The 143,867-nt window shown below is 46.1% G+C and overlaps 2 protein-coding genes across 9 annotated transcripts in view; one reads left to right on the plus strand and one right to left on the minus strand.

The window, feature by feature from the left end:
- The first annotated feature begins 319 nt into the window (after nucleotides 1-319).
- coq8aa (coenzyme Q8A, genome duplicate a) lies at nucleotides 320-71,284 on the plus strand. Of its 3 annotated transcripts, none has more exons than XM_078542736.1 (15): nucleotides 320-391; nucleotides 14,523-14,724; nucleotides 15,607-15,951; nucleotides 23,429-23,495; nucleotides 30,433-30,507; nucleotides 45,137-45,262; nucleotides 55,297-55,382; nucleotides 55,961-56,101; nucleotides 58,755-58,836; nucleotides 62,201-62,294; nucleotides 65,961-66,102; nucleotides 67,373-67,480; nucleotides 67,863-67,928; nucleotides 69,467-69,553; nucleotides 70,556-71,284. In XM_078542736.1, exons 2-15 carry the CDS (start codon nucleotides 14,548-14,550, stop codon nucleotides 70,853-70,855), a joined length of 1,896 nt encoding a protein of 631 aa, XP_078398862.1. In that variant the 5' UTR covers nucleotides 320-391; nucleotides 14,523-14,547; the 3' UTR covers nucleotides 70,856-71,284. The 3 variants fall into 3 exon arrangements, with proteins under 3 accessions (XP_078398862.1, XP_078398864.1, XP_078398863.1); XM_078542738.1 differs by having other exon boundaries at nucleotides 45,140-45,262; XM_078542737.1 differs by lacking the exon at nucleotides 320-391 and adding an exon at nucleotides 5,233-5,254.
- Nucleotides 71,285-73,315: 2,031 nt separating this feature from the next.
- The window catches only part of LOC144681055 (serine/threonine-protein kinase MRCK alpha-like), a 607,421-nt gene continuing 536,869 nt past the window's right edge, over nucleotides 73,316-143,867 (minus strand). For 2 of the 6 annotated variants that reach the window (XM_078542747.1, XM_078542743.1), the window contains 18 exons: nucleotides 143,202-143,240; nucleotides 132,569-132,685; nucleotides 125,527-125,607; nucleotides 124,811-124,916; nucleotides 113,275-113,411; nucleotides 107,200-107,339; nucleotides 106,245-106,326; nucleotides 101,253-101,351; nucleotides 98,066-98,282; nucleotides 96,032-96,094; nucleotides 90,114-90,707; nucleotides 86,098-86,195; nucleotides 85,258-85,342; nucleotides 84,440-84,560; nucleotides 83,801-83,918; nucleotides 80,518-80,641; nucleotides 79,429-79,586; nucleotides 73,316-75,770 (listed from right to left, as the gene is read on the minus strand). In XM_078542747.1, the coding sequence (XP_078398873.1) occupies nucleotides 75,639-75,770; nucleotides 79,429-79,586; nucleotides 80,518-80,641; nucleotides 83,801-83,918; nucleotides 84,440-84,560; nucleotides 85,258-85,342; nucleotides 86,098-86,195; nucleotides 90,114-90,707; nucleotides 96,032-96,094; nucleotides 98,066-98,282; nucleotides 101,253-101,351; nucleotides 106,245-106,326; nucleotides 107,200-107,339; nucleotides 113,275-113,411; nucleotides 124,811-124,916; nucleotides 125,527-125,607; nucleotides 132,569-132,685; nucleotides 143,202-143,240 (2,511 nt within the window). In that variant the 3' untranslated portion in view covers nucleotides 73,316-75,638. The remainder of the gene's footprint in view (nucleotides 75,771-79,428; nucleotides 79,587-80,517; nucleotides 80,642-83,800; nucleotides 83,919-84,439; nucleotides 84,561-85,257; nucleotides 85,343-86,097; nucleotides 86,196-90,113; nucleotides 90,708-96,031; nucleotides 96,095-98,065; nucleotides 98,283-101,252; nucleotides 101,352-106,244; nucleotides 106,327-107,199; nucleotides 107,340-113,274; nucleotides 113,412-124,810; nucleotides 124,917-125,526; nucleotides 125,608-132,568; nucleotides 132,686-143,201; nucleotides 143,241-143,867) is intronic. The other 4 variants (XM_078542748.1, XM_078542745.1, XM_078542744.1 and 1 more) reach the window with 3 other exon arrangements.

Consider the following 143,867-nt stretch of genomic DNA (forward strand, 5'->3'; position numbering starts at 1 on the left):
TCAGCATTGGAGGCTCGCATTTCGTTTTCATGCGCGCACACACATCGACCAATCAGGAGGCAGGCATCCTGCGATGGACATCGGAAGGAAGCCAATGGGCGTTGCCGGCGCAGGCTAAACCCGCCCTTCTCCTCGTGGCGGAATGGGCACCGAGTGCCGGCCAGGCCCGCAGCGATTGACGGGCCCTGTAACCATTAGGATGCGGGAGCTGATGAGGCGCGGGGGCGTCATGCTCCAATTGGAGCGTGGTTGCCATGCTGGGGGGCGGGGGCGGGGGAACCAATGAGCGGCGGCGGTGGGCGGGAGCGCGCTGGGGTTTGTTGTGGGGGTCAGTGCGGTTGTGGGAGAGAGGCAGAGGCAGCGGGAGCGGGACAGCAGAACCTAGAGCTCGGTAAGTGCGGCGACCAAGAGCGCTCACCCCGGGCCGGCTGGCCGGGCAGGCCCCTCCCTCCCTGTGTTTAGCTGCTGGTTTGGGAGATGGCCTTGCGCTGCTGATGGCCGAATGCTGAGCCTGAGAGACGCTCCATTGATCGGACTAATTCATCCCCAGGAGGATAGACAGAGACCGTGTGGTCAACAGCTCCACACATTCCCCCCTGTGGGAATCTGCACTGTAAGTCAGGCTGTGAAAGGTCCGTCCGCAGGGTTTCTGACCACAGCCGGGTCTGATTTTTAAACTGAGGGGGTGAGTCTGTGGCCCAGGCCAGGTTGGGAAATGCTGATCTACTCCTCAGGGAGCTGATCTCCAGCGTGTGGTAAACAAACCCCCCCCCCCCCCCGGGCAACCAGTTAGTCCAATCTGGGGAGCTGGAGGGAAGGGGAGGGAGGGAGAGAGCTGGAGAGGAGGGGATGGGGGGAGAGAGCTGGAGAGGAGGGGATGGGGGGGAGGGGATGTGGGGGGAGAGAGCGGGAGGGGAGGGGATGGGGGGGAGAGAGCTGGAGGGGAGGGGATGGGGTGGGGAGAGCTGGGGGGGAGAGAGCTGGAGGGGAGGGGATGGGGTGGGGAGAGAGCTGGAGGGGAGGGGATGGGGTGGGGAGAGCTGGGGGGGAGAGAGCTGGAGGGGAGGGGATGGGGTGGGGAGAGAGCTGGAGGGGAGGGGATGGGGTGGGGAGAGAGCTGGAGGGGAGGGGATGGGGTGGGGAGAGAGCTGGAGGGGAGGGGATGGGGTGGGGAGAGAGCTGGAGGGGAGGGGATGGGGTGGGGAGAGAGCTGGAGGGGAGGGGATGGGGTGGGGAGAGAGCTGGAGGGGAGGGGATGGGGGGGAGAGAGCTGGAGGGGAGGGGATGGGGTGGGGAGAGAGCTGGAGGGGAGGGGATGGGGGGGGGAGAGAGCTGGAGGGGAGGGGATGGGGGGGGGGGAGAGAGCTGGAGGGGAGGGGATGGGGGGGAGAGAGCTGGAGGGGAGGGGATGGGGGGGGAGAGAGCTGGAGGGGAGGGGATGGGGGGGGGAGAGAGCTGGAGGGGAGGGGATGGGGGGGGAGAGAGCTGGAGGGGAGGGGATGGGGGGGGAGAGAGCTGGAGGGGAGGGGATGGGGGGGGGAGAGAGCTGGAGGGGAGGGGATGGGGTGGGGAGAGAGCTGGAGGGGAGGGGATGGGGTGGGGAGAGAGCTGGAGGGGAGGGGATGGGGTGGGGAGAGAGCTGGAGGGGAGGGGATGGGGTGGGGAGAGAGCTGGAGGGGAGGGGATGGGGGGGAGAGAGCTGGAGGGGAGGGGATGGGGTGGGGAGAGAGCTGGAGGGGAGGGGATGGGGGGGAGAGAGCTGGAGGGGAGGGGATGGGGTGGGGAGAGAGCTGGAGGGGAGGGGATGGGGGGGGAGAGAGCTGGAGGGGAGGGGATGGGGGGGGGAGAGAGCTGGAGGGGAGGGGATGGGGGGGGAGAGAGCTGGAGGGGAGGGGATGGGGGGGAGAGAGCTGGAGGGGAGGGGATGGGGGGGGGAGAGAGCTGGAGGGGAGGGGATGGGGGGGGGAGAGAGCTGGAGGGGAGGGGATGGGGTGGGGAGAGAGCTGGAGGGGAGGGGATGGGGTGGGGAGAGAGCTGGAGGGGAGGGGATGGGGGGGGAGAGAGCTGGAGGGGAGGGGATGGGGTGGGGAGAGAGCTGGAGGGGAGGGGATGGGGTGGGGAGAGAGCTGGAGGGGAGGGGATGGGAGGGAAGAGAGCTGGAGGGGAGGGGATGGGGGGGGAAGAGAGCTGGAGGGGAGGGGATGGGGGGGGAGAGAGCTGGAGGGGAGGGGATGGGGGGGGGAGAGAGCTGGAGGGGAGGGGATGGGGGGGAGAGAGCTGGAGGGGAGGGGATGGGAGGGGAGAGAGCTGGAGGGGAGGGGATGGGAGGGGAGAGAGCTGGAGGGGAGGGGATGGGAGGGGAGAGAGCTGGAGGGGAGGGGATGGGAGGGAAGAGAGCTGGAGGGGAGGGGATGGGAGGGGAGAGAGCTGGAGGGGAGGGGATGGGAGGGAAGAGAGCTGGAGGGAGGGGATGGGGGGGGAGAGAGCTGGAGGGGAGGGGATGGGAGGGAAGAGAGCTGGAGGGGAGGGGATGGGGGGGAGAGAGCTGGAGGGGAGGGGATGGGAGGGAGAGAGCTGGAGGGGAGGGGATGGGAGGGAGAGAGCTGGAGGGGAGGGGATGGGAGGGGAGAGAGCTGGAGGGGAGGGGATGGGAGGGGAGAGAGCTGGAGGGGAGGGGATGGGGGGGAGAGCTGAGGGAGGAGGGGAGGGGAGGGGATGGGGGGGGAGAGCTGGAGGGGAGGGGATGGGGGGGTGAGCTGGAGGGGAGGGGATGGGGGGGGTGAGCTGGAGGGGCAGCTCAAGGGGTAGCTGGAGTGGCGCAGGGGTGGGAGAGAGCTGGAGTGGAGCGGGGGAAGAGAGCTGGAGTGGGGGTAGCTGGAGTGGTGCGGGGCTGGGGTGGGGAGAGAGCTGGAGTGGAGCTGGGGGGTGTTGGGGGGGGGTAAGAGAGCTGGAGTGGGGGTAGCTGGAGTGGTGTGGGGCTGGGGTGGGGAGAGCTTGAGTGGAGCACGGGGGGGCAGTAGGGGGGAGGGAAGGGAGTAGGGGGTGTCTGAGTGGAGAGGGGTCTTGGGAGGTATCTGGGGAGGGGGCATGCGGGGAAAGTGGAGAATTGGGGGATGAGGAAAGTGGGGTGGGGAAAGGGATGGGGATACTGTAGCTTTTGCTGATTATGTGTATTAGACATAGAGGTCCCCTGGTAACTCGTGGGTGAGGGAGGGACTGAGGTGTATGGTATTGCCATGTAGTCTCTGCTGAGATCTGCTCAGTGCCATGCCCTGGATGGCAATCATCAGTTTTTGCTGCTTCTCTCTCTCTCTTCCCCCACCCCCCGCTAGTGTCAGAGACAGACAAACACGCAGCCTTTCCAAAGATGAGGGCTGAGGGCCAGCAACTTGAGCAGCATCAAGGTGAAGGCGATGACCTCAGCCCTTTAACCATCTCTCTCCCCTGTGACTCCTGTGAGTCTCTATCTCCATGACTTGTGGAGTGTCAGTGACTATTCACAGGGCTGACGATTCCACTCTAAGGCAGTTTTGTGCTAATTTATGCATTTTTTTTTCCCTCTAAATAAGAGCTGGCCAGTAATCTGTTGGATTCTCAAGGAGGTGGAGAGTCCACAAAATCCATGTTGCATTTGCCAGAACCATTTTTACTGTAAAATATAGTGAAGAGGGCACCCTCATTATTTCAAGGTCACTTTTTCGAATGAGATCCATATGTCGGACTGTATAAGTAGCAGCCAGGGAGTGGGGGAGGTGAAAGCATGTGTACAAGTTACTATCCCCTCCTCCCTCCCACAACTGCAGAATTGGATCAGAATCTGGTGAAAGTGAGTGGGCTTATTTCCCCTCAATCTGCCCTTCCTTATAATCGATAGATTTGGTCTCGTTTTAAATCCTGCTCCTTGATTTAAAATGACATTGAATTTACAGCTCAGAAACAGGCCATTTGGCCCAGCTGCTCTGTGCCAGTGTTTATGCTCCGCTTGAGCCTCCTTTGCCTGACTTTGATCACTCCTTAATTCGTGGCTGTGCCTTCTGTTACCGAGTCCCTAAGCTTCGGATTTCTCCTGCCTCCAAACCTCTCTTTACGACACTCCTTAAAACCTACCCCTCTGACCAAGCTTTTGATCATTTGCCCTAATATCTCCTTATGTAGCCCAGTGTCACATTTTAATAATGCTCCTGTGAAGCTTTGGCACATTTCATTAGATTAAGTCCACTATATAAATCTGCATTATCATCGTTGTTGTAACCCAAACAGCATGTCCTTCTATTCCTTTCTCCCTCATCTGTTTATCCAGCTTCCTCTTTATTCACCAACTGCTCCTTGTGTTGGTAGCAAGTTCCTCATTCTAGCTACTCTCTGTGTAAAGTAGTTTCTCTTGTTTTTAGTATCTTGTATTTACAACCTCCAGTATTGGATTCCTCCGCAAGTGAAAACATGTACCTGATCGAACGTCTCGTAGTGTTAAAGACTTCTATCAGGCCACCCCTCACCCATGTCTTTTATGGAGAGAAGAGCCCAGGCTGTTGCTCCTTTGCTGAGAGGTATAACTCCCTCTGATCTGGTTTCCTAATTTTTTTCTCTCTCTCACAATGTTCAACCTTGCACTTTGAGCATTGACCTGGGCCGCCCAGTACAGGGCAGCCTGATTGACGGGATCCCTGTTTGCTTTGTAAATAACAAACCTCGCAGCAATAAAATGTCGTGCCCTCCAGCCCGATCTGGAAATCCCAAACAAAAACAATGTTTTGGGTCACGAGTGGCGAGGCAAAATAAATACTGGGCTAGTCAGAGAGATCCACTGCTTACAGGAGTGTGTTTTGTTGCCTTGTCCTAGGGCTTCACATGCAAAGCTAACATCCCTGACTGAATAGAGGCATGCATTGATGTGCATTTTAATGTGGAAACATGTGCTAGGTCGATTCAGGGACGTCATCAAGAAATGGAGGAGGGGCCAAAGAAGGAGGTGGCCCCAGTGTAGGCCAAAGGGGTGGGTTTTAGCAGAGCCTGCAAGGAGGAGAGGTTTAGGGAAGGATTTCCAGAACGCTGTGTCTTGGGTGCCTGTAGGAATGGTGGCCAGGTATTGGAGTAATGGGGGCGGGGATGCATGAAGCGAGAGCCAGGAGAAAGAAAGAACTTGTATTAAACTTGCAATTTTGAATTGTAAAATTACAAAAGGATACTCATCGATTAACTGAATGGGCAAAACTCTGGCAAATGGATTTCAGTGTTGGCTAATGTGAGATCACAGGTACGTTCTGATACATAGATCATTAAATTGTTGTGAACAGGTACAGAAAATAATAAAAACGGAAGACTAATGCAACGTTGCCCTTGATATCTGGAGGACTGGAATGCGAGGTGGCTGGAAGTCATGCTTCAGCTATGCAAAGCCCTGGTTAGAACCTACCTGGAATACTGTGAGCAGCTCTGGGCACCACATCTATTTAGATTTACAAGAACGATAGCTCAACTCCAAAAGTTAAGCTATGAAGGTAGATTACACAAATTGGGGCTGTATTCCCTGGAATTTAGAAGCTTAAGGGTGATTTGATCAAGGTTTTCAAGATATTAAAGGGAACAGATAGAGTAGATCGAGAGAAAAAGTTTCTGCTGGTTTTGGAGTCTCGTACTAAGGAGATGTAGTTTAGAAATTAGAGCCAGACCTTTTGGGAAGTGAAATGAGGAAACGCACAAAGGGTGGTAGAAATTTGGAACTCTCTTCCACAGAAGGCAATTGATGCTTGATCCGTGGTTAATTCTGAAACTGAGATTGATAGATTTTTGTTAGCCAAAGGTATTAAGGGATATTGGGCAAAGACAGGTCTATGCAGTTAGGTCACAGATCAGCCATGGTCTTGTTGAATGGCAGAACAGGCCCGAGGGGCTGAATAGCCTCAGGTTCCTATTTCACAACCCCAGGATTTCCTGAAATGCTTCACAGCAAATGAAGCCCTTTTGAAGTGTGGGCACTGTTGTAACGTTGGAAAGGCAGCTGCCAATTTTCACACAGCAAGATCCCACAAATGACAGGGTGATAATGACCAGATCATCTGTTTTAGTGATATTGTTTGGAGGGATAAATATTGAATAGGTCAATGGGAGATATTGTAGGGGTGAGACCTTGATGAACATGAAGATCAGAATTTTGAATTTCTGACATGGGATGGTGGAAAGCTAACTAGGAGAGCAGTGAGGACAGGAGGTGATTTAGCATGCTGAAGGTTTCAGTCATGGCTCAGTAGATAGCATTTGGGGCTCTGAGTCACGTTGTAGGTTCAAGTCCCACTCCAGAGACTTGTCCATAAAATCTAGGCTGACACCTCACTGTAGTACTGAGGCGGTGCTGTCTTTCAGATGAGACATTAAACCAAGACCTTTTTCCTCAGGTGAATGGGGGGAGCGGGCAGGGAGCAGGGGGAGCGAGGAGCGGTCAGGGAATGGGGGAGTGGGGAGCAAGGAGCCGGGGGAATGAGGAGCGGCCAGGGAGCGGGGGCAGTGGGGAGCTAGGGTTGGGTGGCGGGGGAGGGATTGGGAAGTGTGGGAATGGTCAGGGAGGGGGAGTGGTCAGGAAGGGTTAGGGTTCAGGGAGGAGACCAGGAGTGGGCAAGGTGCCGGGGGCAGGGAGTGGGTGAGGGAGCAAACCATCACATCACCTAACAAAACAAGGTGGTTTTAAAATCATTACTGTTAATTTCTTTGTAATATAAAATATTCTGTGACATGGGGGCAGTAGGGGGTGAGGTACAGTGAGCTGGGTAAACTGGCTTTGATGTCGTGGCTAGTGATGGTTTATATCAAATGGAACATGCCCACAGCTAATATCAGGTTTCCAGCCTCTCTGGTATTTTATTTCTTGTTAACTGATGGTGAGGACTCACCACCCACTATTTCTAAACAGTTTTTATTCTCTCCAGCCTGCCATGCACCATTTACCACTCTCCAATTCCCAGCACATGACACTAATGCACTGTTCAGGAGTGAGTTAGTATGGCATCGACTAACTGAATCACCTTGTTACCCAGCCTAACATCTGCTCTCAGCCCCTCGGCCATCTGAAGTGATGTCTGCCTCAGCTTCCAACTCCATATTATCTCCGTTTATAAAGACTGCTGACTTCCTCCTCTAACATCACCCATCTCTGGCCCTGCCTCAGCTCATCTGCTGTTGAAACTCTCACCTTCAGACCATTGCTCTCCTGGCTGGCCTCTCCTCCCCATCTTTGAAGGCCCCTTCCTTTCCAAGTCCCGCTCATTCCTCATCCCTCTTCTTAATGACCTACATTGGCTTGGGTGGGTCAAAGATTCAGGAAAGACCGGGATGGTGAAGGGAGTTGAGACTCTCTTCATTCACAAAAAGTCCCATACAATCGGTGTCTCAATAGCCTTGCCTCTCCTAATCAGGCTCCTACTACCCAGCTTCACGTGCTGATCCCTGTTTAGCAATGTGGGATGCAGGTGTGAAGGTGGGTACCTCTAAACCAGATAGCTCTGGGTTGGTAGGGCTCAATTGGCAGTCTGTCCAGGCGAAGGTAACTCTGATTTCAGAAGCCTCAGCTACAGATTTAACTCGTAAAGGTACACGCCCAGCTGAAAGTGAGGAAGATCACAGATAGTGTCAGTAAACTGTACCGCAACATCAAGGATAGATGAGGCTCCTCAGCTCAGCAGCTCTTAGGAGAAGGACAAACCTGAAAACAAACCTGCATCCTTTCAGTTGCTACGCTTGTGGTACACAGTGTAGTATCAGTGGGAGAGGCTCTGCACAAACCCCACTCACTTAAATATACTCAGTGTGCAGGTTTCGCAACCCAGCCCTGTTGTGATGAGGAAGTGACGACAGGGACAGGTAGAGCATGCTACTGGCAGTTAACATTCGTGATGCTGGCTGGTCATCCATTCACCGCAGTTGAAATGTAAAGAACAAGTAATCGTATGAAGCTCGATTCATGGAATGCAAGAACACCTCTAGACAACAAAATGAGAAGAACAGTCCTCATAGCCAGAATGTTGGGCAGATACAACATTGACATGGCTGCTTAAGCAAAACCAGGCTTGCTGCGGAGTCTCAACATGAGGAGGTTGGTGCGGGATACACGTTCTAATGGATTGACAAGTCGGGTTTGGGCTTTGCCGTTTGATCTGAACCAGCATGCAAGCTTGACTCTCTTCCTAAGGGGATCAGCAATCCAATAATGGCTTTTCATTTAAGTCTTACCAGTAACCAGCATGTTACACTCATTAGCAACCATGCTCCAACAATGACACATACGGGAAGGTCAACGAAGCATTCTATGATGACCTCTGCAAGATAATTAAAGGAGTACCCAACCGGTGCAAACTCATTATTCTTGGTGATTTCAATGCCTGAGTGGGCACAGACTGTTAATACATGAAGAGTACTAGGACACCACAGTATTGGCTGAGCAAACTCCAGTGGTCATTCCTTTTTAAGTGCAGCCAGTTTAATGTAGCCATCACACGCAGTCTTCCAACGAGCAGACAAACTGAAAACAACATGGATGCACCCCAGACCCAAACACTGGCACATGTTGGACTATGTTATTGTACGACAGAGAGACCCTTAGGGTGTGTGCTCTACCTGTTCCCTCAGAGGTGCAGAATGCTGCTCTGACCATCGACTTGTCAGGGGCATTGAGCCTTTGAAGATAAAATCTAAGGAAATTTTATGTAACTGTTCTTAAAGACGTGGCCAACAAACTAGCCACAGGAATTGTTGATATTCTGGAGGACAATGTTACCATTGAAGATTCTTGGAAAAAAATTAAAGGATGTTACTCGCAGCACAGCGTCTGACTGGTTAAAAGGAAGCACCAAGACTGGGTCGACAGCAATGACCATGGCGTGGACTTACTTCCAGACAAAGTGCATGATGCTCACAGATCTTGCCTGTCTGACGAGGAGCACCAGATATCATCGCGCAAGAGACATGCTGCAGGCCAAACTAATAGAGATGAAGAACCGGTGATGGGAAAACAAGGCTGGTGAGCTTCAAGCAGCTTCTGATTAAAATGATCTGAAGGCTCGACCTGAAGGTCTGCGATCAGCCTGTGGCCCTGTTATGACACAGCAGTTGGTAAAGGCTGAGTTATTTAAAAATCCCCGAGGGGAAACTTAAACAATTGTCAGAACCTATATTTTCAATTGGCATGTTTGAGATGCATTTCTGAATTCAGAAATGAAACCACCAAGTCTCAAGAGGTTTTTATATAAATTAAATTAAACATTTATTAATTTACAAGGAATTAAACATATACACATGTCTACAGGTTACTACCATAATAACTTTTAAACAAATCCCCAAATTAATCACTCGCAGGTAATTTTCCCCAAGGCAACAATAACACAGACTTAAACAGACACCCTAGGCAAAGCACATTTTATCTTACGGGTTCAAAATGAGGTCCCTTTCAATTTGTTCCTTCACAGACACAGTGGTAGGGCTTACAGCCTTAGATCTCACATGCCTCTGACTTACACACACAAAACTCTGTTCTGTATATACCTACCCTTTGAATGTAAATTCTCATTGTAATACCAGGCCCTTTGAACGTCTCCTCTTCTAACAATGAAACCCCTTCCATAGTACCAATTTTAATAGTGATATAAGCATATTGCTTGGTGTCTCCTAGCTAGGTGCAGGATTTCACCCCCAGTCTTTCAATGATTTATTCAACAAAGTGCAAATACACCCTTACCTTGCTGTTTAACATCTCAAAACCACTATACATCAAAGCACCTAGACTAAGCTGGCTTTAATCCAATTAAGACACACACACACTCACACCCACAGACACAGACCCTACTACAAGTTCAGTAATGTTGAACATGAAATTGCTGATTTCCATTAAAAACCCACCTGATTCACGAATGCCCTTCAGGTGAGGAAATCTGCTGTCCTCTGACCAGTCAGGCCTGTGAGTGACTCCTCGCCCACAGCAATGTGGTTGACCCCTAACTGGCCTCTGGAATGTCCGAGCAAGCTCCTCAAGCTGTGTTTTAAAAAGGCAGCTCAGCACCACCTTCTCAAGGGCAATTTAGGGATGGATAATAAATACTGACCTTGCCAGTAACACTCTCATCCCATGAATGAATAAATAGTACAGATGCCGATCTTTTTTAATTCCTTTTATCACTGACAGCCCACCGAGATTTGGTGTGTCCCAGCATTCTTGGGATGCAGTGTTTCCAGACACTGTTGCACTTGATTATTTGTGAAAGTAGTGTTTCCCCTTTAAGAAATCCTGGTATTGCTTCACCAGCAGCAGCTGTGAGTTTGCTCTCACCATGTCGCTCAGCACAAACAACTCCTTTGAAGGAAGTCAGAGATTCCTGAAGAGTCCAGTTCCTTTTTTCTCTGTAAGGGTAAGTAAGCCTCCTGGTTTGCCTCCAACAAGGAGCCTTGCATCAACTCCTCCTCGGGGGGAAGGGGGGGGGGTGGTGGTGGTGTTACAACCTCTTTATAGCTGATGAAGTTCTCTTGAAATGTTATCACTGTGACATGTTGGAAATGCAACCGGCAAGTTACACACAGCAATTGTTTTTAGTGATGAAATAAAAACAGAAATGCTGAAAATACTCGGGTCTGGCAACATCTGTGGAGAGAGAAACGAGAGTTATTGTTTCGGGTTGGGTAAGAAGCCATGTTAGATGCGAAATGTTAACTCTATTTCTCTCACTACAGGTGCTGCCAGACCTGCTGAGTTTTTCCAGCATCCGCAGAATTTTGCTTTTATCTGTTTTAGTGATGATGGTTGCGGGCTGAATATTTGGCCAGGAAACTGGGGAGAGTCCCTGTACTGAGGTTGCAGTGGGATCTTTTATGCCCATCTGAGGGGGCAAGACATCTCATCTCGCCACCAACAATGCAGCGTTCCCTCAGGAGTGTCAGTCTGGATTATGTGACGGAGCGGGAAGCTTAGGCGGGCATCACACAAGAGTGGGGCTTGAACCCACGACCTTCTGACTCGGAGGCGAGAGTGTTACCCACTGAGCCACAGCTGAGTTCTGGAATGGTCCGCAGGCTTTGGGAAATTGCTGTCTGTGCAAAGCAGCAAAGGGGCTGGTAGGTTGGAATGGCCTGGGTGTGTGACTGTCAGGGCTCGAGTGGTCACGTGGCGGGGTTGAAGGTTGGGGTGGAGGTGTCGGTTAACTGAGGAGATCCCTAGATTTAGGATGTAACTGTTGCTCTGCTGTGACAGCCCTGTCCTCTGAACAGGATCTAATACATCCACTGTTCTAGGGTCTCAGGTAGCAAAATGTTGTTGTCTTGGGGGAAGTAACCCTGGCCCTTTTGCTGATGTCATCCACACTCTGATTATTAATTAAATTGGTTCCGGGGTGTTGCCTGAGCAGTACTTGGAAATTCAGGCAAGGTGAACCAGAGCAATAGGCTTTAATGAGGCTTCTTAGAGGTAAGGAGGGAGGCAGCAGTGTGGGTGAAATTTTGGGGCAGGGGTGTTCAGGATTATGGGGATGAGGGGAGGCTGTTTGAGTGGGAATAGGGATCACGGTGTTCCTGAGGAGAGCCAAGTTTTGGCAGGGCTGGAGGCAAGGTGGGGCTGAAGGATGGAGAGGGAATGAGGATGCGGGTCAGTAGGTTGAGGCTTAGCTATTGGAGGGGAGGAGGGTGAGGATGGATGGCTGGAGGGGGGGGATTACACCTGGTGGAATTGATGTGATCTATCACTGGCTAGTGCTGAATTGGGGCAGGAGGAGTATGCTGATTCCCTATGGGAAGTGGGTTAACATGGGGATGCCCAGTCTTTGAGTATATTCAAGGTTGTGATTGATAGCGTTTTCAATTCAGGATTCAAGGGATGTGGTGATTGGATGGGAAAGTGGAATTGATCAACCATCATTGTCGTTTGGTAGTACAGGACTTGAGTATTGCTGATAAAAGAGACATGTCTAAGCTTTTCGTCTTGCACTCATCAGGACACTCGCAAGAATAACAATATAAGGGGGAAAACAACAATTTATACTGTATGTGAAGAGAATGCTGATTGGTTGGCAAGTGGCATTGCCATGGAGAATGCACCACTGATGGTGACTGACAGTTTATTGCCGAGCATTGTTTCAAATTTAAACAGACAGTTTGACCCTGATTGGTCAAGGCATTGCCCCGAGGAATGAGTCAGCGAATAGCTATCACTTATTTTGTTTAGCTGAAACAGACGCAATGTGTGTACATGTTCTTTCTGTCTGCACAGATCAGGGCCCTGGTCATATCGGCAACCTTGTAAAGAGGGCCCAAGCTATTTGCTCACTGTGCAAGCTTTATACTGAAATAGGGAGCATCAAAGATCCTGCAGGATAATAGCTACCCTGATCAGATCATTTCACACTGTGTATCACGCGAATTCATGAATGGGGCTAAGGCCATCACTTTCGGCCCTGAAAAGTGCCCAGTCTGCCTCAGGTTACCCTGGATGGGCAAGGTATCGCAAACGTTTGAGCAACAGGTGAAGCTAACTGTTTCACGCTGCTACTATGCAGCAGCAACATGTGGTATTTGCCACTAGCGGGATGCTGCTGTCAAGCCAAAAAGACGTTCTGCCTATCACACAAATGAGTAATGTGGTACATGAATTTCAGTGCCAGTGTAGGCCGTATCTCCCAAAGACTGGCGGATCATATCAAACAGGATGTCCCAGCCTCTGTTAGCAACAGGCAAGGTACAGGCCAACCAACCATCCTGTGCTTGCAAAACTCAAAACACAGTGTCCAACATTAGATGTGATTCCGCGATTGAACAACGTTTTCTAATTAATCCTCAGTGTGCTAAGAATCACGCTGACAGCCAATTTAACATTGTCAGTCACGCTCTCAAGTATTGGTAGCTACATATATTAATACCCTGATAAAAGCAAAAAACTGCGGATGCTGGAAATCCAAAACAAAAACAAAAATACTTGGAAAAACTCAGCAGGTTTTGCTGTGGAGAGGAACACAGTTAACGTTTCGAGTCCGAATGACTCTGTTCTGTTCAAGGGTCATTTGGACTCGAAACGTTAACTGTGTTCCTCTCCCCAGATGCTGCCGGACCTGCTGAGTTTTTCCAGGTATTTTTGTTTTTGTTTTATATTAATACCCTGTTCTTTGCAGACAGAAAGAACATGTACACACATTGCACCTGTTTCAGCTAAACAAAATAAGTGACAGCCATTCACTGACTCATTCCTCAGGCAATGCCTTGACCAATCAGGGTCAAGCAGCTTGGTTTAAATTTGAAACAATGCTTGACAATTAACTGTCAGTCACCATCAGTGGTGCATTCTCCATGGCAATTCCACTTGCCAACCCATCAGCATTCTCTTCACATACAGTATAAATTGTTGTTTCCCCCCCTTAGATTGTTATTCTTGTGAGTGTCCTGATAAGTGCAAGACAAAACGCTTAGACATGTCTCTTTTTTTCAGCAACTGTGATTGTATTGAATGGTGGAGCAGGCTTGAAAGGCTGTATGCCTAGTGCTGCTATTTCTTAGAGAAGTGGTTTTTAACCAGATAAAAATGGAACAGTAGGACTGGTACCAAAGTGTTTGGAAGACCGAAGCCACACACTCCAATTGCTCGCTGCCAACTCCATCCCTCTACCTGGTAACAGCCTTAAGGTTGAATGAGATTGTTTGCAAAGACTTCCAACCACACAACTACCCCATAACTAAGACTGCCTATTTCCATCTCAACATCACCTGGTCTGCCCTCTCTCAGCAAATCTGCAGCTGAAACCCTCACCTGTGCCTCCTTTATCCTCTGGACTTTACTATTCCAGCCCACTCCTGGCTGGCCTCCCATCTTCTGTCCTCCGTAAACTTGAGGCCATCCAAAACTCTGCTGCCTGTGTCCTGGCCAAGTCTCCTTCACCCGTCACCCTTGTGCTCACTGACCTACTGGTTAAGCAATGCCTCGATTTTTAAAATTCTCACCCCCTCCATACCTGTGTAATCTCCTCCTGCAATCTTCTGAGATGTACATCCAGCTCTGGTCCCTGTGCATCCCTGATTTTAATCGTACCACCGCTGCTGTCCCGTGCTTTCAGTTGCCGAGGCTCTAAGCTTGCTCCCTACACACTTTATCTCTCTCTACCTGGCTTTCCTTCTTTCAGACACTCCTTAAACCTATCTCTCTGACCAAGCTTTTGCCCTAATAATGCCTTACGTGGCTCTGTGACTTACTATATAATATTCCTGTGAAGTGCCTTGGACATTTTATTATTTTAAAGGTGTTGTATAAATAATAAGCAGTGGTTGTTATCGTTGACCTGAAGAGTGGAACTGATCGATCACATTGCTACTGGATGTGAAAGGTATGCCATATTTACCTACAGAGCAGTGAGTACCATTTCCATTATTGCCAGTGTGTGAAGGGCTTTGTGATCTCTGAGAAGAGTGCGAAGGTTCGATGTAGAAATTCAGCTTTGTCCTAGGGTGCTGTCATTTGCAGTGGTGGGTCCTTGTTTGGTCTGCATGTTGAATTGGGTCTTGTGTTTCTGCAGTGGAAGAATAAAGTGGAGACACATCATGGCGGGAGATGTCGTAATGTTGATGAGGGGCCTAGCCAAGCTGAGCCAGGCCATTGTTGAAACCCAGACCATGCAGATGCGTGTTGCAGCGTCGAGTGGGGAAGCAATGGCAGTGGCCAAGGACTGGCAGGCATCTGCCGAAGATGCTATCGGTGCAGCTGTAGGAAAGGTGCAGGTACAGAACCATGTTTATAAAAAAATATATATTCATTCATTTGGGGGATGTGAGCGTCACTGTCTAAGCCAGCATTTATTGCCCATCCCTAACAGCCCTTGAGAAGGTGGTGGTGGTGAGCTGCCTTCTTGAATTGCTGCAGTCCATGGGGTGTAGGTACACCCACAGTGCTGTGAGAGCTGGAATTCCAGGATTCTGTTCCTTCACTGTTGCTGGGTCAGATATATTTCCAAGTCAGGATGGCGTGTGGCTTGGAGGGGAAGTTGCAGGTGATGGTCCCAATAGGCTATTTGGCCCCTTGAGCCTGCTCGCCATTCAATAAGATCATGACTGACCTGAGCATGGCCTCAACTCCGTTTTGCTGGCTGGCCCCACAACCCTTGACTCTCTTGTAGATCAAAAATTGGTCTAACTCAGCCTTGAATATATTCAACGACTCAGCCTCTACCGTTGCCTGGGGAAGAGAATTCCAAACACTAATGATCCTCCGAGAGAAGAAATTCCCCCTCATCTCCACCTTGAATTGGAGACTCCTTTTTAACCTGTTTCCCCCCTAGTTCTAGGGGAAGCATCCAACATCTAACCCGTCAAATCCCTCAGAATCTCTTTTATGTTTCAATAAGATTGCCTCTTGTTCTTTGAAAGACCAATGAGCATGGGCCCAACCTGCCCAGCCTTTCCTCATTAGACTGATTCCTGGGGTGAAGGGTTGTCTTATGAACCTTCTCTGAACTCCTCCAAAGGCACATTGCCTGCTGCCCCTGTTTTACCACCATTAGTGAAGGGAAGGTTCACCCCGTTGTGTGGGAGATAAGCCGCAGGTTTTCCATGGGCTCTTGCTAGTGAATAAGTACCTGCCATTTATTTATTTTCTGGTTCTAGGATGTTGTGACGCAGCAAGAGAACCTCTCAGAACTAGAGGAGGATTTTGCTTCGAAGTGGAGCCTCAATGGCGAAGCTCCTGAGGGGTCAGCGCAAGACTTCGCTGCAGACACCCGCCAGTACCGGGAGGCTGCGGACCCTGCAGCCTTTGACCCAGCATCTCCCAAGAAAGAGGCCGGGTTCTTCACTGGACGCTCCAGGGACTCGAGCACGCCCTTCTCATCCGGGACCCAGAGGCGGTCCTTCCATCAAGACCACCGCTCTGTCAGCGGGCTTACAGCTGAAGATATTGACAAGGCCCGAGAGGCCAAAGTGACTCCCACAGACAAACCTTACAGACAAATGGTATGTTACCTTCTACCCCGCATTGTCATTGTGGTTGGACTGAGCCACTCCCAACACATCGATAAGCGATTGCAAACATGAAAAATCCACGTGGGCGATAGAAGCTTCCGGCAGCTCCTCTTTGGTGTTCACTCATTTTCAAAAGAAACATTGGGCTCAGGTTACTTGGCCAAGTTTGCGCTGACGTGGAGAGTGTAATTTTAGAGTCAGTTCTTAGTCTGACTGCACAGCTCTGATCAACAAGCAGCTGCAGTTATATAAGTTCTGGTGACTAGCCCACTTCCCTGCTCTTTCCTCAGCCCTGCTGATTTTTCCCTTCAAGTCTTTATCCAATTCCCTTTTGAAAGTTTCAGGCTTTGCAGTCCAGATCTCAACAACTCGTTGCGTAAACAATAAAATCTCAGCTACTCACTGGTTCTGCCAATTACCTTAAAACTGACCCTCCTGCCATTAGCATCAGTTTCTCTTTATTTACTCTATCCAAAACTGTTCATGATTTTGAATTCCTCAATTAAGTCTCCTCTCAATTTCTCTGGTCTCAGGAGAATAGAATCACAGAATTTTAACGGCACAGAAGGAGGTCATTCAGCCCATCGTGTCTGCACTGGCTCTCCAACTGAGCATTATGACCTAGTGCCATTGCCCTGCCTTCTCCCTGTCTCCCTGTACATTGTTCCTATTCAAGTAATTATCTAATGTCCTCTTGAATGCCTTGATGGAACCTGCCTGCACCACACTTCCAAGCAGTGCATTCCTGACCCAACCACTCGTTGCGTGAAAAAGTTTTTTTTCACGTCACATTTGCTTCTTTTACAAATCGCTTAAAACCTGTGCACCCTCGTTCTTGATCCTTTTATGAGTGGGAACAGCTTCTCTCTATCTACTCTGTCCAGCCCCCTCATGATTTTGAACATCTCTATCAAATCTCCTCTTAGCCACTTTCTCTCCCAGGAGAACAGCCCCAACCTCTCCAATCTAACCTCATAGCTGAAGTTTCTCATCCCTGGAACCATTCTTGTAAACCTCTTCTGCACTCTCTCCAATGTGTTCACATCCTTCCTATAAAGTGGCACCCAGGACTCTACACAATATTCCAGCTGAGGTCTGATGAGTGTCTTATATAACTTCAGCATAGCCTCCCTGCTCTTGTATTCAATGCCCTTATTAATAAAACCCAGGATACTATATGCTTTACTAACAGCTCCCTCCACCTGACCTGCCACCTTCAATGATCTATGCGCATATACACACCCAAGTCTTTCTGCTCCTGCACCCACTTCAAAATTTCACCCCTTATTTTATATTGTCTGTCCCATGTTCTTCCTACCAAAATGCATCACCTCACACTTCTCCACATTGAACTTCATCTGCCACCTATCTGCCCACTCCACCAACTTGTCTATGTCCTCTTGAAGCTCTACACCGTTCTCCTCGCAGTTCACAACACTCCCAAGCTTCGTATCATCCGCAAACTTTGAAATTGTCCCCTGCACACCAAGATCTAGATCATTAATATATATCAGGAAAAGCAAGGGTCCCAATCCCGACCCCTGGGGAACTCCACTACAAACCTTCCTCCAGCCTGAAAAATATCCATTGACCATTATTCTCTGCTTCCTATTTTTCAGTCAATTTTGTATCCACGTCCCTTTTATTCCATGAGCAATAACTTTTCTCTCAAGTCTGTTGTGTGGCACTGTATCAAATGCCTTTTGAAAGCCCATGTACACCACAGCAGTATTACCCTCATCGAACTTTTCTGTTACTTTTTCAAAAAACTCCCAAGTTAGTTAAACACGACTTCCCTTTTAGAAATACGTGCTAGCTCTTCCTTAACAACCCATATTTTTCCATGTGACTACTAATTCTATCCTGAATAATTGTTTCTAGAACCTTGACCACCACTGAAGTTAAGTTGCCTGGTCTGTAATTGCTGGGCTTATCCTAACAACCTTTTTTGAACAAGGGCGTAATGTTTGCAATTCTCCAGTCCGCTGGCACCACCCCTGAGTCTAGAGAAGACTGAAAGATTATGGCCAGTGCCCCTGCAATTTCTACTTTCACTTCTTTCAATATCTTTGGATGCATCTCATCCAGTCCCGGTGCCTTGTCAACTTTAAGTACCCGCAGTCTATTCAACACTTCCTCCTTGTCAATTTTGAACCCTTCTAATGACAGAGTTTCCTCGTCTGTCACCATGGCCTGGGTAGCAGCTGCCTCCTCAGTAAAGACGGATGCAAAATATTAATTTAATATCTCAGCCGTGGCCCCTTCACCCATGTGTAAATTCCCTTTTAGGTCCCTAATCGACCCTACTCCTCCTTTTACCACCCTTTTACTATTTATCTGTCTGTAGAAGACTTTGGGATTCCGCTTTATGTTGGCTGCCAGTCTTAACAACCCCAGCTTCTTCAGCCTCTCCACATAACTTAATTCCCTCATCCCTGCTACCATTCCAGCCAATCGCTTCTGCACCCACTCTCGGGCCTCAACATTCTTCCTAAAGTGTGGTGCCCAGAATTGAACACACTACTCCAGTTGAGACCTAACCAGTGTTTTAAAAAGGTTTAGCATAGTTCCTTGTTTTTGTACTCAGTGCCCGAGGGTCCCATATTCTTTTTGTAACAGTTTGCACTGCCACCTTCAAAGATTTAAATACATACAACCCCAGGTGTCTCTGTTCCTGCACCCCTTTAGGATTGTACCATTTAGTTTATTTTGATGAAATCATTACTGTCACTATTTACCAGTAGCAGGATCACATGCAAACAGGGAAAACATGTGTACATGAACACATTAAAATAAATAAACTTATGAATGTGCATACCATACATACGCCATCATAAATTAGGAATAGGGACAGGCTGTTTAGCACCTCATGCCTAACCTGACTCATGATTAGATCATGGTTGATCTGTATCTTCACTCCACCTACCCTCCACAGCACCCTTGGTTCTGTAATCTATCATACCCTAGCCCAACAAAAATCGATCTTGGCTTTGAAATTTTTAATTTGACCTTCAGACTCAACAGCTTTATTTCGGTGGGGAAGAATTCCAGATTCCCACTACCCTTTCCTGACATCACCTGAATGGCCTGGCTCTAGTTTTAAGGTTATGACCCCCTTGTTCTGGAGTTCCCACCTCAGGAAATAGTTTTCCTCTATCTATCCTAACATCTCCTTCAGGCATCACTCGATTAAATCTCCTCAATTCCCTGTACTCGGAATACTGGCTTGGAAGTGCCGCTTGTCCTCATCATCCACATACACACAAGAAAACAGCTAAATAATGCACCCACCCATTCACGTAGTGACACATTTATATTCAGAGTGACATGGTGCCTGTAGCATCACCTGGCTATGAGCACCCTGTTATAGAGCATGGAGGACCCAACCAGTAAACTACAGTCAGAAAGAATTGTATTTATGTAGCAGCTTTCACAACCTCAGGATATCCCAAAGCACTTTTCAGCCAATGAAGTACTTTTGACATGTAGTAATTGTTATAATTTAGTAAGCGCCTCAACCACCTTTAGCAACTTTAGCAAGCTCCCACAATCAGCAAAAGATAATGACCAAATAATTCTTTAAAGTGATTTTTTAAAAAATGCCAGAACAAATATGAGCAGGTGTAGACCACGTGGCCCATCGAGCCTGCTCTGTCTTTCAGTGTTCTCATGACTGATCTTGGACTTCAACTCCACTTTCCTGCCCACTCCCCATATCCCTTAATTCCCTGAGACCAAAAATCCGTCTAACTTAGCCTTAAATATATCCAATGATGGAGCATCGAAATGCTCTGGGGTAGAGAATTCACAACTCCTTGATTGAAGACATTTCTCATCTCAGTCCCAAATGATCAGCCCCTTATCCCTGAAGCTGCATCCCCTTGATCCAGATACCCCAGCTAGGGGAAACAACCTCTTAGTATCTACCCTTTCAAGCCTCTTCATAATCTTGAATATTTCAATGAGATCAGCCCCCATTATTTTTAACTCCAGGGAGTATAGACTCAATTCACTCAGGCTCTCATCATTGGACAGCCCTCTTGCTCCAGGGACCAATCTAGTGAACCTTTACTATATTGCTTCCAATCAAGTATACCCTTCCTTAAATATGGAGACCAAAAATTACACACAGCAGATGAGGCCTTGTCTGAAAGACAGTATCTCTGATAGCACTCCCTCAGTACTGCACCGGAGTGTTAGCCTAGACTTTGTGCTTGAGTCTCTGGAGTGGTACAGGATTCAGAGAGGTTGACTTGGAGCTAATTACTAACTAGACCTCAGCAAACCCCCTAACTAGACCACAGCAAATCCCCCTGCTAAATAATTGGAGCCTGATTCTGGGCATTCAGTGATAGCTGGTTTCCCAGCTTGTATCGCACACCCCAGTAAACTATTGACATTCTATGTTTAGACAGTAGTAACTGGATTCCAAACAATGCTGTCTTATTGGGCTGCCTTTAACAGGGACCCTTTTAAAGAACTTTAAGAATGAAGCTCACCGTCAGTCTTCCTTGCTGTTTCTTTGGGAGCTTGCTGTGTGCCAATTGGCTGTTACATTTCCTACAATACAACCACAGTGTTTTCTAATGAGTACTTTATTGACTAAAGGTGCTTTGGGATATCTAGAGGTTATGAAATGCTATGAGAGGCTATATAAATGCAAGCCTATCTTTCATTAGTGCTGTGACTTTTGTGTATTAAGAATAAGTTATGGTCCAATAACTAAGTAACTTTTTTGTGCTTTGAGAAAAGGTTTGAATCTATGAAAGGTTAATGAGTCTAGTACACTTGTTCTCCAGCCAGCTGGCATTCTTACTTCTCTCTGTCCTGTGGACGTATTTTATCCACTTAAATAGTTTTAACTTTGATCATGCACCATATAAGACTGGTGACCTTTTTTCAGTGGCGGCGAGGGGGTATTAGAGAGAAACAGTTGCCAGCTGTCCTACGCCTTCCCGCCCCTCCCGGATTACTTTCTTTCTCTTTGTTAGTCAGACCCATTTTTGGGCACTGAAAACTGCTGTCTGCAGCCAAATGCTGCCTCTTCCCCTTCACTTCAGTAATATTCAGCCTCTTTGGAGTCCTCCTTTTCACACTCTGGCTGAGTGGGAGTTGGTATGGGATAGGATTATGGGAAGCAGAGCTCTGGATGAGATACAGCAGTGCCCTACCCAGGAGATGTGTGGCACTGGCCGCTGTAATGCACGGCTTCAGTTCAGGCACTGAAGGTGATGCGGATGCGATTAGTGCGCCCAATAAACGTGCATCTATAGAGTGCCTTTCACAATCTAAGGACCTTCCAATAGTTGCTAACTTCTCTCTCATCCAGTTGCAGCTGCAACTGAATAAGTTGTCTTGTATCCACTTCCAGTCCTGTGGCACAGTGGTACTGTCCCCTACCTCTGAGCCAGAAGCTTTGGATTCGAGTCCCACTCCGAGACTTGACAGCCACGGAAGGTGCATTCATAAAATGAAAAACAGGTTGATTATCAACCTGCAAACACTGCCAATACAGGCAGGTGGCAGGTGGTAAGAGTGGGAGAATCTCCAGGTCAGCCAGAAGCTGCAGAAGGCGGTGGGCAAACCACTGCAGTATCTTACCAAGCATAACCATGGACCCACAGATGGAAGTCCAAGGTCCCTAATGCCCTCTCAGGGCATGGTGCCTGAAGAGAGAGTATGTACTTCCGTTAGATGTCACCCGAAGTCTCCGAGTTTTGCCCCCAGCTGTTCTAGTGGAGTCTACAGCCTTTGAACTAAGAGGTGAAGGTCTCTACAGCTGAGACAAGCCGAGACAGAACCATTCATTACTCGTATAGACGTAACCCCAAGTTGCGAGATGTTACTTGTAGAGCTGCTCTTCTTTTGGTGGATTGAATAAGTCAAATTCTATTTGTATTCTTTGGGATTCTGAGTGTTGGATTTGAATTCTGGGTTTCTGCCCGTCTTTCCATGAAAGCTGGAGAGGCTGGGATTGTTTCCCATAGAACAAAGATGGCTAAGGGGAGATTTGATAGAGGTGTTCACAGTCATGTTAGAGTGCGTGAGGAGAATCCATTATCAATGGCAGGTGTGTTGGTAACCAGAGGACACGGATTTAAGATAATTGATAAAAGAATCAATGCAGAGATGAAGTGAATTACTTTACACAGTGAGTTTGTGATCTGGAATGCACTGTTTGACTGCAGGAAAGATGGAAGCAGATTCAATAAGTGACATTCGGGAGGGATATTGCTGAAAAGTGAAACATGTTGCTGAAGCTTTTCATCTTGCACTCATCAGGACAAATGCAAGAATGCCAAATTTCAAACAATCACAGTAATTTATACTACAGGAGAAAAGGGTGCTGATTGGTTGGCAAGTCGACTCTGGCCATAACGTTGCCATGGAGGAAGCAACGGGGAACTATAGCCTCCCCAAGCTCCCGGGTAATTCAAAAAAGGCACAAGGTTTAAGCATGTTCCTTTGTTTGCAGAGAGTGGGACCCTGCGTATGAATGTATGTCACTTCTAGCAAGCATAAATGAACCACGTTACGAGCTCGACCCATTATCTTAAATCGGTTGTTAGTGTAGCTATTAGCACGCCCAGGATTGCTCAGGAGGGAATTCAAAAAATACTTGAAGGGGGGAGATTTTCAGGGCTCTACGGGTGTGGGACTGGTTCAGAGAGCTGGCACCGGCATGATGGGCTGAATGAGTGTGTGAAGCACATGGAATTTCCTCAGCTGCAACCTGAGATGCACCAGAGGCAGGTACAGCAGCAGAAAAGGAGTCATACTGGCTGGTGGATGTCAGCCAAACAGGCCTCTACCCCTGAACAAAATAGCCAAAGCTAATGAATTTTCTCAGTGCATACCTGATAACTTTCTAAAAGGACCTGATCAGCTGCCAAATTTCAACAACAGCAACTTGCATTTATATAGCACCTTAAGTTTAGCAAAAGGTCCCAAGGCATTCAACAAATCTTGGCAACTGGGCAGGGAGGCTGATTCAGGAGAACACCCTAGATGCTGTAAGGGGAATTTGGGAAGGATAGGCCTCAGGGCTGTCTTCATTCAAACCCATCTTGTTGTAGAAAAAACTTGCATTTCTGTAGCACCTTTCACAGCCTCCGGATGTCTCAAACCTTTACAATCAATGACTACACTTATTGAAGTGTAGTCACTGTTGCAGTGGAAAACAGCAGCCAATTTGTGCACAGCAAGATCCCTTAAACAGCAACCAGAGAAGCTGTTTTTGTGAGTTTGATAGAGGGCTAAATATTGGCCAGGACACGGTGGGGTAACTGAGTCGGTCTAGATTCCTAGGTTCCTGGAGTGGGCCCATGACTGCCCTGATTGTTCTACCAACTGAGCCACAGTTGACACACTGGAACATCCTGAGGCTGTGGAAGGGTTTCTCTCTTGCCCTCCCCATTGTCCGCCCGCCCCCCTCCACGACCTAATTGTCTTTGTTTTATTTCCCTAGCTGAGTGAGCGGGCACGTGAACGCAAAGTGCCATCCACTAGAATCGGTCGGTTGGCCAATTTTGGAGGTAAGCTTGGAGTGTTTCCTGACCCTTTTGGCAAGTGTTTATCACTTTGTGTCCTGGTCACTCAGTTAAAGACAATAAATGGTAGCATTCTTGTGCATCAGCCCTGTACATAGAGTTGGGAGGACAAGTGAGTCAATATTATCCCAAGTTAGTGCTGGCTGGCTTTCCTTGAGTCAGTTGAGGGGTCGGCCCAGGGCTTGAGCACATTGTTTAACCACACAGGGAATACTGCGTTGTTGGAGGCTGCTGCTCTTTGGGTGAGACATTAAGCTAAGGCCTCATCTTGCCTGGTCAGGTGGGTGTGAAGGTCCTGTTATCTCTGTTAGGCAAGACCCAGGGTTCCAGCGAGGATGGTGTGGGAGAAATTGAGTTTGAGATGATTGAAGAGCTTAGCAGGAATGGTGCTGAGGTAGGATTGATGTTGATAGGGGCTATTTTGGAACTAGGTACACTTGGTGACAGCTCTAGGTAGGGATTTGGGTGGAGAGACATTAGGTAGAGAGTTTTAGTTATTTCTGGATAGCTGTGCAGTGTTCCCATGTTATTTCAGTGTTGGCAGATCTCCCATGGCATTGCTCATGGTGAGGTTGATGATAGGTTGTTCTGTAGTATCAGGCAGTGCTACATCAGCTGGTCCACACTGTCTGTTCTGGAACTGTGCTTAAGTTAGTCTGTATCTTTGGGGTCACAAAGTCTAATTGTTAATTGTGAGGAGATGCAGCCTGAGGTCAGTCAGAGCTTGCATAGAGTTTGCATCACAGAAATGGACCATTCGCCCAATCAGTCCATGCAGGTGTTTATACTGCACTTGTCCCTCCTTCTCATCCTTTTTTTATCCAGCTTCATCATATGCTTATCTAGTTTCCCCTTAACTGCATCAATATTATTCATCTCATCTCCCCTTGTGGTATCGAATTTTACATTCTCAGCATTCTCTGTGTAAAGAGGCTTCTCCTGAATTCCTTTAGATGATTTCTTGGTGACGATCTTACATTGATGGTGTTGAGTTTAGGTTCTTCCTCACAAGTGGATCCAAACACAACAACATCTTGATCAAGATTTGGCTCCTTTTACTGCAGTAAAACATCCCAGACAGCAAGGCACATTGGGAGATATCAGATCAGATGACCAAAAGCTTGGTCAAAGAGGTAGGTTTTAAGCAGTGTCCTAAAGGAGGAAAGAGAGATATCGGGGGTGAATTCTAATGCTTGTGGTTTAGGCAGATGAAGGCCCAGCCACCAATGCAGGAGCAATAAAAATTGGGGATGTCCAAGAGGCCAGAATTAGATGAGCGCAGATATCTTAGAGGGCACCAGGGCTGGAGGAGATCAGAGATTGGGTAGAGTGAGGCCATGGAAGGAATTTGAAAACAAGGATGAAAATTTTGAAATTGAAGAGTTGCACAATCAGGAGATGGAAGGGTTTAAGAATACGGTTTGCAGTATTCCTGGGATAGTGAGCAGTTTTAGCAGACGAGAGTAGAATCCAATGACTTTATGTGGTCTGCCAGATCTGGCAGTGGATGGCTAAACCAGTTGTCCGCCATTTCCTTCAAGGGAAGACACGGGAGATAGGGTTGGGAAGGGGATGGGGGATGTAAGTGGAGAGTGATACGAGGAAGTGATCATTGATGGCCTTATTCGTGATTGGTACGATGGGACTAGCAAGATCATGTGAGATGGCAAGGTGAAGGGGGTGGCTGTGACTATGGGTTGGGGAGTTGACATGGAGACAAATTTAGGGAGGATAAAGAGACTGTGAACTCGGAAGCAAGAACGTGATGAGTTGAGCTGGAGATTGAAATCACTGAGGATGAGAAGGCGTTCGGTGCAGAGGCTGAGGGAAGAAATCAGTGAAGATATCTTGGTGAGAAAATTTTTATCATACTTGGGAGGCCAATGGGAGAATGGTGAGTTTGAAAGAGAGGCGAGAGGTGTGAAATAAGGTGAGATGCTCAGAGGAGTAGAGACACGGGTGTAATCTGGTGATAAGCGCCACACTGCTTCCACGACGGTCTGAAAGTGAAAGGCATAGCTAGGTGGGGAGACTTTATTAAGGGAAAGGTGCCATCATCCCTCAGCCAGGTTTCCGTTAAGGCCATGATGTCGATGTAATCATTCATAATAAGCTCATGGATGACAAGGGCTTTGTTACAAGTAAACAGACACTCTGCAAGGAGATGTGGAGAGGGCCATTGAGAGCTTATCCACTGGCAGGTTCCACAAGGCCAGCAGTGGAAGGAAACAGAAAAAACAGAAAATGTTGGAAATACTCAGCAGGCCAGGCAGCACCTGTGGAGAGAGAGAGAGACAACGTTAACCTTTCAGGTCAATGGTCTAACATCTCCGATTTCCAGCATTCTCAGTATTTTGTGTGTCCTCGGAGGGCTAAATTGTGTAGGAGGGAGCTTAGCAAGATTAGCCCCGAATGGGCGAGAGCGTGGGATGGGGCAGGTGGGGTTGCTGCTCATAATGAGCCAGTGCCGAGTGCCTTGATGGGCCCTGGAGAGGATGTCGAGAGAGGCACAGAGGGGAACTATTGGCTTATCTAACGGACTGAGCCGGCGGCAGGAGAGCAGGAAAGTTGAAGTGTGCTCATGGGCTAGGGTAGGGTTTGGAATGGCAGAGTACCTGATAGTGGAAACATGAAAAGATAGCCAATGACAGGACAGCAGGATCTTGGGAGGGGTGAAGAGAAAAGAAGTGGACAAAAAGGGGAGGAAGAAATGTGATAATGTTTAGGCTTGGAATGACAGCAAAATTTCCCTGTGAATGGACACAGGGAAAACTCGAGTTACACGGGCCCGGTCACGTAGCAGTTATTAGGATACCTATATCCTGTTGGATAAAGGGTAATAGAGAGGAGATAATAAGAGGGAGTGTAATCAGTGATTCCGTGACAGGATAAAGTTGACGTAGGTTGGGTGAAGTCGGTGTGGAACATTGACATCCTGTTGTCTAAATTCAGAGATGAGTGTGGGGAGGTGGTGAGTGAAATCCAGAAGCTATTTGAGGGTAGACTACTGGAGGTAGTCCATGAGAATAAGATCCAGATGATGCACAGAATCGGTGACTGGGCAGAAAAACGGTGGCAAAGTTAGAGGGCACCATAAGACCCAGAAACAGCAGAAAATATACTTCAGCTCAGGAGTTTGAGTCTGAGGCCAGGAAGCTGAAAAATCATTTGAGCAGTTACAGGCTCAGTGAAGAGCACCAGTGCTGGAAAAAAAACGGATCAGCTTAAAGAGTTACTTTAAAATTGAACCAACAGAGTGGCAGATCAAACCAGCTGAGTTTTAATGTGTGATCCACTGTGATCCAGTGGAGAAGTGTAGCCTTGATAACCAGGGAACATAGCCTGAGGTCATTTAGCGTTTAATTGCATTCTCAGGTGTTGGTTAAGGGATTAATATTGCTCTGAGGGTGCATCCACTGCGTGAGGGAAATTTACAGAATGGCAGGTGTTTATAAAATTATATATAAAAGTATATAAAAACAAAACAAGAAAGCCAGACATTTTGTTCTGTTTTGATGCTGGCCTGGAGTCAGAATTTTATAAACACCTGCCAGTCTGTAAATTTCCCTCACCCAGTGGATGGACCCTCAGGGCAATATTAATCCCTTAACCAACACCTGATATTTTGACACTCGGGAGTGTGATGTCTAAGGTATGTGGAGGCTTGCAAAACTCTTCTATTTATAAATGGTAATTACTTGACAGTAAACCATCGTCCTGACAAGTAAGTAAAGTTCCTTGGGCCGATTTCAACAGTGACCAGGGTTGTGTGGGGAATGGGGGTTCCGGGTACGGCTTTGTGTCTATCTGTGTAGCTAGGCCCAGTGCTACTTAGCAGTTCTCCACAGAGATTGCAGTTTGGGTTGTCAATCTGCCCATCATGTCTGTTGTTGTGCTAACTCCACATTAGACCCAGTTACCCTGTTCCTGCTTCCTTGCCCTTACCCTTTGATGTCTCTTTTTACAAGTATCGATCGAGTTGGTTGGTGTGACTGACTGGGTCTCATCAGCCTCTTGTGGTAATGGATTCCATATTCTGATGATAATCCCTTTGGTGGGAAGGGAAGACTGTGTTCTTTTTTGCTTTGAGTGTGAAACCTAAATTGATAGCATCGTGATAGCGATTCATCAGTCAGCCATTGACCCTCCCAAGCTCTGTCCAGGCTGACCTGATCCCTGGTTAACCATTTTGCTCCAGTAAATTCAGCTCTAGATTTTCCTCAGAACCATAGGAGCTATTGGAAGCCAGACGGAATCAAATCGAATGATCCAGCACAGAAGGCTGCTTTTCGGCCCACCGTGTGTCTTTGCCAATTCTTTTGAAAGAGTTGCTTTGAGTTCGTCCAACTCCTTTTACCCTGCTAATTTTTACTTTTGAAGCATTTATCTAATTCCATTTTCAAATTTACTATTGAATTCGCTTCTATCATCCTTTCAGGCACTTCTCTCCGGATTATCATAACTTGCCGGTTTTTTTTTAAAAAGAAACTTCTCCTCATCTCTTTTGCCGATGATCTTAAATCTGAGCCCTCTGGTTACTGACCTTCCTGCCTGTGGAAGCAGCCTCTCTCTCTATTTACTGCATCGAAACCCTTCATAATTTTGTACACTCCCTATTAAATTGCCAACGATCATGTCAGGAACTGAATTAACCTTCATTGTGAGAGAAACATTGGAGGTGTCAGCCAAGGTGGCGATATACATGTGACTCATAGTGGCTGGGACCTGGTATTGTGGACTAGAAGTGTTCAGTTAAAAGGGTAGGTCAGACAGGAATCAGCCTGTTTAGCAAGTACAGACCTAGCGAAGCATGCACACATTCAGGCACAGCCTGGTGCGTTTTTTTTCTCTATTACCTTGTTCAGAATGTAATTTGAAACATTTGTCATTCTTTGTGAGTAATTTTCTCATGGGGAGGGGTTGAGCTGGGAAATAGTGAATGGCCTTGTTTTCAAAATGGGCGAATGGACACCCCCCTCCCCCCATTTTACACCAGGTCGACTGCCTCACTTTATTTTTCTTCGATGTCAATGTGCTGTCACTTTATTTTTACCCCGTGGTAATAGTTACAATTACCCATCCCCTTGGAGTGAAAACCCTCTGAGAAATGGTGGGATGGTGACATCCGTCCTGATTTCTAACATTCTTGTAATTAAGTTTGATTGATTAGGATTCTCTCAGGACGTGGAGCCGTAGGAACCTATTAGGAGGCGCAGAATCCTCTTGGTGGGGGCAATGTAAAGAGAAAACCTTCTCGAGGGCAATTAGAGATGAGCAACAGATGCTGGGCTTGGCAGCACCACTCACATCCCATGAAGGAATTTTTAAAAAGCCATAGTGGATGCATCGGATTTAATCTTACAGAATTCCCTAAATTCTAGAACAGTCCCCATGGATTAGAAGGTAACATACGTTACTTTGCTATTCAAAAAAGAAGGAAGATGGAAAAGAGGGATCTAAAGGCTGGTTCACCTAACATCAGTAGTAGGGAAAATACTAGAATCTGTTATTAGGGATCTGGTAACACAATGCTTATAAAGCCATGATACAGTTAAGCAGAGTCAATACTGGTTTATGAAAGGGAAATTTTGTTTGACAAGCCTGATACAAGTTTTTTGAGGATCAAACAAATAACATAGATAAGGGGAACCAGTCGATGTGGTATATTTGGATTTTCAAAAAGCATTCAAGAAGGAGCCATGCGAGTTTACAACACAAAATTATGATCCATGGAATTGGGGAAAATATATTGGCACGGATTAAGGATGGTGGTGATCTATTTCTTATGAATTATGATCTTATTAACAGACAAAAGGCAGGGAGTAGAAATAAATAGGGCATTTTTGGGTTGAAAATCTGTAACTAGTGGGAAACCACAAGTTCAGTGCTTGGATCTCGGCTATTTACAATCTATATTAATGACTTAGATGAATGGATCTTGTGTAATATATCCAAGTTTGCTGCTGATGCAAAGATAGATGGGAAAGTAAGATGTGAGGAGGACACAAAGTGGCTGCAAAGGGATATGGACAGGTTGACTGAATGGACAAGAGTATGGCACCTGAGATAAAATGTGGGGAATTGAGAAGTTTTCCACTTTGGTAGGAAGAATAATAAAGAATATTTTTTTGAATGGCAAGAGATTGGAAATGTTTGCATTCAAAGGGACCTGGGTGACTTTGATCATGAATCTCAATGTTAACACACAAATATAGCAAGTAATTACGAAGACAAATGGTAACTTTTGTTACAAAGGGATTGGAATTTGAGTAAAGAAGTCTTTTTATTATCATATATTCTATAATTATAATGCTTGGAGTACTCTCTTTGAAGTAAAGTCTTTAAGTTTTGGTTTAGGTCTTAAAGTTTTGGTTTCCTAATATAGTGATACAACTGAGTAGCTCGCTAGGCCATTTCAGAGAGAAGTCAAGAGTCAACCACATTGCTGAGGGTTTGGAGTCAGGTGTAGGCCAGATGGGTCGGGATGGCAGATTTCCTTCCATAAAGGACATTACTAAACCAATTGATGGGGGGAGGACGCCTCTACAACCTCTCCACTAACTTTCATTTGTGGTCTTTGGTCCAATCGTTTTCTAGGCTGATACTCCAGTGCAGCATCGAGGGAGTTCTGCACTGCCAAAGGCGCTGTCTCTCAGATGAGATTTTGAAAACAAGGCCAGTCTTTGCTCTCAGGTGGATGTAGAAAGATTCTGTGGCCACTTTCTGATTACAATCCAGGCTGACTGTTGGAGGTAGCTCCACGCTAACATCTGCTAACTCCCCAGAGGCCAGTGCTGCCCTTCCCCAATGAGTCATCGCAGGGAGCTATGTCTAGAGATTATTTTACTTCCCCAATAATAATCTGGTAAGAAATGGAGATGGCTTCGTGACTGAGTACACTCTCTTGCTTCTCTTTGAACAGGTTTGGCTGTTGGTCTTGGAATTGGAGCCTTAGCAGAAGTTGCCAAGAAGACATGGAGGCCTGAGGAACGTGAGGGTAGGCGAAAGCATGTTCGGTGTTTGGGGTACTGTGCTCCTGAGAGAGCAGCTGTTGATCACGGACTTGCGATCTGGGCCCGTCAAACTGTCCTGTTCCTGTTGTCGCTTGTGACTGACTCATCTTATTATTGGGCAGAGACTGATTCAAGTGGGTGGGACTCACAAGGAGAGGCTGTTTTGACTGGTTGGGAAACAACAACATTTGTATGTCATCTTTAACACTGTGAAGCATTACACGGTCCTTTACAGGAGTGTTATCAGACACAGTCTGACATAAAGTTACATAAAGTGATATTAGGGCAGGTGACCAAAAGCTTGGTCAAAGAGGTAGGTTTCAATGAGTGTCTTAAAGGAGGAAAGCAAAGTAGAGAGGTGTAGGGAGGGAATTCCAGAGCTTGGGGCCTAGGCAACTGTAGGGCCAGCCACAAGAGTGGAGCCAATATGATTGAGAATGTACAAGAGGCCAGAATTAGAGGAGCACAGATATCTGGGAGAGTTTTTTCTCGGGGCTGGAGGACATTACAGAGAGGGGGTGGGAGGGGGGTGGGGGGTGCGGTGAGGTTTTAAAGGAATTTGGAGACAAAGATAAGGGTATTAAAATCGTGGTGTATCTTGACCGGGAGCCAATATAAGTCAGCGAGCACAGGGGTGATGGTGAATGAGATTTTATGCGAGTAAGGACATGGGCAGCAGAATTTTGGATAAGCTCAAGTTTACAGTGGGTAAAATGTGGGAGACCAGCCAAGTGTGCATTAGAATAGTCACGTCTAGAGGTAACAAGGAGAGGCTGGGGTTGGCTGGGGGCAGAGAACTGGGATTATTACTGGAAGAAATAGGGAAGATAGAAGCAATGTTTCTCACACAGAGTTACTGTCACAGGGAGAGCTTCATCACCAGTGGTGACTAAGGCAGACAAAACGAATGGGACAAATACGTAAAATAAGGGATGTAAAAGCATATGTGATGGGGATGAGGGCAGGGATTTGATTATGCTGTATACAGCGCTATTTCAAATAGAACATGGACTAACTCTGCTGTAATTTGAGTCTGAGTCTGTGAATTACGCCAGTGGCTGGGATCTCAGTGTTTTGCATGGGATTCCCAGGAGTGTGTCAGTATGTATAGGGGTTTTCGATGGAGTGTCAATCTTTACAGGGGCTTTCCTGGCGGTGTGTCAGTATTTACAGGGGTACGTGGGAGTGGGTCAGCCTTTACGGGGTGGGGGGGGTGGTGGTCGGTCCCCGGGAGTGGGTCGGTGTTTACAGGGTTGTCCAGGAGTGGGTCAGTATTTATGGGGAGAAGATTTGAGGGGACGTGAGGAAAAATTTCTCCATTCAGAGGGCGGTGGGCGTCTGGAGTTCACAGCCTAAATTGGTGGTTGAGGCTGAAATGGTCAACTTATTTAAAAGGTACCTGGATCTGCATCTGAAGTGCTGTAACCTGCAGGGCCACGGACCAGGTGCTGGAAAGTGGGATTAAAATGAGCGGCTAGTTCCATTTTTTCCTTTTTTTTTTGACCAGCATAGATATGATGGGCTGAATGGCCTCTTTCTGTTCCATAACCTTTCGATGGTTCTATCGTGGAGCCCTCTAGTATGGGTCGGTATTTACAGGGGCGGCCAGGAGAGGGTCGCTGACGGGGGGTGGGGTAGGTGTGCCCCCTGACGTGGGGGGGTGGGGTAGGTATGCCCCCTGACGTGGGGGGGGTGGGGTAGGTGTGCCCCTGACGTGGGGGGGGTGGGGTAGGTGTGCCCCTGACGTGGGGTAGGTGTGCCCCCTAACGTTTGCCCTGACTGAATTAGTCAAGCTCTGATTCTATAGCAGGGGATCCTGAGATTTATGCTGATGTTCTGGAGATCACATTCTGTGATTAAAGTTCTCGCTGTGTGCCTATATATATTCTGCTTGTGCTTACATCCGCCTGTTGATCTGGCCAACCTTGGGAAAGGGTTTGGGGGGAGGAGAAGAGAGGAGAAGGTGCAGGCGAGCTAACAGAATGTGTATGTATCGAAGATGACCCTTCACTTGACCTCTAGTGCAGTCGATAACTGGAATGCTGTTTATGTTAAATACAAACCCATATAAAAAATATCTTTAACTTCTCCTTCCTCCTGCTCTCATTTGGTCCTATTTTAAAACAAGGAAGGATTTGCCTTTATCTTCTCACTCCTCGGTAGCCCTCGAAACATGTGAATTATTTTGAAGTAACTGCTTTCGTGGAGGAAGCCTGCGATGCACAGCAAGATCCCTTAAAGAGCCAATCAGTCTGTGCTTCAGGTGATGTTGCTTGAGCGAGCAGTGTGGACTGGGAGACGGAGAACTGAGCCGTCCCTGACTTCCCCATCTTTTCTATAACCAGCACCATTAGAACTGGTGGTCTGGGCCTCCTAAAGCCTCAATTGGAAGGGTAGTATTTGAATTGTTGCTTGATTTGCTTTTCGAGGTTAAGGAGAGGCTCTGAAGAATTCATGTCAAGTTCCTTTATATTTAACACACCTGCCCCTAAAACATGATATCAGGATCCTCCCACGTGATGAAAGGGGGAGCCTGAGTCCGCACTGGGGATGGCACAGGTTTCTCTGGATGCCAGAGAAATCCTTGCCACCCACATGGTCATCAGAACAGAAAATGCTTTACCGCGAATGCTTATTGGATGCCCCAGAGCGCTTTTCAGCCAGTGAAGTAATTTTGAAGTGCATTCACTGTGTAATGTAGGGAATGCAGCAGTCGATTTGTGCACAGCAGGCTCCCACAAACAGCACGGAGGTAATGATCTGTTTTTGTGATATTGGTTGGCGTAGACACAGGGTTTGGGGGGGTGGGGTCTCTTCTTCGAATAGTGCCACGGAATCTTTTACGACATTGACTGAGCAGGTCTTACATGACAGTGCTGCACTCCCTCAGTACTGTACTGGAGTGTTAGCCTGGATTATGTACTCAAAAATTCCAGAGTGGGACTTGAACCCACAGCCTCTTTGCTGTTGGGGTAAGAGTGCCATCCACAGTCATTAATGGGATGAGAACAGACAGCTCCGTCTATACAACTTTCATCGGTAAAGACTCGGTGGCTCATTTGGCCTCCTGCTCTGCTGATGTTACCATAATCCTTTGCTAGGAGCTGGTGGGGAGGATATCTAGATGTCTGTAGACACGGTTAAGATGTGGCTACGTCAGAGTCAGCAATTTACGATGAACAATTAAACCAAATGATTTATTTTTTTTGATGCGTTGGTTCCAGGGATCACCTTGAGGTTTTAGAGTGGAAACCATTCCCAATCCCATCTCGCCATAATGCTGCCCACTGACTTAACAGTGACTGAACTAGTCACTCTCCATTTCTAATCACAGGTGAGTCTTTTTGGAATTTGAGCCGATGTTTTTGGCATCACATTCCACGATCCTGCCCAGTTTTCCATGAAGACTGTATTATTTTGACCTTGGCCATGAGCTGAGCTGGATGAGATTATCCAGATGCCTACATTTATGGGTTCACAGTTGAAACCTGGCCTGGAACCTGATCAATGGGTGCGGTTCCTGGAGAGACACTAAAATAAAAATAAATAGGTTATCTTCTTTGGTGTGTGAGCTCTTGCGGAGTTCGTGCTCAGACCGGATTATAATATGCTCAATGATGGAAGCCTTGTCACGTGCTGAGGAAGATGTTTAAAGAGAAAATAAATTCTTAGCTCTTTTAACTTGCACACACCCTCCGCGCTCTCTTCCCCCCCCACCGCCACCCCATTGCAAACTCTACTTCCCTCTGACTCCAATTCTTTGGGCTACTCTCACTCCCCATCACCACTGGTGAGCATACTTTCAACGGTCTAGGCCCCATGCTATGGAATTCCCTCCCCTGTCCCACTTCCCTCTCCTGCTTTAAGATCCTCCTTAAAACTCACCTCTAAGACTGAGCTTTTGTTGCTCACTACCCACTCCACTCCCTCTCCCACACCCAGCTCCTCCTTTGACTTGGCATCCAGTATTATTTCCTATTTAAAGGCAAGTTGTTGAAATTTGCCACCTCGTTGAGAACAGTTTCACTGATTATTCTCGCCCAATTCTCTTTCCTTAACAAGCTGCTCCCTCTGTTTGTACAATCTTTCAGGACTAATATTAAATCTGGCAGCAGACACTTTACCTAAGTGGGTGGGAATCTTTTGTTCTACCCAGTAAACCATGGAGCCTATGCATGTCCCAGCAGGTCCCTGGCTTGAGATTCTGCTGCTGTCTGAATGCAGAAACAGGAGTCAGTGAGGAGAGGCACCTCCAGCTTGGCAGGCGAGGATTAAAAACCCCACAGATGTTGGAAGGCTGAATGGAAACAGCACGTGGGCACCTGTGTGAGCGCGCGCGCGCGGGCATGACTGGAGGTGTGTGTGCACGTTTGTCTGTACATGTGCGCCTGGAAGTCTGTCTGCGCCTCTCTGTGCATTTGGACATGGACTGCTCGGTATCTGAGGAGCCTCGAATTGTGCGGAACACTGTGCAATCATCAAGCATCCCCATTTCTGACCTAATGCTGGAAGGAAGGTCATTGATGAAGCAGCTGAAGATGGTTGGGCCAAGGACACTACCCTGAGGAACTCCTGCAGTGATGTCCTGGAACCACAATCTTCTTCCTTTGAGGTAGGTATGACTCCAGCCAGCGGAGAGTTTTCCGCTTGATTCCCATTGACTCCAGTTTTGCTAGGGCTCCTTAATGCCACACTCGGTCAACTGCAGCCTTGATGTCAAGGACAGTCATTCTCACCTCACCTCGGGAATTCAGCTCTTTTGTCCATGTTTGGACCAAGGCTGTAATAAGGTATGTGTGTGCATGGGTGTCATTGTGTGTGCGCGCAGGTGCCTGGGGGCAGGGACACCTGCGCATGCATGTGCCGCGTGTAGTGTGAGCACACGCTGTGTGCATGCGTGTGCACGCGCACGTGCCTAATCTTCTTGGGCTCTGTTGAGAGAGAAAAAGAAATATTCTAAATATTCTTTTTCTAAATAAAATGCCCACATTCTTTAAATTGTGGTGCCAAGCAGGGAGTAGTGCTATTATAGAAACTTGTAGAAACCTGTGCGCAAACGTCAATGTGACTGAAAGCAACACAGGAGAGCTTAAATTAGAATCCATCAGTTCTAAATTTGAACAGCAGTATCTGATTGTACTGCACCTTCTGAAGGTGACTCGGTGTCGATTGATAGTGTCAAATGGTGTTTATGTGCATATGTGGAGAGAACAGCAACCATACCTAACGTTGTTTAAGTTGGAGCTGGAGTGCCAGTGAGTGATGGACAACCCAGTTTATTTTCGCCTTCAATCTAGAGCCTCTGGGATTGGGCCTCATGTCAGACAGGCATAGTTTAATCTAGTGCTCCAGGGCACATCCCTGCTGTTAGTTATAGTTCCTTCGCTTGATAAGCTATAGTGAGCATTTAAAGAAATATTTCATAATTCTCAAAAACTATACATTACATTGAGAAATGAAAACTCGAAGTGAAAAGTGATCCATTTATGGCTAACTAATGAGATTAAGGATATTAGATTAATAGAAGAGGCTTATGATGTTGAGAATAAGTCTAAGGTTCGGGAGAGTTTTTAAAAAAAAATCCAGTAACGGATGCCTGAGAGAGAAAAAATGTGAGTAAACTAGCCAAGAATATTTTCAAAAATGATTGTAAGAGCTTTTACAAGTATGTAAGAAGGAAAGAGATCAGCTAAAGTAAACCCTTCGAGACTGAGACAGGAGAAATATCATGGGGAATAAGGAAATGACAAAGATATTAAACAAATATTTTGTATCTGTCTTCCCAGTAGATCATACAAAAAGCACACCAGAAATAGTGGGGAACTGAAGGTCTCGTCAGAGTGAAATAATTGATATTATTAGTAAAGAAGGAGTATTGAAAAAAACTAATGGGACTATAAGTTGACAAATCCCCTGTACCTGATGGCTTACGTCCTCAGTTTCTCAAAGAGAGGCCACAGAGATAGTAGCTGCACTGGTTATGATTTTACAAAATTCCCCAGATCCTGGGAGTGGTTTGGAAGATAACAAATCTAAAACCGCTACTCAAGAAAAAAGGGAGAGAGAAAAGTGGGAACTACAGGCCAGTTAGCCTGACATCAGTCACTGGCAAATTCAGTGCCACAACAGAGTACTGGGTGTATTCGAGGAAGCCCGTGCCTTGCTTTGTGCTAGTGTCCAAGGCCTAGTTTATATCCTGAAATCTCAGATTTTTCTTTTAAAAGTACTGTAGCTGCCCCTTCCCCTACCCCATTGCCTTCAGCAGAGGAAAGGAGAGAGGGTTTGATTTTGGCGGTGCAGTGGGGAATGAAGGAAGGCTGAATACAGAGCCTTCTGCCTTTGGATCTCCTCAGTCGGTGTGCTATGTGGGAACTGGCCTCCTGATACCAGCTGTTTGATTTGCAAATAGCTGACAGCAGGTTGCAATGTTGACGAATTGGCCTCAGTCCTGCTGATAACAGGCTTGACTCACTCGAAGAATGAATAACTTAGTCGGATGTTATCAACGTTTGATTTCTTTGGACCCAAGGTGATGTAGATGGAGAAAAAATAAAGAAAAATCACCCTGATTTTATCTCTTCACTCTGCCCGCCCACAGAAGGGTTTGGATTTTGACTGGGGTCATGGTTCTGCGCATGGCGATTAGCCCCTGAGACTGAATCATTATGAGGTTTACTAAGTCCAACTCTTTAAGGTACTAACAGATCCCCTAGCATTCCTTCACCAAAAAAAAGGGTTGTCAAATCAGAGGAGAATTTGGGCAGAGAGATCAAAACCTTGCTCAAAGCGGCAGGTTTTAAGGAATGTCTTAAAGGAGGAGAGTGTGGTAGAGAGTCAGGTTTAGGAGGGAATTCTAGAGCTTGGGGCGTAGGCAACTGAAGGCATAGCTACCAATGATAGAGCGATTATAACTCGGGACACTTGAGAGGCCAGAATTAGAGGAGTGCATATATCTCTGAGAGTTGTGGGGCTGGAGGAGATTCCAAAGATAGGGAGGTGCAAGGCCATGGAGGGATTCATAAACAAGGATGAGAATTTTAAAGTTGAGGCATTGCCTAACCAGGAAAAAATGTAAGTCTGATGGGTGATGGGTAAACAGGACTTGGTGTGAGAAAGGTCACAGGCAGCGGAGTTTTGGATGCGCTGAAACTAAGAATGGAGGCAGAGTAATTGCCTGTGGCATGATATTTGACTGTGTGGGGCATCACAGCCAGGCCCAATCCTGCCTTGCCTGGCGTGTTTGTTTTCCAGAAGGTGGGTCTGATGCGCAGCAATCAGGAGCACGAACCCTGGTGAGTTTTTTTTTCCTGACTGTAATCCGGCGATGCGGCGGGGGAGGGGGCTTCACTCACTCTGACTGAGGTAACACTGAGCCAGTGTGGGCCCTTTCCTGGGCTGTGTGGCTCGGAGATTTGCTGCTGCTTTCTCTACCCACATTATAAGTGGGAGAGCGAGAGGGAGAGGCAGGCTTCTCACATTAACCCCATCTCAAACCAGGACATTGTGTCAATTATTCTCTCCTAACCACACACGAGAGTGGAGGATGGCAGCCATTGCTTGTCCCTGAATGGGGCAGAGCCCCTCCTTTTGCATCATTCACAGAATCAGGACAATTCCAACCACTATCCCACAAGCCCCCTCCAAACAGAACCATTTTCCCTCTCTTTTCACAAATTTAATCAGACCTCTCTCTCCGCTGATTCCTCATTGCCTCCCTCAGAGTTTCCTGCCTCCCCACGAGCCTTATTTATATATCGCTGCTCCCTGAACTACCTTCCCCCACCCACCCACTTTCCTCTCATTAGGCTCAGGAGGAGGCCATTCAGCCCCCTTGAGCCTCTTCGTCCATTCAATTAGATCACGGCTGAAATGACCTCAGCTCTGTCTACTCGCCTTGGCTCCTTCATAGGCTTACCATCTGCTCTCCATTGTACACTTTTCTGGCGTCTGTGTTGTGGACAGCGTCCCTTGCCTTCCTTGTCAGTGTTGAACGAGCACTGAACAAATATTGTAAGCTGCCTTTGGGGATTGGCGCCTATATTCTAAATGTTTGAAAAAGCTGAAACTGAGAGATTGACAATCCAGTGTTAATGGAGACGCATGCTGTGATCAACCTTCAGTAACCTTCCCTAAATTGGCACAGTCCTCCCTTTCTGAAGGTTGGCTCTGTAATCAATGTTGATTGTGGTGGCTCTCTGTGAGCTGTATTTACACTTGTTATTGTCCCTCAGGTTTTTGGCTGCTGTACTCCTAGTTTGTTTTTAATATTTCTTGCAAATTCTACCTGCTCTCATTTAAACCTCTTTTACAGGGCGGAATTCTGCCTAGTGCTCTGAGTGGCTACTATTCATTCGGAGGGCAGGCCACACAGTACAGGCTGGGGTCAGGGGAGGGAGGGAGTGAGCACAGGCCACACAGTACAGGCTGGGCTCGGGAGGGAGGGAGTGAGCACAGGCCCCACGGTACAGGCTGGGCTCAGGGGAAGGAGGGAGGGAGTGAGCACAGGCCACACGGTACAGGCTGGGCTCAGGGGAAGGAGGGAGGGAGTGAGCACAGGCCCCACGGTACAGGCTGGGGTCAGGGGAGGGAGGGCAGGCCCCACGGTACAGGCTGGGGTCAGGGGAGGGAGGGAGTGAGCACAGGCCACACGGTACAGGATGGGGCCAGGGGAGTGGGGAGGGAGTGAGCACAGGCCCCACGGTACAGGCTGGGGTCAGGGGAGGGAGGGCAGGCCCCACGGTACAGGCTGGGGTCAGGGGAGGGAGGGCAGGCCCCACGGTACGGTGAGGTCTGCTGCAGGGTGCAGTTCTGCACAGTCATTTGGTGTGACGATCCCACGAGCAAGCAGCCAGTCCACTCCACGCAGCAGGGCCCAAAGAGGGCTGGGAAATGTACTCAGAACAGTGGGAGAGGAGAAATCTGATTGCTCAAGGGTTAAAGAGAACTGGCAGAGGCATGATGGGCTGAATGGTCCCCTGATTCTATGAGGGGGTTGTTTCCAAGCTCGCAGGGATCTGAGTTGGGCAATCCCAATGTGCCTGGCGTGTTTTTGATCTCTGATCAACTTCATCGGAATAACTTGCTGAACACGAGCAGAACATGAGCAGTGCAGGAGACTGAGGATAGAGAAAACACCGTCAGTGTAAACAGCCTAGTGGGGGAGCTTGGGTGGGATGGAAGAACTATTGTCAGCCACAAGTGTCACAGCTTAGAAAGGAAGGTTGCTTGGTCTATCTCCAAGGTCACTTTGCTGTAATCTCCTTGGTCGATTGCCAAGAGGACAAGGGGAATCTCGCCCGGAAAAAGCTGTTCTGACTTGTACCGACTGCCAGAATGTCGGCTGCAGTTGTTTTGTTACTTGGACGAGACCTTCGTTACAGCCTTCGCCATTTAAATCCTGGCGTGTTTTTTTTTTAGAAACAGTGAGAGGACAAATATTTCAGAATGTCTTTTGAGGGAGTAAATAAGTTGGGAACAAACATGTATTTCTACAAGATCAAAGCAAAGAACTGCGGATGCTGGAAATCCAAAACAAAAATCGAAACAGATATTTCCAGGAATTTCTGTTTTTGTTTTTGTTAAGGTATTTCTACAACACCTTTCGTGACCTTGGGATGCCCGAAAGCACTTTGCAGCCACTGAAGTACTTCTTGAAATGCAATTGTTGGGTAAATGAGCACAGCAGAGGGATAAAGGACAGTTTAACCCCTTCGTTTCTCTCCCTCTGCTGATCTCTTCAGGCTACACAGCTCCCTGTGTGTGCCCATACTTAAAACTAACCCTTTGTTCCCGGGGTTAAGTCTCGTATCTGCCTTTTGGGAATTGGCAAAGTAAACGTATTGGATTTCCCACAGTCATGTCTGGTCTTTTCAGGGATTTCAGTTGCAGCTGTTGTCTCTCTCCTTGTACAGTGTTGGGAGGCATTAAAGCCCGGCTTTGAGTGACGCAGAGACTGGATTTCCAACCTGTCCCACCCTCCATGCCCCAGAAATTACTCAGCTTTCTCATTCTTAGTCTTTTTTTATAGAAGCCATTCAACCAGTCGTGCCTGTGGAGTGATACATTTGTCCCCCTGCCCTATATCTTGCTTTAAAAACTTCTCATCCTTTCAAAGTTGCGATGATCCACCCTCAGTGCAGAGATAAATCTCCCATTGACACGATTTGAAATGAATGACGACTCCTTTCCCCAGTCAGAGAAGACAGTTGCTCCTCGTCAAAACCCTTCACAGTTTTATAAAAAACTCTTAACCTTTTAGTCTTCCCTGCTGCATTGGAAGTAATGCCAGGATCTCATGTCTCTGCCTGTGGTTATTGTCACTGCTGCCGTCACTGTCTCTCCTGCCCCTTCTTGTATAGCTGATGAATTGAAGTTTGGTTTTCTTCACAAAGTTTAGTTTTACTTTTAATTTAATGGTGTAAATGCAGTAAGTTTTAGTTGTTTGTTGAAGGAGAGCTGGTTGTCTGGGTGAAGATTTGAATTGACATTCTGCATTGCCAAATTTGGCACCCTTCCTATAATGGTCAAATGGGGCAGATAAGTGGCAGATGGAATTTAACCCTGAAAAGTGTGAGGTGATACTCTTTGGAAGGAGTAATTTGACAAGGAAGTATTCAATGAATGGCATGTCACTAGAAAGTTCTAAGAAACAAAGGCGTGTGTGTCCATAGATCTCTGAAGGTGGAGGGGCATGTTAGTGGGGTGGTGAAAAAGGCATATGAGACACTTGCCTTTATCAATCAAGGCATAGATTACAAAAGTAGGGAGATCATGTTGGAGCTGTATAGAACCTTGGTGAGGCCACAGCTGGAGTACTGTGTGCGGTTCTGGTCACCATATTATAGGAAGGACGTGATTGTACTGGAGGGGGTGCAGAGGAGATTCACCAGGATGTTGCCTGGGATGAAACATTTAAGTTATGAAGAGAGGTTAGATAGACTTGTTGTTTTTGTTGGAGCAGAGAAGACTGAGGGGCGACCTGATCGAGGTGTACAAGATTATGAGGGGATGGACAGGGTGGATAGGGAGCAGCTGTTCCCCTTAGTTGAAGGGTCAGTCACAAGGGGGTGTAAGTTCAAGGTGAGGGGCAGAAGGTTTTTTTGGGGGGGAGGATGTGAGGAAAAGCTTTTTTACCCAGAGTGTGATGACGGTCTGGAATGCGCTGCCTGGGAGGGTGGTGGAGGTGGGTTGCCTCACATCCTTTAAAAAATACCTGGATGAGCACTTGGCACGTCATAACATTCAAGGCTATGGGCCAAGTGCTGGTAAATGGGATTAGGTAGGTAGGTCAGGTGTTTCTCACATGTCGGTGCAGACTTGATGGGCTGAAGGGCCTTTTTTGCACTCTGATTCTGTGATTGCCCCTATGGAGGATTTACATCCAGCGGCCACACAGAATACTTGACAATAGAAGGCGCTAGTTCATAGTTCAGGCTGATAGTGGGGAGGGGGAGGCACAGGTGACTGGGTAGATACAGAGCACATGTTTCTGCAGACTGTCCAGCTGTAACCTAGCTTTCCCCTTGTGGGAGAGTCTAGGACCAGAGGGCATAATCTCAGAGTAAGGGGCCACCCATGTAAAACAGATGAGGAGGAATTTCTTCTCTGAGGGTAGTGAATCTGTGGAATTCTTTACTGCAGAGGGCTGTAGAGGTTGGGTCATTAAGTATATTCAAGGCTGAGATAGGCAGATTTTTAATCAGTAAGGGAATCGAGGGTTATGGGGAAAAGGCAGGAAAGTGGAGTTGAGGATTTTCAGATCAGCCATGATCTCATTGAATGGCAGAGCAGACTCGATGGGCCGAATGGCCTACTTCTACTCCTGCATCTTATGGTCTTATGGTCATTGACCAGAGCCACCGCATTCAATCACCAAAACCTCCCGACTGTTTCAGGTTGTCAGTCCACTGACGCTCACTCGGACTGTGCAGGTTCCTGTGGTTGCTTGTTGATCTGGTGTAATTATGAGAGATGCAGTTGGCTATTCCCTTTTGTTCTGTACAACTTCAAAGGGGCCTAGATCATGTTTCTGTGGGAAAGCTTGCCTTAGACCAATATATTATTTCTGGTTGGTTAAGAGCTCCCAGTTTAAAGTTTTTTTTGTTTTGCCTCGGCCAGCAGGAGACTGACGCTACGACAAGTGAACTCCTGTTTAATGTCTAAAGCCCCCGTTCTAACCCCTCACCCTTTCCAGACCCTGCCTGATGCGAATGATGCCATTCTGAGTTACATTAGGGCAAAGTACTCTCTCCCTTGCTCCCACTGCTCTAACTCTTGGCTATATTCAGTCCACCCTCCAGTTCCAGTATTTGCTGTAGGGAGTAAGTTACCTCTTGCAAACCTGGGCCTCACAAGCGCATACCCTACTAATAAAGCTGGATTACAGGAGACTAAGTCCTGCTGACAGCAATGCCAGGTTAAGACTAACTCGAGAAAGTATCAGGCGTAAAAACACCCAGAAATGTGGCAAGCCATTTGTCTCATGCGATGAGGACATGAGCCATAGCTCTCAGTGTGCAGGCAGCCTGCTCAAAACAAACTGTTGTCAGTGAAATGGTAAATTGCCAGCAATTGTCACACTGAGGACATTACAAATACCGGCTCCAGATAGCTCTCACGCCCACTCTAGGTGTAACCAATAGCTCAAACCCTCACCCATTGAGGAATTTCTGTGCTTCTCCCATCTCCCTCTCTCTCTGCAAGGATATTTTTTGGAATTGTCTGTACCCTCCTTAGGGGTAGAAGAAGAAGTGAGAGAGTGAAGGAGGGAGAGCGAAGAGGACAGGCCGGGAGGGAGGGAGAGCGAAGGGGACGGGCCGGGAGGGAGGGAGAGCGAAGGGGACGGGCCGGGAGGGAGGGAGAGCGAAGGGGACGGGCCGGGAGGGAGGGAGAGCGAAGGGGACGGGCCGGGAGGGAGGGAGAGCGAAGGGGACGGGCCGGGAGGGAGGGAGAGCGAAGGGGACGGGCCGGGAGGGAGGGAGAGCGAAGGGGACGGGCCGGGAGGGAGGGAGAGCGAAGGGGACGGGCCGGGAGGGAGGGAGAGCGAAGGGGACGGGCCGGGAGGGAGGGAGAGCGAAGGGGACGGGCCGGGAGGGAGGGAGAGCGAAGGGGACGGGCCGGGAGGGAGGGAGAGCGAAGGGGACGGGCCGGGAGGGAGGGAGAGCGAAGGGGACGGGCCGGGAGGGAGGGAGGGAGAGCGAAGGGGACGGGCCGGGAGGGAGGGAGGGAGAGCGAAGGGGACGGGCCGGGAGGGAGGGAGGGAGAGCGAAGGGGACGGGCCGGGAGGGAGGGAGGGAGAGCGAAGGGGACGGGCCGGGAGGGAGGGAGGGAGAGCGAAGGGGACGGGCCGGGAGGGAGGGAGGGAGAGCGAAGGGGACGGGCCGGGAGGGAGGGAGGGAGAGCGAAGGGGACGGGCCGGGAGGGAGGGAGGGAGAGCGAAGGGGACGGGCCGGGAGGGAGGGAGGGAGAGCGAAGGGGACGGGCCGGGAGGGAGGGAGAGCGAAGGGGACGGGCCGGGAGGGAGGGAGAGCGAAGGGGACGGGCCGGGAGGGAGGGAGAGCGAAGGGGACGGGCCGGGAGGGAGGGAGAGCGAAGGGGACGGGCCGGGAGGGAGGGAGAGCGAAGGGGACGGGCCGGGAGGGAGGGAGAGCGAAGGGGACGGGCCGGGAGGGAGGGAGAGCGAAGGGGACGGGCCGGGAGGGAGGGAGAGCGAAGGGGACGGGCCGGGAGGGAGGGAGAGCGAAGGGGACGGGCCGGGAAGGAGGGAGAGCGAAGGGGACGGGCCGGGAAGGAGGGAGAGCGAAGGGGACGGGCCGGGAGGGAGGGAGAGCGAAGAGGACGGGCCGTCCTCATTCCTAAGTAATGAGCCCACTAACACCTTTTAGAGATTTTAAAAACTAAATTAAAACTTTTATTAACAAAAGGAAAGATTTCAAGCACATACATAAGATTGCAGTTACTTAATATTATAACAAATCCCCAAATTCCTAATTTATCTGACTCCCAACCACACACCCCCTTTAAGGCAACAGGCCAAAATAGATTTTCAATTTAAATAGCAAGCCAGAAGCTTTACCACAGCACGCATTCGACAGTTGAATTCCAATGGCTTTTCTCCAATTTTAGTTACTGGACAAAGCAGACTTTTGCAAATGTGTCTGGCGGCTTCTGCAAGGCTGTTTTACAGACTCCTTTCAGTTCACAGCATCCTGACAATGCAGGAGGAGGCAATTCGGCCCATCGAGTCTGGCTCTCTGAAAGAGCATTCCACCTAGTCCCACTCCCCTGCCTTATCCCTGTAACCTTGCACATTCTGTGTTCAGGCCCCCCCCCCCCCCCCCCCCCCACCTGCTGCCCGCCTCGCGCCTTCCCCCGCTACTCCTGGAAACTCCAGCTTCGTCACACCGAAGCCTGGTGTCCGATGGCATTTTTTCCCAGTCCACCAGGCGTTTTCTTCCTAACCCTGGCAGTGTCCCGCACCATTGACCTTGTGTGTTCACCCTGTGGGTTTGTGGATGTAAGGAGTTTAGAGTTTGAGCTGGCTGGCTGAGTGTTCAGCTGTGTGCCCTTGAATTGGCTATCTTGTTTTAATGGTGTGTTCATTCTGTCCCTCAGCAGGTGGGAAAGCGATTTTGGATAGCAGTCCCTTCTTGTCAGAAGCTAATGCTGAGAGGATTGTGAACACTCTGTGCAAGGTGCGAGGTGCTGCTCTCAAACTGGGTCAGATGCTCAGCATTCAAGGTAAGGGGCGCTGGCTGCATTTCTTATCCAAAGTGATTTGGCTTCTTCAATGTAGAGGCATTGTGAGCAACGAATGTGTACACTAAATTGAGAGAAATGCAGATATAACGTAAGGTTTTAAATAGAAGATAGTCATTAAGAAACCCAACAGGAAATTGGGGAGAAACGTGTTTACCCAGAGAGTGGATATAATGTACAATTCTGAGGGGACTTGACAGGGTAGAAGCTGAGAGGATGTTTCAACTCATGGGGGCATAGTTTAAAAATAAGGGGTCTCCCATTTAAGGTGGAGATGAGGAGAAACTTCTCTCAGAGGATTGTTGATCTTTGGAATTCTCAATCCAGGGAGCAGCGGAGGCTGGGTCATTGAATATATTCATGGTTGAGTTAGATTTTTGATCAACAAGGGCGTTAAAGGTTATTGGAACAGGCAGGAAAGTGGCCACGATCAGATCAGCCATGATCCTGTTGAATGGTGAAGCAGGCTGGTTGGGTTGGATGACCTACTCCTGCTTCTATTTCTTATGATATTATGATTTTATGACTGCACTTCAAAAGTAGGTTACTGGTTGTGAAGAGATTTGGGACATCCTGAGGTTGTGAAAGGCACTATAGAAATGCAAGTCTTTAATTCTTTGGCCTGGATTTTCCGACAGGAAAATTAGGATAGTTGACTTTTGCCCGCTCTCCAAATTTTCCCATCCCTTCCGTGATGATGATAGATACTGGCTGGGCCAGAAAATCCTGCAGTTAGTCTTCAACAGCTCAAAGATGCAAACCAATTTGATGGGACCCCATCTCTTAATTGTACCACTGGGTGTTTTCACACTTCACGTGTCTTTACTGGGTTAATGCTACTCTCCCAGAGAGGAGTCATACTCTAAGGCAGTATAGGTTAGAAATAGGACTACAATGTCAAGGCCCTAGAATGGAATAAATTTAATTTGAAATATGTTGACTTTAGTGATCAGATTTGGTGGAGATAATTTGTCTAACAAGCTTAGGAACATTGGAACAAGAGTAGACCATTCACCCTATTGAGTCTGTTTTGTTATTTATTTAGATTATGGTTGATCTTGGCTTCAACCCCCTTTACCTGACATGGAGGGATTTGAACATGATGAAAATTTTAACTTAACTCCCTGGTCAACGTCTGGTGTGAAACTAGAATCTGAAATAAACTAGGCCAGGCAATCTTCAGGCTCCTTTTTCTGATGGGAGTTGGTAAACAAATTTTTGTTTTGCCATCAAGATCATTGTTCCAGTTATCAGTTCACAAATGACCATATTCTTAAAAATGTCCTTTCACAGCTTGCTATGATGAGATTTGAACTTTCAACTTTTAGGTTACTGGTCAAGTTCCATAACTACTCGCCTACCTTACTGTATGTGACGTCACACTTGGCTCTCAATGCGGAGGTGAGGAACTCATGATGAGTTCAAATGGGAGACTGTCAGAGCATCAAGAGAATCAGGGGAATAATGCAGGAATAGAGAACTGGAGGAGAAGCTGCAACAGATCTGGGTGGACTATGTGCTTTACTGAATGAGGGGAAAAGAACAGATATAAGAGGAGCATCTTGGTGGGAGGGCTGGTGATGGCCAAGCTTGTCGCATGTCAGCAATGTGTGAGTTATTGGAACTCGGCCTGGAGTGTACCTTGGCGTGCAATGGCCATCCCGAGGAGTGGAAGAGACGCCAGTGAGTGAACACCTCCACGGTTTCCTCATGTTGAGCTAGCTCCTTCCAAACAGCACAGGATAAGGAACTGCAGCTACCCAAGTGATCTAAAACAGCAAGAACACTGAGATAGAGCAAACCTAAAGGAAGAAAGGAATGCAGGCTCAAGACTCCATTATCTAGCAGCAGGAGTCTCACTTCCTGTCCACAAAAGATAGATCTGGGTACTTTCTAAATGGCGAGACAGGAACTGTGCATGAGCAGAAAGATTTGGGGCATCAGTTACAGAAATTAGCAAAAGCTAGTGTACAAAAGATAATTAGAAAGGCTAATGGAATGTTGGCCTTTATCTCAAGATGACTATTATGTAAAGCGCTGACCAGACCTGATCTGGGGTGTTGGGTTCAGTTCTGAGCTCCACATCTCAGGGTGGATAGGTTGGCCTTAGAGGGGAAGCAGCCCAGGATCACCAGAATATTACCAGGGCTAAAAGAGTTCAATTGTGAGGACCGGATTACATAGATGAGGCTCGTATACTCTTTGAATATTGATGATTAAATGCTGATCCAATTGGGGTGTTCAGATGATTAAAAGAGTTAATGGATGTTATTTCCTCTGGTGGGAGAGCCCAGAACAAGGGGCATAATCTAAAAATTAGAGCTAAGCGATCCAGGGATGTTGTCAGGAAACACATCCCCACACAGAGGGTAGTGAAAATCTGCCAACTCTTCCTCACCAGAAAAGCTGTTGAGGCTGGGGATCAATTAAACATTTCAAAACTGAGACCGATAGAGCTCTGTTGGATAAGACTACGGACCGTAGCAGGTAGGCGGAGTTAATATACAGATCAGCTGTGTTCTGCTTGAATGGTGGGATCAGCTCAAGGGGCTGAATGGCTGCCTCCTCTTCCTACGGTTCACTGTAAGGAAGGTCGCAGAGGAGTCTGCAGTTCAAGTTTTTAAAAATCTTGGACATAGCGCTCACCTCCGCCATCATACTTGAACTCATTGTATCCCTTGACTTCCTGTGAGCAATACTGCAGGAGATCTGCTAATATATTCAACATTTTATATCTGTATGCACTCCTGCCAATTTATAATGGAAACTTGCTGTGCAGTCTTATCGAGATGTATTTACAGCTATATTCCTGGCCTCCGTGCAGGGTTTTGAATCTGATTACACACTGCTGTCAGTTCATTGTGAAAAGGAGCAATTGGGAGCAGAGAAGGAAAGAGCACACAACAGAGATTAGGACAGTTTATTGCCAAATGTTAGCAGGCAGTGTAACAGTCAGAGAAGCTATGGAAAGCAAACATCCCATTGCTGTAACTTCCCGATAGCAGAACACAGTTTTAGCTTAGTGAATTGTACAAACATTAGCTGTGTCCCTGCCCACATGCCTGCAGGACATGAGGAGGAAAACAGCATTCAGAACACAAGAGATCCAATTACCTTTTGCACAGAGAGTGGCTGATGAAAATAAATTGATCAGAAAAAGCAGTAGGTTTTAATAAACCCGCTCCCTAGCTGTAAAAGTATTGGAGGGATGTATTTAGCTCTAATTTTTAGATTATGCCCCTTGTTCTGGGCTCTCCCACCGGAGGAAATAACATCCATTAACTCTTGTAATCATCTGAACACCCCAATTGGATCATCATTTAATAGTCAATATTCAAAGAGTATACAAGACTCATCTATGTAATCTGGTCCTTACAATTGAACTCTTAACCCGGGTAATATTCTTTGCCGAATGCAGTAAAATAAACTACAGACTTCAGTAAAGTTCAGAAATTCAGTCATAAAACGAGCTTTAAGAAAGGAGTATGTCAAAATGTGAGAAGTTTAAAATTTGCTGCAAACAGACGCTGCTCAAAGCTGCTTCTCACATTGCATGGCATTTCTCAAATACATCCCTCCAATACTTTTACAGCTAGGGAGCGGGTTTATTAAAACCTACTGCTTTTTCTGATCAATTTATTTTCATCAGCCACTCTCTGTACAAAAGTTAATTGGATCTCTTGTGTTCTGAAAGCTGCTTTCCTCCTCATGTCCTGCAGGCATGTGGACAGGGACACAGCTAATGTTTGTACAATTCACATCAACATGAAGGTTTGTTAATGACTGGTGAAAATCGGACAAGGTATTTTTCAGTCACTGAGGTGACTAACTGTTTTGTGAAGATGGGCTGCTTCCTGTTACATGGTTGAATTCATCATTGGGTTAACAAAAAAACAGCTTATATTTAACCTCTAACATTTTAAAACATCCCAAGGTAGTTCACGTGTATTATTAAACAATCTGTCACTGAGCAACAGAGGGAGCTATCGCGTTAGATCACTAAAAGTTTGGTTGGTTTTAGTGAGCATCTTTAAAGGAGGAAAGTGAGGTAAAGGGGCGGAGAGATGCAGGGAGGGAATTCCAGAGTTTAGGGCCCTAAGCAACTGAAGGCACGGCCACCAATGGTGGAGTGATTAACATCAGGGATGCTCAAGAGGCCAGAATTAGAGGAGCACAGATATCTGAGGGCTGCGGGGCTGGAGGAGATTACAGAGGAGGGGGGAAGGCCAAGGAGTGATTGGAAACAAAGGTGAAAATTTTAAAATCGAGGTGTTGCTGGACCAGGAGCCGGTGTAAGTCAGCGAGCCCAGGGGAGGTGGGTGAATGGGATTTGGTCCAGGTTACAACACGGGCGGCAGAGATTTAGAAGACACCAAGTTTACAGAAAGCAGAATGTCGGTGACCAGCCAGGAATGTGCTGGAATAGTCAGGTCTGGAGGTAACAGAGGCATGAATGAGGAATTCAGCAGTAGATGAGCTGAGACAGGAGTGGAGATGGCCGACGTTACAGAGACAGTCTTGGCATTTCCATCGTCTCTTTTTAATATTAGAAGCTATTGAGATCCTGTGTGAAAATCAAATAAATTGAGTTGGCCTTTTCTATGTTCAGGACGCATAGACATTCCCATTTAGCAAACTTATAGTCTGTGGGATGAAGGGACCAGTGACAGTGTTGGCTAAAGGAGAGAGAGCAGAAGGTAGTGGTGAAGAGTTCTCTTTGACTGGAGGGAAGTCTACAATGGTATCCCCAAGTAGTTTATATGAGGACCACTGCTACTTTAATTTATCTCAAATTGACCTAGATTTCAGTATACAGTGAAATTTCAATATTTTGTAGATGAGGTGAAATTTTGGAAATCTAGTAAACAATGGATAGGATAGTAGCAAATTTGAGGAGGACACAAGCAGCCTGGTAAAATGGGCAGGGAGATGGCAAAGGAAGTTAATGCAGAGAAATGTGAAGTGATACATTTGGGTAGGAAGAACAATGAGAGACAATATAAAATAAAGGGTACAGCGCTAAAGGGCGGGGGGTGGGTGCAAGAACAGAGAGAGCTGGGGTGTATGTACATGAATCTAATGAATGTGCCAGGATAAGTTGAAAAGGTCAACAAAAACCACATGGGATCCTCGACTTTATAAATAACTGATTAGGGCGCAAAGTTATACTACAACTTTAATAAAATGCTGGCTAGGCCACATCTAGAGTATTGTGTTCAAATGTGGGCACTACACGACAGGAAGGATGTCAGGCTTTAGAGAGGGTGCAGAAGAGATTTGCTTGAATGCTACAAGGGATGAGGGAGTGCACTTTGGTCACAAGATAACTGGGGAAAGAACCAGAGTGGAGCACAGCAAACCATTAGGACTGAGTGAGTTATAATGATCTGGAACAGGATTCCTGAAAGAGTGGTGGAGGCAGATTCAGTAATAACTTTCAAAAAGGAATTGGATCAATATTTGAAGGGGAAAAATGTACAGGGCTAAGGGGAAAGAGCCAGGAAGTGGGACTAATTAGATAGTACTTTCAAAGAGCCAGCACAGGCACAATGGGCCAAATAGCCTCCTTTCCTGCTGTATCATACTATGAGTCTGTCAGGAAATCATGATCTCGGTAGCCTTAAGAAGTAAGACAAAAAGGATTAGGGTCTGCATAGTTCACTTTCAGAAACTGTGTAACCATGGATATCTCTGGACCTGTCTCGTTACCAGTTCTGGGTTCAGTGAGCAGCATTATGGAATATCAATATCCGTGCAGATCAGATCTCAGCTCTGCAGTCCTGCCACATCCAGTCGTGAATGGTGGTGGACAATTAAACAACTCACTGGAGAAGGAGGCTCCACAAATATCCCCATCCTCAATGATGGAGGAGCCCAGCACATCGGTGCAAAAGAGAAGGCTGAAGCTAACCATTGCTGTCACAATGGAGAGGCTGGTAATCTGGGATGGGCACATGTCTCAGGCCTCACCAGTGAGAGGGATTTAGTTACATGTCTGCTCCCAGTCATGCTGCTGTTTCAGGGTAGATGCTGTGAGATCTCAGATTCTGGCACGTTTTCCTGTTTCCTGCCACAATTTAGGACCGGAATTGCTTTTTTTTTAAAAACACATCTCACTTTTCAAGTTCCTCTTTTAGTAAAATAAGGAAGACTTGTTGGTTCCATTCTGCCTGAGCTATCGAACTTGCGTTCCTTGTTATGCTTTTAAATTTGTGTTCTCCCGCCATTTTGTGAATGAGCCAGCAATTAGGATAGAGCAAATCGCCTCCTGCTTATTACTAAACGAGGGCTCTGAGGCCCAGGTGAACCTTGGATTGTGAAACTGCTCTCCTCCAGCCCTGCATGGCGTACATACCCCCTCCAGCCATGTATCACCCCGTCTGCACCCCTACTCCACATTCCCAGGAAGGTTTGGACTTTGCCTCCTCTCCTTCACCCTTTAGTTGGCAGCACAGACTGCAGACACCTGGACTGTAGAATTCTCCAGAATCACCACCTTTTCATATTCAAAAACTCTGCTTAAAACCCATCTCTCTGGGCAAGCTTTTGGTCACCAAATCCCATCTCACCTACTCTTCAATTCAGCTCTGTGTGTTTTCCCACGGTCACTCTCCCTTTGTCCCTCTGTCCCTCTGGCACCTCTCTCTCTTCGTCTCCCCCCCCCTCCCTCTGGCCCCTCTCTCTCCCCAACCCCCCTCCCCTCTCTCACTGGCCCCCCCTCTCTATTTGAAGTGTGTCACTGTGTTTAAGGTTAAAAGAGCTGTTGGAGTTGGAGGTCCCTTTAAAACCTCTCTGGCCTCTCTCTCTCTCTCTGGCCTCTCCTCTCTCTCTCTCTCTCTCCCTGGCCTCTCCTCTCTCTCTCCTCTCTCTCTCTCTCCTCTCTCTCTGGCCTCTCTCTCTCTCTCTCTCTCTCTCTGGCCTCTTCTCTCTCTCTCTCTCTCTCTCTCTGGCCTCTTCTCTCTCTCTCTCTCTCTCTCTCTGGCCTCTTCTCTCTCTCTCTCTCTCTCTGGCCTCTCCTCTCTCTCTCTCTCTCTCTCTCCCCCTGGCCTCTCTCCTCTCTCTCTCTCTCTCTCTCTCTCTCTGGCCTCTCCTCCCTCTCTCTCTCTCTCTCTGGCCTCTCTCTCCCCTCTCTCTCTCTCTCTCTCTGGCCTCTCTCCCCCCTCTCTCTCTCTCTCTCTCTCTCTGGCCTCTCTCTCTCTCTCTCTGGCCTCTCTCCCCCCTCTTTCTCTCTCTCTCTCCCCCCTTCTCTCTCCGGCCTTTCTCCTCCCTCTCTCAACTGTATTCCTCTCTGCAGATACTGTCAGACCTACTGAGTCTTTCCAGCCATTTTTGTTTTTGTTCCTTTAAAACCTCTGTTCAGTTTTCCTTCTCCCCCTTGGACCACGCTCATTTCTGGGGATGTGATCCATGGAACTACTCTAGAAGATTCTTCAGTTTGCTGCTGAAGTAAAAGACTTACATTTATATAGTGACTTTCCTCATCTCCAGGCATCCCTGTGCACTTTGCAGCTAGTGAAGTATTTTTGAAGTGCAGTCACTGATGTAATGTAGGAAAGGCTGCAGCCAATTTGTGCACAGCAAGCTCCCACAACCATGTGATAATGACCAGATAATCTATTCTTGAATTGTTACTTGAGGGATAAATATTGGACAAGACATTGGGAGGAATTCCTCTGCTCTTCTTTGAAATAGCACCACCCACCCAAACAGATAGATAGGGCCTTGGTTTAACGTCACATCCAAATGCTGGCAGCACCAATAGTGCACCACTGAAATGATGAGATGCCCAAGATTAATGCCACGTTACAGCCTCACCACAGCCCCTCTATAGCAATGACTGTTTACCAGTGCCCCATTTAGATAGAACAGAGATTGAGAATAGTTGGCAAAAATGCAAAGGGTTTATTTTTATCAAAGGGATTGATTGGTCTTTTGAGCTTTTGTCTTATATCAAGGGAGTTGAGGCTTGTGGGGGACAGGCAGGAAAATGGTTTAAAAGCCACAGTCAGACCGGCCATCATCTTACTGAATGGCAGAGAAGGCTCGAGGGACTGAATGGCCTACTCCTGCTAATCCATAAGATCTTTTATTTCAATGAAATGAAAGATGGCAATGAGACCTGGGTGTTAGCCTGTGGCGACGGGCGGGCCCGGGCGTTAGGCTGTGGGCGACGGGTGGGCCCGGGCGTTAGCCTGTGGGCGACGGGCGTTAACCTGTGGGCGACGGGCGTTAGCCTGTGGGCGACGGGCGTTAGCCTGTGGGCGACGGGCGTTAGCCTGTGGGCGACGGGCGTTAGCCTGTGGGCGACGGGCGTTAGCCTGTGGGCGACGGGCGTTAGCCTGTGGGCGACGGGCGTTAGCCTGTGGGCGACGGGCGTTAGCCTGTGGGCGACGGGCGTTAGCCTGTGGGCGACGGGCGTTAGCCTGTGGGCGACGGGCGTTAGCCTGTGGGCGACGGGCGTTAGCCTGTGGGCGACGGGCGTTAGCCTGTGGGCGACGGGCGTTAGCCTGTGGGCGACGGGCGTTAGCCTGTGGGCGACGGGCGTTAGCCTGTGGGCGACGGGCGTTAGCCTGTGGGCGACGGGCGTTAGCCTGTGGGCGACGGGCGTTAGCCTGTGGGCGACGGGCGTTAGCCTGTGGGCGACGGGCGTTAGCCTGTGGGCGACGGGCGTTAGCCTGTGGGCGACGGGCGTTAGCCTGTGGGCGACGGGCGTTAGCCTGTGGGCGACGGGCGTTAGCCTGTGGGCGACGGGCGTTAGCCTGTGGGCGACGGGCGTTAGCCTGTGGGCGACGGGCGTTAGCCTGTGGGCGACGGGCGTTAGCCTGTGGGCGACGGGCGTTAGCCTGTGGGCGACGGGCGTTAGCCTGTGGGCGACGGGCGTTAGCCTGTGGGCGACGGGCGTTAGCCTGTGGGCGACGGGCGTTAGCCTGTGGGCGACGGGCGTTAGCCTGTGGGCGACGGGCGTTAGCCTGTGGGCGACGGGCGTTAGCCTGTGGGCGACGGGCGTTAGCCTGTGGGCGACGGGCGTTAGCCTGTGGGCGACGGGCGTTAGCCTGTGGGCGACGGGCGTTAGCCTGTGGGCGACGGGCGTTAGCCTGTGGGCGACGGGCGTTAGCCTGTGGGCGACGGGCGTTAGCCTGTGGGCGACGGGCGTTAGCCTGTGGGCGACGGGCGTTAGCCTGTGGGCGACGGGCGTTAGCCTGTGGGCGACGGGCGTTAGCCTGTGGGCGACGGGCGTTAGCCTGTGGGCGACGGGCGTTAGCCTGTGGGCGACGGGCGTTAGCCTGTGGGCGACGGGCTTTAGCCTGTGGGCGACGGGCGTTAGGCTGTGGGCGACGGGCGGGCCCGGGCGTTAGCCTGTGGGCGACGGGCGTTAGCCTGTGGGCGACGGGCGGGCCCGGGCGTTAGGCTGTGGGCGACGGGCGGGCCCGGGCGTTAGGCTGTGGGCGACGGGCGGGCCCGGGCGTTAGGCTGTGGGCGACGGGCGGGCCCGGGCGTTAGGCTGTGGGCGACGGGCGGGCCCGGGCGTTAGGCTGTGGGCGACGGGCGGGCCCGGGCGTTAGGCTGTGGGCGACGGGCGGGCCCGGGCGTTAGGCTGTGGGCGACGGGCGGGCCCGGGCGTTAGGCTGTGGGCGACGGGCGGGCCCGGGCGTTAGGCTGTGGGCGACGGGCGGGCCCGGGCGTTAGGCTGTGGGCGACGGGCGGGCCCGGGCGTTAGGCTGTGGGCGACGGGCGGGCCCGGGCGTTAGGCTGTGGGCGACGGGCGGGCCCGGGCGTTAGGCTGTGGGCGACGGGCGGGCCCGGGCGTTAGCCTGTGGGCGACGGGCGGGCCCGGCTGTTAACCTGTGGGCAATGCACATGCAGATTGTGGAATATTGTGTATGTAATTTCCAACATGCTTGCTGACTTGCATTCTAAGTGATCAGGTTAACTGGTGATCAGTTAAGTAGCCCTACTGTCTCCTGCTATGAACCTCAGCCTCTTTGATCTATTTTGTTTTATTTGGACTTTCCCAGATGATTCCTTCATCAACCCTCAGCTACAGAAGATTTTTGAACGTGCTCGACAGAGTGCTGATTTCATGCCCAGCAAACAGATGATGGTAAGAATGCTCGCACCGCACTCAGTCAGACCAGCCGTCATCTTATTGAATGGTGGAGTAAACTCAAGGGACTGAATGGCCTACTCCTGCTCCTAATTCTTTATGATCTTTTGATTTGATGAAATGAAAGATGGCAATGCCCACCCTGTGCCCACCCCATGCCCAATCACTGAGCCACACCTTTCACCCAGTGTCCCATGCTCCTTCCACAAGCCCCCCTCCCACCGTTATCATAGTCCATTTCTTAAAAGTTTTCCACTCAGAGTCCCCAGTCTGTATCTGGGAGAAGTTGACACACGTTCCCAGTCCTTGGAATATGGCGGCTGGTGTCGCCGGGGCACAGCCTCGTGTCCTCAGTGCTAAGTCTCACTCCCTGCTTTACCGCGAGTTACTGCGGGGAAAGGGCTTTGCTCCACCTGTGGCTCTGATGATTGCAAAAGGGACCCTAGGTCCCACTTCTCAAGGGCTTGTCATAGTATCGCCCAGCCGCTATGTACTGCGTGTGACCTTGTAACTTACTGCACCTTATCCCAGCTTCTCCTCCTGATTTACCCATTGCTGGGCTTGTCTCTTTGCAGAAGGTGCTGAGCAGTGACCTGGGGCCCAACTGGAAAGATCAGCTGGAGTTTTTTGAAGACCGACCATTCGCTGCTGCTTCCATTGGCCAGGTTCACCTGGCAAAGCTGAATGATGGAAGGGAAGTGGCCATGAAAATTCAGGTTTTATCATATTCTCCGCTTTCAGAACTGCTTACCTGCTTCGTTGCTGACTTACGGCTTGTGTTGTCAGACTCTTGTCCCTGTGTTTCCAATTAAAGTTTTGAAACGACTGAAGTCATAGTTTTTGGTCCCCATTACAAACTCTGTTACCTAGCAACTGACTCCATCCCTCTCCCTAGCAGCAGTCTGAGGTTAAGCCTGTCTGGTCACAACCTTGGTGTCACATTTGACCCTGCGATGAGCTTCCAACCTATTTGTGGCAGCACTAAGATTGTCTATTTTCACCTCTATAACATCACAGGACTCTAACCCTGCCTCAGCTCGTCTGCTACTGAAACCCTCGTTCACACGTTCGTCACCCCCTGGGTTTGACTATTCCAACATAATCCGTCTGATCTTGCACATTTTACCCTCTCACCTTGGGGTCGTCCAAAACTCTGCTGCCCTTGTCTTAATTCACAGCAAGTGAAGGGAGTGGAAAGATCCAGTCATCGTGGTCCATGTAGGTACCGACGACATAGGTAGAACCAGGAAAGAGGTTCTGCAAAGCCTGTGTGAGGAGTTAGGCACTAAATTAAAAAGCAGAACCTCAAGGGTTATAATCCCTGGATTATTACCTGAGCCACGTGTAAATTGGCATAGGGTACATAAAATTAGAGAGATGAATGCGCGGCTCAGAGACTGGTGTGGGAGAAGTGAGTACAACTCCGTGGGGCACTGGCACCAGTACTGGGGAAAGTGGGGGCTGTACCGTTCTGGGAATTTTCTTCTCTGAGGGTCGTGAGTCTTTGGAACTCTCCTCTTCAAAAGGTGCTAGAAGCAGAGCCTTTGAATGTTTTTAAGGCAGAGCCAGATAGATTCTTGATTAACAAGTGGGTGAAAGGTTATCAGGGGTAGGTGGGAATGTGGGGTTGAGGGTACAGTCAGATCAGCCATGATTTTATTGAATAAAGGAGCAGGCTCGAGGGGCCAAGTGGCCTACTTCTCTTAATTCGTAAATCCCATTCACCTATCACCCCTGTGTTCACTGACCCACATTGGCTCTTGATCAAGCAACATTTTGATATTAAAATTCTCATCCTTGTTTTCAAGTTCCTCCATGGCCTCGCCCCTCCCTATCTCTATAATTTCCTCCAGACCCTCATCCCTCTCTATCTCTGTAATCTCCTCCAGTCCCACATCCCTCCCTGTCTCTGTAATCACCCACAGCCCCACATCTCTCCCTCTCTCTGTAATCTTCTCCAGTCCCACATCCCTCCCTATCTCTGTAATCTCCTCCAGTTCCACATCCCTCCCTATCTCTGTAATCTCCTCCAGCCCCACATCCCTCCCTATCTCTGTAATCTCCTCCAGTTCCACATCCCTCCCTATCTCTGTAATCTCCTCCAGTCCCACATCCCTCCCTATCTCTGTAATCTCCTCCAGTCCCACAACCCTCCCTATCTCTGTAATCTCCTCCAGTCCCACAACCCTCCCTATCTCTGTAATCTCCCCTAGTCCCACATCCCTCCCTATCTCTGTAATCTCCTCCGGTCCCACATCCCTCCCTATCTCTGTAATCTCCTCCGGTCCCACATCCCTCCCTATCTCTGTAATCTCCTCCAGTCCCACATCCCTCCCTATCTCTGTAATCTCCTCCAGTCCCACAACCCTCCCTATCTCTGTAATCTCCCCTAGTCCCACGTCCCTCCCTATCTCTGTAATCTCCTCCGGTCCCACATCCCTCCCTATCTCTGTAATCTCCTCCGGTCCCACATCCCTCCCTATCTCTGTAATCTCCTCCGGCCCCACATTCCTTTAAGATATCTGTGTTTCTCTAATTCCGGTCTCTTGTACATTCCCAATCTTAAACGTTCCACCACTGGTGGCCTTGCCTTCAGTTACCTACGTCCCAAGCTCTCAAATTCGCTTCCTAAACCCCTCTGCCTCACGTTCCTCCTTTAAGATATTTCTTAAACCAAGCTTTTCGTTTTCTGATCTAATATCTCATGCGGCTTGCTGTCTAATTCTGTTCTATAATCCTCCAATGCAGCCCTTAGTGATGTTTCACTATGTTAAAGGCGCCCTATAAATGGGAGTTGTTGTTACTACCGCCCAGTGTCTGGACAAAGCGGAGGGTGGATGGTCGAGGTCTGGGGGTAGGGAATCACGGCCCAGGGATCTGGGGGGGTGGCTGCAGCCTGTGGCTTGGGGCAGAGTTGCTGCTTGGGGTCATGAGAGAGTAGGGGGAGGGTGGTGGGTCACAACCCAGGGTATTTGGTGGGGGGAGGTTGGGGTTGGGTTTACCGGCTGCAGTCTGAGAGGGGGTCACCACCCGGGGGGCGTGGGGAGAGGGGTCACCGCCCGGGGGGGCGTGGGGAGAGGGGTCACCGCCCGGGGGGGCATGGGGAGAGGGGTCACCGCTCGGGAGGGCGTGGGGAGAGGGGTCACCGCCCGGGGGGGCGTGGGGAGAGGGGTCACCGCCCGGGGGGGCCGTGGGGAGAGGGGTCACCGCCTGGGGGGGCGTCACCGTCGGGGGGGGTCCGGGAGGGGTCAGGGGGGCTGGGGGAGGGGGTCACGGCCTGGGGGTCAGGGAGGGGTGCTTGGGGTCACGGCCCGGGCTGTTTGAGGTTGTGCCCTGGTGTTGACCTGATTGCTGTGTTTTTATCGACAGTATCCCGGAGTTGCTCAGAGCATCACCAGTGATGTGGCCAACCTGATAACAGTAATGAACATGAGCAATGCTTTACCTGAAGGTGAGTGGACATTGCCTCAGTGATGAAGATCTATCCCACCTCTGCCATTGTCTAATACCTGTTGATCCACACACGTTATCACTGATCCATGTCCCTGTGCGCTCTTAGTGTGAATGGGCTTTCACCAGAGGGGCAGTGTGGAGGGAGGCCATGTCTCCTCTGCCTATCCCCTTGCCAGAGTTTACTGAGAAACATCCCTGAAATGGTGACCAGACCTTTCAGTTTTCATTAAATGCCCTGGTGTCCTGACAGTTTCCTAAAAATAGTTCAGATGACCTTGTTTTCACCTTTTCCCTTTTTGGGCCTGGGGGGAGTATATCGGTGTGAAATATAAATAGGAAGAGGAGGAGTGGGGATGATTAGAGACCAAAAAGGGGATATATGCATGGAGGCAGGGGGACTGGATCAGATATATCTGAGGATACTGAGGGAAGTAAAGTTTCTTAGATACAGGGCTGGTGTCAGAGAACTGGAGAATTGCAAATGTTTGACCCTTGCTCAAAAGAGGGTGTAAAGATAAGTCCAGCAACTACAGACCAGGCAAAGAGGGAGTTGGTGGTGGGGAAGCTTTTAAATTCGATAATTTGGGAGAAAATTAAGTCACTAGGGCAAATGTGGAATAATTAAGGAAAGCCAGCATGGATTTGTTAAGGGAAAATAGTGTTTAACGATCTTTCTGGAGTGTTCTGAAGAGGTAACAGAGAGGGTAGATGAGGGCAATGTTGTTGATGTGGTGTACATAGACTTCCAAAAGGTATTTGAAGAAGTGCCACACAACAGACTTGTGAGCAAATTTTGAGCTCATGGAATAAAAGGGACAGTAGCAACTCTGTGGAAAGTAACTCACCTTCTGACTCCCCAAAGCTTGTCCACCATTTGCAACTCACGTAAGGAGTGTGATGGAACACTCCCCACTTGCCTGGATGAGTGCAGCTCCAACAACACAAGAAGCTTGACACCGTCCAGGATAAAGCAGCCCGCTTGATTGGCACCACATCCAAACATTCACTCCCTCCAACCTGGACGCACAGTGGCAGCAGTGTGTACCATCTACAAGATGCACTGCAGCAACTCACCATGGCCCCTCAGACAGCACCTTTCAAACCCATGACCTCTATCATCTAGAAGGACAAAGGCAGCACATGCATGGGAACACCATCACCTGCAAATTTGCCTCCAAGCCATACACCATTCTGACTTGGAAATATATTGCTGTTCCTTCACAGTCGCTGGGTCAAAATCCTGGAACTCCCTCTCTAATAACACCTGTGGGTGTACCTACATGGATTGCAGTGGTTCAAGAAGGTAGCTCACCATCACCTTCTCAAGGGCAACTAGGGATGGGCAATAAATGCTGACCTAGCCAGCGAAGCCCACATCCCAGAATGAATAAAAGAAGCATGAATATGAAGTTGGCTGAGTGACAGGAAACAGAGTAGTGATAGTGTTTTTCAGACTGGATGATGGTTTATAGTGGAGCTCCCCAGAGGTCGGTACTTGTACCACTTGTTTCTTGATATACATTAATGACCAATACTGAGGTGCACAGGGCACAATTTCAAAATTTGCATGTGACACAAAACTTGGAAGTATTGTGAACTGTTAAGAGGTTAGTAATCGACTTCAAGAGGATATAGGCTGATGGAGTGGGCGGATATGTGAAGTGATACGTTTTGGTAGAAAGAACGAGAAGAGGCAATATAAAATAAAGGGTGCAGTTCTAAATGGGGTGCTGGAACAGGGAGACCTGGGGGTACATGTGTACAAATCAGTGAATGTGGCTGAGTAGTTTAAGACAGTGATTAATGAGGCATATGGGATCCTGGGCTTTATCATTGGGCACAGAGTAAAAAAGCAAGGGGGCCATGGTGAACCTTTATAAAACACTGGTTCAGCCTCATGGAGTATTGCACCACACTTTAGGAAGGATGTGAAGGCATTAGAGTGTAAGAAAAGATTCACAAGAATGGTTCCAAGGGTGAGGAGTTTCAGTTCTGTGGATAGACTGGAGAAGCTGGCCTATTCTCTCCTTAGGGAGAGAAGGTTGACAGGAGATTTGACAGAGAGGTCATGAGGAGCCTAGACAGAGTAGATAGGGAGAAACTTCCCAATGGCAGAAAGGTCCAGAGTTAGAGGACACTCACTTAATGTGATTGGCAAAAGAACCAAAGTTGATGTGAAGAAAGCCTCCTCTATGTAGTGAGTGGTTAGGATCTGCAATGCACTGCCTGAGACAGATTCAATCGTGGCTTCTGGAAGGGAATTCGGTAATTATCTGAACAGAGAGGTTTACAGGTCAAGGGCAGCAGGGTGGGACTGGGTGAGTTGTATTGGCAGAGAACCAGCACAGATGCAGTGGGCTGAATGGTCTCCTTCTCTGCTGCAACCATTTGATGATTCCATACTGGGAACTAGCAGTGGAGGGTTGGAGACTAGTCATGTAAGGGCCTCTCTTATGTTGCGCCAGATCTCAGGGCTGGAATTTTCAATGGGAAGACCATGAGTGTGTCTGAGGTGGGTATGACAGGAGAAATAGGAACTGCAAAGGACATGAGAAAAAAACATTCACAGTCATGTTCCTGTTTAAGAGACGTGAAACAAGCCCCACATTGACCAACATGCCCAGCGACACATGCTTGCCCTGAGCTAGCAGTCTGCTGCTGGTCATATTGGTATCAATGGGGGAGTCAGCGATTCTGGACTGCAATGGCCATTTACTCTATTGCAGATCCAAATATAGGCCTAGTGCCTGTTTGATCGATGGCCTCTTTATTAAACAGAATGCATTCAGTGCCAGGCTGGCTGGGATGCAGAAAGCCAGGCCCAGCGGCTCTTAAAGGGGCCACTACACACATCAGCAGAAAGTTGAGACTTAAACAAAATAGACTTAACCTGAATGTGGGGTTGGGAAGTCCAGGAGCAGTCTTTCCAGCTATTGGCTGCAGGTCACCCCACCCTCTTCCCAGATCAGACATTAACCCAAAGCCTTGTTTTCCTACTCTTATCCCCTGCGTCCTGACCAATATTTATCCCCCAATCATCATAATTAAAAACAGATAATCCTGTCATTATCACCTTTGTGGGATCTTGCTGTGCACAGTTAGCTCCTGCATTTCCTACGTTATTACAACAGTGACCACACTTCAAAAGTACTCCCTCGGTTGTTGTGTGTGGTGACCTTAAAGGTATCCCAGAGGATATTGGTCACCTGCCCCAATATCTCCTTATGCAGCTTGGTGTCACATTCGGTTAACCAGCGCTCTCTGTGAAGGGACCTTTTGCTAGTTATAAATGGAAGACTTTACAAAATGTCAGTTGCTTGTGGATTTGAAGCCATTTTGAAAGCATTTCCTTTTAATGTTAGGTCTGTTTCCTGAGCATATGATCGAAGTCATGAGCCGTGAGCTCTCATTGGAATGTGATTACGAAAGGGAGGCAGCCTGTTACAAGCAGTTCAGGTAGGTTTGGGATTGTGTGTGTGCTGCTGAACTGTTACCCGCCCTCCCCCTCACACATACACAGACAAACACACACACACACCCACCCCCCCCACCCCAATCCGGGAATCTGGGGCACAGAGGTAGTCAAGACTACGACCTGGAACCTTTGAGCCAGATGTGTTCAGTATTCACAAGAAGTCAAACCATCTGCAACTTCCCTGTAGGGATTTCCCAGAGGGAGGAGTATAAATAATTCCAGCTATGGATGTTAGTACTGAGGGTCAGAGGGGAAGTAAATAGTGTTGGCGATGGAGAGGATGTCCCTTCACTTTCCCACTGGACCCAAATCTGCATTTCTTGAAGTTGAATTTTTTAAAAAAAATCATTCATGGGATGTGGGCTTCCCTGTCTGGGCCAGCATTTATTGCCCATCCCTAATTGCCCTTGAGAAGGTGGTGGTGAGCTGCCTTCTTGAACCGCTACAGTCCATGTGGTGTAGGTACACCCACAGTGCTGTTAGGAAGGGAGTTCCAGGATTTTGACCCAGTGACAGTGAAGGAATGGTGATATATTTCCAAGTCAGGATGGTGAGTGGTTTGGAGGGGAACTTGCAGGTGGTGGTGTTCCCATGTGTCTGCTGCCCTTGTCTTTCTCAGTGGTTGTCATTTGCTGCCCCTCCGTTCGAGGCTGCTGCCTACTCAGTGTCCTGAGTTTCAGCCATGAGTCTTCATGTGACTGGACAGCCCAATTCTCGACCCACAGGTCTTTGGGCAGGTGGGGCGGGACGTCCCACGAGGTAATGGGACCCGGAGGGCAGGATTTGTTTCCTTTTCTTCCCTTCCCTGCCACTGCTCTGTCTCATCATGATGACATTGTGACTCCAAGTGTGGGGCAGCTCGATGGACAAATTGTCACCATTCTGAACCCCTGGTGGTGAGCCCCTCCCAGTCATTAACAGTCAATGATGCTGTGCTTCACAGAGAACTTCACAGTGCCTGAAGTGTTTTAAGGACACTGTTCAACGATCCTCCCATTGAATCCGGAGGATGCGGCAGAGGGATTGCTGATGGAATTTCTCTAGCGCTCGGATGTGTCACTGATACACAGGCCAGGTCTCACTGCAGTACGGGGAGTGGTGGTGATAACTACTCTGTACACTAGGACTTTTGTTGACTTGTGGAGGTCTTTGTTGTCAAACACTCGATGCCTCACTTTGTAGAAGGCTGAGCTGGTGCTGCTAATCCAGTGTGGATCTCCTCGTCAATGGTGCCCTTTCGAGAGAGGCGGCTGCCAGGGTGTGGGAAGAGCTCAACATATCCCAGAGTCTCTCCTTCAACATGTATGGGAGGTGGAATACTTGGCTGAACAGGTCTGGGTTTATTTGAGTTTTGTTTTGGCCACATTCAAGAAGATGGTGGGTTTCTTGTATGTAGAATTGAAGAGATCGAGAATGTCTTGGAAATCTGGTGCAGAGTGGGCAATGTCACTGCAGTGATCCACAAACTGTAGATCTTGTCTATCTATGGTGGTCAGTTTAGTTTTGCCATGGAGGTGACTGAAGTTAGAGTTTTCCATCTAGATGGTATTTAATACTGACACAAAAAGGCAGTTGATCTTGGATTAGTTGAATAGCCAATGCCCGGTAGATTGTAAATAGAATAGAGGGCTATCACACAGCTTTACCTGACTCCGTTCCGGATTTTGAAGGTGTCTGTTTCAAATCTCCCACTCAAGACAGTTCCAGTCATCATGAAGCAGTTGCAGGGGACTGATGCCCGCTGGACAGATCATTGACTTGTTCAATCGGGGTTGAACATCTACCCAGCAGCAAGACATTGCAAGACCAAAGAAGCTTCTTGTGAAGAAGCTTCTTGGACGTCCAAATCATTGGAGCACAATCCACAGAGTCTCGTGATTTACTGAGTCAAATGCTTTGGTCAGGTCGATGAATGCGATGTAAAGCTCCTGATGTTGTTCCTGACATTTTTCTTGGATTTGTCTGGAAAGGAAGACCATGTCCGAGGTTCCTCTGGAAGGGCTAAAGCCTCACTCTGTCTCTGGGAGGATTTCCTCAGCCACAGGAAAAATGTGGTCAGGATTTCCCCTGCTCTGGACAAGAGGGAAATACCTCGATAGCTTCCACAGTGTGAATTACCTCCCTGAAAATAGCTACAATTGTCACATTCCTGAAGTGCGGAGAGTGGGGGGGGGAACATTCTTTCTTCTCTCAAACTGTAGGATGAGTGTGTGGAGTCTCGATGTGAGCTAAAGCCCACCAGCTTTGAAGATCTCAGCTGGAATACTCCCGGCATTGCAGGCTCTGAAGAAGAGTCATACGGACTCGAAACGTTCACTTTTTTTTCTCTCCACAGATGCTGTTAGACCTGCTGCGTTTTTCCAGCATTTTCTGTTTTTGTTGCAGGCTTTGTTGTTTTACATCCGTTTGATTGCTTGTAGCAGCTCTCCCATTGATGGTGATTCACTCACGGATTCTACCACAGGGCACTGGGGGATAGCCTGGAAAGCGTCAGCTGCCACTGTGGATTCACAATTGCTGAGTTGTTGAAAATGTTCTTTCCAGCATTGATGGAGGGAATTATCATCTTTAAGACAAGAGACATCATGCTGTGAGTGAAGAGGATTTAGTCCATTTAACTTCGGTCTGTAGATGATCCTGGTGGCTTCAGAAAAGCTTCATGTCATGATGGTCGGCGTATTGTTGGATCTCTTGGGATTTCTCTTCCCACCACATGCCCTTTACCTACTGGATTTGTCTTTGGGCATCAGCCTTTAGCTGTTGGGATGCTGCCTTCTTGACTTGTGACCTAGGGTTGTTCTGCCAGGTAATGAAGGCTGCTTGTTTTTGTTCTAGGAGGCCACATATTCCAGCATCGTTTTCATTCAGTCAGCCCTGGAGACAATGATGCTCAAACCCAATGGTCTGGGTACAGGAGTTTAGTACAGCTGACTTTACTTGATCCCTGTGTTACAGAATTGAGTTGAGCGTGTGAAGAGTTTTCCAGATTAACCAGGAGCTGCACTTGGGATTCCTTTCTTCAGTGGGGCTGCTTTAGGGCTGGGACATTGACCTTCCTCTTGGGACTTTTTGGCCTTGCAATGTCTTGCTGCTCGGTGGATGTTTAACCCCGATTGAACAAGTCAATGATCTGTCCAGCGGGCATCAGTCCCCTGCATTGACCGAGTGATACAGACATTACTTAGATCTTTGACCCATCAATGACATAATCCAGGAAGTGCCAATGCTTTGATCTAGGCTGTCTCTGTGTGGAAGAGGGTGTTTGTTATAATGAGGCCATGCTGAACACACTTTATTGGTAGGACACCATTTGCATTGGCTTTTCCCACCCCGTTTTTCCCAATGGTTCCACTCCAGAAATCAGAGTCATGGCCAACCCTGGCATTAAAGTTCCCAGAAGGATGATCTTTACTTCTTTTGGGATGGCAGGAAGGACTTTGTCAAGGTGAGAATAGGATATTTCCTTAACATCTTCATCAGAGTCAAGGGAAGGGCCATAAACACTGATGATGGTGGCATATTGGTTACTGCTGAGCTCTGCCGTTCTCTCCTTGTGTTATTGTTGGCTCTGCCATCCTCTTGGGATGTGGAGTTTTTTGGGGCCCAGGGGTCTGACATTAACCTGTTCTCTCTCGTTCCTCCTGCAGGGAGCTGGTGAAGGACGACGCTTTCTTCTATGTGCCACGTGTTATCGACCATCTGAGCAGCAAGCACATCCTCACCACAGAGCTGGTGCCCGGCTTCCCACTAGACAAAGCAGAGGAACTGAACCAAGAGACCAGAAACCAGGTAATCCTGGGAGCCCGGGGAACCTCGCGTGCTGTTAGTGGGGTCAACCATGTCTCAATGGCTAAAACTCTTGCCTCCGAGACAGATGGCTGTAGGTTCAAATCCCGTTTCAGATTAGTTAGGCTGAGACTCAGTGCAGGAGTGGGAGAGGAGCGAGGTGCAGAGGGTGGAGAAAGTGGGATTGTGAAGGAAAGGGGTGAGGAGAATGGGGGCTACAATGTGATTTCCTTCCCTTCCCAGGCCTATGGGGAGGAAAGGTTTTTGAGAGTCTCAGTATGGAGCAGGATTCACTCTTCATGGTGAGTGGGAAAGGCAGGATTCACTCTTCATGGTGAGTGGGAAAGGCAGGATTCACTCTTCATGGTGAGTGGGGAAGGCAGGATTCACTCTTCATGGTGAGTGGGAAAGGCAGGATTCACTCTTCATGGTGAGTGGGAAAGGCAGGATTCACTCTTCATGGTGAGTGGGAAAGGCAGGATTCACTCTTCATGGTGAGTGGGAAAGGCAGGATTCACTCTTCATGGTGAGTGGGAAAGGCAGGATTCACTCTTCATGGTGAGTGGGTTGGGAGGTGGTTTCACTCCACTGTTCATTCTGGAAGAAAATATTGTAGATAAATGGGTGGGAAGGAGAAGATTTGCCTTTATATAGCACCTATCGCAGCTTTCAAACATTTCAAGGAGCTTTACTATGTGTCACTGTGGCTCAGTGGTAACACACTCACCTGTCAGTCAGGAAGGTTGTGAGATCATGCCCAGTTCACAGCAGTGATCACATATTCCAGGGCAGCTTTCTGTGTAACACTGAGGGAGTGCTGCATGGTAAGAGGTGCAGATTTGAGATGATATCCAGCCTTCTACTGAATTAAAATATTCCACGACACAATTTTGAAGAAGAATGAGGGAGTTCTCCCCAGTGTCTTGGCCAACGTTTATCCCTCAATCGCCATCACAAAACAGACTTTTTTGGCCATTATCACATTGCATGATGTTCAAATGGCTTGTTGCGTTTTGTTGTAACAGTGACTGTGCTTCAAAAGTACTAAATTGTTGTGAAGTGCTTTATTTTGTATAAATGGAAGTTATTTTTTTAACCTGAAAGACTGCGGCACTCCCTCAGAACTGCAGTGGTGTTGGCCAAATTACGTTCTCTGGTCTTTGGAATGAATGTTGACCCCATGAGGTGATGCAGCTATAAATGATGGGGAAATACCTGCTTGTGCCTGTTGACTCTATTTGTGTGTAACTGCTTTCCCCCTTCTGTGTTCCAGATCAGTGAGAACATCCTGAGACTCTGTCTGCAGGAACTCTTTGAATTCCGTTTCATGCAGACTGACCCAAATTGGTCCAATTTCTTCTACAACCCGCACACTGGCAAGGTGGGTATCATTTCTCTGGGGCAGTATGCTCTGATCCATTTACTCTCGGGTTGGTGCAGGGCATTGCAAACGAACACGCACTGGACACATGAGCATCATTGCTCGCTCTGCTGAAGTTTGTCACTCACTGTGCCCCTAGCAGAGCAATTAGGTACAGGGGTGGATGGGAGAGGTTGGTGGGAGAGAGGAGGCAGACAGGAGAACTGGGTAGGGGCTGGAGAGGATACAGTGGGAGAGTCCAGGTGAGACGGAGTTGGGGTCCGTGGGGGTGGAGAGAGAAATAAGTTTGTTGTTCTGTTTGCCCTGAAGCATCGTCAGTCAGTTAGGTCCTGAAACCATTGCAGAGAAACTCTCTGGTAATATTTTCCTCTTACACTTTCAGGTGGCCTTATTGGACTTTGGAGCCACAAGAGGGTTTGATGAAGACTTTACTGACACTTACATTGAGGTAAGAGCGAGATTTTGAAATACGCTTTTTCCTAAAAATCATTGACAGAAATCAGCCCAGATATTTATTGCAGGTGATAAGAGCAGAGAAGCATTTCATGTATTGTCCCTCATGTTAATGTTATTGTATCCACTCTGTGTACAATCCACTGACGAGACACATTCTGCAATATTTCTTATGCATACGTGGGGTGTGGGCATCACTGGCTAGGCCAGCATTTATTGCCCATCCCTAGTTGCCCTTGAGAAGGTGTTGGTGAACTGCCTTCTTGAACCGCTGCAGTCCATGTGGTGTAGGTACACCCACAGTGCTGTTAGGGAGGGAGTTCCAGGATTTTGACCCAGTGACAGTGAAGGAACAGCAATAACTTTCCAAGTCAGGATGGTGAGTGGCTTGGAGGGGAACTTCCAGGTGGTGGTGTTCCCATGTATCTGCTGCACTTGTCCTTCTAAATGGTAGTGGTCGTGGGTTTGGAAGGTGCTGTCGAAGGAGCCTTGGTGAGTTGCTGTAGTGCATCTTGTAGATGGTACACACTGCTGCCACTGTGCATTGGTGGTAGAGGGAGTGAATGTTTAAGGTGGTGGATGGGGTAAAGGAAGCATATGGAATGCCTCTTTTATTGGATGAGGTCTAGAATATAAAAGCAATGATGTAATGATGGAACTGTATAAAACGCTGGTTAGGCCACAGCTGGAATTTTGTGTACAGTTCTGGTCACCATGTTACAGGAATTAATTGCTCTGGAGAGAGTCTAGAAGAGATTTACCAGAATGTTGCCAGGGCAGGAAAATTGCAGCTATGAGGAGAGATTGGGTAGGCTGGGGTTGTTTCCCTTCGAAAAGAGGAGGCTGAGGGGGGACTTGACTGAGGTCGACAAAATTGAGGGGCCTAGATAGACAGGAAAGGCTTATTTTTCCTACCAGGGGGCACAGGTTTAAGGTGATTGATAGAAGGATTAGAGGGAATATTAGGAAAAACTTTTTCACGCAGAGGGCGGTGGGTGTCTGGAGTTCACAGCCTAAATCAGTGGTTGAGGCTCAAACGTTCAACTCATTTAAAAGGTACCTGGATCTGCACCTGAAGTGCTGTAACCTGCGAGGCCACAGACCAGGTGCTGGAAAGTGGGATTAAAATTAGCAGCTAGTTTTGTTTTTTTTTCCAGCCGCCATTGACATGATGGGCTGAATGGTCTCTTTCTGTGCTGTCACTTCTCTATAGTTCTATAGGGTGCCAATCACGGGGCTGCTTTACCCTGGACGGTGTCCAGCTTCTTGAATTTTGTTGGAGCTTCACTCATCCAGGCAAGTGGAGAGTATTCCATGACATTCCTGACTTGTGCCTTGTAGATGGTGGACAGGCTTTGGGGAGTCAGGAGGTGGGTTACACATTGCAGGATTCCTAGCCTCTGACCTGCTCTTGTAGCCACAGTATTTGTATGGCTAGTCCAGTTCAGTTAAACCACTGATGGGCTGAGTCTGTGTATAAATCACTATGGTTCTTGTCCTGTGTGTAAAATCCAGTTTATTGTAATGCAACAGGTTGTGCGCTCTGCAGCCAATGGAGACAGAGCACAGGTGCTGAGAAAATCGATTGATATGAAGTTTCTCACTGGCTATGAAACGAAGGTAAGAGCGGCATTTTAATAGTGTCAAAGTGCTGTGGGCCTGTCCATTGCTGTTCACACATGACTAATAATGTTATAAGTGGGGGAGCTTTACACTGAATTACTCCAACTGCCCCCGTGGGCCTGTCCTCCTTAGGTGAGGGTGCTATGGAGGGGAATAATCAGTTCCCACTCTTGATCACTGTCCTTAGTTATACCCAGGGCAGACCACAAAATACATCGCAGTGCAGGGCGAGCTTAAGCCGAGGGATAATGATGAAAAGAATGGCAGTAAGAACATCTGAAAAGGGAATTCAGTGAGAGAGAGAGGAAGGGTGAAGTGTTGACCTTGCTTTCTCTTGAACTGAATTTAAAGTGACAGGTTGATGTGATGGAAGCCACATTCCTGAAGATGTTGAGAGAGGTATTTGCTGAGGTTTGAGGATGTGTGTTGGGGACTGGAGTGTGACCAGTGGTAGTACATAACTTTATTCATGGAAACTGGGCTACCCTGGGTAAGTTACAGACCAGTCAGCTCAACCTGGCTAGCAGGAAAACATCTTAGTCTTTCATGAAAGATGGAAGCATAAAATTGTCACACAAACAGAGAAAATAGTTTGAACTCTGGAGAAGGTTGAGAGATCATCTGATAGAGGTATTCAAAATCATGAGGGGTCTGGATGGAGTAGATAGGGAGTAAATGTTCCCATTGGTGGCAGGATTGAGAACGAGGGCACAGATTTGAGAGTGTGGTGGAGGCAGGTTCAATTGAGGCATTCAAGAGGGAATTGGATTCTCATCTGAAAGGAAGAATGTGCATTATTACAGGGAGAAGCTGGGGGAATGGCACTAGGTAAATTGCTCCTACGGAGAGCTAGAATAGACAATGTGCCGAGTGGCATCTCCTGTACTGATTCTGTGATGGATACATACTGGAGACTTGTACATTTAACAATTAACCGGATAATTAAGACTGATGAGGCTATAAAAGTTCTGATTGAAATGTTCATCTTTTCTATTTGAGGTTATGCAAAATGCCCATATTGATGCAGTGATGATCCTTGGCGAGGCCTTCTCCTCAACAGTGCCCTTTGACTTTGGGCATCAGAGCACCACCAAGAGGATCCACAGTCTGATCCCCATCATGCTGCAACATAGACTAGTCCCTCCTCCAGAGGAGACCTATTCCCTCCACCGCAAGATGGCTGGTTCATTCCTTATCTGCAGCAAGCTCAATGCACAGATCCCCTGCAAGCACTTGTTTGAGGAGGCCTACCAGAAGTACTGGAGCAGGAAGGCCAAGCAAGGAGACACCAGCCCGTAACATGGAATGGCCTGGCTGTAAGGAAGATCAGAGACTGGAGAGAGGTGAAGGGAGGCACAGGGAGTGGAAGATGCCTATGAACTAACCACCTTACTGTGTTTCTTTTTTTAAAAGTCTTCTCACTTCCTGTTTAAAGGAATGGTGGGATCCACTGAACACAGGATTGGAGTAACCAGGCGTGTTCTTTAATGGCAAAAAAAGGAATTATATTTGGGGAAAGTTTCTACTTCCCCCTAAGGAGGGGATATTTGAGAGATTTTACTGTACTGATTAATTAAAAATAATTTGAATTTGTACCATATTAAAGTGAATTAGTGAGGAAATAATGAACGATTGAATTACTTTAGAAATGATCCGTGACCAGTTTCTTTTTGTATACCTGTCATGATGATTTAATTAAAGAAATCATGTTTGTGATCACTTGGTTGATTACTGTACAGTAGTGATTTTTTTGATGGTTCATATTGTGACCCCCCAATATTTTAGCATTCCAATCAAAACAAGTGCTCCTGGACAACAGAACTGTGCACTACTGGTGATCTCCTGGGCCCCGGTAATTCATCTCGGTGTCCAGGAAAAGTGTTTGTTTTTGTTACTTTTTAAAAAGTTTGTTCTTGGTGTTGTTAGGTCTCCAAGATCCATCAGATCCACGTTCTCTGAGCTTGTTCCAACCTTGCTTCACCCATCTGGAGTCATAAAACTCCTCAGCCAATATAGGGAAATTTCCTTACGGAAGTTGCTCCTCCTACATTCTCCTAACAATTACCCTGCCTACACTGACGTCCAGCTCCTTATCTAAATTAAATGGTCAGTATTCTCTTTGGAGTATCTCATTGAAACAAACTCCATGAGGGCAGCTGCAGCATAGAATTAGGGATCAGTGTCTCAGGGTAAGGAGTTGACCAATAAGGAATGAGATGAGGAGAAATTTCTTCAATCTCTCTGCTAGAGGGTGTTGTACATGCTCAGTCACTGAATATATTGAAGACAGATCAATAGATTTTTGAACATGAAAGGGATAAGGAGATAGGTTGAGATCATAATGGTGAAGCAGACTCAAGGGGCTATATATTTAAGTTCTTCTATCTGAGCCAAAAATGCTGGAGAAACACAAGCTGGAAAGAGAAAAGGGGGCATTATTGATACAATCTCAACTGTGACTAAATATTTCCACCTTCAGGTTTTGTCCAATAATTTTTGACAGTTTGCTTCTGGTATTTCATAAAGATGCCCCTGGAAGAGTTGTTGCATTAACTCGTCTTCTCTTTCCACCTGCTAACAGTCCTGCTCGGTATTAATAATGAGATTACCATTAACTACCTAAAGACAACTTTGTACTGAAGGCTTGTACCTGTTGAGCCTCCACCCCCTCAAACTGATTTCAAGGCAGCACAGAAAGGAGCTTCTCATCCCATCAGCCTGGGCTAGATCCAAACCTTCAGTGAATTACCCCACTCAAAACGGGACAATAGGTCCATCTTCAGTTTATTGCCTGTCGTCTCCCATGTTACAGTAACTTAAATTATTGCTCAATGACATTGTTTATTTGCAATAACAACATCACCACCTACTGTCTTAAGGCTTGACCCACCTCTTCAATCACTGTTGCATGTTATTTGAAGTCTCCTACAACACAGGCACCTTTTTGAGCTCGTTACTGCTCTTCTCTGTGGTAACACTAATCATCTTTCCTTTCGTAATCTTCAGAGTTTTTACCAGTTACCAAGCTTGGTGTTACCACATCCTCACCTGATTTATTCCCTCTATCAGTATTTATCCCTCAATTAACCTCACTAATGACTAAATCATCTGTTTTGAATCTCATTGTAGTTTATGGGAGCTAGCTGTGTGCAATGACATGCTTCTTACACTAGAACAATGTTTCAAAAGTGGTTCAGGATATCCTGTGAAAGGTGTGATAGAAATACAAGTTCTTTCTTTTACAAATCACAACTACACTCGAACAGCAAAGGGATGTTCACCGTCAACTGAATCTGACTAACTATCCTCAAAGGGAGGCCAAAAAACAAGACATACAAAAAATACAGTGTAAAGAACCATCAGATAAACAGGTCAATCTCCTAAGATACAGTCAAAGTCATTCTCTGGGTTTCTTGACTCAATGGGATTGAGCAGACAGACTGGACTACACACACACACAAACATCCCTAGGGAGAATATAAATGCACAGTTTCCCTCTTTGTGCAGACACCATATCCTTGTCCTAAACTTCACTTAGCCTGGATGGAAGTGAAGGAATGTGGTGTCAGGCCAGAAGGAGCCAGTTACCTTCAGGAGACGAAGGACATTTTGAAATTATATCAAACTGATCTCGATTCTCATTTATTAAAACCGAGATTTCCATTGTCTAATCCCCAACCAAAAGGAACCAGAGCACTGAGATACCCGACTCTGATTTCACAGCTTACCCTAAAATCAATAACAATGCAAAAGCAATCCAATTTGTAACAGTCCCCTGTTTTATTGAAATACATCAAAGTCTTGGTTAATATTTAGTGTGTGTCACCAACATAAAACCATGGTGGCTGGCCTTTAATAGTCAGACTGGCCACCTTAAATATTTTTGTGCAAAAGAATCTACAATCAGCAATAGTTTCTCTTACAAATTAACCCCTAAAAACATTAAGGGCAAAAGGAGTGATAAAGCCAAGCAATTAATTTACTGAAGTCAGCCTTTAACCTAAACCAAAAGAAAATTAAAAAAAACTGATTACATCTAAGACATGCAAAACTGTACAATAATCTTACAAAAGGGGGTAAAACCCTAAAAACTCTTGAAAATAAATGATATGAAATTGCCATAGTCAAAGGCAGGTCAGACCCATTGAACACCAACACTAGTAAACATATCCTTCCTGCTCACAGTTCTCCCTCCACACAATGATGTTTACAATTCACAGTCAGGGTTTTGACAGCTCCCAGGTTTCTCCTCTTATCTGAACTCGAGCAGGAAAGATTGTGACCACCTTTTCCACCCACACACCTTTCTGTCATTGAGACAAAAGTTCAAGACCGTGACGGCCGTCGGGAAGAAGCACATTCAAATCCGATGCCAAACTCAGCTGAAATGTTTCATTTAAAATGAAAACCACTTTTACTCTATCCAGCTGTCCAGGAGCTTGACTGAGTGTAGGAGTGAGAGTACACCCGGCTTCTTGTTTTACCCAGTCATCGCCAGCAGGGAAGTATTTCTTTTAATGATTTTTTTTTTCTTCCCCCTCCCTCCACCCACCCCAAACATAAGAACTCAGAGGGTTGCCCCTGCCCCTGCCAGTCCACTGACCAGCGTCTAAATGCTTGGTGCTTGTCAACATGTTTCTGCACTCCTGGCTGGGAGTCAAACATCCTTTAACATACTCAAGCCTCCTCAATAAACTTTATATCTCTTCCCTGTTACAGAAAGTATGGAAAAGCTGATGGGGCTTTGAATAAACAAAGAGAATGTAGGAATTATTTACTGACAAAGCAAAATAACCATTAAAGCATTCAGTGTCCCAGGCTGCCTGACTCCAGGGTTTTCTGTTGAGCGTAACAATACATAAATATCTGGGAAGGATGCGGCAAAGCAGACACAAGGAGGTGGCAGGGCAGTTAATTCCCCCTTCCCACCGTAAATCAGCTGTGGTGTACAAAAAATATATATATAATGTTGCTCTGATATTTGGGTGTTTAATCAAATACTGCCTTCGAATGACTACAGAAAGGGACATTCTTTATTCAAACAAGATCAACAGATCTCCCCTGAACTGAGCAGAGCCTTAAACTAGTGCAGTCTTTGTTTTTAATTTTGCAACATGCAACATAAAATCATTTTCCATCTACAGAGTGTACTTTATTTACTGCAGTACAGTGGCTATAAGTACTTTTCGTCTCAGCTTCAAAGTTGCTGCTTCCACCTCTTCTGTGTGTTTTTTTTAAAAACTTTAAATCTCAGCTGGGTTTTGGGTACTACACTGAAGAACTATATATAAGAAACTACCAGCAGGGACTGTGACACCACACACAAAGTAACCTTTCCTTCAGTCGCTGTTTCAACAAGTAAAACTATACACAACTTTATATATATATACTTTATATATATTCTATATCACAAAAGAATTTTTTTGTGTGTTTTTCTTTTAGCAAAATAAGGTTTGGTGATCTGTTTGCAGATGTACACATCATTATTGCAAAATAAAATAATAATTGAAAGAAGCCTGATCACACTAGTACAGAGAAAGAAATGCCTGCTGGCACTTGATTTCTTGGAAGAGATTGAAGCGATGATACAAAGTCAAGGCTGCATTCCACCCCCTCTCCCCCCCACCCCCCACCCCCTCCACCCCGATCCTGTTTATTCTTTGAGATTGTACCTGGCTAGAGAGCTGCAATGAGAAACAACACCTTAAACATCAGTTACACAACTTAACCAAGATCCCATTTTTAAAAAAATAATAAAACAGAGTAAGCTACACCCACAACAACCCTAAAGAACAGCTAACGTCACTCTGAGAGGAAAAAACATTTGCTTTTCCTCTTTTTACAAGAGAGAGAGAAAAACGTAAAGCAGTCAGCAGGGAAAAGCTCCCACGTGATGTGTCTATATATGTGTGTGTGAAATTTACGAGATCAGGCCTTGTCCCTAAATCCACAATGTTCCTGTGTCTTTTTGACAGATCTGTAGCAATAGGCTGGTACAGATTGGAGAGCAGAGTAGGACTGGGTGCAGCGAGACAGGAGTAAAGGGCTGATTTGTTGGAATTGCTTTTAGAAGGGAGAAGTCTCATGTTTCCCAGCTGACGCGCTCGGTGTTTTCCAGCAAGAGTGACTGTGGTTTGTGGGGCGAGATGGGGCTGGGTGGGCTGCTCAGGTTGGAGCTGTTGGAGGCTGTCGAGTGCCTTGGAGAATCAGAATCCTGAAAGAGAACAAAAGGAGGGATGATTAATACATTTACACAGCCTGGGGTTCACCGACTGCACCAATACAACTTTGCTGTAATTTGTTTCCCTGTCCTCTCCCCACATTCCACATCGCCAGGTAAGCAGCCATCCCCATCCTCCTCTATTTCAATGGCAGGAGGACACAATGTGAGAGTACTCGGAATGAGAAAAAGGCATTTTTAAAATAATGCTGTCCTTGGGACGTGAGTAACACTGGACAATATTTATTGCCCATCCCTGAGGCAATGACAAGCCAGCCAGAGAGGGTGGGAGTAGGGGCAGATGGATAAGGAGGACAGCTTTCCTTACCCTGAAAGTCATTAGGATTTAGCAACAAAAATCCAGTCATTTCCTTTCCTGGTACCACAAATCTCAATTTGCAACAGAGAGAAAGAGAGAGTTAAAGTCTCAGCTGCTGGATTACTTGTCCAGGACCATCAGACCTGCACCTCCCACCACCCACAGTCCATATTGTGACTCTCCTGATTATGGGCTCATCTCCCCAGAAATTCTATATTCTCCGAAACCGCATGCACATCTTTCAGCTCCAATAATCTGTCTCTGGCCCAGCTCCTTTCCTTAAAGAGATATCGATCCAGTTTCCTTTCTGACCAACACTTCCCTTTTTAAAAGGATAAGTGAGCTCAGAAGGAATTGCACTTACTGGCAGTTCCACATATGCACTAGTCTGAGTGAGGTTCAGGTGGGACTGTCAGAAAAGACCATCTGACCTCTCAAGCCCAATTACATTGCTCCTCGCTAGGAGGAATATTAATGTGATATCACTATGTACGGAGTCTCAAGTTAACAGCTCCTCCAAAATGTGGGCCACTCTGAGAGTATGGCACACTCTGTACTGAATGGTATCTCTCATTTATTTCACTATGTAGACTGGGAGGGAAATCTTAGTCTACCAGGCAGAGAACAGTACAGATTAGGCTCATTCAGAGGTAAACCAAAAATGGGGCGGGGCAGCAGAATGTGGCGGGCAGACGTCACAAGCTAAAATTGGAAAGGGATAATTGTCAGGGGAACATCTTCATACAAAGAATGATCAACACTGAGAATAGCCTCTTAAGTAGGGCAGAATAATGCAGGCAAAATCACTGAATTAAAGCGTCATTCCATAGAGAGAGAGATGATTCGATGGGAGCCTGCCAGGGAGTTTATTCTGGGTGGATAACTAAGGTAAGTACACTGGCCTTCCCTCGATGCACTGACCTTGTGAAAATAAATCACCAGATATATTACATGTAAGGCAAAAGATCCATGTCTTCGATTGGGAATACAAGTGGGGGCTAATGAAGGATTTTTAATTGACACTGTGAACATGGATAATGTTGAAAGGGAAGTGCTCAGGCCTCAGACTTCTCTGATATTTAAAAATGTTCCCCTGGGGAATTTACACTTGGATCATCCAGCAGGGTAGAAATAGCCTGGGGGAATGGGAGGGGGGCAAGGAGGGTTTCAATTCCAGAGTAAAAGGTAGGACTGAAGGAGGAAGGAATTAACATTCTAGTGTCACATTTCTAAAGGGAACAGAACAACTAGCAGAAACAAGGCAAAGGGAAGTGTTGGCCAGAAAGGTAAGGAAAGGGAAGATAAAACATAAAGTAAGGTATGAAAATGATTCATAGAATAGTTAGTAGAGAAGGAGGCCATTTGGCCCATTGAGTCTGTGCTGGACAGGATCTTGGAAGATCAATGAGCTTGTTCCCTGATGTCTGTGGGGGGAGTTGGAATGTGGGAGAAGGGTGGTGGGGGAAGTCGGAATGTTGGGGAAGGAGGGTGGGGGGAGTTGGAATGTGGGGGAAGGAGGGTGGGGGGAGTTGGACAGTGGGCTGAGGGGGGTAAGTTGGACAGTGGGCTGTGGGGGGCAAGTTGGACAATGGGCTGTGGGGGGTAAGTTGGACAGTGGGCTGAGGGGGTTAAGTTGGACAATGGGCTGTGGGGGGTAAGTTGGACAGTGGGCTGAGGGGGTTAAGTTGGACAGTGGGCTGTGGGGGGTAAGTTGGACAGTGGGCTGTGGGGGGTAAGTTGGACAGTGGGCTGTGGGGGGTAAGTTGGACAGTGGGCTGAGGGGGTTAAGTTGGACAGTGGGCTGTGGGGGGTAAGTTGGACAGTGGGCTGTGGGGGGTAAGTTGGACAGTGGGCTGTGGGGGGTAAGTTGGACAGTGGGCTGAGGGGGTTAAGTTGGACAGTGGGCTGAGGGGGTTAAGTTGGACAATGGGCTGTGGGGGGTAAGTTGGACAGTGGGCTGAGGGGGGTAAGTTGGACAGTGGGCTGAGGGGGTTAAGTTGGACAATGGGCTGTGGGGGGTAAGTTGGACAGTGGGCTGAGGGGGGTAAGTTGGACAGTGGGCTGAGGGGGTTAAGTTGGACAATGGGCTGTGGGGGGTAAGTTGGACAGTGGGCTGTGGGGGGTAAGTTGGACAGTGGGCTGTGGGGGGTAAGTTGGACAGTGGGCTGAGGGGGTTAAGTTGGACAGTGGGCTGTGGGGGGTAAGTTGGACAGTGGGCTGTGGGGGGTAAGTTGGACAGTGGGCTGTGGGGGGTAAGTTGGACAGTGGGCTGAGGGGGTTAAGTTGGACAGTGGGCTGAGGGGGTTAAGTTGGACAGTGGGCTGTGGGGGGTAAGTTGGACAGTGGGCTGTGGGGGGTAAGTTGGACAGTGGGCTGAGGGGGTTAAGTTGGACAGTGGGCTGTGGGGGGTAAGTTGGACAGTGGGCTGAGGGGGTTAAGTTGGACAATGGGCTGTGGGGGGTAAGTTGGACAGTGGGCTGAGGGGGTTAAGTTGGACAGTGGGCTGTGGGGGGTAAGTTGGACAGTGGGCTGTGGGGGGTAAGTTGGACAATGGGCTGTGGGGGGTAAGTTGGACAGTGGGCTGTGGGGGGTAAGTTGGACAGTGGGCTGTGGGGGATAAGTTGGACAGTGGGCTGTGGGGGGTAAGTTGGACAGTGGGCTGTGGGGGGTAAGTTGGACAGTGGGCTGTGGGGGGTAAGTTGGACAGTGGGCTGTGGGGGGTAAGTTGGACAGTGGGCTGTGTGGGAGGGGGTAAGTTGGACAGTGGGCTGAGGGAAATTGGACTGAGGTGTGGGGGTGGAGGGAATTGAAGTGTGGGCTGTGTGGGAGGGGGTAAGTTGGACAGTGGGCTGTGTGGGAGGGGGTAAATTGGACAGTGGGCTGTGGGGGGTAAGTTGGAAAGTGGGCTGAGATGTGGGGGTGGAGGGAATTGAAGAGTGGGCTGTGTGGGAGGGGATAAGTTGGACAGTGGGCTGTGGGGGGTAAGTTGGGCAGTGGGTTGTGGGGGAGGGGGTAAGTTGGACAGTGGGCTGTGGGGGGTAAGTTGGACAGTGGGCTGAGATGTGGGGGTGGAGGGAATTGAAGAGTGGGCTGTGTGGGAGGGGGCAGATGTTGGTCTTTGGTAGTGGGGGGAATGGAGGAAGTTGGACTGTTTGGGTGGAGGGTTGTTGGACTGTGAGATGTGGGAGTGAAGGAGTTGATTGAAATGCTAAAGGTGATGAAGCCTTGCAAATGTAATGGGTTTTTACCTCAACCTTGGTTTCTTATATTAAGCCATCTTAGAGTAGAAATTAGAAACCGGGATGAGGGGGAAAATATGAAAACCAAAATTACATCACGTTCGAACTCCCTTGTTGGCACATCGCTTCCAGGATCCATCCCACCAGAGGATAGGGAGCCATCAGATGGGGAGGTCATTGGCTGACGTTTGTTGACGTAGTTTCCCCCTGAGAATTCTCTTCGAAGGGCACTTCCATTCTGTGCCGTGGATCCTGTATGAACATCATCAATGCGTGAAATATGTAGATAGTGAATTCAATTCTACAGCACAGTGTAGGGGTACGTCTCATAGAGAAAATAGGGACTTCATGAAGAAAAATAAAATCACAAGATATCCAACAACAACTTGCATTTATGTTGCTCCTTTATTACAATAAGGGGCTTTACTAGAGAAGTCCCATACACATCAAAATTCACCTTTCAAATATGATTGTGTAGACAATTAAGGGTATCTTGCTGCTGTCATTGTAATTTGCCTCTATTTGCTATTTTAGGATTTGGAAGATAGATCTCCAGAATCCTATCCTTTGAAATTCCTCCACTAAACTTTCCCTTTCTTCTCTTCATCTTTCAAATCCCTAACATCCTCCACCTCCATGTCCAAGGCTTTGATCATCCTCCTCTCTCAGCTCTCCTTTTCCGGCTTGGCATCCATTTTTCCCTCATCCCTATTTATGAAGCTCCTCAGGGAAAATCTTGTATTTAAAAGCAAGTTGTTGTAGTGAAGTCTGACAATCAGGCCAAAACGTTGAAATGCAAATCTAGATATTAGGAATCCCTTCTTCACGCGATCAAAACACAAAATGAACTCCTCACTGGGTAGAGTGTAGGAGGTGAGAAAGCCCAGACACTCTGATCAGGAAGAACTGTCTTTCGGTTGGCAGAATGGCCTTTGTCCTGCATCCGTTCTATGATTTAGGAGAATGTCTTGCTCAGGTAAGCACTTTCCCCTGACAGTGCAGCTCCAAAAGACTCAGTGTCAGAAGTAGATGAACAAAGACCTGTTTGTCTGCTATCTTACAACCTATGAGGAGTAAAGCAAGTAGCAGCTGCACACTAACAATGCTGAGTGGCACCTATCACAACAGGTCTATCATCCCACGGGTTTTTGTACAGAAATAGGTTGAGTGGCAGATATCTTACTTGATGACAGCCCACTGCTGGCACTCATGGAGCGTCCTGGCTCTGTGCGAGACCGTGCAATAGCGGGGATGCTGACAGAAGCACTAAACATTGTCCGACTCTTCTCATCTGGAGGGCGGAGATTCTGTAAAGGAACGGGGTGAGGGAAAAAGGAATCCACTTAGATATCTGAACAGTTTAAACAGGTGGAGCCAAGAGACGGTCACTTTAAAGGTTTTTATTTAAAGGCTTAGTTTGATCTTTAAACCAGTCAGTTCCACTCACAGCTGAGGAGTGCTAACTACTTGTGAAGTTTCACCTCAGTCCATTTCTAAAATGCTGAGAGAGTGCAGTCAATGATGGGATGGGCTTCCAGGGGCATCAGACACCTTTCAGTGCCTTGCCCAAATCACCATTTGGCACACAAGGCAAAGCGATGAAAACCAGCACACAATGCACTGCAGTGTAGTCTGAACCAGGCCTTATTTTCACTTGCTGGCAGGGATCACTGGAAGGAAGAGCTGAGGCTAATCAATGCACCACAAAGATTGAGCTCAAGTAGCTCGGCACAGGTCAGCCAGTCACTAATCCTGGTGATGCCTGCTCAGCACAGCTTAGTATCCCAGTGGGAGACCCTGCAGGGAAGCACAGCAGACGGCTAAAAAGCAGTGAAAGTGTCCAAATGTTCTATTTGCCCAATTATTACAACTGGGGTATGTGACTAGGCTACGTCCATCATGCTATAGCATACACGATTACACTTGATACTTGCACCACAATTCTGTGAGGAGTCCTGACAGAGATGAAAAACGGTGGTCCTGGAGTGGATCTGACTGGTCTGAGCTCAGCACTACACTTGCCCTGATAATAATACAACCGCAATTCCAATTTGTGCAAAATTCTCAGCAAATTATTTTGTCCAGCTCTCAAAACGTTTGTAAGCTGCCGTCGTTTAAGAAAAATGGCAATAGTAGATCAAACAAATGTAGATGAAAGGCAGCAGCTGCAGTATACTGCCTGTCACCAGCACAGGGGCTTGTGACAGCGAAATGGTAAGAAACTGTCTTAAAGCAGCGGCAGCTCAGCGACAGGCAACAAGCACAAATAATTCAAACCAGCCACAACTCGAGCCCCTGGTTCTATCACACGTTATTTTCTCTTAGAAGCCAGTGTTAATATTAAAATTCAGCAGGTTGGGCTGCTTTTGTGGGGAGAGGAACAGGGTTAACATTTCAGACTGATGGCCTTTCATTAGAATTGGTTATTGATCTGAACCGTTAAGTCCATCTCACTCTTCACAGATGCTGCCTGTCCTGTTTAGCTCTTCCAGCTTTTCTGCTTTTACTTTGGATTTCCAGTACCTGGAGCGCTTTGCTTTGACTTTAATCTTAAGATTACTTGGAATATCTTGATGGTTTATTCACAGCATAGCATAAGACACATCGCCAGGAGGTAGAGGTTCTGTGTCAGCTGACGTTTAAACTAACAGGATAAAGTGGGAACATATTGAGCAGTAAGAAAATCAGCTTTCAGGCTAATCACCGGTAAGTTATTAAGGGATCAGTCTCTTGACCCTAAATCAGATGATCATGGGTTCCAGCCAAACCCAGAGACTTGAGCCCATAATAATCTAGGCTGATATTTCAGTGCAGTACTGAGTGAATGCTGCACTGGTGGAGGTGACATGCTTCTGGTAAGATGTCAAACTGAGATCCTATCTGCCCTCTCGGGCGGATGTAAAATATGTCATGGCCAATATCCATCCCTCAGCCAACGTCACCTAAACAGCTGATCTGGTTATTATCACGTTGTTGTTTGTGCGACCTGTCTGTGTGAAATTGGCTGCTACATTTCTCATAACAGTGACTACATCAAAAATAGTTCATTGCCTGTGAAGCACTTTGGGATATCCTGAAGTCATCAAAGACACAATAGGAATACAAGTTCATTCTTGTCTTTTTGAGTATCTTAACCGTACCCTGTTTTGGAACAGTTTTTCCACACAATATTTCATTTCTTAGAAGATGTGAACATATGAATTAGGAGCCATTCGGCCCCTCGAGCCTGCTCTGTCATTCAATAGGATCATGGCTGATCTGATTGTGGCCTCAACTCCACATTCTGTCTACCCCACAATAACCTTACACTGCCCTGTTAGTCAAGAATCTATCTACCTCCGCCTTCGAAATATTCATAGATCCAGCTTCCACTGCTCTCTGGGGAAAAGGGTTCTAAAGATTCACACTGCTCAGAGCGAAAAAAAAACTTCTCCTCAACTCATTCTTAAATGGGAAACCCCTTATTTTTAAACTGTCTCCCCTAGTTCTAGTCTCTCCCACACGGGGAAATACCCTCTCAATATCCACCCTATCAATACCCTCAGGATCTTAAGTAAGATCACTTCTCTTGGGATGATTTGCTCCTGTGCCTCTGGTTATTTTGCCTTTCAGAAGGGAACAGATTGGCCTGACTTAACTGCTGACTCTTGCCGTCTTGATATCAGCTCACCAGTCCCTCCAGCCCCCATCCCATCTCGACACACACAAACCGAGATCAGAAACCTGGATCTTTGGAGGAGAATGTTGGGAGCTTTGCACCAAATTTGCAGTAAGCAGAAAGAATTGTTAAGGGTCGAAGCAGATGGATTGATGCAAGGTTTGATTGGATTAGTGCCCCACACACACACACGCACGCGCGCACACACACACACAAGGCACCGCGTATTGGTTAGTGAGGAGGTGAGCACACACCCCATACCCTTGGTGTTATGGAATGTGGCGAGCTGGAGGCAGAGGCTGGTGCAGGGGAACAGATGGGGGGATCGTAGCAGAGGAAGTTCTCAGCAGAGTGGACAGTCATGTGATAAACGTGTTCAAAGTTGGTTGGAGTGGAGATCAGGCTGAAGTGATTATTGTGGGATGGATGTGGGGAGCTTGGCTATTCAGGGAGCAACAGGAGGAAAGAAATGTCATGGAAAAGAAGGAAAAAAAAAAGCATGAAATTCATCAGTCCCAGGTGGTAATGGTACAGAAAGATCGCAGCAGTCATATAAAAACCCAACGTATAACAGTCAGAACATTACAAATAAATAATGGATTAAAAAAGTAACAAATTACACGAGTGAGGTCTGTTGATCTTAGACATTGAAAAAGAAACTGTGCGCTATTAATGACTCTTGTCATTAGGACTTGGCCCCAATTATGAAGGGCTTTGAATTATTTTCATTCTTTCAGAGAGTATTCCATAATGTAAATTGCTGTTATGAAGTGACAGAACCTGAACAGCGTATCCTCGGCTAACTTACCATCGGCAAATCTTTCAGGATCTGTATGCCATCGCCTGGACCCATGTGTACAATATGATTGAAATTAGTTGGGTTTGAGATTAACTTAGATCTCATCTCTGGATCTCGAAGCATTTCCCTGAAAGAGAAAAGGAATCTAAAATCATCTCACATTCAAATTAATTAAAGGCAAAGTTACTTCATCCTCTCTTTTTTCTGTTTCTTTACCCCTCTCTCCTTTTCTCTCACTGGTTCAGAGGACAGTGGGGTAGTGCTCACTGTTTAACGTCGCTCTCTAGCTGGATGTTGAAACACACGGGATAACTTATTTCAATTTCTCTCGCCTTTCTCCACTGAAGCTCTAGCTTAGGCCGAGGACCAGCGATTGGGGGGCAGGGGGGGTTGGAAAGGAAGACTATCAGGTCTCCCCTGCTGCTCCGGCATGGACAATCCACAAACCCAGAAACTCAAACCCCTTTGGAGCCAGACGCACAGAGCTGTACTTTCCAAAGTACCGACAAAAACAAATAAAGTCCACATCTAATACAACATTAACAGTGTTGGGCCGGGGGGCGGGGGGGAACCGGGTATCGAGGGGACAGGCCGAGGAAGGGGAACAGGGGGGTGTGTGTTTACTGTGACACTGCAGACTCTGCCCACCTCCTCTGCTGAAGCCTCTCCTCTTCAGGCACCCGGAAGGAGTATCTCCGTTTGCTTCTGGTCCTGACCATCTGTTTGCGACTGTTGTCTGATGTTTCAGGAACAACGAGCTCATCCCCTTCTGTGGGAGTGAAAGAAACAGCTCAACGGAAACAATTAAATGACAAGAGGGTCGATCTACAAAACTTAAATACTCAGTTATTGTGAAAACTTCTTTCTTATTGACCATTATTGCAATAACCTGGTTAAGGGCTGTCCAGGTCTTTGTCATAACTGTGGTGTTTAGTCACTAACATGACCATGCTTAGTAACTCCCCATGAGCATCGGTGTGCAAAGTCACATGTTGACATCAGTCAATTCCTGCTGCTGTCGGAGATTTCTGTACATTGGCAACTCTCTCTGGGGGAAAGGACGGGGTTAATTAAAGGGCAAGCAAAGTAGCAGGAAGTGACTGGCTTTCTGTTTTTATATTTGAACAAAACACTATTCAGTAATGATGTGTTTGTGTTTTATACAAAGTGGCTTAGCTCAAGTACAAGTCAGGATACGGGTTTGGGATAACATGAACACGACACACAAGCACAGGAATGGAGCCAGAGTCAGCGATATTCACAGGAATGGCCACAGGTCAATCTGGGTGATACACTTCGAAGGTCACATGTTTTATGTGTTCATTCATGGCCAAATTTTGCTGGGCAGCTTTTCTCCTGCTATACACAGTCTGGCAGTTCAGCAATGTAGGCTGCCAAATAACGAAATACTTCAACAGGAAGTTTGCTGTTTTACATTGAACATTAAAAGCATTTGCTAGACGTACCTGCCATTTTATTTTTGAAATAGATTAACCTGATTGTCTCGAGGCCCAGCAGGTTAAGTGTTCCCTCTGTATTAAGTGGCCGAACCTGTAAGAAGAGGAGCTCACTGTAACTGATGCTGCAAAGAGTTTCCCAAACAGTATATCATTTGATTCCCCACATGAAATTCCCAAATGGTGCTTTTCCAACCCTCTGTTTCTGCTCCTGCTCAGGGCTCCACTGCTGGAGAGTCCATTACAGCAGTCTGATACACCAAATATGTACTGATAGGGCTGACATGGAACGGTATTAATAAATTGTTAGGAGAAGTAGGGCCAGAGGGTGCAAATTGGAATTAAAATTACATTCTGAAAATAGGCAAACTCTGAAGAGTGGATGAATAAATGTATACAAGTCATTTAGCTCACAGATATAAAAGGGATTTAGTAGGATAATGCAATGTGGCACCATCACAAGATACAGAATACAAAAGCAAAGAAGTTCTAGAGTTTTAGTTAAAGCTCATTTAGAATACTGCAGCCAGGTTTGGGTTCCCATCTTGGAAAGGATGCACTGGACTTGGAAACAATCAGGATAATTCAGAAAAATACCTGAGATAAAGGGATTTAGTTATAATGGGGGAGTCAGTAAACTCAGGTTACGTTCACTACAGATGGGGATCTTGGTGATCTGATAGAGGGAGAGAGAAAGGAGGAAAGTTAAGCGAGAAAGAAAGAAAGCAAGAAGGATAAAAGGAGAAAAGAAAGCAAGAAGCCAATGCTCAGTGTGGAGCCATATCACTGCAAGGAACTGAAGAGGGAGGAAAAGAATATAGGCAAATCGGGAAAAGGAACCGAGCATACCTTCTTTAGTGCAACCGTCTGAATCCACTCCATAGTGTTCACATCAAATACATCTACAGCATTCTCACTATACACAGACAGATATGGAGCATTGTAACCTGCAGGAATACAACACAACTGACAGTGTCAGGTTCCCATCTTTGGGTAATTGCACTCCACAATTAATTATATCTACATGCAATAGGAAATTAAATACAACAGCCTCACCCAATAGGTGTTATCACACTGATTATTTAGTGTAACAGTTCCAATATTACAAGGAATAATTATACTCGAGCCATAAGGCTTAGAATACTTTTTGTACCACACTCTCAGTCTGTTTAACAGGACTGCTCTCACCACTATCAGCAACAGCTAGAGGCCTGTACCTACCAGTACTTTACTCCAATGTGTAATAAACGTCAAGCATTCTCTCCAGATACAGCCTGAGTTTGGAAGAACAGAATCTGTAATTGTACTGCACAGTTAAATAATTCCGTAACCCAACCAGCCACTGTGGGGAGTAAAGTTCAATTGAATTCTTGTCATACACCATTTTTCACTTATAGCCTGGGGGTTTGAACTTTTCAATAACACTGTCAGCTTGTCTGGACCTACTTTATTAGTGCCCTTCATAATCTTGCAAACTTCAAATTAAGCTACCTCCAAATCTTGTGCTGCACACTGCTGCATGGTACTGCATGGTACTGAACTGCAATCTACTGTCCACTTTACCCACCACCGCAAAAGCTTTTTAAAAAGCTCTCACTTCCGGGAGCCCTATCCTAAGAGACTGAATTTTACTGGACAGAGAATAATGTATTAATGATACATGGCATTATTAATGTTTAAACTAACCAGTAATTGTTATTCTTTAAGTACTTGCTGGGTTTGCCCATTAATCTTGACACATTAAGAGTATCCTTTTAATGGCATGATAATTATTAATGTAACACCAAACAACTACTTTGGCCCTCCTTCACCCTCCAGCCTGTTTCTTTCTCAATCCTTAAACGCCATTGGTTAAGGAGATTGAAGAGTCATACAGACTCGAAATGTTAACTCTGTCTTCCTCTCCACAGATGCTGTCAGACCTGCTGAGTTTTTCCAGCAATTGTTGTTTTTGTTTCAGATTTCCAGCATCCGCAGTATTTTGCTTTTAACTTTTGGTTCTGTTGTTCACGAGGGCTCCAGTTTCCCCTTGTCCTTGTTGTACTGTTACCAGTTCATATTTTCAGAAACGTAAAGGGCTGAAGGGTGCAGGGAAGAATCTAACTAACAGTGCGCACCACAGGATGCCCCACTCTAGCAAAATCATCCACCTGCAAGGCACACGTCATAGAAAGTTGCAGCTTTAAGATATAATAGCTAATACATATGATTAATAAATAGTAAAATCATTTATTGAATTGACATTACTTTGTAATTAGATGATAGTCTTTACTACTGGGTACATAGGTAAACATGCTCTATTATTGTCACTTTGTCTTCACTAGACAGTGGGCAACATCTCGAGAGATTGACTAACTCTATTTGGTCTGGACAACACCAATGGGAGCACTTGCTATCCACCTCCAGTTCCTACGAATGTGGGACTGGATATACACACAGGCTTCTGGATTTACCAAGTTCAATTTCACAACTCGCCAGGGTGGAGTTTAAATTCATGATCTCTGCATTGCTCGCTCACTACCAGGACCACAAGGCTACTGCATTCTCTTCAGCTTAAAACCTATTTGTAGGTGAATCTCCGCTTACTTGCTCTGATACATCCAACACATGGACCTACATGTAGCAATCATAAAATGGTTTCCACTCTGCACTTATCTGACAGATCTAATCTGACAGGGCTCCACTGAGCTCCTCTCTCTCTCTCTCTCATTGACTGTGGGGCTCCGATGATTCTCCTCTCTCACAGGAATTCATGGAACACACTGTTCTCACTCACCGGCCACAGGAATCCACAGGGCTCTCACCTCTCTCAATATTCACCGGAATCCACTGAACTCTCCACTCTCACTGCCCACAAAAATCCACTGAGCTCTCTCACTGCCCACGGGAATCCACTGAGCTACCCCCATCTCTCACTGCTCCCAGGAATCCACTGAGCTCTCCCCATCTCTCATTGCCCCCAGGAATCCACTGAGCTCTCCCCCATCTCTCATTGCCCCAGGAATCCACTGAGCTCTCCCCTCTCTCTCACTGTCCCCAGGAATCTACTGAACTCTCTCTTCTCACTGCCAAAATGAATCAACTGAGCTCTCCCCTCTCTCTTGCTGCCCACAGGAATCCACTGAGCTCTTCCCTCTCTCTCACTGCCCACAGGAATCCACTGAGCTCTCCCCTCTCTCTTACTGCCCACAGTAATCCACTGAGCTCTCCCCTCTCTCTCACTGCCCACAGTAATCCATTGAGCTCTCCCCTCTCATTCCCTCAGTCCTCAGGGATCCAATGGGCTCCCCTCTCTCTCACGAGCCTCAGCCTGCTTTCTTCTTCATCCTGTCTTCAGTACGTAGAATTCTCTCCCCAGTGGTGGTCTGCTGATGCTGCTCTCTTCAGCTGCATCCTCCCTCGTACAGAGGAATTCTGTGCACGGACATTCGAAGAAGCAACCACTTCCTTGCCACAAATTCACGACAAAACAAGATAGCACCAGAGCTAATAGGAATTTTTAAACAGAGAAATGCACAGGTAAACAAAGTTCCATGTTAGCAGCATAATAATACATGGTATGTTAACACTGTATAATACTCTTCTCAGTATAAACAGTGCCTCTTCTCACTCACCATGAGGGGAACTGCAGGAGATCTGTGTATATGGTGATGAACAGTTCTAAATACTGTACGATAGGTGTAATCATGGCAGAAAAGCTCATAATTTTTCATTGGTGTTGGAAAATCTTTTTTGTGGTCTTTCTTTATACAGAACAGGGCCCTGTACTAAAGCCTGCTGGATATTTCAGTGCATTTACAGCAACGTTATGTGTTAAGACTACTTGACGGACATCTAGTGCTGGATGAGTAGAAATATCCTCCATTTAAATATTAAGAAGACTAAGACCATTGCCTTGGTCCCCACCACAAGCTCCATTCCCTAGCCTCCGACTTCATGTCTCTCTCTAGCAGCTGTCCGAGGCTGAACTAGACTGTTTCCAACCTTCGTGTGACCCCAAAATAAGGTTCTGACCACTTGTGCACTCCATCACTAAGACCACCTTCATAACATCTTCTGACTCTACCCCTGCTAGCTCTTCTGTTGGTCAAACCCCCATCCATGCCTTTGTTATCTCTACACTTCACTATTCTAACGCACTCCTGGTCAGCTTCCCATATTCTAACCTCCACAAGCTTGAGGTCATCCAAAACTCTGCTGCCCCTGTCCTAACTCGCACCAAGTCCTGTTCACCTGTCACTCCTGTGCCTGCTGACCTACTTTGGCTCCCAGTTAAGTTTCAACCTTAAAATTCTCATCCTTGCTTTCAAATCTCTCTCTGAGGTCCTCTAATTCCAGCCTCTTCAGCATCTCTGATTCCAATCCATCCACCATTGGTGCTTGTGCCTCCAACTGCCAAGGCCCCAAGTTCTGGAATTTCCTCCTTATACCTCTCTTTCTTCCTTTAAGGCGCTTCTTAAAAAATATCTCTTTGAACTTTTGTTCATGTGGCCTCATATACTGGTGTCAAATGTTGCCTAAGAATTCTGAGCAGTACCTTGGGGTGTTTTGTTATGTTAAGGGTGCTATCTAAATAAAGTTGCAGTTGTGTTAAATTTAAGGAAATTCCCACATGTTTGAGGAAGGAAAATGGCTGATTTAAAAAAATTTTTTTTTGCTGTTTCTTATCCATCTTGTTTCCTCCTGTGAAGGTGCTTGCTTTGATGGTTAGGAGCTTCCCTAAGTGCTAGCCTCTGCAGGATCGGCTAATTCAACACAAAGGATATTTTTGGGCTGTGAGCCCAAGACTGAGAGTTAGGTTTACCCCCTAATCGGTTAGCTAGACAGACTCCAAGCCTACAAATAAAAGAACCAAACCAACTTACAGCACGTCGTGGGAATAGCTGGCCACATCAGTTCTTGCTGCCTTGACCTTCGCCCCTGGCAGTCCACATAAATGCCCACAGTACTGAAACACAATAAATACTCCTTGCCCGAGATTTCCACTGCACAGATTGCATCATTGGGCTGCTGAGTGATAAAGGAGAGCGTGGGGTCGTCAGGGTGGAGTAGGCTGATGGGACCCCCGTCTCCCTGCAGCGGGTACTTGGCGAAACCGGACTGATAGCCGACAAGCAAGCGCTCGCTGAAAACGGCCATCCACTGCACGTTGCCCGGGACTTGGATCTCTTTGAACTTTTTGTGACGAGTTTTGCTCTGGTTGAGTTCGTAGCACTGCACCTGCCGTTTCATGGCCACGCACAGACACGTGGCTGCACCGTGGCGCATTGATCCCGATACCAGTGTTTGGCAGCCCTTCGTCTCCACCAGTTTGAAAAAATCGCCTTCCCGGCCGTCGAGGGCAGAAGTGGGGAAGAGGCGGACGTGCCGGTTTCGTCCGGAAATGACAGCGATCAGCTGTTCCCCTGAGATGAGCTCAATCTGATGGACCTTCTTGTTATCTCCCACACGGATAATTTCTGCCAAAGGGAGGAAAAGAAAGTTTTCATTCTGCTTATGTGCATTTCCTATAACACCTTTCACAACCTCAAGACAGTCCAATGGAAAAGAAAAAGTACTTTTAAAAAAAAATTAATTGATTCATGGGATGTGGGTGTCGTTGGCAAGGCCAGCATTTGTTGTGGTGGTGAGCTGCCTTCTTGAGCCGCTGCAGTCCATGTGGTGTAGGTACACCCACTGTGCTGTTAGGGAGGGAGTTCCAGGATTTTGACCCAGCAACAGTGAAGGAACGGCGATATATTTCCAAGTCAGGATGGTGAGTGACTTGGAGGGGAACTTCCAGGTGGTAGTGTCCCCATCTATCTGCTGCTCTTGTCCTTCTAGGTAGTAGAGTTTGTGGGTTTGGGAGGTGCTGTTGAAGGATCCTTGATGAATTGCTGCAGTGCATCTTGTAGATGGTACACACTGCTACTACTGTGTGTCGATGGTGGAGGGACAGAATGTTTAAGATGGCAGATGGGGTGCCAGTCAAGTGGGTTGCTTTGTCCTAGATGCTGCTGAACCTCTCGAGTGTCTTTGGAGCTGCACTCATCCAGGCAAGTGGAGGGTATTCCATCAAACTCCTGACTTGTGTCTTGTAGATGGTGGATAGGCTTTGGGGAGTTAGGAGGTGAGTTACATACCACCGTTCCTAGCCTCTGACCTGTGCTTGTAGCCACAATATTTATATGGCTAGCCCAGTTCAGTTTCTGGTCAATGGTAACCCCCAGGATGTTGATAGTGAGGGATTCAGTGATGGTAATGCCATAAAATGTCAAGAAGAGATGGTTAGATTGTCTCTTGTTAGAGATGGTCATTGCCTGGTACTTGTGTGGTGTGAATGTCACTTGCCACTTGTCAGCCCAAGCCTGGATGTTGTCCAGGTCTTACTGCATATGGACATGGACTGATTCAGTGTCTGAGGAGTCGCAAATGGTGCTGAGTATTGTGCAGTCATCAGTGAACATCCCCACTTCTGACCTTGTGATGGAAGGAAGGTCATTGATGAAGCAACTGAAGATGGTTGGGCCTAGGAAACCACGCTGAGGAACTCCTGCAGCGATGTCTGGGACTGAGGTGACTGACCTCCAACAACGACAAATATCTTCCTCTGTGGTAGGTATGACTCAAACCAGTAGAGAGTTTTCCCCCCAAATTCCCATTGACTACAGTTTTGCTAGGGCTCCTTGATGCCACAATTGGTCAAATGTTGCCTTGATGTTAAGGGCAGTCACTCTCACCTCAACTCATTTCTGAGGTGTAGTCACTGTTGTAAACACTGTAGGAAATATAGAAGCCAAATTGTGCACAGCAAGCTCCCAGAAACAGTAATGTGATCATGACCAGGTAATCTGTTTTTGTGATGTTGGCTGGGATAAATGTTGGCCAAGACACAGTGAAGAACTTCCCTGCTCTTTCTTGGATATTGCTGTGGGATCTTTTATGTCCACTTGAGAGGGCAGAGAGCCTTGGTTTAATGTCTCATCTGAAAACGTCATTTCAAACAGTGAACCACACTCTCTCATCGAGTGGGCATGATCTCACGACCTTCCTGACTGACAGGTGAGTGTGTTGCCACAGTGACACATAGTAAAGCTCCTTGAAATGTTTGAAAGCTGTGATAGGTGCTGTATAAAGGCAAATCTTCTCCTTCCCACCCATTTATCTACAAGTAATATCCCAGAAGCAGCTATAAATCAGGAAATGGAAAGGAGGGAGGAACCCAGGAAAATTACAATCACCAGAGAAGTGGTACTGAGTAAATTGTTGGAGCTGCGGGCTGACAAGTGTCCGGGTCCTAATGGACATCAACCTAGGGTCTTAAAAGAAGTGGCTAGTGAGATAGTTGATACATCGGTTTTAATTTTCCAAAACTCCCTAGATTTGGGGAAGGTCCCATTAGATTGAAAGATAGCAAATGTGACTCCACTATTCAAAATGGGAGGGAGACGGAATGCGGGAAACTACAGGCCAGTTAGCTTAACACCTCTGGTAGGGAAATTGTTAGAAGCTATTGTTAAAGAAGCTATAGCAGGGCACTTGGATAAGTTCAAAGTAATCAGGCAGAGTCAACATGGTTTTGTGAAAGGGAAATCATGTTTAACCAACTTACTGGAGTTCTTTGAGGAAGTAACATGTGCTGTGGATAAAGGGGAACCAGTGGATGTACTGTACTTAGATTTCCAGAAGGCATTTGATAAAATGTCACATCACAAGTTATTGCGTAAAATAAAAGCTCACAGTATAGGGGATAACATATTGGCATGGACAGAAGATTGGCTGGCTAACAGGAAGCAGAGAGTAGGCATAAAATGGGTCTTTTTCTGGTTGGCAGGTGTGCCACAGGGATCAGTGCTGGGACCTCAACTGTTTACAATTTATATAAAAGACTTGGATGAAGGGGTGGTTGCCAAATTTGCTGATGACACAAAGGCAAATAGGAAAGTAAGTTGTGAAGAGGACATAAGGAGGCTACAAGAAGATATAGATAGATTACTGAGTAAAGATCTGGCAAATGGAGTAAAATGTGGGAAAATGTGAAATTGTCCATTTCGACAGGAACCGTAAAAGAGAAGCTTATTATCTAAATGGTGAGAGGTTGCAGAGCTCTGTGATGCAGAGGGATCTGGGTGCCTTAGTGCATGAATTGTAAAAGGTTAGTATGCAGGTACAGCATGTAAATTAGGAAAGCTAATAGAATGTTATCATTTATTGCGAGAGAAATTGAGTACAAAATTAGGGAGGTTATGCTTCAGTTATATAGAGCACTAGTGAGACCACATCTGGAGTATTGTGTACAGTATTGATCACCTTATTTAAGGAAGGATGTAAATGCATTGGATACAGTTCAGAGAAGGTTTACCAGACTAATACCTGGAATGGGCGGTAATCTTATGACGAAAGGTTGGACAGGCTAGACTTGTATCCGCTGGAGTTTAGAAGAGTATGAGGCGAGTTGATCGGAGCATATAAGATCCTGAAGGATCTTGACAGGGTGGATATGGAAAGAATGTTTCCTCTTCATGGAAAATCTAGAACTAGGGGTAGCCCATTTAAAACGGGCAAAAAATTTCTCAGGGGTTTGTGAGTCTTTGGAACTCTCTTCCTGAAAAGGCAGCGGAAGCAGAGTCTTTGAATATTTTTAAGGCAGAGGTGGATAGATTCTTGGTAAGCAAGGGGCTGATAGGTTATTGGGGGTAGGTGGGATGCAGATTTGAGGTTAATATCAGATCAGCCATGATTTTATTGAATGGCGGAGACTCGAAGGACCGAATGTCCGACCCCTGCTCCTTTTTCGTATGTTATTTTATTTCAGAATGAACGGTAGATTGAAACCACCTCCCAGCCTACCCACAATGAAAGTGAATCCTGCCTTCCCCACTCACCATGAAGAGTGAATCCTGCCTTTCCCACTCACCATGAAGAGTGAATCCTGCCTTTCCCACTCACCATGAAGAGTGAATCCTGCCTTTCCCACTCACCATGAAGAGTGAATCCTGCCTTTCCCACTCACCATGAAGAGTGAATCCTGCTCCATACTGAGACTCTCAAAAACCTTTCCTCCCCATAGGCCTGGGAAGGGAAGAAAATCACATTGTAGCCCCCATTCTCCTCGCCCCTTTCCTTCACAATCCCACTTTATCCATCCTCTGCACCTCGCTCCTCTCCTCCTCCATGAGAGGATGGAATAAAGAGAGACACAGCAGGAGGAGGAGATAGAGGAAGGGAAGTGAGTGAGAGAAAGAAAAGTATAGAGTGAAATGGGAGAGTGGTGCAGAGAGGAAAGGAGAGAAAAATAAATTTTGAAGCTAGCTGATTATCTCACTTGTGTTTTGTTGACAGTAAAGGCTAATACTACTGGTTTACACCAGTCAGATCACCAGGTTCTGATCTCTATCATGAGACAAACAGAAAGTGAGAAAGCAAGAGCAAGGTTGAAAGCAAAAGCAGGGCAGAAAGTGAGTGAGAGGGAAAGTGAACGAGAGAGAAGGTGAGCGAGAGAGAGAAGGCGAGCGAGAGAGAGAAGGCGAGCGAGAGAGAGAAGGCGAGCGAGAGAGAAGGCGAGCGAGAGAGAGAAGGCGAGCGAGAGAGAAGGCGAGCGAGAGAGAGAAGGCGAGCGAGAGAGAAGGCGAGCGAGAGAGAAGGCGAGCGAGAGAGAGAAGGCGAGCGAGAGAGAGAAGGTGAGCGAGAGAGAGAAGGCGAGCGAGAGAGAAGGTGAGCGAGAGAGAGAAGGCGAGCGAGAGAGAGAAGGCGAGCGAGAGAGAGAAGGCGAGCGAGAGAGAAGGCGAGCGAGAGAGAGAAGGCGAGCGAGAGAGAGAAGGCGAGCGAGAGAGAAGGCGAGCGAGGGAGAAGGCGAGCGAGAGAGAAGGCGAGCGAGAGAGAGAAGGCGAGCGAGAGAGAAGGCGAGCGAGAGAGAGAAGGCGAGCGAGAGAGAAGGCGAGCGAGAGAGAGAAGGCGAGCGAGAGAGAAGGCGAGCGAGAGAGGGAAGGCGAGCGAGAGAGAGAAGGCGAGCGAGAGAAGGCGAGCGAGAGAGAAGGCGAGCGAGAGAGAAGGCGAGCGAGAGAGAGAAGGCGAGCGAGAGAGAAGGCGAGCGAGAGAGAAGGCGAGCGAGAGAGAGAAGGCGAGCGAGAGAGAGAAGGCGAGCGAGAGAGAAGGCGAGCGAGAGAGAGAAGGCGAGCAAGAGAGAAAGCAAGAGTGAGAATGCCAGCAAGTGATAGTGAAAACGAGCGAGACGACAAAATCGAGCGAGGAGTGAAAGTTAGAGAGAGAGAGAGCGCAAAAGAAAGCGAGCACTCCCAGGCTGCAAGTGGAAATTCTTACTTTAGAGAATAGTTCCACCAAACACTGAACTACATTTGAGCATTCTGAGCACGTGCAGTGTGTAGATTTGAAAGGGGACTTGAATTTGATATGGGAGGCTTTCAGATTTTGTGCATGGAGCAGGGTCTTTGATTATTAGTATGGGGCAGGGGGCTCATATTTTTGCATAGGGCTTCACATTTCTATGCAACTACTTGCAATCCATTCGGATTGTCATATTTATATCAGTCTCCACTCCAAGAGGCTGGACATTCCTGAATTAAATCATCACACCTTCTCCAGCTGCAAGATCTCATGTGAGAAAACTCCAAAAGAAAATTTACAATTAAGTTACACGACAAATAAACAGTTACAGGAGATCAAAAACATAAGGAACAAGGTATGAAAAATATTTTCTGTTTATGTTGGTATTAAACCTAAATATTACTGCTTGTGGAATTGTATAATTGTTCAGTGAAAGTGGGTAAGAAAGATATCCACTTACCATCTTTGGTGACATGCACTACAAACAACCCTTCTTCATTTCCCAGTGCTATCCTTTCATGATCTGGAATACAGTAACAGTGAGGGGAATAGGTGTTAATATTTGCCACCTGCATCATGGTTTTCTCTTATCGGTCAATATTTCATCCTTAACAAAGATGTTAGATACCAACCACATCGTGCTAGCAGCAATCTCAACGTTAGACACACTGTGCCTTAACAGCACATTTCAGCACCTATCTCTAATACAGTACAAATGTGAATTTTCTTTTTTCCTCATATCAGCTCTGGGTCTCCTGATTTTAATTGACAAAATGAACATCTCATTGTAGGCAGAACTGTGCTGCTCACTAAAAATTTGGACTGACCAAAATGATTTTGGCATGGAAATTGGTTGTGGTCTGTTTCCAGGCTCATTGACGACAATGTAAAACTTCACCTGGGAGGCCTGAGGCCTGCCCAATATTGGATCTTGGGCTTCATTAACATGTTTTGCATCAGCTGCCAGCACCTGTTGCTTCTCCGCAGGTAGCTGGTGCATTTCACTAAGAATACCATCAGGCTGCCCCAACTTCAAATTGAAACCATTAGCAATGCTTAACTGTTTTTTCATCCCTCAAAAGGAGGTTGGGAAAGAGCTTTATTCCTTAAGAGTATGGGGTCTAATGGCTGTGTGTGTGGGAATATAGTCCACGATAGAATAATCAGACATGGCCCCAGATGGAGTGGGCTTGATGATCATTTTACTATGGATATTCTTATATTTCAAAAGTTACCTATCAGCTAATGAGATTGGCTGTATCATAGTTTTCATACACAAAGAAACATCTAAATGCCAAATATGAAAATGAACATGAAGACTCATTGTGTCATCTATATCTTCTGATTTAAAATCTATAATTCTAATTCTACAAAATCCAACATAATCTCCAGATTATGAATAACTTTGGGTTAAACTGAGAAAATACAAACAAGACCTTCAAGCAAACAATGGGAAGTTCTTGCCCCTCTCACAATAAAAAAGTTGGAAGACTGTTGGCACATGGCATTCTTCAATCACCTTCACTGAATCTGTCCAATGTCTGATGTTGCAGATGGACATTCTTCCCACCACAGAGTATCATCCACTATTTCTAACTGCAACACCTTATGAATATTCCATTGAAATTCTCAGCTGAGCTTACACTCACACTAGTGACACAATAGTAATTGTTCATTGTTGAATATCACCCTTGACAACAGAATGGTCACTACCAAAACATTATCTTCTATTTCTCTTATCAGCATTTTATATTTTTATTCAATACTGTCTAATCACTCATTCTTCTGAAGTAGTGGGGGCTGGAGGGGTTGGAGGGGGGGAAGCAGAGAGGTGCACAAAAGAAACAACAAACTGATGTTTATATCATGCCTTTTACACTCTCAGGGTATCTGCAACCATTTCACAGCCAATTATTGTCGTCTAGGTGTGATAAAGTAAGATGGAAGGATGTGTGTGGGAAGAATAACCACTAGTTGGGTTGAATGGTCTGTTTCTGTGCTGTAAATTCTTCAACCCTTGTTTATGGTATCAAACACTGCAGCTAGGTTACATAGAGCAAGGTCCCACAAACTGAAAGAGCTAAATGACCAGGTAATATTTGTCTTTGGTAAATGCTGGCCAGGACATTTACTTCCTCCTGAACAAGATGATGGGGCCTCAATTGATTGTCTCATCTAAAAGATGGCACTCCCTCAGGACTGCTCCGGCACAACTGAGCCAACAAGGACACTAAGAAGAAAGGAATTAAAACTGGAAAATCTGACTATCAGTTTTCGATATGTTGAGTTAAAAGGAAGAATTTGTATTTACATAGCACCTTTCACGTCCTCAGGACATCCCAAACTGTTTTACAGTCAATAATAATCTTTGAAGCGTAGTCCCTATTGTTATTTTATAAATTATATTATGTGAACTGGCAGCTGATTATACTTTATGACGTTATATACCGAGAGATATCAGCTTCAGTGAAAAGGCATATCAGCTGGCTCCTACCTATAATGGCGGCTGACTGCGTTGTCTTAATAAGTGGCAGGGCACTGTCATAAGCTTCCTTTGGAACGAAGACTGATCGGTCCTTGAGTTTGTTCTTCTTCAAGATCCGGTGTAGTTCATTCAGCAGTCCCACCCACTTATTTTTCTCATTCTCACTGTCAGCCAGTATCAGGATTGAACACTTATTATTGGATGTTGATAGCTGGGAGGCCGTAACCTGCAAAGAATAAAGTGATGTTAAAGGGAAAACCTAGGCAGCACTGATCAGTGTTAAACTGTCTGCGCCATTTTATTTTACCCTCGCCTCATGTGCTTTAACCCGCTCCATTAGATTATCTGAAACTCTGCTGAAACTAGCTGACTGCAGACAAACCAGATAATGTTAAAAGGAAAACCCTGCTTGCTCAATCCTTTTTATTATTCCACTTCACGGCTGACTTATGCTGACACAGTTAACATTCTACCTTCAGCCCTGCACCCTCGGAGACCAGCACCTATTTAAAAATAGTTCCAACCCCTACATGCAAAGACGTATGTAAACCACATTCAGGGTGTAACTGACAAACAAAATACAAACCTATTAATCTTTACAAAGATGTCTATAATGTAAATGGACAGCTTACACCAACACATTACACACCTTGCTTATCAAAGGCAGCCATCCATATTGGGTAAATAGTGCTAACCATTTGCCAAAACCATCGGAGTCAATTACAAAGGCGGCACTTAGAACATATCAATTCCACTGGCTATTTCAGGCACATTTGTCATGGACACCTTTTATTTGATTTTCCCACTTGAATGGTCACACACTTTGCTTCTTCACAGAGATGCCTACTTTAAGCTAAGCCTTTATTGCAAGTATTTTGATGCACATTTTTTGGAACATCAATATTTTTTGCTATCCATGTGAAAGAACTGAAAAACAACCCAACCTGTTGGCTTCAAAGCTTCATTTGATTTTCAGTTGTGCTCTCTCAAGTGTGTGATACAATTAGCAGATCCATGCTCTAAATAGGCATTAAAATTGGCCACAGCATCCTTAGGATTGGAAGGATTAAATACCAATGGACTGAGCTAGTTACTTGTACAGTGCACTGGTAGATACCCATGGACAAGTGCTGCTGCAACAGTAGTTTAGGGAGAGAAGATAAGATAGAGGAGAGAAAAGTGATCATTGTGGTGAACAACTGACCTCAAGAAAGAAGGAAATTAAAAACAGAACTCCCAGGCTTGATTTCATTCTGGGACAACTTCTAATAGTGGCAGCAAAAAAACAAAAGGAGTTGCATTTACACAGCACCTTTCATGAGCTCAAAATGTCCCAAAGTGCTTTACAGACAATAATGCACTTTTTGAAATGTAGTCGTTGTTCTGATGTAGGAAACATGCCAGCAATGTGCTCATAATAAGCTCCCATAAACAAAAGATAATGACTAGTTAATCCTTTTTAGGTGCTGGTTGAAGGATAAATGTTGGCTGAGATACCGGTGAGAAATGTTCTTTATCCATGAGGTCCTTTACATCCACCAGTTCTGACCTTGAAGAAGCCCTGCCACCTCACAAAACAACAAGCTAAACAGAGATCATTTTTGTACATATATATATATATATATATATATATAAACAGCACAAACTCTGTTATGCTTTTGCTGCTAATATTCATCTGCTTTCCTAACTGCAGAAATGCCTGGGTCAACATGAGATCTGGTAAACATTGAAAAGTGAGAGCCTCAAGTGGCTGTGTAATCACATCACATCTGTTCACCATAAATAGTATTGAAATACATGCAGCCATTTTAAAAAAACGAATGTATTTTCATCACCTTTCCAGACTTGTTAAACAAAACAAAAATCATGTTTTCACATTTATGACACCACTGCTTCACGATGACATGATCACATGGTTTAGCGATTACAGCCTTTGTTAGTACATGCAACATATAACAGAAACACAATATCTTATCTAGCACAGGCACAATGTGCTGAATGACCCCCTTCTATTCTGTAATTGATACCATACTTCATGGAGGTTGGGGTTGCAAGAAAGAAGTAATTCCAATCACCCAGCTCTTGTCCCACCATTTACACCACAGCAAGGAACTGAATGTGTTCCCTCCCTCCATATTCCCCATCACAATGAGAGTGATGAAACCAAGCAGGAGTTGAACAGGAGGTTAATAATCCCATATTAAAAAGAGCTTTATAGAGGCTCAGTGAAATCCACCATTCAGCATTATGATTGCTGTCCTGTTAAGATCATGGAAACCTCTCCTCCAAAATAGATCTTGGCAGAGCTCAGTAATATAGATTAATGCTGGACTGCTAAATATGAAGCTTTCACATTGTCATTTCCAGGGATCAGGGAGAGATCTTTCAACTTGTGCTATTCATGTCCCACAGGAGAGTAGCTGAGAAAAATCTATGACCCAGAAAAATGTACACGGTCAATGTTAAGAGCAAGCATTACTTCCTCAATTATGGAAACTCAAATGTCTCCTGTTAACTGCACCCTCAATTAATTTTGAGAGATTGGTAAGCTAGTTGGAGTTGGGGATCCCCAGAACTTAAAAAAAAAATTGTTCTCGGGGCATGGGCGTTGGTGCTAAGTCTGCTTTTACTGCCCATCCTTAGTTGCCCTAAGAAGTGAAGGGAAACTGCTGCAGTCCTTGTGGTGATGATGCACGGCGATATTCGGTTGGGAACTTCTTTTTGCTTTGGAAAAACTGATCATGCGAGATAAATTAATTTAAACCACCCAACGAAAGGGAATTTGGGAATCTTCAATTATCTGGCAGTTTCTGGTATCACTCTTCATTAACTGAGTAATCGTGATCCCACTACAGTTGTCACCTAGCACAAAGTAGGATTTTTATTCATGGCGAAACAAGTTCACTTGAAACATTGCTGCTCATGAGCTATGTGGTCACAATGCACTTGTAGGGAAAGAAAAATTAAACAAGGAAAGAAAAAAGACGTCCATGAAGTATTTCAAGAGGTTCTTGTTGAGTTTTAGTTCTACACTGGGGAAGAGCAAGAGAAGCATCATATTCAGTTCTGGTCTACAGTGGGTAAGTAGTCCTTAGAGGGTCTACATCACCAAGGAGTACGTACCAGGGGTTGCAAAGGCATGGAAGTGTCATCTCCATGAGGAAGGAGCAGCATTAATTGTACAGAGTAAAAATACCTTGATATGTGTCGCAGTTTTACGATCGCGTGCGGAATGGAGTTTCGGGGTCTGTTTAATGGGCCCAACCCATCTACCAGGTTCTGCTGTAAGCGGAACCTAAGGCAGAGAAGAGAAAAGCTATATCAGAAGCCTACCTGTGAGAAGGGGTTGAACTACCACAGCCCCTTTGCCAAAGATGGGGATGAGAAGAGGAAGAATGATGAATTTAGAAAGGGCTCCAAAATATGAAGGCGACCAACTTTCACAAAGATTCATTACTTTCCACAGCCAATGTAGCAACTGAGAAATGGTGACAGCTTTTATAGTAAGGCAATATACCTCTCAGGCAATGAGAACATCCTCAAACTAATACCTGATTGAATGATTGACAATCTTCTCCAAAGGAGATCAAGCAAACAGTAAGTTGGATCAGGCCAAAAGCTATGGCGGCAGCAGGCAAAACAATTCAGTGACAAAAATGCTTTACCTAGGGACAGAACCAAAGGCTATTGACATGGAAACTATCCCCAGTGCAGAACACACAAATATGGGCTTGTATGATAATATTGGAGATGGTGGCCAAGTGGTAATGTCACTAGGCTAGTAATCCAGAGGCCCAGGCTAATGTTCTGGGGTTAAGGGTTAAAGTCCCACCATGGCAGCTGGTGGAATTTAAATTCAATTGACAATCTGGAACTGAAAAGCTAGTCTCAGTAATGGTGACCATGAAACCATTGTTGATTGTTGTAAAATCCCATCTGGTTCACTAATGTCCTTTAGGGAAGGAAATCTGCTGTCCTTCCCTGGTCTGGCCTACATGTGACTCCAAACACACTGCAATGTAGTTGACTCTTAACTGCCCTCTGAAATGGTGTGGCAAGCCATTCAGTTCAAGGGCAACTAGGGATGGGCAACAAATGCTGGCCTTGCCAGCGACGCTCACATCCCATGAAAGAATAAAAAAAGTATTCATATTCCAATATTAGAAGAGTTATTGTGAATTAGTATTAAACTGCAACAGTGTGCACCATGTCACAAACCTTTTGCCACAACTAATTGATAACACACTTGGATCAGATCCATTGACCTCACCTTTTGAGAATTATTCCATATAGGCATATCAAGATTTTATTATTGCTCCCAGGTCAGTTTATGTTGAAGAATTATTGTTCATTACAAAATACCAGGAGAGCAGGTATTAGAAAAAAGTCCGACTAAATGAGACAATGTGATTCTTAGTCCTCTACTGGTGTGGGCTAGTTTCTGAACAGCTGATGCCTAAGCTACGAGAAAGTGTGGACTTTTTGGCCACCTGGTTTGCTCTCTGTTTCCAAAGCTCAGAATGAGCTTTTTTGCTTTGGTAGGGACTTTGATGCATGACAGGGAACATAAAGTGAAAACAGTAAAGTGTTTTATAACTTTACATAAAAAGTAAATAATGAAAAGAAAGGGGAGGGCTAATTGGAGACTAAAAAAAGGAAACTTTTTTCATGGAAGTGGAAGGAACAGAGGAGATGCCATTGATTTTCACAGAAGAGTGCAATGCTGGGAAGATGCAAGAGGTGGTGTTGGAGCACTTATATGGGTTAATTTATAAATAACGGTAAAATACTGAAACACTGGTGAACTCATAGTGAAGGAGACAGTGGGATTCCAATAGCATTCCAACTTTCTAGCGAAGTCAGAGCAGAAATAACGAAGGTTTTGACCACAATCTCTCAAACACTCCCGAATCTGGAAAGATTGCCAATGTAACACTCTGGTTCAAACAGGGCTAAACCAGCTAACAACAACCCATCTAGTCTAACATTATGGGTGGATAATTGTGGGTAGGCTTCTAGATATCATAATATGGCACAATATGAATTCAGGTATAAAAATCTTTAAAATTGGCAGGAAAAATTAATTTAAAAAAGCATACGGGATCCTCGATTCTATCATATAGGGTGTAAGATTATGATAGAAAAAATCTGATCGGAGACTCATAGAAATAATTGGTTAGGCTGGAGTTAGAATACTGTGTTCAGTTTTGGGTATCTGCTTTAAGAAGCATATCAAGGCCAGGAAAAGGATGCAGGAGAGGTTCACAAAGATGCTACCAGCGTTTAGAGGGTTAAATTATGGGGCCAGGTTTCATTAGCCTGGCTTGTATTTCTTTGAGTATGAAAGATTGAGGGAAGATCTAATCAAGATTTTTAAAATTGTTAAAACAATAGAAACAGAGAAACAATTTCCTCTGATTGGGGAATCGAGAAGAAACAGCAAATTCTTAAAATCAGAGAAAGGCCAGCTAGGAGTGAAATCAGCTCGCACTTATCCACACAAAGCGTAGTGAAAATCTGGAATGCTGTTCCCCAAAAGGTGGCGGATGCTGGGTCAATTGGAGCTTTCAAGGCTGAGATCAACAGATTGTATGCAACAAGGTGAGTAATGAGTAGAGATACAGGTCAGTCATGATCTAATGGAATGGCGGACAGGCTTAAGGGGCTGAATGGCCTATTTCCATTTGTAATGTTTCTATGAATATTATGAAATTATAAGGAGAAGGAAGAGAACTGGGGCACTTTTCACTAGAATATAGAAAAGTCAGTGGCGATTCCAGTGATTTATGCTGAGACTCACAGGTTCACATTACAGGTACAGCCCCATTAGTAGGTGAATAGCCCCTTTTTGTTCTATTGAACACATTTATTGAAGGCACCACCTAACATATTGTTCTTTAAAAATGGGGCAATCACTGACGCAAAGCTGGTAGGCACACTAACAGATACCAATGATAGGATACTTTGTCCCTCAGGCACTCGGAGTAGGTGGTGATGGTGGGGGTGGCATAATGAAGGAAAGAAAAAATATGAACCACGGGGCAAATCATCTTTTAGCAGCACCGACAGGAGCCTGTGAACAGTTTGCCTTCCTTTTCACCATGGTATATGACATTGAAGGAATCTAGAAGACACAGGAAATAACTCTGCTGCCATTTCAAAGGACTTGATTTGCAAACATTAAGTCCGTAAACACAGTGCTTCATGTCATGCAGACAAAACTTTATAATTAAGATGGTACTTGAGCAATGGCTGCAGACAGAAAATGCTTTTTGGAGTGATCCTTTACTGAGACACTGTGCCACAAAATGGGAAGACGTAGATACATGTCACACAAACAAAAGGAGAAAATATATAATCAAATAGGACTCCACCAATTCCTAACATGTAAATAAGAACTCTAATGGAGTAGGTTCCCATTTCCTCAATTCAAGTAGGACTTTCCCACTTTGTTTTTTTGAGGTTGAATAAACCCTACTGTGAAAGTTTCCCACCGCAACCCATGCACCATCAGTGGCAGGCCTGCCTCCAAGCCCATACAAAGTAAACTAATGCAGTTCGGGTTCACTCTGCTTCTGATCTTCCCAAAGGAAGGTGAGGGTATAAACCTGAGCTCCAGCTAGCACCTCATGTCCGCTCTCCCCCAATAATGTGGCTGAGATCAGGAAATGAACGTACAGGTTTGCAAACATGAACCCCGACCTCAGCACCTAGTGGCTCAATATAATTTGACTCTAAGCTCCCACTTCAAATTAAATTAACCATGAGTTCTGCATTTATTGGAACATGTTAGCAACTGGTCCCACCTCTACTAGCTTCATTGGCTTTTGGGCAATTTAACACAACCGAGAAACCCAGATGCTTAAATCAGTGAAATCACAAGTAACCTTGATAGCAATGCTGCAATGTACAGGACATTAATGTTCATCCAGGTGTCTAGGGGAATTCTTGAGCTATTAGAAAAGGCAGATTCTGTTCTGCCACAGGGAAACTGCCCCGCCATGCTACAGGGTTTTGTCCTAATCTAATCTGAAGTCATGTGCTACTGAATCACTGACCATTTAATCAGTGCCAATCCAACCTGTGCCACAGCAGCTATTTTACCCCAAAGGGAGAGGATCAGTAGAAGCAGGAACATGACTGGTGCAGAGAGCAGTGAGTGAGGAGGAGAGAGAAAGAATAGGGACCGATTGTGAGAAAGAGATAGTTGCAAGAAGCAGAAAGAGAGAATTCAGAAAGCAGGAGCAAAAAACAGAAAGAGAGAGGGAAAAGAAAAGGAGAATTGGAGAGGAGAGGCAGAACACATGTCAGAGAGGGTGACAAGCAAAAGGAAAATTAGAGAGACAACAACAACAGTGGAGAGATGACAAGGGGGATAGAGATGACAGGAGAAAAGAGAGAACACATAAGAAATAGGAGCAGGAGTAGACCCTACGAGTATGCTCTGCCATTCAATGCAATCATGGTTGATCTTGGGTTACAATTCCGTTATCCTGCCAGCTCCTCATGTCCCTTAATCGACTGGGATAGAGGTGATTGGGGAGAATGTCCATGGGAAAGGGGGAAAACGAAGGGAAGTAGACACACTCAATAAAGGGCTAGAAATACAAGAGTGAAAAACATCGAGAGTAAAACGGGAAAATTGATAGAGAGAAAAGATTGGGGGAAAATGGGAAAGGAGAATGAGAGGAGGGAATAAAAGATAGCAATAGACATTATGAAACGAAGAAAACTATGGAAATGGGCTCAGAGGGACCTCACTGCTAAAAGAAACCTTGTGACTGGGTCAGGAACCTTGAGGAAACAATAAATCTTCAGTCAATTTGGGGTCTTTTGGTACTCGTGTATCTTTTTCTTAGTGTGTTTGTACTTTAGCTCTAGTAAGAAAAACACTGTGGGAAAGCATCCACTAAAAAGAGGAAAAGTAAGCAACTGTAACTGCAACATACAAAACTAATCTGATGATGGTACAGGAAGCTGCATTGTTAGTGAGTGTTACAAGTATAAAAATTAATAAATGCACTGTAATGTTTAATGTTCTCAAATTAGGGAAGCCCCAAAGTAACAAGACATTCTGATAACAGGGTTTCACTGTAATCCCTCTGTCATTTGTTAAACTTGTCCCTCTGCTGTTGTTAAAAACCTTCCCTCCCCTCCCACCTCAGGATATAGCGACACTACCACTTACCCTGAAGATACAGGGGACATCCTTCCTATTGGCGTGGATAACATCAGAAGCTAATACAGAGCTAACTGAAAACTCTTCATCCCTGGGGGAAATTAAAAAGAAAATACTTTTTTTTTAAAGAAAACAAAACAACAATACTCTGCCCTTAACGATATCTCACTGATCTGCTGACAGTGTCAGAGGACAAAGAAGAATCAGTTATCTGGAGGCCTTCATGGGCCAGCAATGAACAGAAGGCAAGGTAACAAACTGTGTTTGTGCTCTGTTTATCTGTAAATGCAGATTCTGCATTTTTTGATTTAAAAGCTTGGGAAAAGGTTGAACGGCAATGAAAATTAATTTAACAGAAATGTTCACACTACCTTAAAAAAGAGAGACATTTATATAGTGCATTTCACAACCTCAGGGCATCCCAAAGCGCTTTACAGCCAATAAAATACTTTTTTGAAGTATAGTCGCTGTTATAATGTAAGAAACACGGCAGCCAATTTGTGCACAGCAAGTTTCCGCAAACAGCAAGGAAGTAATGATCAGTCAATCTGTTTTAGTGGTGTTGATTGATATTGGTCAGGACGCAGGGGGAGAAATTCCCTGCTCTTCTTCGAAATAGTGTCATAGGGTATTTTAAGTCCACTTGAGGGAGTTTCAGGGCCTCGATTTAACACCTCATTTGAACGGCTGCACTTTCAATAGTGCAACGCTATCTCAGTACTGCATTTGAGTGTCAGCCTAGATTTTTATGCTCATGTCTCTGGAGTGGGACTTGAACACACAACCTTCACACTCAGAGGTGGGAGTACTACCAACAGAACAATAGCTGACACTAAAAAAGGAAGGGGTATCAGTATAGTGTCACTGATAGGGAAACATTTTCCCTCTATGGGGATTGGCTGGGGTCCCTGTGAATAGAATAGAGCAGCAGGTGACCACACAGAAGAGGAAGAGTTACGCGTACCTCATGTCAATAACTTGGCTAACCACCACACTTGGCTGAGAAGCCTTTCCTTCTGCTATTTCGTACAAAAAGAGTTTGAAATCGCAAACTACGGCTAATGCCCTCTGCCAGCCTTTCTTCACTCCAGCAGGTTTAGGTACCTAGGAAGAAAACATTTGTATATTTTGAGAGATAGTCGTTTGGTAGTATAGAACTTGAATATTGCTGAAAAAGGAGACATGCTGTTGAAGCTTTGTGTCTTGCACTCATAGAAACATAGAAAAATAGAAGCAGGAGTAGGTCATTTAGCCCTTTGGGCCTGCTCCGTCATTCAATATGATCATGGTTGATCCTCTATCTCAATGCCATACTCCTGTTCTCTCCCCATACCCCTTGATGCATTTAGAGTCTAAAAGCATCAGGACAGAACTCATCAAGACAGTTCGCAAGAATACCAATTATAAAGGGAACAACAATTCATACTGCATGAGAAAAGAGTGCTGATTGGTTGGCAAGTGGACTTGGATTGGTAGAGGCGTTGCCATGGAGAATGCACCAGGGAATTTTTAACTGCCAAGCTTTGCAGGTAACAAGCCCAACAAGGAGGAGTGCAATTCTAGATTTAGTATTAGGAAATGAAGCTGGGGGTGGATGAAGTTGCAGAGGGTGACCATTTTGGAGATAGTGACCATAACACAGTTAGATTTAACATAATTATGGAACTAGAGTAAAAGTTCTAAATTGGGGAAAGACAAATTTTATGAAGCTGAGAAGTGATCTGGCGAAAGTGGACTGGTTACAGCTAGGAAAACTAAAAGGTCTGAAGGTGGATAAATCACCTGGACCAGATGGATTACACCCCAGAGTTCTGAAGGAGATAGCTGAAGAGATAGTGGAGGCGTTAGTGGCGATCTTTCAGGAATCACTGGAGTCAGGGAGGGTCCAAGAGGACTGGAAAATCACTAATGTAACCCCCCTGTTTAAGAAGGGAGTGAGGCAAAAGACGGGAAATTACAGGCCGATTAGCCTGACCTCGGTCGTTGGTAAGATTTTAGAGTCCATTATTAAGGATGAGATTTCAGGATACTTGGAAGTGCATGGTAAAATAGGGCAAAGTCAGCATGGTTTCATCAAGGGGAGGTCATGCCTGACAAATCTGTTAGAATTCTTTGAGGAGGTAACGAGTAGGTTAGACAAAGGAGAGCCAATGGATGTTATCTACTTGGACTTCCAGAAGGCCTTTGACAAGGTGCCGCACAGGAGGCTGCTCAGTAAGATAAGAGCCCATGGTGTTAGAGGCAAGGTACTGGCATGGATAGAAGATTGGCTGTCTGGCAGGAGGCAGAGAGCAGGGATAAGGGGGTCCTTCTCAGGATGGTGGCCGGTGACTAGTGGAGTTCTGCAGGGGTCAGTATTGGGACCACAACTTTTCACTTTATACATTAATGATCTAGATGAAGGAACTGAGGGCATCCTGGCTAAGTTTGCAGATGATGCAAAGATAGGTGGAGGGACAGGTAGTATTGAGGAGGTGGGGAGGCTGCAGAAGGATTTAGACAGGTTAGGAGAATAGGCAAAGAAATGGCAGATGGAATACAACGTGGGGAAGTGTGAGGTCATGCACTTTGGTAGGAAGAATAGAGGCATAGACTATTTTCTAAATGGGGAGAGAATTCAGAAATCTGGAGTGCAAAGGGACTTGGGAGTCCTAGTCCAGGATTCTCTTAAGGTTAACTTGCAGGTTGAGTCGGTAGTTAGGAAGGCAAATGCAATGTTGGCATTTATTTCGAGAGGACTAGAATATAAAAGCAGGGATGTGCTGCTGAGGCTTTATAAGGCTCTGGTCAGACCACATTTAGAATATTGTGAGCAATTTTGGGCCCTGTATCTCAGGAAGGATGTGCTGTCCCTGGAGAGGGTCCAGAGGAGGTTCACGAGAATGATCCCAGGAATGAAAGGCTTAACATATGAGGAACGTTTGAGGACTCTGGGTCTATACTTGATGATGGAGTTTAGAAGGATGAGGGGGGATCTGATGAAACTTACAGAATACTGAAAGGCCTGGATAGATTGGACGTGGGGAAGATGTTTCCATTAGTAGGAGAGACTAGGACCTGAGGGCACAACCTCAGAGTAAAGGGAAGACCTTTTAGGACAGAGATGACGAGAAACTTCTTTAGCCAGAGAGTGGTGAATCTATGGAATTCACTGCCACAGGAGGCTGTGGAGGCCAGGTCATTGAGTGTATTTAAGACTGAGATAGATAGGTTCTTGATTGGTAAGGGGATCAAAGGTTACGGGGAGAAGGCGGGAGAATGGGGTTGAGAAACTTATCAGCCATGATTGAATGGCGGAGTAGACTCGGTGGGCCAAATGGCCTAATTTCTGCTCCTATGTCTTTTGATCTTATGAAGGAAAATCAGTGACAGACCAATGGGAGGCATTCAAAAGCGAGATTCTACGGGTACAGTGTAGACATGTCCCCACAAAGAAAAAGGGTGGTGCTACCAATCTGGAGCCTGCTGATTATCTAGAAGTGTACAAGGTAAGATAAAGCAGAAAAAGAAAGCTCATGAAGTCACAAGAAACTTAATACTGTAGAAAGCCTAGAAGAGTATAGAAAGTACAGAGTGAAGTAAAAAAGGAAACTAGGAAAGCAAAGAGAGGATATGAAAAAATATTGGCAGGTAAAATCAAAGAAAACCCAAAAATGTTTTACCAGTACATTAAGAGCAAGAGAATAACTAAGGAAAGGATAGGGCCTATCTGGTTTGTATATGGTAAATTGTGCTTTGATGCTGAAGATGTACGCAGTACTCCCAATGAGTACTTTGCCTTTGTCTTCACTAAGGAGAGGGATGAAACAGATATTCTAGTTAAACAGGAGGAGTGTGAAATATTAGATACAATAGGTATAGTGAGAGAGGATGTATTGGAGGGACTGACATCCTCAAAGGTGGATAAGTCACCAGGGCCATTACCCCAGGCTGTTAAAGGAAGCCAAGGAGGAAATAGCGGATGCTCTGAGGATCATTTTCCAATCCTCACAAGATACAGGCGAGGTATCAGAGGATTGGAGGTCTGCGAACGTTGTACCATTATTTAAAAAGGGTGCGAGGGATAGGCCAGAAAATTATAGGCTGGTCAGTCTTACTTCTGTGGCAGGCACATTATTAATTCTGAGAGACAGGATAAACTGTCACTTAAAAATGAACTGATTAATCAGGGATAGTCAGCATGGTTTTGTTAGGGGAAGATCGTGTCTTACTAATTTAATCGAACTTTTTGAGGAAGCAACAAGGAGGATTGATGAGGGTAGTGCAGCGGATGTTGTCTACATTAATTTTAGTAAGGCGTTTTACTAGGTCCCACATGGCAGACTGGTCAGAAAAGTAAAAGCCCATAGGATACAGGGGAATGTGCCGAGTTGAATTCAAAATTGGCTCAGCAACAGGAAACAAAAGGTAATTAGTGATGGATGTTTTTGCGAATGGAGAACAGTTTCCAGTGGTGTTCCACAGGGCTCAATGTTGGGTCCCTTGCTGTTTGTTGCATAGATTAATGATTTGGACTTAAATGTGGGAAATTTGCAGATGACACAAATTTGTAGAGGACAAAAATTGGCCATGTAGTTGATAGTGAAAAGGATAGCTTATGACTCCAGAATGATATCAATGGTTTGGCTGAGTGGATGGGAAAGTGGCAGATGGAATTCAATCCAGATAAGTGTGAGGTAATGCATTTGGGGAGTGCAAACAAAGCTAGGGAATACACAATAAATGAGAGGATATTGGGAGGGGTAGAGGAAGTGAGAGTTCTTGGTGTGCATGTCTACAGGTCCCTGAAGGTGGCAGGACAGGTAGATAAAGTGGTAAAGAAAGCATATGGAATGCTTCCTCTTATTGGATGAGGTATAGAATACAAAAGCAGGGATGTAATGATGGAACTGTATAAAATGCTGGTTAGACCACAGCTGGAATTTTGTGTACAGTTCTGGTCGCCATATTACAGGAAGGACATAATTGCTCTGGAGAGTGCAGAGATTTCAAGAATGTTGTCAGGGCTTGAAAACTGCAGCTTTGAGGAAAGATGGATAGGCTGGGGGTGTTTTCCTTGGAACTAAGAAGGCTGAGGGGTAACCTGATTGAGGTGTACAAAATTATGAGGGGCCTAGATAGAGTAGATAGGCATACCCAGTTTCTCCTAGCAGAGAGGTCAATTACTAGGGGGCACAGATTTAAGGTGATTGGTAGAAAGATTAGAAGGGACATGAGGAAAAACTTCTTCACCCAGAGGGTGGTAGGTATTTGGAAATCACTGCCTGGTTTGGTGGTGGAGGCAGAAACCCTCAACTCATTTAAAAGATACTTGGATCTGCACCTTAAGTGCTGTAACCTGCAGGGCTACAGACCAGGTGCTGCAAGGTGGGATTGGAATGGGCAGTTAGGTTTCTCATTTTTTTCTTTTTTGGCCAGCTCAGACATTATTTGCTGAATGGCCTCTTTCTATGCTGTAACTTTTCTATGGTTCTAAATTCAAAGCAGGCAGGTCAAGTCTGATTGGTCAAGATATTGCCATGGGGAGTGAACCAGGGAATGGCTGTCCCCAAGCTTTTGTTTAATTGATAATGACGCAATGCATGGACATGTCAGACTCATGCAGAGACCAATCAGAGTCCACGTGCCAACCAATCAGTACTCTCATCTTGTGCAGAATAAATTGTTGTTCCCTTTACAATAGGTATTCTTGCGAAGTATCCTGATGAGTGCAAGGTGAAAAGCTTGGACAGCATGTCTCTTTTCTCCTGCAATATTTTGAGAGATGGGAATAAGGATAAATGGGTATTCCAAGCACTCAAATGACGGTGCAGGAGACGGCCTTCTGATCTGCACTTCTGAATATACAAAACTGAAGGGCATACACAGAAGCTAGTGCAAGAAACCTGCACCGTCCTCTGCTGCCTGCAGCATCTTGACTGAACACTTTCTTCCTCTTCTTCCCTTCCCTCCCAATCCTGCAGGCTTGCCACTAACGCCTCCCAAAATAAGCAAATAACCACAGAAAAAAGCAAGTCAGCTACATGCCACCTTCCCTTAAAAGTGACAGAACAGCTTTACTTCTGGATACTGACCCATATTTATGAATAATCTGATCACTCCTAGCACAATGCCCACTGTATGACCGTAAGTGGATACTCACAAACATTGCTCCACACCCTGTGATGCTGGGAAATATGCACTGGTTCGGAGGTGTGCCGTGAGCTGGCTAGAGGGTTCCTGAGAATTGCTGATGGATACATTAGTGAGGGTAAAGCTGGTGGTTGGAATTTAGGCTGGGAAGGAGCAGGAAGCTAAAGTCTATCGTCAGAGTGAGTGGGGAATTTCTCTTTAAATCACCATTACTTCTAACTGTTCTCGAAGTTTTAAGCAAGTTTGCTGGGCTTCAGTGCTGGTTTCACCTTACCTTGATTGGACCCCACACTTTTTTGTGATTTGAATAGTTTGATAGATGGTACTGACCAATTAGGCTATGTAAAAATGACAAGGTGGGTGAGAGAATTTAATCTTTTTACTAAGATAGTAAGATGTAAAAGGGCTTCCACACTTGTACTATACTGACATGGTATTGCAGGGCCTTCAATGTCCATCTGAATAGTCAGAAAGGGCCTTGGTTATCTACCTCCTCTGAATGATGGGACCTCTGACAATACAGTGTAGTACAGTGCCTGCAGTACAGTGTCAACCTAGTTTATATACCTGAGTCCTCGACTGGGACAAACTTGCTTGACAAACTTCTGTATCAGAGGCAACAGTGTTAACTGAAAGCATTTGAAGTAACAGAGTGGAGCATATACCTCTATAAATTAGAAGATCTTCTAATGAAATGTGCATAAAGTTTTTCTGAATTTTTACCTCAATTAAAATTTCAATGTTTATAAGGAACAGTATTTCGCTGCGAGAAATTATGTCTTCTAAATACCATATCGTAAGTGTGACTACTTTTAGTGATTAGTAAGCGTGATCACTAGTTCAGGTTAGGTGGCTCCAATTACAGCTGGATCTGTGAACCCACAGCTTTGTATTGTTTCTCCCTTACCCGAACATGACCCTCATAGGCTGTCCCGATGCCTCTCTGCGGGTCGATCCCCAGTGGTCCCTTTGTTTGGTCAGGTGGGATGGGGCACACGGCTGGTGCTTTGTCTGCGCAAGTCACATGGCACGAGAACCCACACACTAAAAATGAAACAGCACCTTTATCGATCAAACAACCTTGTGACCAACAATAACAATTTGCTTTTATACAGCACCTTTGATGTGGTAAAGCCTCCCAAGGCGTCTCACTGGAGCATTATCAAACAAGATTTGACACTGAGCCACATATGGTGGTACTAGGTCATGTGACCAAAAAGGTAGGTTCTAACAAGTGCCTCAAAGGAGGAAGGAGAGGTAGAGAGCATTTTAGGAGGCAGTTAGAGCCCAAGCAGCTGAAGGCAGGGTACCAATGATGGAGCGATTAAAATCAGGGATGCTCAAGAGTCCAGAATTGAAGGACTGCAAATATCTTGTAGATTTAGGGACTCGGAGAAGAATATACAGATACAGGTGCAAGATGGTTCTGAAAACAAGGATAAGAATTTTAAAATCAATGCATTGCTTAATTGGAAGCCAACGTAGGCCAGTTAGTACAGGGGTGATGTGTGAACAGGACTTGATGCAAGATAGGGCACGGGTAGCAGAGTTTTGTGTGAGCTCAAGTTTACGCCGGGTGCAAGGTGGGATGACAACATAAAGTGCCATTTCTCATGACATTTGGCTGTAACATCTTATTATTTAGGCACAAGTACAAGATAGCAGTGGTGAGGAAGGATTAATAATACAAGAATTGGAAGGTAAATCATGTAAATGAAAGAAAAAATGCAATTATATAGTAACTTATCATATTTCTCAGATTCTCTCACATCAGAGCCCTTCACATATAATGAATTATATTGAGGTGCATTGACTGCTATCTAGACAAACATGGCAGTCATTTTTCATGCAGCAGAACCCCACAACAGCAATGTAACTTTAGGCCAGTTAATCAATTTTGAATTTGCTGGTTGAGAGAGAGGTATGTTACAGGATACTGGGAAAACTCCCCTGCTTTTCTTCTAACAGTGGTTAACACCTGATTTCTTCAGTACTGCAGTGTCAGCCTTGATTGCGTGCACAAGTCCTGAAGTACAGCTTGAATCAACAAACCTCCAACCTGAGAGCCGACAAGCTGCCAACAAAGCCAAAGGAAGAAGTTGTACTTATATAGCATATTTCATGTCTTCTGGACACTCCAAAGCACTTTGGGGTCGATTAATTACTCTGGAGGTTTTGTAAGCAAATGTGGCAGTGAAATTGAGCATAGCAAGGTTCCACAAATTTTCTTCTTAGGCAGTCCCTCGGGATCGAGGATGAATTGCTTCCATTCCCTTTTGGTGGGTTTTGAGATGGCTGATAAGTCCAATGTCCGATCTGCATACTCTGCCACATGCAGGGCAGGTGGTACTTGAAGGGTGGGGTAAATAGGTTATTTGGAGGTATGTGCCTCTCTAACATCTCAACTTCACCTCTGCACATTCCTGACAAAGTCTCTTGATGCGTTCGGTACTTTCCCAAATGAACCTTTTCCATTTTGGTCGGTCACAAGCCAGAGTCCCCCATGAGTCAGGAAGATGTTTGACCTCTTCAGAGTTGCTATGAGGACATCCCTAAAGCATTTCCCCCTCCTGGGAGTCCTGTTGCGAATCTTCTGCCACGGCCGAGTTCCAAGTAGATCAGCTCCTTCGGGAATCTGGCGCCAGGCATACGATCGACATGTTCTATCCAGCACAGCTGGTTTTGAGTGATTAGCAGCTTGATGCTGGGCATATTGGCTTGTGAGAGGATGCTGTTATTGGACCGCTTTTCCTGCCACCAGATTTGTCGGATCTTGTGAAGGCACTGCTGATGGTACTTCTCCAGTGCTTTGAGGTGCCTGCAGTTGGTTGTCCAAGCCTCTGAAGAATATAGGAGTGTGAGGATCACTGTTGCCCAGTAAACCATGACCTTAGTCTCGGGTTTGGGATCCTGGTCCTCAAATATTTTTTGCCCCAGTCAGCTGAGGGCTGAGCTGGCACGCTGGAGGTGATGATGAATTTAATCGTCTTTGTCTGCCTTTGTCTCATAGACTGGAGGCCATTTGGCCCATCGTGTCTGCGCCGGTGAACAAAAATCTGACAACACTAATCCCATTTTCCAGCACTTGGCCCATAGCCTTGGAGGCTGTGGCAACACAAGTGAATATCTAAATATTTCTTAAATGTTATGAGAGTTTCTGACTCAATCACCCTTTCAAACAGTAAGTTCCAGACTCCCACCACCCTCTGGGTGAAAAAAATTCTCCTCAACTCCCCTCTTACCTTACCTCAAATCTATGCCCTCTTGTTATTAACCCCTCTACTAATGGAAAAAGTGCCTTCCTATCCACCCTATGCCCCTCATAATCTTATACACCTCTATCAGGTCCCCTCTCAACCTTCGCTACTCCAAGGAAAACAATCCCAGCCTATCCAATTTTTCCTCATAGCTCAGACCCTCCAGCCCAAGCAGTATCCTGGTAAATCTCCTCTATCGAGTGGAAACTTCTAAGATATAGAAAATGGTCCACATTTTCCACGATCTCACTGTTTACCTTTGTTTTGCCGTGGGAGCTGGTTGGAAGAGGACCTTAGTTTTCTGGGTGCTTAGTGAAAGGCCCATTTTCTCATATGCTTCAGAGGAGCTGACAATGACCTGGAGCTTAGTTTCTAAATGAGCGCAACACAAAAGTGTCACCTGCATACTAGAGATCAACGACTAGCGACTAGTAGATGGAGTGATTTTGGTTCTGGTTGAACAGTTTCTCGTCTGTTCTGTAAATTATCTCCACGTCTGTAGGTAGTTTGCTGGAGGTGAGGCGCAGTATTGTAGCAAGGAGGATGCAGAAGCGGTTTGGTGCTATGACAATACCTTGTTTGACTTCAGTCTTCACTGAGATATGGACTGTGGTGGTTCCATCAGTGAGGAATACTGCTCCAAGTAGGATACTCCACAAGCCTTCACAGTTGTCAGAGTCAAAGGCTTTTGTAGGGTCGAAAAAAGCAATGCACGATGGTTAGTGCTGTTCCTTGAATTTGCTACGCAGTGAAGATCATGTCTGTGGTGCCTCTCAATGGGTGAATGCAACTCTGGAAGGAGCTCTTCAGCCACTTGGAGAAGGTGATTCAGGAGGACCCTTGCAACGACTTTCCCTGTAGCAGACAGCAGGGCAATTCCTTCCTTGTTACCGCAATCACACAATCACAGGATCCCTGAGATCCCGACATCCAGTCCTCTTCCCCGATGAGGGATATGAGGTTATGCAGCTGTCCCAGGAGTGTATCTCTGCTGTGTTTCAGAATTTTGGCAGTGTTTCCATCTGCTCTAGGGACTTTGTCATTTTTCAGCTGTTGAATGGCTTTTTCAACTTCACTCCAGACCGGGGTAGCACTGAGGCCAAGCTGGACAGGATATTGAGGGAGTTGAGGGTACTCAAGTCGAAGACAGAGTCTTCGTTGAGTTCTTCAAAATATTCACTCCAGCAGGCACAGACTGCCTCCATGTCCTTGATGAGCTTCCCTCCATGCTTGGCTCTTGGTGAGGAGGGCCCATTAGTGCCTGGGTCGCAAATTGGTTTGACAGCTCTTAAGAATGTCATTGGTGTCATTCCCATTGACTTCAGTTTTGCTAGGGCTCCTGATGCTACTCTCAAGTCAAATTTTGCCTTGATGTCAAGGGCAGTCAGTTTCATCTCACATCTTGAATTCAGCTGTTTTGTTCATGTTTGGACCAAGGTTGTGATGAGGTTAGATGCTGTGTGGCCCTGCCAGAACCCAAGTTGAGTGTCAGTGAGTGGGTTATTGCTGAGTAAGAGCTGCTTGATAGCACTGTCAACAACACCTTCTATCACTTTGCTGATGATCAAGAATAGACTGATGCGGCAGTAATTGGTTGGGATATACCTGGGCAATTTCCAAAATTGCCAGGTATATGCCAGTGTTGTAGCTGTATTGGAACAGGTTGACTAGAGGTGCTGCTAGATATGGGGCACAAGTCTTCAGTACTATTGCCAGAATATTGTCAGGGGCCATAGCCTTTGCAGTATTCAGTGCATTCAGGCGTTTCTTGATATCACGTGGAGTTAATCAAGTTGGCTCAAGACTGGCATCTGTGATGCTGGGGACGTCAGGAGGAGGCCAAGATGGATCATCCATTCAGCAGTGCCAGCTGAAGATGGCTACAAATGTTTCAGTCTTATCTTTTGCACTGACGTACTGGGCTCCCCCATCATTGAGTATGGGGATATATGTGGAGCCTCCTACTCCTGTTAGTTGTTTCATTGTCCACCATCATTTACAACTGCATGTGGCAGGACTGCAGATCTTAGATCTGATCCGATGGTCGTGGAATCGCTCAACTCTGTCTACTGCATGCTGTTTGGCACGCAAGTAGTCCTGTTTTGTAGTTTCACCAGGATGATACGTCATTTTTAGCTATGTTTGGTGCTGCTCCTGGCATGCCCTCCTGCATTCTTCATTGAACCAGGGCTGATACCCCAGCTTGATGGCAATCATAGAGTGGGGGATATGCCGGGCCATAAGGATACAGATTGTGTTTGAGTACAATTCTGGTGCTACTGATGGCCCACAGCGCCTCATGGGTGCCCAGTTTTGAGCTACTAGATCTGTTTGAAATCTATCATATTTATATGGCGGTAGTGCCAACAATACGATGGAGAGTATCCTCAATATGTGGGATTTTGTTTCCACAAGGACTGTGCTGTGGTCACTCCTACCAGCACTGTCATGAACAGATGCATCTGCAACAGGTAAATTGTTAAGGTCGAGATTGAGTAGGTTTGTTTCCCTCACCACTTGCCGCAGGCCCAGTCTAGCAGCTATGTCCTTTAGGACTCGGCCAGCTCAGTCAGCAGTGGTGCTACTGATGGACATTGAAGTCCCCCACTCATAGAACATTCTGTGTCTTTGCCACCCTCAATGTTTCCTCCAAGTGGTGTTAAACATGGAGGGGCACTGATTAATCAGCTTAAGTGGGAGTGGTAGGTGGTAATCAGGAGGAGGTTTCCCAGCCCATGTCTAATTTGATGGCATGAGACTTCATAAGGTTGAGGACTTCCAGGGCAACTACCCGAGACTGTATACCACTGTGCCGCCTCCTCTTGTGGGTCTGTCCTGCGATGGGACAGAACATAACCAGAAATTTTGATGGTAGTATCTGGGACATTGTCTGTAAGGTATGGTTAGGTGACCATGACTATGTCTGGCGGTTGGTTGAATAGACAGCCCTCCCAATTTTGGTACAAAGCCCCAGATGTTAGTAAGCAGGACTTTGCAGGGCCGACAGGGCTGGATGTGCCGTTGTCATTTCCAGTTTCTAGGTCAATGCTGGGTGGTCCGTCCGGTTTTATTCCTTTTAGACTTTGTAGTGGTTTGATACAACTAAGTGGCTTGCGAGGCCATTTCAGAGGGCGGTTAAGAGTCAACCACATTATTATGAATCTGGAGTCACATCTTGGTCTGATCAGGAACAGCAGGTTTCCATCCCTAAAGGACATTAGTGAACAAGATGGATTTTTCCAACAATCGATAGCGGTTTCGTTGTCACCATTACTGAGACAAAGTATTAGCCTGGGCCTCTGGTTTACTAGTTCAATGACATTACCTCTACACCACTACCTCCCCTTAAACACAATGTGTGGTGTGTTGCCATGAGTTGTTGTGCTTGTCTCACTGCCAGAACACAGTAATGGTTATGACAAGGTCATGTTGTAGACATTTCGTCAGAAGGAGGACTTTGTTGGAGTTTTCTTTCCCTGCTCCTTCCTTGCCAATCACAGTCTTCCAGAAATTCGCATCCTTCCCGACTCTGGCGTTGAAGTCTCTGCAGAGGATCAGTTAGTCGCTTGCTGGGGCTTGGACGAGAGATTGCTCAAGGTTGGTGCAGAATGCCTCCTTGGCCTTGTCTGCTGCCTCAAATGTAGGAGCATATATGCCCTTGACAGTGGCATGCTGAGTCCTTGTTAAGGTGAGCCAGGCTGTTATGAGGTGCTTATTTATCCCACAGGGAAGTTGTTGAAGTGCCATATAAGCTTATTTTTGATGGTGAAGCTCGCCCTGTGGAGGCCCTTCCAGAAAAAGGTGTACCCGCTGCCTTGCTCCTTCAGTTGGCATTCTCCTGCATGTCGAGTCTCACTTAAGGCAGCAATGTTGATGTCAAGGCGCCCGAGTTCCCCGAGCTATGATGGCAGTGCGGCACTCAGGTCTGTCAAGGTTAGGGTTGTCTATGAGGGTCCTGATGTTCCAGGTCACAAGCTTTATCTTGATGAGTAGAAGATGCCTGTGAATTTTTTTTTTAACGTGGGATGGCCATGGCATGTCCACCAGCACATGGTCTCAGTAGAGCAGGGCCTCGATCCAATGGCAAGGGGGTTTCAAGGCGATTGGAGGCCAGACTCTGCGGTAAAACATTAGAAAGGTCTGTGCATGAACATACACAGGTGGGCGTGTGATTGCAGGGATACAGGTTACTTACACATCCCATCTTCGTTCACCCTGCGTCTCCCTCCTCTTCCCCCCATCAGATTCCACCACCCCCTCAGAAATATTCCCTCACACTCCCTGGTTCTTGCTGCAGTAGCCTTCCACTTGCATCCAGCTGACCACTCCCCAGACTTTCTCCACCTCCTATAGGGTCTTCCCCTGTTCCTCACCTTAGCCCTCCCCAGAGTATTCCCCAAACTCAGCCCTTTTCTCTAGTAGAGAGGCCATGGCTGCTGTCCTCTCTGACCTTCAGCCTTCCTCTCCCTCCTCCCTCCCATACTCCCCACGAGGGAGGGGCCATTGGGATTGCTCTTCCCCTTCTGGTGCCTGGGGATTGCTGCAGTTCCCCTGGTGACCGAGGGTACATTGCTGAGCCGCAAGACTGTGGGGCCTGCCGCTTGGCTCTGGCCAGTCTCCCTGCCCTTGCTTTCTCTCCAACGTCCACTCCCCTCCTCACCTTTTGACACAGAACCCATGATCCAAAAAAAAAACCCGCCTTGGCACTACATACCCTCAATAAAACCCTCCAATAGGATCCCCACCTTAACAAATTAACCCTCTCAATAAAGCCTCCACCTTAACATTAAAACTGTTCCAGAACCCCTCCCGGTCCAAGATGGCAGAGCACAGGCGGGAGAGTGCGGGTCGGGTAGCAGCAAGGGTAATGGGCTGGTGTCCTGTAACCTGGGGCCACAGGCTTGATGTGGGGCTTGTGTGGGGAGAGCTGGGCTGTGCTGGTCCCTTTTTGCACTGGCGAGGGGGCAGGTGTGGTGAGATTAGGTTCGGCGATTGGCTGGTGGTGGATTTGGACCTGGTTTCCAGGAGAAGGGGGAAAAGGCCAACGAGCTAGTGTGGGCTTGGGGAGAGGAAAAACCTGAGAGGCAGGGGAGGGAAAGGCAAGTTGTTACAGTGCAAATAGTGTTGAGTACTACAAGTAGCAATGAGATAACTCAGCAGCTGATATGTTAATAACAGTAGCTACTAATATTCTAACACAGCCAGCAAGGAAAGGGAAAGAAACAGAGAACATAAGACGAAAAAGAAAAATAAAGCCGCAAGGCATCAGGAGACAAAATAATCCACATTATACCATTGGTGTTTCTTTCCACAGGTTTTGAATTCAGTTCACACTCCATGTGCCTTAACATGAAGGCAATGTTTGTCAGGAAAAAAATCAAGCTTTTTATGTACAGCAGAGCAAGGTAACACTATTTTTCTGAGGCTACAGAAAGCTTCAAACTCCTGGAAGAGTACATGAATGAATTACCCTTCATCGTTCCACTCTTTCGAGGGGATTGTGGTACAAGGGCAACAAACTCCAGCAATTAACTAGCCAGTGGTCACTGCAGCCCACTGTTTATACTGGACAACTAACAATATTTTTTTTATTCATTCATGGGATGTGGGCATCGCTGGCTAGGCTAGCATTTATTGCCCATCCCTAATTGCCCTTGAGAAAGTGGTGGTGAGCTGCCTTCTTGAACCGCTGCAGTCCATGTGGTGTAGGTACACCCACAGTGCTGTTTGGTGGGGAGCTGCGGGATTTTGACCCAGCGACAGTGAGGGAATGGCGATATATTTCCAAGTAAGCATACTGAGTGATTTGGAAGGGAACTTTCAGGTGGTGGTGTTCCCATGTGTCTGCTGCTCTTGTTCTTCTAGATGGTAGTGGCCATGTGTTTGGAAGGTGCTGTCTAAGGAGGATTGGTGAGTTCCTGCAGTGCATTTTGTAGATGGTACACACTGCTGCCACTGTGCTGATGGTGGAGGGAGTGAATGTTTGTGGATGTGGTGCCAATTTATGGGCTGCTTTGTCCTGGATGGTGTTAAGCTTCTTGAGTGTTGTGGGAGCTGCACTCATCCAGGCAAGTGGGGAGTATGACATTACACTCCTGACTTGTGCCTTGTAGATGGTGGGCAGGCTTTGGGGAGTCAGGAGGTGAGTTACTTGCCGCAGATTTCTAGCCCCCGCTTGCTCTTGTAGCCACATTATTTATATGGCTAGTCCAGTCAAATTCTGGTCAAAGGTAGCCCCCAGGATGTTGATAGTGGGGGATTCAGCGATGGTAATGTAATTGAATGTCAAGGGAAGATGGTTAGATTCTCGCTTGTTGGAGATGGTTATTGCCTGACACTTGTGTGATGTGAACGTTATTTGCCACTTGTCAGCCCAAGCCTGGATATTGTCCAGGTCTTGTTGCATTTCGACATGGACTGCTTCAGTATCTAAGGAGTCGCGAATGGTGCTTAGCATTGTGCAATCATCAGAGAACATCCCCACTTCTGACCTTATGGTGGAAGGAAGGTCATTGATGAAGCAGCTGAAGATGGTTGGGCTTAGGACATTACCCTGAGGAACTCCTGCAATGATGTTCTGGAACTGAGATGATTGACCTCCAACCACCACAACCATCTTCCTTTGTGCTATGTATGACTCCAACCAGCCGAGAAATTTCCCTCTGATTCACACTGACTCCAGTTTTGCTAGGGTTCCTTGATACCACACTCGGTCAAATGCTGCCTTGATGTCAAGGATAGTCCATCTCACTTCACCTCTGGAGTTCAGCTCTTTTGTACATGTTTGAACCAAGGCTGTAATGAGGTCAGGAGCTGAGTCACCCTGGCAGAATACAAACTGAGTGTCAATGAGCAGGTTATTGCTAAGCAAGTGCCGCTTGATAGCACTGTTGATTACCTCTTCCATCATTTTACTGATGATGGAGAGTAGACTGATGGGGCAATAACTGGCCGGGTTGGATTTGTCCTGCTTTTTTTGTACAGAACATACTTGGGCAATTTTCCACATTGCTGTTGCGTAGCTGTATTGGAACAGCTTGGCTAGGGGTGCAGCAAATTCTGGAACACAGATCTTCAGTACTATTGCCAAAACATTGTCAGCGCCCATAGCCTTTGCTGTATCCAGTGCCTTCAGCCGTTTCTTGATATCATGTGGAGTGAATTGAATTGGCTGAAGACTGGCATCTGTGATGCTGGGTTCCTCTGGAGGAGGCCCAGATGGATCATCCACATGGCACGTGTCCCTAGGTGCCCTTCACAACGGCACCTAGGAATGGGCAATAAATGCTGGCCCAGCCAGCCAAGCCCACATCCCATGAATGAATAAAAAAAACTTCTGGCTGAAGGTTGTTGCGAATGCTTCAGCTTTATCTTTTGCACTGATGTGCTGGGCTCCCCCATCATTGAGGATGGGGATATTTGTGGAGCCTCCTCCTCCAGTGAGTTGTTTAATCGTCCATCACCATTCACGACTGGATGTGGCAGAACTGCAGAGATTAGATCTGATCCGTTAGTTGTGGAATTGCTTAGCTTTGTCTATCGTTTGCTGCTTATGCAGTTTGCCACGTAAGTAGTCCTGTGATGTAGCTCCACCAGGTTGACACCTCATTTTTAGGTATGCCTGGCGTGCCCTCCTGCACTCTTCATTGAACCAGGATTGATCCTCTGGCTTGATGGTAATGGTAGAGTGGGGGATATGCTGGGCCATGAGGTTACAGATTGTGTTTGAGTACAATTCTGCTGCTGGCCCACAGCACTTCATGGATGCCCAGTCTTGAGTTGCTAGATCTCTTCGACATCTATCCCATTTAGCACGGTGGTACTGCAACACAACACTGTGGAGAGTATCCTCAATGTGAAAACAGGTCTTTGTCTCCACATGGACTTTGCGGTGCTCACTCCAGTGATACTGCCATGGACAGCTGCATCTGTGGCAGGCAGATTGGTGAGGATAAGGTCAAGTATGTTTTTCCCTCTTGTTGGTTCGCTCACCCCTTGCCTAGACCCATTCTAGCAGCTGTGTCCTTTAGGACTTGGCAGCTTGGTCTGTAGTGGTGCCAGTGAGCCACTCTTGGTGACAGGCATTGAAGTCCCCCATCCAGAGTACATTCTGCGCCCTTGCCACCCTCAGTGCTTCCTCCAAGCGGTGTTCAACATGGAGGAGCACTGATTCATCATCGGAGGGAGGGCGGTACGTGGTAAAGAGCAGGATGTTCCCTTACCCATGTTTGACCTGATGCCATGAGACTTCATGGGGTCCAAAATCGATGTTGAGGATTTCCAGGGCAACTCCCTCCTGACTGTATACCACTGTGCCGCCACCTCTGCTGGGTCTGTCCTGGTGGTGGCACAGGACATACCTAGGGATGGTGATGGTGGTGTCTGGGACATTATCTGTAAAGTATGATTCCGTGAGTATGACTATGTCAGGCTGTTGCTTGACTAGTTTGTGAGACAGCTTTCCCAATTTTGGCACAAGCCCCCAGATGTTAGTAAGGAGGGCTCTGCAGAGTGGCCAGGGCTGAGTTTGCTGTTGTCGTTTCCAGTGCCTAGGTCGGTGCCAGGTGGTCCGTCCGGTTTCATTTCTTTCCAATTTTTAGTGGTTTGATTCAACTGAGTGGCTTGCTAGGTCAATTGAGAGGGCACTTCGGAGTCAACCACATTGCTGTGGGTCTGGTGTCATATGTAGGCGAGGCCAGGTAAACATGGCAGATTTCCTTCCCCTAAAGGACACTAGTGAATCAGATAGGCTTTTAAGACAATTGAAAACGGTTTCATGGTCATCATTAGACTTTGAATTTCAGATTTTTACTGAAATCAAATTTCACCATCTGCTGTGGTGGGATTCAAACCTGGGTCCCCAGACCATTAACCTGAGTCTCTGGGTTACTATTGTAGTGACAAAACCACTATGCCACTGCCTCTCCCATCTTACATTTATATAGCAACTTTAACATAGTTACCGCCCACCTCACACAGTGGACAAACCCCAAATCATCCAATATAAGCAGTGAGAATTGTACAATTTACTTAGCAATATTATTTAAAAAAGAATCCCATTGTTCGTATTAAACTGAAACAGTTAAAATTACATTGATCCTATTGTGCTGAAACGACCAAGTAATTCACACTTTGAACGACAATGAGAGCACTGTCTGTCAGGTAGAACTAATTGACTATTCTCACCTTCACAAGTGCAGCCTTGACGTACTAGGCCAACCATCAGAGACGTGCACTGATTGCACTTTGTTGGTGTGTTAAAGGACTTCACGACAAACTGATGAGCTTTGGGCTATAAAAGAAGAAACCTATTCATTAAAATAGATAGTTAACAAACTCTGAATAGCATTTAATGCTCATTTCTTGTACTGGAAGCTGCTGGATAACATGTTCGCACAGTGAAATAATCTGATCCTTTGCTATTACCAAACTCTCCTTTGAATATAGATTACTAGATCTAAAAAAAAAGTCTCCCTGGGAATCACATTGTGCGAAGATTAGCGGATGCAATTCCTGCCTGGGCAACTTTAAAGGATGCACAAGCTCATTTATTTAAACAGGTGAATTGCATAAAAATGTATTAAGCTTTCCTGCTGTAACCTTTATACACCAGAGTTTCAATGCAAAGTTTGTGCGTTTGTTGCTCTGCAGGTGAGATTACAGGGGCACTAATTGGAGAAAAATACCCCGAGAACTGGAAAATCCCCCGGCTGACTGACATCAGGGAGGTTGGTTGGCTTCTACAGTTTCTACCTACAGGTCAGAAAGAAAGATCAGTCTCCAGTGGCAGGGACTGAGGTGAGGCAGTGGCGCAGGGAGACAGGAGCATGCACAAAGTTTGCAAAGCAGCTCAAGTCTGAACTTTTGAGGAAGCAGCTGCCTAAAGTTGTAGAGGGCACTACCTTTGGGTTTGGGACACTGGAACCGCTGTAAGAGGACCTGATGGTTGGTGTCGGTGCTGTACGTTGAGGGTGGTCAATCCCCTAATAAAGTTCAAACAGAGGTGATTAGCTGCAATCATTGGCACGAATAATCAATTCATACAACAGAGTAAGAGGAAATTACAGTGCAAACATCTTACTAGAAACATCCTTCACAACTGGCAAAATATTCTCCTGCAACTGCCTGTTCACTTTAAGAAGATTAAAATTAATTATTCTGGTCTTAAATGGTATAATCTGTTGTGTGTAAGTATCCATAAACCAAAGTCATTCATCCATCTCCTTTGGGACTAAAAGTAGGGAATACTCTCCCACTGAATTCCTGAAGATTTGGATGTATTTCATTTAGAACTGGCAGATACTTGCATTGTGTAAATCTATTCGAGGGTAAAATACACATCCTATTAGACCAGAACATAAGAATTAGGAGCAGGAATAGGTCATTTGGTCCTAGTGCCTGGTCTGCAATTCAACAAGATCATGGCTAATCTTCTACCTCAACTTCACCTTCCCTCACTTGAGCATAAGAAAGAGGAGCAAGACCTTACAACCCGTTCAGCCTGCTCTGCCAATCAATATAATCAGGGCTGATCTTCAACATCAATTCCACCTTCCTGCCCATTCCCTGTATCCCTTGATCCCCACCAAAAATCTGTCTGTCTCAACCTTAAATATATTCAGCAATGGGACACCCAGAGCTCTCTGGGGTAGAGAATTCCAAAGATTCACACAACCCTTTGAGTGAAAAAATTTATTTTCATCTCAGTCCTAAATGATCATCACCTTATTTTAAGACTATGCCCCCATATTTTAGATTCCCCAGCCAGAGGAGGCAGCCTCTTTGAATCTACCCTCTCAAGCCTCGTCAGAATCCTAAGATAAAAGCAAAATAATGTGAATGCTGGAAATCTGAAAGAAAAATAGAAAATGCTGGAAAAACTCAGCAGATCTGACAGCATCTGTGGAGAAAAAAACAGAGTTAATGTTTCAAGTTCATATGACTCCCTGTGAAAGAACAACATGGACCATGAAACTCTCTCCTCTATCTTTACCCCTTAAAAAAATTTTTTAAAACTTATTTTAAAAAAAAATTCATTTATTCATTGTTTTATTCCCTTTTTTTATCCCTTTTTCTATCTTTTTTCCCCAACCACTGCGCCTCCCCCCATCCCACCCCCAAAAGGACCATCTGTCACTTGGTCCATGTTGTTCTTTCACAGAGTACTGACCCTTGTTCTGCTATTAACACATTCTGCTCTCCTACCTTTATGCCACTATCAGCACCTTCTTTAGCCCTTACCACTATCATTAACACTCCCTTTGTCTTTTTGTCCATGACATCTTTGTCAATCTCTCCTTTGCCCCCACCTATCGCTGGCCTTCTATCCAGCTTCACCTGCTCCAAGCACCTTAAACAGTATAAATTCCATCACACTTCTACTTCTCTGTAGCTCTGAAGAAAGGTCATACGGCCTCGAAAAATCAACTGTTTTTCTCTCCACAGATGCTGTCAGACCTGCTGAGTTTTTCCAGCATTTTCTGTTTTTCTCTTCAGAGTCTTGTATGTTGTGCATTTCAATTTGGTAACCTCTCATTCTTCTAAACTCCGGAGAATGTAGACCTGTCATCATAGGACAACCTTCTCATCCCGATGACAAATCTAGTGAACCTTCTCTATACTGCTTCCAGTGCAAGTATATCCATCTTAAAAATGGAGACCAAAACTACATATACCATTCCAGGTGTGGTCTCACCAGAAGCTGTACAATAGTAGCAAGCCTTCTTTATTCTTGTACTACAATCCCCTTGCAATACTGGCCATCCCATTTGCCTTCCTAATTGCTTGCTGTACCTGCATGCTAACTTTGTGTTCCTTGTACAAGTACATCTACGTCCCTCTGAACATCAACAGTTACAAGTTTCACTCCTTTTTAAAAAATATTCTGCTTTTCAATTCTACAACTGAAGTGAATAAACTCGCACTTCCATCTGTCGCCTTGTTGTCCACTCACTTAACTGGTCTCTATCCCTTTGCAGCCTCTTTGTGCCCTCCTTGCAGCTTGTATTCCCAACTAGCTTTATATCGTCAACACACTTAAATATATTACTCTCTGTTTCTTCATCTAAGTCATAGTAATATTATAAATCACTGAGGCCTCAGCAATGATCCTCGTTGCATTCCAATAGTTACAGTCTGCCAGCTTAAAATGTCCTGTTTACCCGTACTCTTTGTTTCCTGTCCATTAATGAATCCTCTATACCCTCCACTCCATGAGTCCTTATCTTGCGTGATAGCCGTTTGTTTGGCACGTTATCAAATGCCTTTTGGTTCCACCTTATCTACCCTACTAGTTATGTACTTAAAAAACTCTCTAATAAATTTTTCAAACAGGATTTTCCTTTCGTAAAACCATGTTGATTTTGTCCAATCATACTATCATTTTCAAGTGCATTGTTAAGACTTCCATAATAATTAAAAAAAATATTCATTCATGGGATGTGGACATCGCTGGATAGGCCAGCATTTATTGCCCATCCCTAACCGCCCTTGAGAAGGTGGTGGTGAGCTGCCTTCTTCAACCATTGCAATCCATACACCCGCAGTGCTGTTAGGGATGGAGTTCCAGGATTTTGACCCAGCAACAGTGAAGGAACAGCGTTATATTTCCAAGTCAGGATGGTGTGTGACTTGGAGGGGAACTTCCAGGTGGGGGTGCTTCCATGCGTCTGTTGCCCTTGTCCTTTTAGCTGGTAGCAGTTGTGGGTTTGGAAGGTGCTGCCTAAGGAGCCTTGGTGAGTTTCTGCAGTGCATCTTGTAGATGGTACACACTGCTGCCCCTGTGTGTCGGTGGTGCAGGGAGTGAATGTTTGTGGATAGGGTGCAGAGAGTGAATGTTTGTGAATAGGGTGTAGAGAGTGAACGTTTGTGGATAGGGTGCAGAGAGTGAATGTTTGTGGATAGGGCTGCTTTGTCCTGGATGCTGTAAAGCTTCTTGAGTGTTGTTGGAGCCGCGTTCATCCAGGATAGCGGAGGGCATTCCATCACACTCCTGACCTGTGCCTTGTAGATGGTGGACAGGCTTTGGGGAGTCGGGAGGTTACACGCCACAGGATTCCTCGCCTCTGACCTGCTTCTGTAGCCACAGTATTGATGTGGCTAGTCTAGTTCAGTTTCTGGTCAATGTTAATCCCCTGGATGTTCATGGAGGGGGATTCATCGATGGTAAAGCCATTGAATGTCAAGGAGTGGTGGTTAGATTCATTCTTGTTGGATTATTTTCGCCATTATTTCCAGGATATTTTTGTGTCTATCATGAAAGCAGATACCAAGTATTTGTTCATTTCCTTATTCCCAAGATAATTTCACCTATTTCAACCTCTAATCAGCCCACTTTTATTTTCACTAAGCTCTTACTATTTACATACCTATAATAAGATTTAAAATCTGTTTTTAATGTTTCTTGCTAGTCTACTCACACATCTTTCCTCATCAAACTCTTCGTCCTCTTTCACTGAATTCTAAAATTCTCTCAAACCTCAACCTTTTCACTCTTTTTGGCAACATTATAGCCTATTCCTCTTATCTAATACTATCTTTAACTCCTTTTGTTAGTGTCAGCTGGACCAAGGTTTACTATATTCTAAAAAAAATTGTCTTCAATGAATATTCAGTGTACTAGAGGCATCACGTGTAGTTATAGCTTGAAGATTGCTGAAGAAAAGAGACATGCTATCAAAGCTTTTCATTTAATGATATATATATGTTGTTACAACCAGTATTGAGGAGTGCGCAGTTTATCTAGCCCCACTATTCCACAGGTTGTAGCATTAGTGTAAATGTTTAAGTCGCTTACCAAAATGTCCAATTATTTACCTTTGCTACTGTTAAACACAGAATAAAAAAGACTTTAACCAAGTTTCTTTCAATAAACTCAGAATGATTGATTTATTATAAAACACAAAACTTCTTTTCTAAAACAAGTTGCAAGAACTGGTTAACATATAATTTGTAATATGGAAGTGTAACTATCTCTCCCTTTTAAAATTCCCCAGCGTGCGCGCACACACACAGGGTTTCTGCAGAGATGGGCGGTTGATGGAAATTTTTTTAATAAAGTTTGCAGGGTTTTGACACTGTTGATCTGGTGCTCCCTCGTGCCAAGACGGGTCGCTAGTCCCAGTAGGTGTCTGGATGTTCTCGCCACCAGAGCTTCAGCGTGGAGGAGAATAGAACCCTTGATCAATCCTTATTGTCTCAGCATCTTGGGTTTCCAAATATAGATAAGTTCCCCAGCGAGGAGGTTCCCAGCTCGATTCCGGTAACCACACTGTATTTCAAGCAAGGCATGGGCAGCGTGAGCTGGGCAGCTTTTCCCCTTCTCAGTTCATTCCCAACCGAATTTGAAACAACAGGTTAAAAACATAAAGCTCCTCCGCCAGGTGATTTTCAGCAAATCACCAGGCCTTTGAACCATAGAAAAGTTACAATTCAGAAAGAAGCCATTCAGCCCATCATTTCTGCGCCGGCCACAAAAGAGAAAAAAGCTAGCCATTCGTTTTAATCCCACTTTCCAGCACCTGGTCCGTAGCCTCACAGGTTACAGCACTCCAAATGCAGATCCAGAACCAGGTACCTTTTAAATGAGTTGAGCATTTCAGCCTCAACCACCAACTTAGGCAGTGAATTCCAGACGCCCACCACCTTCTGGGTGAAAAACTTTTTCCTCATGTCCCCTCTAATCCTTCCACCAATCATCTTAAATTTATGCCCTCTGATAATTGACCCCTCAGCTAGGGAAAACAAATCTTTCCTGTCTACCCCACCTAGGCCCCTCATAACTTTGTATACCTCAATTAGGTACACCTCCTTAGCCTCCTCTGTTCTAAGGAAAACAACCCTAGCCTATTCAATTTCTCCTCATAGCTGCAATTTTCAAGCCCTAGCAACATTCTTGTAAATTTCCTCTGCACTCTCTCCAGAGCAATTTTGTCCTTCCTGTAATGTGGTGACCAGAACTGTACACACAATCCCAGATGCGGCCTAACCAGCGTTTTATACAGTTCCATCATTACACTCCTGCTTTTGTATTCAATACCTCGCCCAATAAAGGAAAGCATTCCATATGCTTTCTTGACCACCTTCTCCATCTATCCTACTACCTTCAAGCATCTGTGGACATGTACCCCAAGGTCTCTCACTTCCTCAGCCCCTCTCAATAACTTCCCATTTATTGAGTATTCCCTTGCTTTATTTGCCCTCCCCAAATGCATTGTCTCACGCTTTTCTGGATTGAATTCCATTTGCCACTTCTCCGCCCACTCAACCAAACCATTGATATCATTCTGGAGTCGACAGCTATCCTTTTCACTATCAACTACACGGCCAATTTTTGTGTCATCTGCAAATTTCATAATCATGCCTCGTGCATTTAAGTCTAAATCATTAATATGTAGAACAAACAGCAAGGGCCCCAACACTGAGCCCTGTGGGACACCATTGGAAAGTTTTCCATTCGCAAAAATATCCATTGACCATTACCCTTTTGTTCCCTGTCACTGAGCCAATTTTGGATCCAACTTGCCACTTTCTCCTGTATCCCATGAGATCTCACTTTCCTTGTGGCATGTGGGACCTTGTCAAATGCCTTACTGAAATCCATGTAGAGAACATCTATTACACTACCCTCATCAATTCTCCTTGTTACTTCCTCAAAATTTCTATTAAGTTAGTAAGACACAATCTTCCCCAAACAAAACCAGCCTTTAAAACACTTTTTTTTCATCAATTGAAGTGATTGCAGTTCAAATAAACAAATAGCTCTCTTCCACAATTGCCCTGCACGTTATGTGATTTCTTAGAAAAGGCATGCTTGACCATAATCCAAGGTGAATTTATGACCTTTTTTAATAAAAACCCAGATTAACTCCCAAGTGTCCAAATAATGCAATGTCCCTCCAAATTTTAAAAGAAAATATAGTTCTTGAAGATACAGTTCTAACTATATATTATATATATCTTAGGATATCATGCATTCTTCATGGCAACGCCTCCACCAATCAGAGTCCACTTGCTAACCAATCAGCACTCTCTTCTCATGCAGTATAAATTGTTGTTCCCCCATTATGACTGGAAAATTCTTGCGAGCTATTCCTGATGAGCGCAAGATGGAAAGGTTTGATAGCATGTCCCTTTTTTCAGCAATACTCAAGTTCTGTATTACCAAATGGCTATTAGCTTTAGCGGCAAAGCAATTTTTTTTAGTGAGCCTGCAGCATGAAATTTATGGCTAGTTAGAAGTTTCCTTTGCTTGATCGCAGCATGTTTATAAATGGCTCCAATTAACTGGGTTTTCCTTTTCCTAGTAGTGATCCTAAAGGGGTTGTTAAATAATGTGTTCCTTCTCAGCAACACCAGAGGAGATCTACCAGTGTTTAAAAAAGAAAGAAGATAGTTTTGTTTTCCTCTGCTGGAGCTGGATTACTAAAAATGAGAATTGAAGGGCTAGGAGTCTATACCGTGGGGCATTAACAACGTGAGAAAGAGTAGCAGAGAAGATGAGATAAATCAGTAAATTGATGATAGTTGATGGCAGGCTTTGGGTTTAAAAGTTAATTGATTGTACAAGAAGTGAAGCCTGAGAGGTAATGTGCTCCAGTTATGAGATGGTAAAGAAAACAAGTTGCACTGCAGTGAGTTTTGATTTCCACACAGTGAGATATGCTGCAAACAATACACTAAAGGAGATGCTCAGCGAAGGCTAACATCCCACAATGTGAGGAGTGGTGAGGAGAGAAGGAAAAAAAAAAACAGGATCTTTGTTCCTGAGGCAGTAGCCACAGGTTGTGAGGGGCTGTGGCTAAGGACTGAGATTGGGTTGCTTGCCTCTCCGTTCTCAGCTGCAAATAGTTTATCATCCAGGGAGAAAAGAGAGACATACAATGTAGAAGAGATACACTTCCTTTTTTTAAAAAGGAAACAGTCCAAAGGCTGCCATGCACCTACCTCCACAGGCTCTACGTCACTTGCTGTTGATGGCGACCGAGAGCGAGAATATATCTGTGATTTCACTTCATCACCAGATGGAGAATTGGAAAGGTTGAAATTCTCAATGGAATCAATCTATGAAAAGAAACTCCTTTAAATATGCATGTAGATGACCCAGATTTCTAACAAATTTTCTAAACTTAAAAGCAGTGTGACCCATGCAGAAATACAAGAATGATCTAACTATAAAACAATTTATCTCCCTTTCATCCCTGTAATCTTTAAGGTATCTTCTTCTCTTTGAGAGTGAGGCAAATAGCCTGGTTCTGCCAGTGCTGCTGTGTAATCCTGCTTTACTTTTCACACTCACTGCCTCTCCCAAATGAGCTACTTGGGATTGGGAAGCCATTGTGCAGAGAGACCACAGCTCCAAACCCAAGCTCTCAAGTCTTGCAGAGTGCAGGCACGTCTAGACCGTGAGTCTAGTGTCACTAACACATCATTCAAAACATAATCAATTTAAAAGGGCTATATGAGCTCATCTTATGTTGATGCTTTTAAGTGGAGTGAAGAATTGGGTAGAATTTGTTTGGAAACCAGATGTTAATCCTAATTTCAAGTTGCATAGACCTATAAACTGTACTGACGCATTAAAGGAATCTGGAGTGGGCATCATGCTGTCTTTCATCTATTAGATTTTTTTATTCTTTCATGGGATGTGGGCATCATTGATAAGGCCAACATTTATTGCCCTTTATTGCCAATCCCTAATTGTCCTTGAATTGAGTGGTTTGGTAGGTCATTTCAGAGGACGGTTAAGAGTCAACCACATCACTGTGGGTCTGGCGTCACATATAGGTCAGACCAGGTAAAGAAGGCAGATTTTCTTTCCCAAAGGACATTAGTGAGTCAGATGACAGTTTCATGGTCACCATTACTGACTCCAGCTTTATATTCCAGATCTATTAATTGAATTCAAATTCCACCACCCATGTCCCTCAAACATTAGCCTGGGTCTCTGAATTATTAGTCCAGTGACATTATCACAACACCACTGTCTCCCCACTTTCTCTCAAAGTGAGCAACTCTTACTGTTGAATAACTTGAAAAAGTGTCAAAGTTGCAGTATTCCTTTGCCTTGCAACTTCCTGCACTGCAGTATTATACACTTAACTAGCCACAGTCGGAGCCTACAGCAATACAGTTTAGCCCTCTTAACTCGGTTAACTAGTTTGAATTATCTGTTAATTTGAACTTTTTAAAGTTCATTCTTGGTATGTGGGCACCTTACTGCTTTCAAAGCAGTAGGCCTTCCACATGAACTGCTGCAGTCTGAGTGGTGGGGGAGTTCCCACAGTGCTGTTAGGTAGGAAGTTCCATCAATCTTACCCAGAATCAAAAGAGTGATCTATATCCGAATTAGGATAATGTGTGACTCTGAGCAAAGAACACCTGCTGTTCTGTTTTACTTCTACTATTAATTTGAACAACAGGAAATATTGTATCTTTTTTAGCAAATAATGACTGAATTAACAGGAATAGACTGTACACTATAAACTGATTTCTTAAGGAATGGAGCATGTATAAATCGCCTCTGCTGCAATTTAAAATTGAACCACTAATCCGAAGGAGATCATTAAGTGCTACTGACATTTCTTTTAGTAAAATCTTCAGACGGGAGCATCTCTCCTTCTCCTCTGAAAGCATTAAATGTTGTGGGATATGATTCCTAAGGCACCAATCGTCCAATGATAACACTCCCGAGCGGTTTTTCTTCATGCGTGATCTTAGACCACAAGAGTCAGCAGTTCACCTGACTTGGAATGGCAGCATCCAGTCCTTAGCCTGACATTCACATACTTTGCTCCACATTTGAATTTCTATCTGTATCTCAACTGATACTTATCTTTTTAAAAATAGAAGTAATAATTATTACAGTAATTTATGTTACCAATTAAAATATTCAGTTTCCACTGACTTTGAAGTTAAAGTAGAAACAGGTGAGTAGATGTCGAAAGGAATACTGCAGCTTTTGTATTCAGGATAAATGCTGATATTGTGTAGGTCACCTTGCCAGCCCCCACCCCAGCTCCCATTCAATTACCATATGCACACATTCAACTTTAGCTTTACCGAACCAAAGCCCCGCTGTTTAAATAGCAATTCACAGACCACCGCAAAATTCTCAATAGCACAACCGGAAACAGAAGCCATAGTTGACAACAAGAGTGAAACAGCAAGAGGATAGCGCTTCAAGTCGCAGAAAACAAATTGTGAAACACCTGTCTGTCCTCAAAAACATCAATAATAGTAAGGCTCATGGTAAGTTGAATGATATATGTTTTATAATGTCGAATGCTTTATAATGACTGGTTCTTTATAGCAAAAAATGAATAATGCAACATTCTGCTGCTAAAATATAGCTTCATTTTTCTCCTTTATTCTTTCATGGCATGTGGGTGTCACTGGCAAGGTCAGCATTTGTTGCCATTCTCTAATTGCCCTTGAACTGAATGGCTTGCTTGTCCATTTCAGAGGGCAGTTAAGAGTCGACCAAATTGCTGTGGGTCTGGAGTCACATGTAGGCCAGGCCAGGTAAGGATGGCAGATTTCCTTCCCTAAAGGGCATTAGTGAACCAGATGGGTTTTACAATAGTTAATGATGGTTTCATGGTCACCATTACTGAGACTAGTTTTAAATTCTAGATTTATTAACTGAATCTAAATTCCACCAATTGCCATGGTGGCATTAGCCTGGGCCTCGGAATTAGGATCAAAACTCAAATCTGTCCAGGACTCGGGTCAACTGGAGTTTAATTCCTTTTCAGCGAGAAAAAAAGATTGATGGGGGTTTGTAAATTTTCTGCAATACATTAGGTCATTGAGGGGTGCGCTGTTGTTGTTATAATAGCGGTGTCACAGGTGCTCTGAGATCCTGCATCACGGGTGCTCCCATATCTTACGTCACGGGTGCTCCCATGTCCTGCGTCACGGGTGCTCGCATGTCCTGCGTCACGGGTGCTCCCATGTCCTGCGTCACGGGTGCTCCCATGTCCTGCGTCACGGGTGCTCCCATGTCCTGCGTCACGGGTGCTCGCATGTCCTGCGTCACGGGTGCTCGCATGTCCTGCGTCACGGGTGCTCGCATGCCCTGCGTCACGGGTGCTCGCATGCCCTGCGTCACGGGTGCGCGCATGCCCTGCGTCACGGGTGCTCGCATGCCCTGCGTCACGGGTGCTCGCATGCCCTGCGTCACGGGTGCTCGCATGCCCTGCGTCACGGGTGCTCCCATGTCCTGCGTCACGGGTGCTCCCATGTCCTGCGTCACGGGTGCTCCCATGTCCTGCGTCACGGGTGCTCCCATGTCCTGCGTCACGGGTGCTCCCATGTCCTGCGTCACGGGTGCTCGCATGTCCTGCGTCACGGGTGCTCCCATGTCCTGCATCACGGGCGCTCCCATATCCTGCGTCACGGGCGCTCCCATATCCTGCATCACGGGCGCTCCCATATCCTGCGTCACGGGTGTTCTGATATCTTGTGTCATGGGTGCTCTGATATCCAGTGTCATGGATGTTCTCATATCCTGCGTCACGGGAGGCCTGATATTCTGTGTCACGGGAGGTCCGATATCATGTGTCACGGGTGTTCTGATATCCTGTGTCATGGATGTTCTCATATACAGCATCACGGGAGGTCTGATATCTTGTGTCACGGCAGGTCTGGTATCGTGTGTCACGGGTGCGCCCATATCCTGCATCATGGGTGCTCTGATATCCTGTGTCACGGCAGGACTGGTATCCTGTGTCATGGGTGTGCCCATATCCCGTGTCACGGGTGTGCCCATATTCCATGTCACGGGTGTGCCCATATCCCGTGTCACGGGTGTGCCCATATCCCGTGTCACAGGTACTCTTGATATCCTGTGTCATGGGAATTAACATTTTCCCCCATTTTCCTGGAGTTTATTTGTTATAAAAATATTGGAGCTGGGACTGGGTGGGGCGGGTGGTTTGCAGTCATGAGATGAAATCTTCAAGATTACATCCAGAGTTGGTAATGCTACTCTCAGAAAACAGATATGAATGAGAATGAGTGAGAGAGTCTGTGTGCTCACTGAAATAAAAGCAGAAGATGCTAGAAACATAAGACAGCTTAATATTTTCATGCGCACCCCTCCATTCTATGGTTTGGTTTTATATTAAAAGCTGATTGAATTCTCAACATTGGAGTGTGGAGTCTCTGTCTTAGATTAGTGACTTTAAAACTTTTCCCTAAGATAAACAATTCCGAAAAGGGAATGTGGACAGGAAAAATATGTACATACTTATAAAAAGGATTCACATTAGAGATAGGCTACACACAATTTTTGAGTGATCATAATATGATAGAATTTCATTTTAAGTTTGCGAGTGATGAAAAGGATAGTCTAAGATTAAAGAAGGAAGCTTACAGCATTGCCAAAAAGAATAGTAAACCTGAGGAATGAGGAGGATTTAAAATCAGTAAAATATGACCAAGAAATTGATGGAGAGAGAAAATAGAATGAGAGTTATTAGGAAGAATTTAAAAACAGATTAAGAAATTTTACAAGTATGCATAAAGATGAGAGCAGTGAAAATAAATGCAGATCCTTTAGAGGTAATGGGGAATAGGAAATGGCATCATCTACACTGGAGGCTGATGCAAAAAGAACATACCAGAAATTGTGGGGAACCAATGATCTAAAAGAGGGTGAGAAACTTAAAGTAACTAATATTAGTAAAGAAAAAGTACCAAAAAAATTAATGGGACTAAAAGCTGGCCAATCTCCTGGACCCTGTGGTCTACATTCCAAGGTTTTAAGAGAGGTGGCTGCAGACATAGTGAATGCACTGGTTTTGAGAAGGTGGCAAATTTAACCCTTGCTGCTTGAGAGAGGGAGAGAGAGAGAGAGAGAGAGAGAGAAAACGGGTAGCCTGACATCAATAGTAAGGAAATTTGCTAGACTGTATTATTAGAAATGCGATAACATGGCATTTGGATAATCACTATATGATTAAGTAGAACCACATTTATCAAGAGGTTTTTGAGGGCGCAACTAGTAGATTTTCAGAAGGCATTCGATAAGATGCCACACAAGAAGTTGCTACACAAGATTAGGACTCATGGCACTGGGGGTAAAATAGTGGCATGGACTGAAGATTGGTTCAAGGACAGAAAAAAAAAATGTAAATAAAGGGGTCATTTACAAGATATAGTAGGGTATAATGAGTGGAATGTCACAAGGATCAGTGCTTGGACTTCAGCTATTTACAATGTATATAAACAGTGGCAGAATCGGAGAGTCAACATGGATTTACGAAAGGGAAATCATTCTTGACAAATCTACTGTAATTTTTCGAGGATGTAACTAGTAGAGTTGATGAGGGGGAGCCAGTGGATGTGGTTTATTTGGACTTTCAGAAGGCTTTTGACAAAGTCCCACATAAGAGATTAGCGTGTAAAATTAAAGTGCGTGGGACTGGGGGTAGTCTATTGAGATGGATAGAAAACTTGCAGACAGGAAACAAAGAGTAGGAATAAATGGGTCTTTTTCCGAATGGCAGGTAGTGACTAGTGGGGTACCGCAGGGATCGGTGCTGGGGCCCCAGCTATTCACAATATATATTAATGATTTAGATGGGGGAACTAAATGTAATATCTCCAAATTTGCAGATGACACAAAGTTGGGTGGGAGGGTGAGCTGTGAGGAGGATGCAGAGATGCTTCAGTGTGATTTAGACAAGCTGAGTGAGTGAGCAAATGCATGGCAGATGCAGTATAATGTGGATAAATGTGAGGTTATCCATTTTGGTAGCAAAAACAGGAAATCAGATTATTATCTGAATGGCTATAAATTGAGAGGGGGGAATGTGCAATGAGACCTGGGTGTCCTGGTACACTAGTCGCTGAAGGTAAGCATGCAGGTGCAGCAGGTAAAGGCGGCAAATGGTATGTTGGCCTTCATGGCGAGAGGATTCGAGTATAGGAGCAGGGATGTCTTGCTGCAATTATACAGGGCCTTGGTGAGACCACATCTGGAATATTGTGTGCAGTTTTGGTCTCCTTATCTGAGGAAGGATGTTCTTGCTATAGAGGGAGTGCAGGGAAGGTTTACCAGACTGATTCCTGGGATGGCGGGACTGACATACGAGGAGAGATTGAGTCGGTTAGGATTATATTCGCTGGAGTTCAGAAGAATGAGGGGGGGTCTCATAGAAACCTATAAAATTCTAACAGGACTAGACAGGGTAGATGCAGGTGAGCCCGTAGAATTCGCAACCACAGAAAGTAGTTGAGGCCAAAACACTATGTTTTCAAGAAAGAGTTAGATATAGCTCTTGGAGCAAAAGGGATCAAAGGATATGGGGAGAAAGCGGGAGCAGGCTATTGAGTTGGATGATCAGCCATGATCATGATGAATAGTGGAGCAGGCTCGAAGGGCCGAATGGCCTACTCCTGCTCCTATTTTTCTATGTTTCCATATCAATGGCTTAGATGAAGAGACCTCTTCTAATTTCGAATATACAAAGTTAGGTGGGAAAGTAAGTTGTGAGGATGACAAAAAAAAGTCTGTGAAGGAATATAGACCAGTTAAGTGATTGGGCAAGATGGTGGCAGATAGAGTATAATGTGGGCAAGTGTGAAATTATCCACTTTGGTTGGAAGAATGTTGGGATTCAAGAGGGTTTGTGTGTCCTTGCAAGCGATTCACAGAATGTTAACACGCAGGTACAGCAAGCAATTAGGGGGGCAAATGGTATGTTAGTCTTTATTGCAAGGTTTGTGTACAAGAGTAAGCATGTCTTGCTGCAAATATACAGGGCTTTGGTGAGACCACACCTATTGATTCCTGGGATGAGAAGACTGTCCTATGAGGAGAGGTCGAGTAGAATGGCCATATATTCTTTTGAAGTTAGAGAAATGAGAGGTGATCTTTAAGAATGCTTTGACTGGATAGATGCTGAGTTGTTGTTTCCCCTGGATGGAGAGTCTAGAGCTGGAGGTTCAATTCGAGGATGATGGGTCAACCATTTAGGATTGAGATGAGGAGAAATGTTTAGACACTAAAGGAATTAAAAGGTATGGGGGTAGAGTGGGAAAGTAAATTTGATGTAGAAATTCAGCCATGACCTTATTAAATGGCAGAGCAGGCTCAAGAACCTGACTGCAGAATCCTGCTCCTATTTCTTATGTTTACAACACAAACAGGCTGTTTGGTTCAATAGTGTCTGTTGGTGTTTATTCCTGCACACGAGTCTCCTCCCACCCTGAAAGAACAACGAGAAAGTTCCAAGTCAGGATGGTGTGTGGCTTGGAGGGGAACTTGCAGGTGGTGGTGTTCCCTTGCATCTGCTGCCCATGTCCTTCTAGGTGGTAGAGGTCTTGGGGGTTCGGAAGGTGCTGTCTAAGGAGCCTTGATGAGTTGCTGCAGTGTATCTTGTAGATGGCACACACTGCTGCTACTGTGCATCAGTGCTGGGAGTGAATGTTGAAGGTGGTGGATGAGGTGTCAATCAAGCGAGTGGGATTTGTCCTGGATGGTGTTGAGCTTCTTGAGTGTAGTTGGAGCTACACTCATCCAGACAAATGCTGAGTATTCCATCACACTCCTGACTTGTGCGTTGTAGATGGTGGACAGGCTTTGGAGAGTCAGGTGGTGAGTTACTCTCCACAGAATTCCCAGCCTCTGACCTGCTCTCGATGCCACAGTATTTATATGGCTAGTCCAGTTAAGTTTCTGGTCAATGGTAACCCCCATGATGTTGCCAGTGGGGAATTGAGCAATGGCACTGAATGTTATAGGGAGTTAGTCAGATTCTCTCTTGTTGGAGATGGTCACTGCCTGGCACTTAGAATGTAGGCCACAAGGTCCAGGAGATTTGCCAAGCCTGGATATTGTCCAGGTCTTGCTGCATATGGACATGGACTGCTTCACCATCTCAGGAGTCGTGAATGGTGCTGAACATTGTGCAACCAACTGTGAACACCTGCCCTTCTGACCTTATGATGGGGCGGTGGGGAAGGTCATTGGTGAAATAGCTGAAGATGGCTGGGCCTGAGGCCCTACCCTGAGGAACTCCTGCAGTGGGTCTGAGATGATTGACCTCCAACAACCACAAACATCTTCTTTTGTAAGGGCTCCTTGATGCCACACTCGGTCAAATGCTGCCTTGATGTCAAGAGCAGTCACTCGCACCTCACCTCTGGAGTTCAGCTCTTCGGTCCTGTTTGGACCAAGGCTGTAATGAGGTCAGGAGCTCATGGTACTGGTGGAACCCAAAATGAGCGTCAGTGAGCAGGTTATTGCTGAGTAGCTGCTGCTTGACAGCACTATCAACAACCCCTTCTTATCATTGAGGATGGGAATATTTGTGGAGCCTCCTCCTCCTGTTAGTTGCTTAATTGTCCGCCACCATTCGCGACTGCATTGCAGAACTTAGATGTGATCCGCTGGTTGTGGGATCATTTAGCTCTATCCTAGGCATGCTGCTTCCATTGTTTAACATGCTAGTCCAGGTTGACACCTCATTTTTACATTTGCCTGGTGCTGCTCCTGGCATGCCCTCCTCTTCATTGAACCAGAGTTGATCCCTGGCTTGATGGTAATGGTAGATTGGGGGATATGACGGACCATGAGGTTACAGATTATGGTTGTGTACAACTCTGCTGCTGCTGATGGCCCACAGCACCTCATGGGTGCCCAGTTTTGAGCCGCTAGATCTGTTCAAAATCTATCACATTTATCATGGTGGTAGTGCCAAACAACACAATGGAGGGTATCCGCAATGTGAAGTGGTCACTCCTACCAATAATGTCATCGACGGATGCAACAACGGCAGCTAGAATGGTGAGGATGACAGCAAGTATGTTTTTCCCTCATTAGCTCCCTCATCACCTGCCGAACGCCCAGTTTCACAGCTATGTCCTTCAGGACTTGGCCAGCTCGGTCAGTGTGGTGCTACTGAGCCAGTCTTGGTGACGGGCATCGAAGTCTACCACCCAGAGTACATTTTGTACCCTTGCCACATTCAGTGCCTCCTCCAAGTGATGTTCAACATGGAGGAGCACTAATTCATCAGCTGAGGGGTGGCGGTAGGTGGTAATCCAGCAGGAGGTGTCCTGTCAGTTGGGACAGCTCTCCCAATTTTGGCACAAGCCCCCAGATATTAATAAGGAGGACTGCTCGACAGGGCCTGGCGTGCCATTGTCATTCCTAGTGTCTACATCGATGCTGGTAGTCCATCTGGTTTCATTTCTTTTAGACTTCGCAGCGGTTTGATACAATTGAGTGGCTTGCTAACCCATTTCAGAGATCATTTAAGAGTCAACCACAGTACTGTGGGTCTGGAGTCACTTGTAGGCCAGGCCAGGTAAGGACAGCAGATTTCCTTCCCTAAAGGATATCAACCACTGCATCTGGTAGTGAGTTTCACATTCAAATCACATTCAGGGTACTGAAGTTTCTCCTGAATTCATTGTTGAATCGATTATTGACTATCTTATATTTATGACCCCTTGTTTTGGACCTCCTCCTCAGCCCATGCATCTACCGTTTCAAACCCCTTCATAATTTTAAAGACTTCTTCTCTTTCCTAGAGTCTTTCCCAATACTTATAGCCTCTCAGTTCTGGTGTCATCCTTGTAAATGTTTTTGTGCACTTTTTCCAGTGCCTCTATATCCTTTATAAAGGTGTATCTGTAATAAAAATGGCCAGGCACAGATTCTAAAATCAAATCAGGTTCGGCCCAGCAGATTTCAGGTCCTGGTTAGGCTTGGTTCACCATCTGGTAACATGTGCCATCGCAAAAGACAAAGGCTCATATACCAGAAAACAGGGTCAGTTATTTTAAGCTTGTATCTAATGGAATGGATTGTGGCTCTCTATTCAAGATAGTCACAGATGTATCTGCGTTCCACTCTAGTTTCAGCTAAGTATATGAGTGTTGCTTATTTGGTCATAATATTATATGTTGCCTGATGACAAATATGCCTGCAACTGATCTTAACTAAGTTCTGTACTGCGTGTTTCTTTTTTAGATCAAGCCTTTCAAATGTCGCCTGACTCTCTGTGTACTTCCAGCAATTTCTGTTTTTACATTAAAACATATGCATGAAATGAAAATCAAGAGAGATCAATCTGCCCACATTACTAGCAGGTTGAGTGAGGTACAAGCACACACTACCATCAAAATCCCATTACAGGCACTGTGATAGCCCAATATATTGCACATATGAAGCAAAATTAGTTTGAATCACATTTACTTGTGATGATATGAAAAATGCACTGAGATTCATTGTTAGGTTTTTCTTAAAATACTGTTTTGTAAAAATTGAATAAAAAGTCAAATTTTCACTCAAGGTTGACATAATTGAAAGGGTTTAACAATGTGACCACTATGGCTTCCTGACTGGAGTAGCACAGCATAAGCAATTAAGAATAAACAGATGCAACATGCACACTGCAGAGAGAGAGAAAGAGAAGAAAATTCAGGCAGAGAAAGGACAGTGGACATGTAGCTGCAGCATTGACAAAAATAAGCATTTGGGCTTGTAGCAATGCACACACACACACACACATATATGTATGTATATAAATACACACGCAGTAAAACAAAGACAGAATCTTACACGTCTGCCTTTGCTAGCTGGAACACAGGCACGAGAACGCTTCAACAGAGAAAGGAAACACAAGTTAACGACTAATAAATTAACAACTACTATTTTGATGCTGCCTCTTTTCACTTCTCTCCTTTCTAAACTTGTAATGCTGTCAATAGCCCTTGAGGCACAATGGAAGAAATACCTTTCCAAAAAGAAACATTCCAAGTTGTCAAAGGTAAGCCCCACTTACAGCCCAAGTCAAACTGTTCCATACAACAGATCATCCCTATCATTACTGAAGAGATTTATTTTAAGTTCATTCCTGGGACGTAGGCATCACAGGCAGGGATAGCATTTACTGCCATGCCCCCAGTATTGTGAGATGGTAGCAGTAATTGAATGAATCTTAACTGAAGTAGTCGAGCAAGCCAATCACATTGATGTGGAGACTGCACCTGGTAAGGAAGGTATGTTTCCTTCCCTTTTGGACATTAGTGAGCTTCAGGGTAATTGGTTTTTACAATTTAACAGCTTCATGATTACTTTTCCCAATGCAAAGTTTCTCTTTCTGTATTTTTAAAAATAACTGAACTCACTTTTCAAACTGCCATGATGGGGTTTGACAGGAGTGATAAAATAGGGATTATTCCATAACCCGTGACCATGGGACATGGGGTTAACAGAAGTGTGAAA

Source organism: Cetorhinus maximus, chromosome 5 (genome assembly GCF_964194155.1).
Source record: "Cetorhinus maximus chromosome 5, sCetMax3.hap1.1, whole genome shotgun sequence".
NCBI lineage: Eukaryota > Metazoa > Chordata > Chondrichthyes > Lamniformes > Cetorhinidae > Cetorhinus > Cetorhinus maximus.

What these genes read in the sequence shown, in the direction of transcription:
- coq8aa (XM_078542736.1), top strand. Translation starts at nt 14,548, where the DNA reads ATGGCGGGAGATGTCGTAATGTTGATGAGGGGCCTAGCCAAGCTGAGC. An exon ending in CAGCTGTAGGAAAGGTGCAG is followed by an intron (nt 14,725 to 15,606) that starts GTACAGAACCAT and finishes TTCTGGTTCTAG; the next exon opens with GATGTTGTGACGCAGCAAGA. An exon ending in ACAACCCGCACACTGGCAAG is followed by an intron (nt 67,481 to 67,862) that starts GTGGGTATCATT and finishes TTACACTTTCAG; the next exon opens with GTGGCCTTATTGGACTTTGG.